Here is a 144,179-nt window from a genome sequence, read left to right as displayed (position 1 = left end):
TTGAACACCTTGAATACTTGTGATTTTCTTTACTTTCTTACTTTCTCTGTAATTTGGAGTTCCAATTCAAATTTCAGGGTCCTGGACGGTGTGGGGTTTCCACTTACAACCGTGTCCCACCAGAGTCGCCACTAAATGTTGCACGTTTTACTATGGGCGTAAAACGCGTTTATTGGGGTGTATTAACTTCCAAGTGCTTAACACCACTAGGCTCTGTCTTATGTATTTATTCAGCTTTAGGAGTCGCCAGTTGCCGTATAGACAACGTCACTAGTATTCCAAGGTCAAGTTCAAAGTAATAAAGACGATACACCGATTAGTAAGGTCCAAACGATAATATTTATTATACAGTTATAATAAATATTCATGCACACACTAAGAGACTAAGCTATGACTAAACTAAAGTAATCAGAATACTTATCTAACAGGAACAGGCAAGGTCAGGGAGCGAGGCCTTCGTCCTGGTCTTGGGCTGCAACCTTCAGCAAGCGTTCTGGTCACTGGGGGTTCTAGCGGGCTTAGTTCGCGTAGCGAGCGTCGTACTGGCACTTACGGTTCGGCGGCTGGTGCTCGACGGCTGGAGTCAGTTTGGATCTTCAAAGTCATGGTCAGAGCCGGAGCACGGAAAAACAGACCGGACAACACGAGGTCCCTATCTTTTATAGGGGTTCCATTGTCCTTCCCTCTTCTTGGGCGGGCTCTACCTATTGGGTCAATTCCTCATCGATACTGTTTTAATTCCCCAATGCGAGGGGGTCTCCGTGATGGGGGGGGCGTTTCTTATGACCTTTTGTTTGGAGGTTTCTGGTGCCTCGATGTCTGGGCCTTGATTAAAATGTGTCCATTCAGAATCAAATGTATCTATTGTGTGGGTGTTCAGGTCTGATTGCCTCATTAGCATGCAAAGCGTTTTGCCATTTGCACCTAGCTAAGGTCTTCTCACCTGAGCCCAAACTGGTTTCTGCTGCTGCAGAATGCAAAATGCTCTTTGCAGACTGCTGTTCTGGCTAAACTGTCTGTTTCCCAGCAGTCTTAGCGCTTGGCCTATTTTTGTAGCTCAGCATCCATTTTAGGTGGCTACACTGCCCCAGCCAGCCACAATGCTGCTCCAGCCAGCCCCTATACTGCTCCAGCCTACCATATCTGCGGCCAGAATCAGCACCCGCGGCATCACTGCCCGGCCCGCAACGCGACCTGCAGCAAATGCGGGCGGAAAGACCACTACACAAGGGTGTGCCTCGCTAAAAGGGCACCAGATTCCAACTCCCCAGCGGCATGAAGTAATCGCTCCCCACACCCGCAGTCCCGCGGGGCCCGAAACGCTGCGGCCTATGCCCCGACTCCGCCCCCTCCCGCCACGTGCGATCCATGGGGGCCGCCATCTTGGCAAACCTCCACCACGCGTCCGGCCACGTGCGATTCATGGGGGCCGCCATCTTGGACGCAATCTTCCTCGCCGCCCGCCATGAGCGATCCACGGGCCCGACCTGCATCTCCGCGCTAGGACAACTCATCGGAAGAATACGACTATGAACTCAGAGGGCAGTCATCACGGGACCACTCCAGCACAGCTGATCGAGCCGCCGACTACCCGCAACTCAGCGCAGTCACTCTGGACCAATCACGCCCGAAGCATCTGCGAAATTCAATGGCAGAGGTCCAAATCAACGGGTACAAAATGCCATGTCTCTTCGGCTCCGGGAGCACTGAGAGCTTCATACATCCAGACCTGGTAAGACGCTGTTCGCTCGCTTCAGGCTCCCATTCGGTCCAGATCCAGGGACGCACCGCCGCGACACTCACAATCTGAGGTGCTAGCTACTCAAAATTCAAACTCTACGTTTTGCCCGACCTCTGCGCGCCAGTCTTATTAGGCCTAGACTTCATGAGCGACGAGCTGCGTCAGTACCTGCTCGACAAGGGCATTGCCTCGAGCAGGACTACCAGCTACAACCCCAGGGGGAACGGGCAGGTGGAGAGGGAGAACGCGACGGTCTGGAAGACCGTCCTACTGACCCTCCGGTCTAGAAAGCTCCAAGTCTCCCAGTGGCAGGAAGTCCTCCCAGACGCGCTTCACGCTATTAGGTCCCTTTTGTGCACAGCGACCAATCAGACCCCTCACGAGAGGCTCTTCATTTTTTCCAGGGGCACTACCACAGGGATCTCACTTCCGGCATGGCTGAAGACACCGGGCCCCGTACTTCTGAGGAAACACGTCAGGGCACACAAAACCAACCCCCTTGTTGAAAAGGTGCGCCTGCTCCACTCCAACCACCAGTACGCATTTGTCGCGTTCCCTGACGGCCGTCAGGACACTGTATCCCTCCGGGATCTGGCACACGCCGGATCCAGCGCCCCCTCTACACCCACTGAAGGACCTCTCACCCTACACCCCATGCTGCCGCCCCCTAGCGCTCCCGAGCCCACGAGCTCGCTCCACCAGTTCCGCGCACCCGCGCCGGCCAGCCCCCAGCAGCCCCCGGTCGAACCAGGAGAGTATGAAGCTCGGAAACAACCCTCCCTGGAGACCACCATTGTACCTCAGCACACAACACCCATCCAGCCACCGCAAGAGGCTGCAACCCCGGTGCTCCGCAGATCACAGTGGACAGTTCGACCACCGGACAGACTGACTTTGTAAACCACCACCCCCGCCGGACTTGATTTTTTGCAGGGTGTGAATGTGGTGAATGTAACATGGTAATTCACACTGTATCTTTGTAAGCGCAGTAGCGTTATCCGACCACTAGGGGGAGTAGCTCTGGGAATGCTCAGGAGCTTGTACAGGGCTCCACCCTTGGCTCCGCCAATGACTCCTCCCCCTTGTGCTGCTGTATAAATACCCTTGTCCAGAGTCAGCCTGCAGTTCACCGAGAGTTCATCAACGGGTAACAGGCTGGCTCTGTAGTAAGTAGATTAAAGCCTATATTCATATCGGAAAACACGTGTCTGGTGAATTGATGGTTCCATCAGGCTGGTTGAGGAAAATTTCCGGTATTTGGGAATCCAGGTAGCGCGAGACTGGGGCAGGCTGCACAAGTAAAATTTGGCCAGGGTGGTGGAGCAAATGAAGGGAGAGTTTCGGAGATGGGATGCACTCCTGCTGTCGCTGGCAGGGAGGGTGCAGACTGTAAAGATGACAATCCTTCCTAGATTTCTGTTTGTTTTTCAGTGCCTCCCGATCTTAGTCCCACAGTCCTTCTTCAAAAGAGTTAATAGGATGATCATGAGCTTTGTCTGGGCGGGAAAATCTCCACGAATGAAGAAGGCGATGTTGGAGAGGAACCGCAGCGAGTGAGGGCTGGCTTTGCCGAGTCTGATTAATTATTACTGGGCGGCCAACATCGCTATGATAAGGAAGTGGATGGTGGGTACGGGGTCTATCTGGGAGCGGGTGGAGGCGGCTTTGTGCAGGGGCTCCAGCCTGGCAGCCCTGGTCACGGCTCCTCTACCGCTGCCGCCGGCCAGGTACTCCACCAGCCTGGTAGTGGTGGCGACCCTGCGGATATGGGGCCAGTGGAGGAGGCATGTAGGGGAGATGGGGGTGTCGGTCTGGGCGCCAATCTGCGACAACCATCGGTTTGCCCCCGGCAGTATGGATGGTGGGTTTCGAGCATGGCGGCAGGCGGGGGTGGGAAAGGTGTGCAATATGTTCCTGGAAGGGAGCTTTGCGAGTTTGAGGAGCTTGGAGGAGAAATTTGGTCTGGTAAGGGGAAATGATTTTAGGTACCTACAGTTGCGGGACTTTGTCCGTAGACAGGTCCCATCTTTCCCAGGCCTCCCGCCAATGGGGATCCAAGACAGAATAGTCTCTAGGGGGGAAGAAGGGGAGGGTAGAGTCTCTGATATTTATAAGGTGCTCATGAGGGAGGAAGGATCCCAGACGGAGGAACTGAAACTTAAATGGGTGGAGGAGCTAGGCGGGGAAATGGAGGACGGACTGTGGGCAGAGGCCCTGAGTAGGGTAAATTCGGCCGCAACATGTACCAGGCTCGGGCTGATTCAATTTAAGGTCGTTCATCGGGCCCACATGACGGTGGCTCGGATGAGCAAATTCTTTGGGATAGAGGACAAATGCGCTAGGTGCACGGGAGGACCAGCGAACCACGTTCACATGTTTTGGGTATGCCCTAAACCTAGGGGGTACTGGGAGGGATTTGCGGGCGTTATGTCCCGGGTGCTAAAAACAAGGGTGGCGATGGGTCCAAGGATGGCAATTTTTGGGGTTTCGGAAGACCCGGGAGTCCAGGGGGAGAAAGAGGCCGATGTTTTGGCCTTTGCTTCCCTGATAGCCCGGCGACGAATACTATTGGCGTGGAGGCACTCAAAGCCCCCGGAGGAACTGAAACTTAAATGGGAGGAGGAGCTAGGCGGGGAAATGGAGGACGGGCTGTGGGCAGAGGCCCTGAGTAGGGTAAATTCGACTGCAACATGTGCCAGGCTCGGGCTGATTCAATTTAAGGTCGTTCACTGGGCCCACATGACGGTGGACATGTCGAGTTTCCTGGGTATGGAAAAAATTAAGTTCGCCTTGAGGGGATCTGTACAGGGTTTCGCCCGGAGGTGGCAACAACTTATTGATTTCTTTGCGGGAGAGTGAGCGTCAGCAGGGGGTGGGGGGGGGGGGGGGGGGGGGGGGGGAGGGGTACAGTAGAGTTGAGTAGGAGGGATAAAATGGCGGGTAGCACTGGTGGGAGAGGAGCGGGCTTGTGCCGTATGTTACGATTGAAGTATTGAATGTACGTGGATGTTTGCACATTTTTTGCCTTTTTTGCTTTCTTTCTGTTTTATTAGATTAGAACAGTACAGCACAGAACAGGCCCTTCGGCCCTCGATGTTGTGCCGAGCAATGATCACCCTACTCAAACTCACGTATCCATCCTATACCCGTAACCCAACAACTCCCCCTTAACCTTACTTATTAGAACACTACGGGCAATTTAGCATGGCCAATCCACCTAACCCGCACATCTTTGGACTGTGGGAGGAAACCGGAGCACCCGGAGGAAACCCGCGCACACACGGGGAGGACGTGCAGACTCCGCACAGACAGTGACCCAGCTGGGAACCGAACCTGGGACCCTGGAGCTGTGAAGCATTGATGCTAACCACTATGCTACCGTACTGCCCCTCATTGATGTCTGTAACTGTTTACAAAGCCAAAAACTACCTCAATAAAATTGTTTATTAAAAAAAAAGAAATGGATGTTTATCAGTGATGTCAGAGTGTGGGTGGAGCTGGGCTGTCTGTCAGCTTTTTACTTTCGTTTTAGGCTGTTTGCTGCAGGGTGTGTTTTAGTTTTGTTTTCAGCACTAGATAGCTGCAGTCACAGCCAGAAGGGGTATTAGTCTCTCTCTCTCTGTAATCTAAAGACTGTAAATCGATCCTTTGGTGATTTAAAAACTAATAACTGCTCTCAGTAGTGACTTTAACCTGATGTGCTTCTGTTTAAAGGTTTTTGTTAAGTCTTATGGATGTTAAAAGGACAGCTTAAGGATTACTGAGTGTTGTATTCTTTGGGGGTTGTATTTGAATTAATGGTTGCTAAGATGTTCACTGTGTTTTAAAAAGGTTAACTTGAGTTCATAGAATAAACACTGTTTAGCTTTAAAAAATACTTTTCTGTTTCTGCTATACCACACCTGTAGAGTGGGCCGTGTGCTCCCTATACCACAATCTATTAAAAGTTGTGGGTCAGGTCAACTCCATGATACACTTCGGGGTTCTCTAAACCCTGGCCCATAACAAAACACTTCCAGTAAAGAGTTTGTCAACATTCCTTGACATAAAACAGGTGTTGTGTAAATATCACATGTCAACTACAAAAAGGAGGTGAATACCGACTGGAACATGGCTGACCTTCACAATAAGAGGGCATATAGATGTATATGCATGATGCTTTCAAATGAAGAGGCCATTCTCATGAACAAAGGTGTATGATGGTGTATGATGTTAACAGACATTGTACACCCGTGACCCAAAAATTATGTCAAAGTTTCTTAATTTTTCAAACCCCACCAAAGCAGGGGTGGAGGCAGGCTGCTGACTGCTGCGCCCTGTTGTCTGTGGTGACTTTGGAGGGTGTCCTATTGAGGACTGAGACCTGTACGCCACTGGCCTGCTTTGGGTGTATTGTTATGGGGTAGATACACCTCCTCAGCTCGAGGTGATGGGGTTACAGACAGAAGGAATTGGAGCTGGCTGAAGTTGCTCGGAGTCACTTGGGTGGATGGCCCTGGGGTCTCCAGTTGCTAGGCCGTTGCCAGCCTTTCTGAGTAGAAGGGGCTCCTGGAGGGGCATCAAAGTGCCCTGCCCCTCTCTCGCCTCACCAATAATGCCTCTAGAGGTGGAGTGCAGGTCTGAGCACAAATCCAGCAGAATCTGCTTGACCAAGGTGTTAAGGTACAGCTGATGTAAATGCCAAGCTGTCCAAACCCCAAAACTGTCACAACGCTTTTTGAAATTTGTATATTATGAGGTTTTCTGAAATCTCCAAACATTTGTGATGATTTTATATTAAAGTAGACATTTATTAAAAAGTAAATCAACAAAAAATGTTAAAATACACTTAAACACAAGAATGGCTTTGTGCAGTTTGCAGTACTTTAAAACAGTTCCAAAAGATCTTAACGTAAACAACGCTCAGACCTAACCTCTTTTCTGCTTGGCAACAACCCTTATAGATTCTTAAATCTATAGAATACCATAATTTTACCACACACAATGCCCTTTTCCCTTGTGGTATCTATTGTGAGGCTGACAGCTACTTATTCTCCAGGTCTGACCTTGTTCACACTGTCTTCTGGGAGGTCTGACCTACCCTGCTGGATTCAAGGCAGATCTAAGCAGCTATCCCCTCAAACGGGCTGTTGAACCCACATCAAAACTATTTATTTTATTTCCTTATGTAAATTCTTACTGAAGTTCCTCTTTGTTCATTAACATATCAAGACCACATTTTACTGTGGTGTTAGACTCTTGCAGTCACTTTGTCTCTTAATCCAACTACAACAAACACATTCCCTCCAGCCTGTTTTCCAGTGCATGAGAAATATGATAGTGATATTACCTTCCCATGGCGGCCTCAAGACATTCGCTTGTCAGAGCCATGATATCACACAGAACCAGGACGGACTCCTCCATCCTTCGCTCTAGTCTGTTGGTTGCCTCTCACAACTCTACCTGGTTTTCAGTCGTGTGTCTTTGCATCTGCAAGATGTGTGATATTGGTCATTTCCAGAGGCTCATCACCAATCTTGGACTCAACAGATGTCTGATCTCCAGCAGTCTTCGGAGTGCCTGAGACCTGGGCTGTCACTGCCTCTGACTGCTGCAGAGACATGCCTGTGAGGTGTTCCCCAGAATGTGGCCCCGAGCCTAATTTAATCCATGACCTATTGGTGTGTATGTCTCTGAGCTGGGGGAAGGTGCAGATGAAGGCAGTGACAGATCTTCCAATGGATCTTCTGCTTCTTCCTCTGAGGTGGCCTACAGTTTCAGGCCCATGTTGGCTCTGTGCCTGCTGATGTCTGTAAGAGAGAGAAGTTAGATTTAGTTCATTAGTGGGTAGAATGCAGCATTGAATGTCACTCGTTGTGATCATTATGATGTGATGAACTCATGGAGGGTTTATTGGTACTGGTTTGCTCGAAGAGGCCGATCTCATCATCCCAAATTGGAGTGATCACTTTCCTTGCCCACCAACCCGGTGGCGTCATTCTCAAAAATGGTCAGCTCCAGGATGTTGGCTCTCCCTCCTCCTGTCTGGGATCTTTTACTTTTGTTGTGGGCAAGCTTGGCCTGGATGAAGGCAAATGAAGTAGATGGAATATGATGAGAAGAGGTGGAGGAGAGGTTGGGAAGCCTTCACAACTACTGTTTGTGTTGAACCCTCCGCAGTAAGGACTGAGAATGGAGTGTGTACAGAATGATAGATGAAATGCTGGTGATTCTAAAGTGTCCGTGAGACCATCAGTTCTGATGTATCCCCCTCTAATATTTTGTGAGATGCCTGAGCAATGTATCCCTTTGAGTGCATGATGCTATTATGAGTGTGTGAGCTTGGAGTGAGCTAAAGGTTGACTTACCCTAGTAGAGCAGATAAGATCACTCATCCTCTCAGGTGGGTACCCAAAATTGCAATCATCTCCCAGGCCAGTGAAGTGAGGCATCCTGGAGCCATCCATCAGGGCACATCCTGATTTGGTGGACCCCATTGATGAGGGCCTCAAAGGCGTCATTAGTGAACTTTGGGGCAACTTTATTCTTGGACACAGCCATCTGGAGACATTTCCCTCCCATAGCTGGGCTGGAGAGAATCATAGAATCCTTACAGTGCAGAAGCGGCCATTTGGCCAATTGAGTCTGAATCAACCCTCCAGAAGAACACTCTACTGAGCCCACCTCCCCACCCTAACCCATAACCCCGTGCATTGATCACGGTCAATCCACCTAACTGCACATCTTGGACATGCGAGGAAACCAAAGCACCTAAATAAAACCCACGCTGATATGGGGAGAAAATGCAAACTCCAAATGGACAGTCACTCAAGGTTGGAATTAAACTCAGGTCACTGGTGCTGTGAGGCAGCAGTGCTAACCTCTGTGCCACTGTGCTGGCCCTTAATGAATTAATATGTATGTTCAGGTGGTGTTTAAATATGGCACAAACTTTCTACCGTAATAGATGGCAGCGGGGTGGATTAAACAGTTCTCCAACTACCACTTGATTTGGAGAGATACTCATCTGTGCATAATTAATTTGCTTCCGAGCATAAATCAGGCACAATATCCCACCACACTGCCAAGAGGGAAAGGTGTCACGGAACCCAGCCGCCGTGGCACTTAGTTTCAAAAAATGGAAAATTCATCCCTTCTCGGCCTTTTGGCTAAGATGAGCGTGAAGTCAGGTGCAATGCCTGGATCTGGTATGTCTCTCTTGCTGGGACCATGAATTTGATTCAATTTGAATTGGTTTTTGGAGCAGGCAAGGAGCTGGATTAGAGGTTTGCCCCTGTCCGCACTGTGAGCTCTGGCTTTGTAACTCTGATAAAGTAATAAAAAAATGTTTTTTAATGGAAAATTCCACTCATTGTTTCAGGTCGATGACCTTTCATCAGAAGTGGGAATAAGCCACAAAATATGAAATGGAGAAAGGAAAATGAAAAAGTACAGTCGGTATGATTATTAATTCAGAGAATGGCACGAGCAAGTATTAATCAAAAGCAAAGGGTTTAAAAAAAAGGCTTTGCAGAACAGTAATATTAACAGCCACTGATTTTTTTTTGGATTTATGCCAAAATTTGGAAACAGACTGCCAGTAGTCGATCACGTGAAATGGAACAGAAAATAACAGGCTGGTTCTGATGAAAGGTCACAGACCTGAAACATTAACACGGTTTCTCTCTCCACAGATGGTGTTAACATACTGAGTTTTTCCAGCAATATCTGCTTTTTATTCCTTCCAGCTTTACTTTATGCCATTATCTGTGGCAGAGCCTTTTATCTGTGAAACTGTCTCCCAAAATTTCCCCACCTTGCTATTCCTTCCCTCATCAACATAGTCCTTTGACACATTTTTTGGTCACCTCACCGAGCTGTTCTATTGGCACTCGCTCCGTGTTTCTTCTCCCTAAAGGACTCATTATGCTGAAGGTAAAACTAACCTTAAAATCTTTGGCCTGTGGGAAGAAACCAGAGCATCCGGAGGAAGCCTATGCAGACATAGGGAGAACATGCAAACTCCACACAGACAGTCACCTAAGGCTGGAATTGAACCCGGGTCCCTGGTGCTATGCGGCAGCAGTGCTAACCACTGTGCCACCCCATGTCCTCCCATGTTCTGATTTTGTTTTTGATTATCTTAATTAAGTACGTATGTTCAGTTCAAGTGCAAAACATAACGACAATGACATAATTTCTTCGAAAACTATGGCCTACATATCTGTGTTGGTAAAGTTCAGAACATTGCTTCAAATGTATTTGTATATGTCTTACACAGATAATATAATTTAAAACACCTTTTCTCAATTTATAATTGTTCTGTGGTGAGTTAACTGTTTGAAGCTCAATCAGGACTTGACATGTTACAACAGTGATGGGCAACCTAAGTTAGTGAGTGGGCCGCATGAGTGCCCCTCCTTCAGGAAGTTGGGCTTGTCCACTATCGTGACCCCATGAATAAGATTAAATACAATAAATATACGCTGAATATTTCATAACCAGCTATAGAAAATGGATTCTTGTACAGAAAGCAGAGGATTGTTGGTGAACTACATCCTAGTACAAATCAGTGCTTCCAGGAAGGTAGAAAATTGGAGAACAGAAATTTGCTGAGTGGTAATATTATGTGCATTAAAGGCCTGGAAACTCACACGGGATAATTTCCCAACAGAGGCCAGGTTAGACTGCTGAAGGGATGAGAGGCCCTGATATCCACCCTTTCCCAATTCAGCCTGGCAAAAAATTTCCTACTGATTGGAAATTCTTACTCACTTTGTGCAAAAGTGAACTGATGTCTGAAATTGCAAGATTGCATATAGAGGGCTGAAAAATTCAGGTGAGGTCCAAGTGTGTAAACACAACTTGTTTGTATTATAAATCTTAACTGAATCCTGATTGTACTGTGACCTTCATAAACTATTTAAATGGAAATATTTCTTTCAGATCTTAGATCAAATAAACAACTCTTAGCTGGTATGATTTAATTTTAACAGTGAAATTCAACAACTTTCACTGACACAGCCCTTTTAACATAATGAAATGTAACAAGATGCTTCAAGAGTTTATTCAAATTTAATTTAATAAATCCACACAAGGAGATGTAGGACAGGTTATATGGAGGGTCTTAAAGGAGAGAGACGTAGAGAGGTTAAGGAAGTTCTGGAGCTTACAGCCTAGGCAGCTGGAGGTAGGGACCCCAGTCACAGAGTGATGAATTTAGGGGACGACCAAGAGACCAGAATTGGAGGAATTTAGAGATCTTGGAGGTTATAGAGTTTGAGGTGGGCCCTCTGCTGCATTTGAAAACATTGGGTGCAATTTTGAGCCTACGTTACCCGTCAGCGAGAACGGCAACCACCTCAGTGCCCAATGCCGCACGCCAGCGGTGGAGAAGTTGAGGGACCTGGTTGGGCCAGTCGACTTGGTGGGTGTCAGCGACATCTCCATCCTGACTCCAAAATGTTCACTTTCGTAAGACCTGGAGTCAGAGCATCCAGAATCAACCCCCTTTACATTTTCAATGCGTACTTGTCCTGCGTTCTATCGGCTTCCGAGCAGTTGGTGCCATGCTCGGACCCACCTAGTGTGGGTGGAGCTCACTCTGTCCTGTGCTCGGGTGGGGTCTGGGTACTAGCACTTTAACAACCTGCTGCTGGAGGATGAGCGGTCCCTGGACTCGTTTTGTCGCTTCTGGGCCAGCTGGAGAAGGAAGTGGTGAGGTTTCCCCTCCTTGAGGCCATGGTGGGACGTGGGCAAGACTCACATTTGTGTCCTCTGTCAAGAGTATGTGAGGGGGTCACCAAACAAGTGGAAATCCAGCATTGAGGAGTTGCTCGACGTGGAGCAGGACCACCCTCCTCTACTTCGGAGTCTTTGCTCACCTGAGGAATCCTGGCTGGCAAATTGGCAGGAGCTGGAGGTCAAGGTCACCGCTCGCCTGAAACGCTGGACAGGACCGCTCAGAGTACAGTCTTACAGGGGTCGAGTTGTTGTCATTAATCAGCTGATTACCTCCATGTTGGATAGGCTGCTCACTTTGATCCCTCCCCATGATTTTGTCCCAAATATTCAGAGAATACCCATACACTTCTGGGACAAAACACTACTGGTTGCTGCTGAGGTTCTGAGTCTCACACTTAGGGAGGGCGGTCAGGTGCTGGTGAGCCTTCACACCCGTGGCGACCTTACACCTTCAGACCTTGCAGCAACACCTCTATGTCCAGCCGCTTCCTCGATGGCGTGCCCTCCTGATGTATTTTTTCTGCAAGGTGCACGGCCTGAACTATAATGTGCAACTCCCGTTCATAGACCAGATAGGTCTTTGTAATCCTTTGCAGGCATTGCCCATCTTTTACCAGGACCTACTCAAAGTCTGGAACATGGTCACCTCGCACCACAGCTCTCCCCCATATGGAGTCATAGTTGTCCTCAGGGAGCTGTTGCTGAGGCATCAGCACCTCCATCATTACCATTTCCGGTGGTTGACGGAGCGATGGCCTACGGCTGCCAGGGTGACCAGGATCAGGACGTGCTGGGTGACAGAGGAATGGGCTGGATAACAGCCCACGAGTTGGCACATTGTGCAGTTCTGGCTCACAGCCAATGCCATCTGTGGCCTCAAAAGCGGTGGTGCCCAGACCTAATGTCACTCATGGTCTTGAGGTGGCGCGGGTTTGCTGTGAACTCGTCTGAATGCACCACTGTTTAGACTGAATTTCACAAACAGTAGATGATGGGACTCCTCCAGTTGGCTTTGCAGTCCAAGGAGGGATGCTGTCATTCCTTCCTGATGCTCATGATTATGTCTTTGTAGCTCCAGAAGCTCTGGGATGACAGTATCTAAGGCCACGTCATTAGCCTGGGGCTCAATAGAGCCTGGGCTCCGGCATTCCTCTGGGTGCTGGATCCCCGGAACTTCCCTGCCTCCACCTGCTGTGGATTTTCAGCTGTAAGGTGCTTATCAATGAATGACCCAGACACCTGTCTACAAGTTAATCCCACCCAGGTGTGAGGATCTATGCCGATGGAGGGTGTGGGTGACAGCTGTGATGCCTGTTCGATGCTTGTCTCAAAGATGTCTCCCTCGGAGCTGATCGGGTCTGTGGTCTCCAGATGGTGTGAGGATGGTCCGCGCTGGTCGACTGATTGAAGTGCAAGGGAAGCGAGGTGCATCACAGGGAGAGACTGATTGGAGAAAGTCAACTCATGTGAGGCTTGCATCATGGCTGCATGTGTTGAGGGTTCACACTTTTCTCTTGCTCCCCACCTTTCTCTCTGTACAAGTCCTCACTGGCCAGCTCAAAGTCTGTTCCTAAAAGGGAGAAAGAGTCTTCAGCTCTTGCATGACTCAGGCAGACTGTCTACTCACGTCAGTTGTGCTCAAGTTTGTCCCGCAATGAGACAGATGGGGAAGAGTGTAGGTGGCCGACCTGCAAAGTCAGATAGTGATGAAGTCTGGTGTCTGGGATGTGAGGAGCAGAATAGCTACTGCAGGGGGTCATGGGGTGAGTGTGTTGGGGGGAGGGTTGGGATGACAAGTGTTGGGACTCTGGGCTCAGAGACAGATCACCGTGGGGGGTGTGTGTTAAAGGGTGCAAAGCGAGATATGAGGAGGCAGACTTACTCTGACTGCGGGGAGATGGTCTTCTTTTGGCACTGTAGCCCCATCCTCTTATGGAGTGAGCGAGCGTTCACTGTCATGGCCAAAGCTTTCCAGACGGGGGTGGTCACACTGCTGGCAGGTCTCCTGCCTCTGCTCGACCCCATCCAGAATGAAAAAGTATTGGAATAATTACGTCTGGAGGTAACAATGACATGGGTGAAGGTTTCTGTAGCAGATGAACCACAATGGGTACAGTGATACCAATGCTATGGTGATCATCAGTACAGTTGTTTACATTCTGGGGACAGTTCCCTGTTTAAGGGTGAACCTAGCAGTGTAGTTCTTGGGATTAATACGGTGACATTCATTGTGCTGTTAACTTCCTGCAGTTTCTACTTTTCCTTTCTTTGGAGGAGGTCTGTGTGTTGCAAGATGGGGCAGTTTCCATTGGGTAGGTCTGCATGATTTATTTGGAGGTAGTGGCGCATTTCATACAGGGCGAGGTGAAAATGGTTGGTTGTTGGAAGGGTATAATCTGGCCAGTGTATAAGAGCTGATTTTGAATTGCAGTATTTAATTGTATTTTTAAATCATTAGCACCAACAGCCAGGGAAATTAAGTGTGAAAAAGTAATTTGTGGGAGGGAGAAGAACCTATTGGGGTAATACTTTTGCAAGTGGTCATCTCCCAATCATAGGTAAATTGGCCAGAATAACCTAACATTCGTATCTTTATTTGTAATTAGTCAGTGGTAGCCGTGACGTATATACTGGTTGCAGCACACAAGATTGCCATTCCGTCTGTTGTATCCATGACGGAGTTCTATAAAAACAACTCATAGTCCCATTTCCAGATCGCTCCCCACAATCCTGAGCATTTTCTCTCTTCTATCCAAAACATGAAGACAAGCATTAGCTACTCGCACTGCTGCAATTGGAATTCAGGAGCTCCTATTTCCAAGGCATGTTCTGAACCTTTGAGTGAGATAAAATGGAAAGATCTCCATTGTGCTGGATCTAGTTATTATACTGTACAACAAAAACAGTTATGTGGAATTGTGACTTAGTACTAAAAATACATTTCTAAACTTTTATATTCTTTTTATTAGAAAGATACTTTGTTTCTGCTGCCACCTTGTGGCAAATGCGTTACCATATTTTAAACATAAAACCAATTCACCTACCTCCCAGCACACACATCAGTAACTTTCAGAATTAATGACAGATCTGAATGTCATATAATGACCCTACTTTTGAGTTTTAAAAAAATATTGGGATGTGCACTGGTTAAAGCTGGTATTTATTGTCCATTCAGGTGCTCTTTCCAAGAGCCGGTGCAGACTCGATGGGCTGAATGGTCTCTTTTTGCACTATCGGGATTCTATGAGCCCCTTCTTAAACGGTTCCATGTGGTGAATGTAGTTCCACAGTGCTATTAGATAGGAAGTTCCTGGATTTTGACTGACAGGCCATGAAGGGACAGCAATATATGTCAGATGTCACAATGGTAGATGACTTGGGCAGGAGGTGGGGTGTGGCAGTGGAAACCTGGAGGTGTTAACTTCCTAAGCATTTACTGCCCTTGCCCTTCTAGTTGGGGGGGGCTTAGTTTTGGAAAATACTGCTAAAGAAACCACGAATTAATTAGTAGGGGATCCAGTCATACTAATGTAATTAAGTGGTTAGGTTCTCTCTCTTGTTGAAAGTATCCATTGCATCCATCTTGTATTACACAAATGTCACTTGTCACTTTAGCTCTTGGAAGTAAAGAGTTCCAGCGGCCAACGAAGATATCCTAAATTAGGAATTAATCTTCTGGTCCTCCTCTGCACCCTTTCAATATTACTCACAGTATAAGGAGACCAAAATGAAAAACATTCTGTGGCTAAATCAATGCATTAGACAGGGACAAAAAGCTATGGTTTGCTTTTATTGTGAATTGTTCTGTAAATTAAGCCCATCATCCTATTAGTTTCAGCTATCTTTCCATGACAGTGTTCATGGACTTTAAATTGCTGCACTTTAGCAAAAAAGACTTTATTTTTTATATAAATGTTTTTGTTAAACCATTTGAATGATTCCATTATATCATTCTTGTTTTGAAAATCCTTCTATGGTCTCACCCCTCCCTTTCCCCGTAACGTCCTCAGCCAATCAAACCTCCAAATATTAGTGCTCCTTCAATCCAGTTTCTTGGGCATTCCCATTTCCACCATTAGCAGTAACACCACATTCTTCAGCTCTGGCATTCCTCCCCTGCACCTCGCCCAAGTGCTCTTTCACCAACCTCCGACACGGTTTTGAGCACCTGCCCTACTATTTTGTTATGGGACTCTGGTTAAATTTTGTTGATACTGCTTCTGTGGAGGGATATGGGATATGTTACATTAAAAGCACAATATAAATGCATTATGCTTTTTAAAAATGTAATTTACCAATCACAGGCCCAATCCCTAGCCATCATGATCTGATGATTTTTTTTTGCCTCTCACCAATAAACATCAAACAGTTTGGAAGGGAGAAAACATCATGAAAGAAGAAAGAAGCATTTTTTCTAAGGGTTCATGTTCCTTTAAGACAGTACCAGCAAATGTTTGGATAATTCAGATATTATTTTAATATAATGACACCATGGGGCAAATATCCAAAGAAGGTTCTGCTTGGTTGTCATAAAGGTTTTTTCAGGGCTTTTGTAGCTCTTAAGTTGCAGAACGCGAGAGAAATTCACCTAACTCTGAATTACAAAAAATAGAAAGTGCCTTAAGCAATAACTCGTTTTCTCCCTTGCTGAGAAGAAAAACATCATAGTTCACTTTTAGGTTTCCAGAAACCTTTCTTTCAAGTGGCTAGCACTCATCTTCAAAAATCTCTGTAGTTGCTTAAAATAGTTCTGGTGAGTAACAACTTGGTGCCTCATTCTTTACATAAATTGAATGAAAAGCAGCTGGGGTGCAGTCATTCACTTTTAAACTTTTCATAATCTGAATTTCACTAGAAACAAGGGACCCGGGTTTTTCTGTTTTGTTCAGAACAGCCTTTGTTGAGTTGAATACTTTTTGCTGTAATGATGGTTTGGTATGCTTTCCTGCAGGTGGCCTTTTTCATATATAGGTTGCCCCTGCACTGGTTGCTACTGTCATTCTCTTTGTTGCCCTCTGATGTAGCCTTGGAATCAGCAGTTTCCATAGCAGCATTGGCATATGACACATGTGTAAATAGTTTAACACCTCGTGATTTGTTTATATTAAATGCACAAGATAAATGAGATGACATTATTCGAGTTTTGGTTGTCGAAGGTGGAATCCATTCATCAGAGTCACTCTCAGACTTACTAATTGTACTGTTGCTTAACAAAGACGAATTTAATGGCATAGAGGTTTGATTTCTCCTAGACGGCAGTTGAAACATATTTTGGATTGGAAGCGATTGCTGTTTAGGTTGATCATTTTGCCTTTGTCTGAAAGCAGCTGGCCTTGTACTTGGCCTAACATAGGGTGCCATTTTAAGAGGTTTAGATTCTCTACCCCTGAAAAGTTTTAAACTTTGAAATCTTGAAACAGGTGTAGACTGAGAAAATGGGACAAAGTCCCGGGAGTCTGAAAAGTCATGTTCAAACAAGTTCAGTGAATCATTCTCTGGAGAATTATTGTTTTTTTCCACAGAACCAGCAGCTCCATTTAAACAACACAGGGAAATATTAGACTGCTGCTCATTGAGCTTATAGTTAGTCTCATTGAGTGCCTTAGGTGTAGACACTGGTTTAGATAAAATACACATATTTGTTTTGAGACATATTGAAGGTTCCTCTTTATTACCTCCACTGTCATTGAAGAGATCTCCAGAGATATCGTACCCTTGCTCAGTGGAATTGAAACTCATATTTTGGAATGAGATGTTTTGATAGAGATTAAAAGTAGGAGACAATCTACTTGCAGCTTTAATGTCACATGCATCTACATAGCATCCTTTAATGCATATTTGATTTTGAAACTCATTGTGAATTTTGTCCTTCACTTTTAGAAGTTGTTTCGCAGATGGGAATAGAGTTTGAAAATCGAAATCACCCAGTAAACAAGACTCATTTGTAGTGTAAGAGGGATCTGTGAGTTTGTTAACTTCAGTAGCTTTACATGCAGACAGAAAGCTTGAATATTCACCCATCTGCTTCTCCACATTGTGTGAATCAAATCTGCACATCGGAGTACATTTCGTGCTGCAATTACCTGCACTTATCGGGCTCACAAAGATACTGCAAATCTGCATAACTGCCTCCTGACTGGGAGTTTGCACATCACTGGGAATAGAGCCATCAACTGAGCGCAATGGTAATGCTGTTGCTAGATGTACCTCCTTTCCTGTGGTATCATCACTCTTGAAACCATCCACTACCTCATTCAAGAGACCCTTTGGATTGTTAGAATCATCACAATAATTTTTTCTAGTTCCAGTTAAATTGCAGTTTGTAGAGTCTGTACATACATCCCTGATTCTGGAATTCTGCCGTCGGGTTCCATTGGGAATGTAATCAGTTTTGAGTTTTTGCAAACTGCAGGAATGTACGGAATCACCAACAGCAGTCACATCAGTAAGCAATGCAGCTTTTTCGTCACATCTTTGTTGATTTGCTTCCACCTTTGCTATAAATTCATCCAGACTTTCTGAAAATACTAAGTCATCCCATAATGTAGCGTCACTGTCATCCATGCTGTCCTCTAGTAGACAATAAGATTTATCAGCAGGCTGGAACTCATCACGGTCTTTGCCATTAGTCAAGGAGTCTTCAGGCTTTTGCATGCAACATCTTTGCATATTGAAATGTGATTTGAAGCAGTCTTCCTGTAATTCATCAAAGCTGGTACTATAACATTGACTTGTACAATCATTAGCAGATAACCTTTGTACTTTCAAACTTGATGGGAGTCTCACCATTATATTTGTACTACAGCTATTTTGAGAAACTGGAGTAGAAAAAGCTGACAAGATACTTTTGTGATCTTTCCCATTCTGGCTTGCCTCCTCTACATGGCAAGGACGGCTGATGCTCCATTTTGAACAAATCCTGCTAGTTTCTGCTGTTGAAAACTCTTCAATAGTAATACAATCAACAGAGGATAAAGCAAGTGCAAAGTCCTGCAGCCAAGGATTTGATAATCTGTTCACATCATTCAACTGTGTGAAGGATTGAGTGTTACCAGACAACAAGCTTGTCAAGCTCTTGATCATGTTACTAGACTGGTTAACAGCAATAAAAGGACTATCAGATAGCAGTGATAAGGGAGACAAAGTTTGGATACCACCTAAACCCAATAGTTCCTTGTAATAATTGAAAACGGTACATCCATAGACTGCAGTGTTTGGCACTGCAATCTGGCAGGCGACCAGGTGCTTTTTAGATTTATTCTTGTTAATGGTAGTTTGTAAGGGATTCGCAGATGACAGGATGCCAGGTAGAAATTCAGATGCCTGTGAATAAAAAAAAAATCTGAAATGGTGCAAGTATAAGATTTGACTACAAATATAAAATCGGATTATATAAATCTGCAATCTAAAATATCATCTAAATGTAAAGATATTAAATTGCAAAGCTGAACGTTTTTAAAATATATTTATTCAAAGTTTTTCAAAAAGTTTTACAGAACACTCCAAAAAGGAAAATAATACAAAGAGAAAAGGGCAACATGCCAACCAAACAAAACAACTTAACCCTCTAAACGATAATCAGTGTTAACAAATTAACACCCAACCCAAAAAAGGAAAAGAAATCAGCCCCCCCCCCGAGGTTGCTGCTGCTGTTGACCTCCACCTAACGTTCCGCAAGAAAGTCAAGGAACGGTTGCCACCGCCTGGAGAACCCCTGCAAGGACCCTCGCCTGGCAAACTTTATCTTCTCCAACCTAAGAAATCCACCATGTCATTGATCCAAGCCTCCACACTTGGGGGCTTTGCGTCCCTCCACAATAAAAAGAGCCTTCTCCGGGCTTACAAGGAGGCAAAGACCAGAACTCCGGCCTCTTTCGACTCCTGCACTCCCGGATCCTCCGATACCCCAAATAATGCTATCCCCTAACTCGGACATGACCGTTGCAAAGCCCTTCCAGAACTCCGCAAGCGCCGGGCACGCCCAGAACATATGGGCGTGGTTTGCTGGGCTCCCCGAACACCTCACACATCTGCCCCCCACCCCAAAACGCTTACTCATCCTCGCCCCTGTCGCCCTCTGTAACACTTTAAACTGGATCAGGCTGAGCCTGGCGCAAGATGAGGAGGAATTAACCCTGCCCAGGGCATCAGCCCACAAGCCCCCATCCAGCCCCTCCTCCCATTTGCCCTTCAACTCCTCCACCGAGGCTTCCTCCGCCTCCTGCAGCTCCTGGGATATCTTAGAGATCTTACCCTCTCCGACCCACACACCCGAAATCACCCTGTTCTGTATCCTTCGGGCAGGCAGCAATAGAAATTCTCCTACCTGCTTCCTGACAACGCCCAAATGCATGTACCTGAAGGCATTTCCCAGGGGTAACCCGAATTTCTCCTCCAGTGCCTTTAAGCTGGCAAAAGTGCCGTCAATGAATAGATCCCCCAGCCGTCTAATTCCCGCCCGGTGCCAACTTCGGAACCAACCATCTATCCTGCCCAGGCAAACCTGTAGTTATTCCGTATCGGGGACCAAACTGAGGCCCCCGTCTCCCCCCTGTGCTGCTCCATTGCCCCCAAATCTTCAGCATCGCCGTCACCACCGGGCTTGTGGCATACGGTGCCGTCACCAGTGCCCCCAGGCTGGTACCTACACAAGACGCCGCCTCTAGCCTTTTCCATGCCGCCCCCTCTCCCTCCATCATCCACTTCCAAATCATCGACACATTTGCTGCCCAGTAGTAGCTACACAGATTCTGCAGTGCCAACCCACCCCCCCGACTGCGCTCCAAGACCAGTCTTTTAACCCTTGGGGTCTTATTGGCCCACACAAATCCCATGATACTTTTGCTCACTCGCTTGAAAAAGGCCTTAGGGATGAGGATGGGCAGGCACCGAAACACAAACAAAAACCTAGGGAGGACCATCATCTTGACAGACTGCACCCTACTCGCTAGGGAGAGCAGAAGCATGTCCTACCTCATAAAGTCCTCCTCCATCTGGTCCACCAGCCGCGCCACATTGAGCGTATGCAAGACCCCCCCAACTCTTGGCCATCTGAATACCCAAATACCGAAAACTCCTCTCCACCATCTTGAGCAGCAGCTCCTCCAACCTCTTTGCCTGGCCCCGCGCACGCACCACAAAGAGCTCGCTCTTCCCAACATTAAGCTTATACCCAGGGAAGTCTCCAAACTCCCTGAGGGTCTGCATAACCTCCTCCATCCCCTCTACCGGGTCCGTAATATACAAAAGCAAATCATCCATATTTAGCTCCTCTCCCCCCCCGGACCAAACCCCTCCAGCTTCTAGAGTCCCTCAGCGCCATGGCCAGTGGCTCAATTGCCGAAGCAAACAGCAAGGGGGACAGGGGGCACCCCTGCCTCGTTCCACAATATAGTCTAAAGTACTCTGACCTCAACCGGTTCGTCGATACACTCGCCACCGGGGCCTGGTGTAACAATTTAACCCACCCTATGAACCCCTCCCCAAACAAAAACCTACCCAGCACCTCCCACTCCACCCGGTCAAAGGCCTTCTCCGCGTCCATAGCCGCCACCACCTCTGCATCACCCCCCTCCGAGGGCATCATAATCACATTCAGAAGCCTCCGCACATTTGCATTCACCTGCCTGCCCTTCACAAATCCCGTCTGATCCTCATGTATCACTCCCGGGACATAATCCTCAATCCTAGTGGCCAGGACCTTCGCCAACAACTTGGCATCCACATTAAGGAGTGAAATTGGCCTATATGAGCCACACTGCAGCGGGTCTTTGTCCCGCTTAAGAATAAGCGAGATCAGAGCTCTAGACATCGTCGAGGGAAGACTTCCTTTTTCTCTCACCTCGTTAAAAGTTCTGAACAGCAACGGAGCCAACAGTTCCGAAAACTTCTACAAAATTCAATCGGGAACCCATCTGGTCCCGGGGCTTTGCCCGCCTGCATATTCCCCAACCCCTTAACCAGCTCCTCCATCCCTATTGGGGCCCCCAAGCCCTCTACCTGCTCCTCTTCCACCCTCGAAAACCTCAATTGGTCCAGAAACCACCGCATCCCCCCCCCCCCGGGGGCTCTGATTTGTACAAGTTCTCATAAAAGTCCCTAAAGACCTAATTTATTGTGACTGGACTCTGCACAGTATTCCCTCCTCTGTCCCTGATTCCCCCAATTTCCCTAGCCGCCTCCTTCTTCCGCAGCTGATGCGCCAGCATCCGACTTGCCTTCTCCCCATATTCATAGGCTGCTCCTTGTACCTTCCTCCACTGGGCCTCAGCTTTCCTCGTCGTCAATAAGTCAAACTCCGTTTGGAGGCTCCGGCGCTCCTTCAACAGCCCCTCCTCGGGGGATTCCGCATATCTCCTATCCACCCTAAGTATCTCTCCTACCAATCTATCCTTCTCCCTCTTCTCTCTGTGAGGCCTGATGGAGATCAGCTCCCCTCTGACCATCGCCTTCAGCACCTCCCAGACCAAACTCACCGAGACCTCCCCATGGTCATTGGCCTCCATATACCTCTGTATACAGCCCCGGATCCGCCCACAAACCTCCTCATCCGTCAATAATCCCACGTCCAAGCACCACAACGGGCGCTGACCCCTCTCTTCTCCCAACTCCAGCTCCACCAGCGATGGCCGAGTACTCAGTCCCCTCTAATCTCTGGGTCAGTGCCCTGCTCACCACAAAAAAGTCTATCCGTGAATAGGCCTTGTGCACGTGGGAAAAGAAGGAGAACTCCCTCGCCGTGGCCTACCAAACCTCCACGGATCTACTCCCCCCATCTAATCCATAAACCCCCTCAGGATCTTGACCGCAGTTGGCTTCTTACCCGACCTAGACCGATCCATTGCCGGGTCCAGTACCGTGTTGAAATCCCCCGCCATAATTAGGTTCCCCACCTCCAAATCCGGGATTCGACTTAGCATCCACTTCATGAACCCTGCATCATCCCAATTTGGGGCATATACATTCACCAGCACCACCCGGGCCCCCTGCAGCCTACCACTCACCATCACATACTGGCCCCCTTTATCCGCCACAATGCACACCGCCTTGAAAGTCACCCGTTTGCTCACCAAAATTGCTAACCCCCTGTTCTTCGCGTCGAACCCCGAGTGAAAGACATGCCCTACCCATCCCTTCCTCAGCCTGGTCTGATCCGCAACTTTCAGGTGCGTCTCCTGTAGCATGGCTACGTCTGCCTTTAGCCCCTTTAATTGCACAAATACCCAGGCCCTCTTGACCGGCCCATTTAGGCCTCTCACATTCCATGTGATCAGCCAGATCGGGGCTGACTAGCCACCTCCTTTTTTGGGCCAGCCACGTGCACACGTCTCCCGCTCCTTCCAGCCCCCCAGGCGGAGGCTCCCCGCCCCGACTCTCCCTATTATCTCCAGCTCCCCCTCGGTCAATACAGCAGCAACCCACTACTCCCTCCCCCCCCCCCTCCCCCGGCCAAGCAATTGCTTGACCCCCCTACTCCCCCCATTGCACTCCCGTAAGTCAGCTGACTCCTGCTGACTCCCACCTCTACCACCGGTCCCCGCAGAATTCCCTCCGAAAACCCCTGCAAACCAATGTGGACTCCAGTCCAATACCACCTCCCTGCGTCCGGCCCCACCCCCTCTCTTTCCGCAGAAAAAGAAAACCCGTGCTCCCAGTCCGGGCTGACCCCGCCCTCTATGGCGCAGCTCCATTCTCCTACAGCCTCACCCACATCCCCAGAGGCCCAGGGTTCCCGGCCGCTTCTCCCCCCACCGAACGCGGGGAACAACCCCTCCCAGATCAGCACCTGCACAGAAAAAAAAAGAAACACAAATATCACCCTCTCCCACTCCACAACATCCCCCAAAATATGCTACAGACCACTAATTTGAGGCCAGCTTCTCATTTTCGAAAAAGGTCCATGCCTCATCCGGCGTATCAAAATAGTGGTGATGGTTCTGATATGTGACCCACAGTCGCACGGGCTGCAACAGTCCAAACTTCACCCCCTTTTCGTGGAGAACCGCCTTGGCCCGATTGAATCCTGCCCTCTTCTTGGCCAGCTCTGCGCTCCAGTCCTGGTAAATGAGAATTTCAGCATTCTCCCACCTTCTGCTCCGCTCCTTCTTCGCCCATCTCAAGATGCACTCCCTGTCGGTGTAAAGGTGAAACCTCACCACCACAGCTCTCGGCGGCTCATTCGCCCTCAGTCTCCTCGCCAGGACTCTGTGCGCCCCATCCAGCTCCAAGGGCCTCGGGAAGGCTTCCATGTTCATCAACGTGCTCAGTATCGTGGCTACATACGCCCCAACATCCGACCCTTCGCACCTTCAGGGAGACCCAGAATCCGCAAATTCTTCCTTCTCGACTGGTTCTCCAGATCCTCGAATTTCTCCTGCCACTTTTCATGGAGCGCCACGTGCGCCGCCACCTTCACTGCCAGGCCCAGGATTTTGTCCTCTGCTGCACCTCTTTAAATCACTGACCCCTGCATCCTCTGGGTCTCTACCAGCCTTTATCTCAACGCCTTCACAGGGGCCAACATCTCTGCCTTCAATTCCGCAAAGCAGCTTCGTAGAAACTCTTGCTGCTCCCGCGATAATTGAGCCCACGCTGTCTGGTCTCCGCCATCTTGCTTTTTCGCACCCGTTCTCCTCTCTTCTCTAATGCCCCTTTTTGGACCGCATCGCTCCTGGTCCACTCCATACAGTGCTGGGGGGACCTAACTGCCGTCTTCCCACACCGGGAATCGTCAACCAAGTGCCGCTGGGGCTCCTTAAAAGGGCCCAAAAGTCAATTTTCAGCGGGAGCTGCCGAACGTGCGACCTACCCAGGCATAGCCGCAACCAGAAGTCCACAAAGCTGAACGTTTAACAGAACATTGCAAAACTGACCACGTTCCCTCCCTAAACCTTGAAATACTTCAATTATCTTATGTAACTGCAAAAATATATTCCAGAACAAAAGTCAGCCATTTCTCATATTCATTTCTTAAAAAAGGTATTTTATTCCAAACATGTTCAACATAGTAACACAACTCAACGTCTAACAGAGTAGAATGTTTGTACATATTTTCCCCATTTTCTTCCCCCCAACCCCGCGACAAACAGCTCCTCAAATAAAGCCATGAAGGGCCACCACTGTACCTCAAAGCCCTCCTCCGACCCACTTAGGCAAATTTGATTTTCTCCAACCTGAGAAACTCAGCCATGGCAACCCCCGGCAGTGCAGTCGACCTCTAATTCAAAAGTATCCGTCACTGGGCAGTCAGAAGCGAAGGCCATGACACCGACCTCCTTCCCCAAGCAGCTCCGGCACTTCAGACACCCCAACGATTTCCACCACAGAGTCCGGCTTCATCTCAAACCCTACGATCCTCGATAAGTTCCGAAACATCACCTCCTAAAAGTTCTCCAACTCCTCACACCCAAATCATATTAGCATGGTTTTCCGGCCTCCTCCCCTCCTCTTCCACCGTTCACACCTTCCAAGAAAAACCCACTCATTTGGGCCAGAGTCATTTTGAAAAAATAAATAAATTTGGAGTACCCAATTATTTTTTTCCCCAAATTAAGTGGCAATTTAGCCAATTCACCTCGCCTGCACATCTTTGGGTTGTGGGGGGTGAGACCCATGCAGACACGGGGAGAATGTGCAAACTCCACAAGGACAGTGACCCAGGGTCGGGATCGAACCTGGGTCCTCAGCTGCGTGAGGTAGCAGTGCTAACAACTCAGCCACCGTGCCACCCCTGTCTGGGCCAGAGTCATGTGGACCCTATGCACCACCTTAAATTATATAAGACTCATCCTTGCAAAGGAGGAGGTTCATCCAGCACATTACTTTGCACCAAAGCCTACATCTCAACTCTCTCCCCAACTCCTCTTCCCACTTCTGCTTGACCCTTTTCACGGAGGTCATGCCCTGCTCTCCCAACCACCTATACATGTCCCCAATCCTATAATCCTCACCTTCATCCGGGAGCAATATTTTCTCCAAAAGCATACATTCCGGTACCGAGGGAATAAAGGCAACTCCTTGCGCACAAAGTTCCGCACCTACCAGTATCTGATAGCTCAAATGTCTCCCACAGTTACTCCAGCTCAGCAAACGTACCCTCCACAAACATGTCCCAGACCCACACTAGGCCTTCCTCCTCATTCTCTCTCCCCCACCTTCCCCCACACAAACATATTATGGATGACTCCACCAACGCACTGCTCGTATACTTCCTCAGGACGATCGGCATTGGGGCCATCACAAGGGCACAAGGGCCCTCCTTCCAGGGCTCCTCCTCTAATTAATTTATCCTCTCTGGATCCCACCACATTCCCCCAACTTCTACTTCACTCGAAGGATTTTCCTTGATGCTGCCTGTTGTCGCACAACTGGTGGGCCAACATGCGGCTCGCCTTCTCCCCATACTCATACTGCAACTCCCGCATCTGATCTAACTCCCTTCCCACGTGAACTGGTCAAACTGTCCCTGCAGCCTCCACCAACTCCTTCGTGTGGGCCACAGATTACCCACTATCCACCTCAACTATCTCGTCCAACAATCACTGCTTCTCCTCTCTTCCTGTCCTATCCTTGTGGGCCTTGAACAAATAAGTTCCCCCCAGACCAGCGCTTTCAAAGTCTTCCAAAACATGGCTGCTGATACCTTCCCATTCTGATTGAACAAAATTCTCAATCGCCACCGCCACCTTTCCACAGCACTCCTCGTCAGCCAAAAGCCTTGAATCCAACCTCCACCCCAGCCTCTGTGCTTGACCCAAACAAAGTCTCATGTCTGGATAGTGTGGGGCGTGGTTAGAAATCACTATTCCCGCATACTCCATTCCTTCCACCACATTGGCACTCCTCGGCTCACCACAAAAATGTCAATCCGGGAATATATCCTACTCATGCGAGAAGGAGCATTCCCTCTCTCCCGGATATCTAAACTTCCACGGATCCGCCACCCCCAACTTCTCCTTAAACCCTCTGAGCTCTCGTGCCATTCTCGAACTGCACATCGGCTTCGGGCTCGATGTATCCACCCTCGGCTCCACTACACAATTAACCCCCTCCCTCCAATAATCAGTTGGTGCGAGTCCAAGTCTGGGATCGCTCCTAACAGCCTCTTCATGAATTCCGTGTCATTCCAATTAGGCGCATATACATTCACCAATACCACTGAAATCCCCACTAACTATCATAAACCTTTTCCCTGGGTCCCACAATTCCCTAGCCCTGTAAACACCATTTTCTTATTCAGCAGTATGGCAGCCCCCCTAGACTTTGAGTCAAACACAAGTGGAACAGTTTCCTCACCCATCCCTTTCTCAGCATTTCTGATCTTTCACCCGAAGATGCGTCTCCTGCAGAAACTCACCTCTGCTGTCAAACCTTTTAAGTGCATGAATACCCGAGATCGACCCCCCCTTTTCCAAACCCCCCCCCCACCCATCTCTCCCAATCGCCAACACCCCGACCCACACTTGCTACCACCGCAGCCAGCACCCCGCCATTCAAAAGCATTTCTTGCTAGCGTGGCGGCTCCCTCCCGAAAACCCTAACCCCCAATGTTCCCCCCGCTGTTGCTTCTCTCCAGTCCTCTTCCTCGGCCCCACCCCCAGTACCCTGCACTTAACCCAATGCAAGAAACATCACCACAAAATGGCTCCTATCAGAACATTCTGGAACCGCCCCACAACAACACCTCATGCACAGTACAGAGCATAACAGAGTGCAATGCACACTTAAACATTATACCCCCTGCACTGAAGGGCCCACCTCTGAAAAAAGCAGCAATTTGACTTTAATACAAAAAAAAAAAAAGAGGGGTGCAACAACCTCTCTCAATCGGCAAACAAAAACATGCAACAAAATTTCACAGAGACAGAATTTCCACCCACGTTCCTCTTTCAGTCCTCCCCCAACTTATGTTTTTTTTAATAAAGTCATTTGTCTCTGCTGGTGTCTCAAAGTAATATTTCCAGCCCTTGAAAGTGACCCAAAGTTTGGCCGGGTACAACACCCCAAACCTAATCTGGCGCCGGTACAACAGTATCTTGGCCTTGTTGAACCCCTCTGCACCAATGTCCTGATAAATTTAGGGCCTCACGGTAGCATGGTGGTTAGCATCAATGCTTCACAGCTCCAGGGTCCCAGGTTCGATTCCCGGCTGGGTCACTGTCTGTGTGGAGTCTGCACGTCCTCCCCGTGTGTGCGTGGGTTTCCTCCGGGTGCTCCGGTTTCCTCCCACAGTCCAAAGATGTGCCGGTTAGGTGGATTGGCCATGCTAAATTGCCCGTAGTGTAAGGTTAATGGGGGGGATTGTTGGGTTACGGGTATGTGGGTTTAAGTAGGGTGATCATTGCTCGGCACAACATCGAGGGCCGAAGGGCCTGTTCTGTGCTGTACTGTTCTATGTTCTATCTATGTTCTAAATCCAAATTCAGTTTCCTTCCCAATCGTAGTCCTGCTGCGCCTTGGCCCATGTCAGGATCTTTTCTTTGTTCTGGAACATCTTGGAACTTGTGCATACGCACAATCACCACCTGCGGCGGCTCCCCCGCTCTTGGCTTCTGCCACAGGGACCTATGGGCCCTTTCAACCTCGGAGGCCTTGTCAAGATATTCCCTGGGTTAAGCACTACAATTATTAATCACTACTGTATGAAATTATTGGCAGAAATAATCAAAGGTATGAAACTGTTTTGGCTCAGAAGCCTGTAGGAAAAACTGCAAAAATTACCTTCAATCCGAAGATAAAGCTTCTTCCAATAAAGCAGTGTTCCACAGCCTGGATGAGAAAATCTTGAACCTTCTCTCCCTCTGATGTTTGCAATTTCTTCTTCAAATCTTCACAGTACCTATTTCAAATTGAAGATGCTGAACGATTAGGAGGAAGGAGCGTAGAGGATGACTATAACCTAATTAGTGACATCAAAACTACACATAGAAAATCATGTTGAGGAGTTAGGGGCTTTAACCAGAGTGCCACAATGATTAAAACCATTACATATGCAAATCTGTACAACATGAATCATAGAATTGATGAATCATAGAATTTAGTGCAGAAGGAGGCCATTCGGCCCATCGAGTCTGCACCGGCTCCTAGAAAGAGCACCCTACCCAAGGTCAACACCTCCACCCTATCCCCATAACCCAGTAACCCCACCCAACACTAAGGGCAATTTTGGACACTAAGGGCAATTTATCATGGCCAATCCACCTAACCTGCACATCTTTGGACTGTGGGAGGAAACCGGAGCACCCGGAGGAAACCCACGCACACATGGGGAGGATGTGCAGACTCCGCACAGACAGTGACCCAAGCCGGAATCGAACCTGGGACCCTGGAACTGTGAAGCAATTGTGCTATCCACAATGCTACCGTGAAGTTAGACATGTTCCAGAAAACACAATATATATCACAGATTACAAACAAACTTCAGAGGGCGTAATAATCTATAAGAATTAGATTTACAAAAGTTGAGACAAACCTGTACATCCCAAACCTGTATATCCCTCTGCAGACTTTCAGTTTCCTCTGCACACTTTACTCTACCACTCATTTTAGTGTAATCGACAAACTTTGACAGATTACACTTGGTTCCCAACTCCAAATCATCTATGTAAATTGTAAAGAATTGTGTTCCCAAAACTGATCCCTGAGGCACACCACTAGCTACTGATCACCAACCATAAAAACACCCATTTATCCCCAATCTTTGCTTTCTGTTAGTTAATCAATCCTCTATCCATGCTCATACATTACCCGTAATGCCGTGCACCCGTATCTTATGCAACAGCCTTTTGTGTGGCACCTTGTCGAGTGCCTTCTGGAAATGCAGATACATCACATCCACCAGTTCTCTGTTGTCCACCGCACTCGTGATGTCCTCAAAGAATTCTAATAAATTAGTTAAACACGACCTGCCTTTCATGAACCCATGCTGCCCAATGGGACAATTTCTATCCAGATGTCTCGCTATTTCTTCCTTGATGATAAATTCAAGCATTTTCCCCACAACAGAAGATAAGCTAAGCGGCCTATAGTCTACCTCCTTTTTTAAACAGTGGGTGTCACATTTGCTGTTTCCAATTGGCCAGGATTACCCCAGAGATCAGCGAATTTTGGTAAATTACCATGAGCTAATTTGCTATATCCCCTGCCATCTCTTTTAGTACCCTGGGATGCATTCCATCAGGGCCAGGAGACTGGTCTACCTTTAGCCCCCATGAGCTTGCCCAATACCACCTCCTTTGTGATAATGATTGTTTTTAGATCGTCACCTGCCATAACCTCCTTGCCATCAATTATTGGCAATTTATTTGTGTCTTCCACTGTGAAGACCGACACAAAATACCTGTTCAATGCTTCGGCCGTTTCCTCATTTCCCCTTCTCATCCTCTAAAGGACCAAAGTTTACCTTAGCCTCTCTTTTTATATATTTGTAGAAACTTGTGCTATCTGTTTTTATATTCTGAACTCTCAAATCTATCTTACGTTTCTTTATAGCTTTTTTCATGGCTCTCTGTTGACATTTAAAGATTTCCCAATCCTCTAGTTTCCCACTAATCTTTGCCACTTTGTATGCATTTTCTTCCATTTTGATACCCTCCTTTATTTCTTTAGATATCCTTGGCTAATTAGCCCTTTTCCTCGTCCTTCCTCTTGACTGGTATGTACTTTTTCTGAGCTATGTGAAAAATCGCTTTAAAAACTCCTCCACTGTTCCTCAATTGACCCACCATAAAGCCTTTGCTCAGCCTACTTTCGCCAACTGTAGGGCAGCACGGTAGCATGGTGGTTAGCATAAATGCTTCACAGCTCCAGGGTCCCAGGTTCGATTCCCAGCTGGCTCACTGTCTGTGCGGAGTCTGCACGTCCTCCCCGTGTGTGCGTGGGTTTCCTCCGGGTGCTCCGGTTTCCTCCCACAGTCCAAAGATGTGCGGGTTAGGTGGATTGGCCATGCTAAATTGCCCGTAGTGTCCTAAAAAGTAAGGTTAAGGGGGGGGTTGTTGGGTTACGGGTATAGGGTGGATACGTGGGTTTGAGTAGGGTGATCGTTGCTCGGCACAACATCGAGGGCCGAAGGGCCTGTTCTGTGCTGTACTGTTCTATGTTCTATAACTCCTCCCTCACCCCATTATAGTCTTCTTTGTTTAAGCACAAGACAGTGGTATTGGATTTTACTTTCTCACCCTCCATCTGTATTTTAAATTCAACCAAACTATGATCGTTCCTTCCAGGATCCCTAACTACGAGATCATTAATTATTCTTGTCTCATTACACAGGACCAGATCTAGGATAGCTTGCTCCCTCGTAGGTTCCATTACATACTGTTCGAGGAAACGTTCACGGATATATTCTGTGAACTTCTCCTCAAGGCTGGTTGACCAATTGACATGTAGATTAATATCCCCCATATCAACTGCCGTACTATTTTTACATGCATCAGTTATTTCTTTGTTTATTGCCTGCCCAACCACGATGTTGCACGGTAGCACAGTGATTAGCACTGCTGTTCCACAGCAGCAGGGACCCTGGTTCGATTCCTGGCTTGGGTCACTGTCTGCACGTTCTCCCCATGTGTGCGTGGGTTTCCTCCTACAAGTTCGAAAGATATGCTGTTGAATTGGACATACTGCATTCTCCCTCAGTGTACCCGAACAGGCACTGGAGTGTGGTGACTAGGGGATTTTCACAGTAACTTCATTGCCTTGTTAATGTAAGCCTACTTGTGACACTAAGAAAGATTATTATTAGATTATTATTATTTGGTGACCTTTTCAAAGAACAAAGAAAAGTATAGCACAGGAACAGGCCCTTCATCCCTCCAAGCCTGCGCCGACCATGCTGCCCGTCCAAACTAAAATCTTCTACACTTCCGGGGTCGGCATCCCTCTGTTTCCATCCTATTCATGTATTTATCAAGATGCCCCTTAAACGTTACTATTGTCCCTGCTTCCACCACCTCCTCCGGCAGCGAGCTCCAGGCACCTACTACCCTCTGTGTAAAAAAAAAACTTACCTCGTACATGAAAATGAATAAATGAAATGAAAATGAAATGAAATTTGCTTATTGTCACAAGTAGGCTTCAAATGAAGTTACTGTGAAAAGCCCCTAGTCGCCACATTCCGCGCCTGTACATCTCTAAACCTTGCCCCTCGCACTTTAAACCTATGCCCCTTAGTAATTAACCCCTCTACCCTGGGAAAAAGTCTCTATCAAATTGACCCCTCTACCCTGGGAATAATTGACTCGTCTACCCTGGGAAACCTTTTCTCCTTACTATTTCTAATTTCTACCCAAATGGATTGAACCTTTTTCTCCATAGAACCTAGATCATCTCTCACTACCACCCTAATGTCATCCTTGCATATCAGAGCTACAACACTTCGCTTACCTTCCTGTCTGTCCTTCTGAATAGTCAGGTCTAATTTCAGGACCTGATGGCCATAGAAGGTTCATAACTTGCCAAACAGGTTGATTATCAGTCAGTAAATTCTTCCAATACATCTGATGGCAGGGTATAATGTGCGGGAGAGTTTCCTGGTCAGCCATACTGCAGAAGGCAATTGCATACCACTGCGGTATCTTGCCAAACATAATTATGGACCAATCCACTGATGTCCATGGTCTCCAATGCCCTCTTAGGGCATGGCACCTGAAAGACGAGGATGGTGAGCATTACTTGCCAGAAGGACAGATGGGTAAGGGATGGCCACTACCAACAGTGGTTTGATAGCTCAACACCTAACAGAACAGAAGGACATAGCTACCAGAGTGTACCTACAGCAGGTGGTGAGAGAAGCAAAATAAGTGAAAATGCTACCTTTAAAAAAAAATTTAGAGTACCCAATTTTTTTTCCAATTAGGGGGAAATTTAGCATGGCCAATCCATCTAACCTGCACATCTTTGGGTTGTGGGGATGAAACCCACACAGACATGAGGAGAATGTGCAAACTCCACGTGGACCATGACCCAGGGCCCGGATTCGAAACTGGGTCCTCTGCGTCGGAGGCAGCAGTGCTAACCATTGTGCCACATGCCGCCCTGGGAAAACTTGACCCTTTTCTCACCAATCTGTGGCAGATACATTATCCTTTGAATTATTGGCCGGAGTAACCATCACACAGTCCTTGTGTAGATGAAGACCTAGCTGTATACTGAGAACAGCCTCCATTATGTTGTATGCTAAAGGAATAGATTTAGAACAGAATTTTCAGCTCAAAACTGGGCATTCATGAGGCAAACAATTTGTAGCCTCTAGTCCAGCATATTGCTCATCTTGCACTTTCTTCTTCAGTTGCTCATTGGAACTGCTCATTCAATTTTAAGTTGTCTAACATCATAATTCTATTTCTCCTCTTGGTCTACATCCCTTTAATCGCCACCTTCAAGCAGTTCTCATGCGTCAGAAGATTGCCAATCGAATGTTGTTTTCTTGATGATATTCACCAGTTACTTTTCCTCCTTCACCATCCCAAGAACTTCCTCATTACTAAAGCTCTCTCCAACTGACCTGTTCTATCCTTCTTCAGAATGCCATTCATAATTTTCTAACCAAGGATGTCTGCTTTTCTCAATGACCATACTTTAGCCCTGTGCAACAAGACACTCGAAATTACAGTCTTGGTGATTCTCTTCTTACCCGACTCACTTTTCTGCTGAGCAATCTTTATGTTTGAAGAAGACCATTGCTATTCTAAATGAGTTTTTTTTTTACAGCAGTAACCATCATCTGATTTGACGCAAAAGCTGTTGAAAGTGCCACAGTGATCAGAATTGACAGGAGAGATAAAATTCCGATTGTAGCTCTATACCTGGGACAGGCAATCAGAACAGTATTTGGTGAAGCTGAATCTAGTGTATTCAGGCAGCGTGGGACAAGGCAGTTTATTATCACTATTAACATTTTTGTGGAAGCCATGATAAAAGAAAAACTAGACGATAATACAATCCCCGCAGAGATGGATAACTTCTAAAAAATAAATTCAAATTCCTAGTGGCCAGCTTAATGGAATTGCACAACAAGCGTTCATGTTTAAGACTTTTACTGTAACTCACAAACAAATTAAAAGCAATATCAACTAAACACTATTTTGTAAGCAACTTTAATGTGACCGAAAAGTTCCCTCCATTGTTATAGTTCACTCGGTCTCTAAACGGACGCAGGGGGCGGGATTCTGTTATCCTGAGGCTAAGTGTTGACGCCGTCGGAAATGCCGTCGCGTTTCTCGACGGCGTCAACACGGCCTCAGGATCAGCAATTCTGGCCCCGACTGGGTGCAAGCACGGCACTGGAGCGATCCATGCCGCTCCAGCTGATGATCCTGGCGCGAACTGGGCGCCGCGGGTCCGCGCATGTGCAGTGGCACCGGCGCCAATGCCCGCATGCGCAGTGACTCTCTTCTCCACGCCGGCCCCGATGCAACATGGCGCAGGGCTACAGGGGCCGGCGCGGAAGAAAGGAGGCCCCAGCCAGAGAGGCCGGCCTGCCGATAGGTGGGCCCAGATCGCGGGCCAGGGCCACATCAGAGCCCCCCCGGGTCGGACCCCTCCCCCCCACAGGCCGCCCCCTTCCACGCCGAGGTCCCGCCGGCTGAGAGCAGGTGTGAACGGCGTCGGCGGGACTTTCGTTTTTTTTTTAAACGTTGGCCGCTCAGGCCCATCCCAGGCCGAGAATCGGCAGGGTGACCGCCTAGAGCGGCCCCCAACTGGCGCCCCGCCAACCATGCCTGCGCACGTCCCGGAGTCGGGGCGCGATTCACACCGGTCGCAGGGGCTCTCGGCCCCGTCCCCGGGCTGAGAAAATTCCACCCTATGTTCCTGGATCCAGTCCAAAGTAATTCTTTGTTCCCGAGGGCTTCCTCTTTTCCAGCCAAATAATGTCTAATCCCTGAACAGGCGTTTACGGTAGGGTTACCCTGGAGATTCCTCCCTTTGGCCAAAGTTGGGTGAATATTCCAGTCTTGTTTAAGTCATAACAAATTTGGTGTCTTCAATTCAAATGGGAGCTCCCATCTGGGTTCTTGCATGGTAAACCACGGGGACTTACTGCATCTATCTCTCAGCTCTCTCGGATTCTGTCAGACTGACCCTGATGTGAGGTTCAGTGATATTTTCAGAAAATACTCTGCTACTTGACCCTTCATGGCTTCCTATGCACTCACCTTCTCTCACAGCCCACCTCCATGGCAATATAAATCATATGGACCCTTTATGCATGTAGAAATGTGAATTAGCTCTCTTTCAGTCTCCAACTTCATTCTATTTTGTAACTAAACAGACAGCTTAAAGTATAATAGTTTACAAAACCCGACATTCCTAACAACTTCTTGGATTTTTGGAAGTCTATTCATTGCCAGCACAGATGTTTTGGTCATTGTTTACAGGCTTTCTTCCCAGCAAAACAAACTGGGCCCCCTTTAATCATTGACACACAAGTCACCCAGGTTTGCTGAATTCAGAATAGGTGACGTGAAACAATTACTTTCTCCATTTTATCCTGAATTTAAAAAACAGTCCTGAAACAAAATCTCATAAAACTTTGCATTTGTAACAATGAAGTACAGAAAAGTGTAAAAGTTAAAATTAGAGAAGGTAGTGAGATTTGCAGATGACCAGGATCTGGTGGCTGGTTCAACAGAAAATCTATAGACACTAATCAATAGTGGTGAAAGCTTACGGAATGAAAATTAATTTAAAAAGAAAAGGCCGAAGTTATATAGATTGGAAGAAATAATGGAGAGATAGAGGTCAAGATAAGTGGTCAACACTGAATTGCCATTGCAATTTAAGAGGATTACATGTATGCTCAGCAGTGGAAGCGGCCAGAGTTAAGCAAACTCTGAGTGGATCAGATCAAAGCTCTGCAGTTTGTTATATCCAGTTGTGAATGGTGGCAGATTATTAAACAATTGGAGGAGGAGGTGCTAAAAAAACCCTAACCTGAATGATGCAGCACGGGCACAGTGGTTAGCACATTTGCTTCACAGCTCCAGGGTTCCAGGTTTGATTCCTGGCTTGGGTCACTGTCTGTGCGGAGTCTGCACGTTCTCCCAGTCTGTGTGGGTTTCTTCCAGATGCACCAGTTTCCTCCCGCAATCCAAAGATGTGCAGGTTAGATGGATTGGCCATGCCAAATTGCCCTTGGTGTCCAAAAAGTTTAGGAGGGGTTACTGGGATAGGGTGGAGGTGTGGCCTTGGGTAGGACGCTCTTTCCAAGGGCTGGTGCAGACTGGGCCGAATGGTCTCCTTCTGCACTGTACAGTCTATGATTCTATGATGCGGGAGGCCAGCACATGAGTACAATACAAAACACAAGGCATTTACACCCATTATCTGCCACAAGTGCCAAGTAAATGTTTGTCTCAGCATCTCCCAGAGATCTCCAACACAGAGCCAGTTTTCAGCCAATTTGTTTTAATTCCACAAAATACCAGGATATGGGCTTATTGTGCTGAATAGGCTATGAACTCTCATAATATGTTTGCTTTGATATGGAAGATTGTATTCCATAATAAATGGTGCCCTGAGCCAAGCTATTCCAGTACATTTGCAAAACAACATCTGCACAACTAAGTGGAAAATTGTCCAGGTATGCCCGGTACACAAACCAATGTAGCCAATTATTGCCCTATCAGCCTACTCTCAATCATCAGAAAAGTGATGATAGCAATGTCGATAACACATTGCAAGTGGTGTTACTCACAATAATCTGCTCACTAATGCTCAGTTTGAGTTCTGCTATGGCCAGTTGGCTTCAGACTTCATTACAGCCTTGGTTTAAACATGGACAAATGGACTGAATTCTAGAGGTGAGGAGAGAATTCTAGAGGTGAGGAGAGAGAGATAGCCCTTGACATCAAAGCAGTATTTGAGTGACTATAGCATCAAAATGATCTGGCAAAATTGAAATCAACATGAATCAGGGAAAAGTCTTACCGAATAAAGGTCACAACTTGAAATGTTAACTCTGTTTCTTTCTCCACAGATGCAACCAGACTTGCTGAGTATTTCCAGCATTTTCAGTTTTTATTTTTTTTATTTCAACTTTCTAAACAAATAGGTATGTTCATGTTTGCATATTGCGCTACATGCTGCTGTTATACATGGTGTGCTGATCATGGTGTTCATTAAATGTGCAAAATAACAAGCCCTAACTACTTGCCAACAAAAAGATCCTTAACAGTACATGTTCACACACACACATTTAAGATAGCGTGTGCTGTACTTGGGCACTCATCTCTTATAATCCTTTTTCTAATGTATCCCTTTTATATCTCATTGTAGAACAAGGTTGCTCATCATGTGATACATCACGTGCATGGCCTTGGCAAAGTGCTGTATTAAAAAAAAACTGTGTTTAATAAACTACCTGATCAAATAGATGTTCTATGTGACTAACTTCATAATCTTCAATAAAAAATTGCAACCTGTCTTTTGCCACTCCTTTCGACTATAGATCCTTAATTAAGACTTTTGTGTTGTTGTTTACTCTCTGTTTCCACAAATTGAATAGAAATATAACTGATAATATACTTCTGTATTAGAGGTCAGCCATTCTCTGAGTTCAGAATGTGACATGTATTTCAAAATTTTGTAACATATCCACCATTCGATCCCAGGGAAAGGTGTGCATTTCTTTCAGCAATCAAAATACTGTAGCTTTACTTCAGCTTTGACAAAGAGTCATCCAGACTCGAGACATTAGCTCCCTTTTCTTTCCACAGACGCTGTCAGACCTGCTGAGATTTGTCCAGCATTTTCTGTTTTTGTTTCTGCAATAATTTGCTTTTATATTAAAATACTTTCGCCGTTATTTTGAAACTCGGATTATTATGCCACAAATAGGCTATTCTTTGTCTATAGGTAATGAAACTTTACATTTTATAATCAAGGCTGATAGTGTTACCAAGATGTTTTAAAATATTTAATTTTTACCTGTGTAGACATCCTGCTGTTGTTCCAAAATAAGGTTCGAGGCAGCTCCCAAAGACAGTAATGTTAAATATCTCATTTTCCCTAGCAGCTTTAACAGAAAGTCTATATCTGTAATTTGTATTCTCTGTTGTGGACTCAGAGGCATCTTTTGGGCAATGGAACCTATAGAAGAATTTGGGGCAAGAAGATCACCGTAATTCAGTTTTCACAAGACACACATTTCTTATGCTTGTATTACATAGAAAATTGCACTGCACATCTTGCGACTGGGAGAATTGAATGCACACATACACAGTGTAGGGCGGCAGTGGTTAGCACTACTGCCTCACAGCTCCAGGGCCCTGGGTTCAATTCCACCTCGGGTGACTGTGTGGAGTTTGCACTTTCTCCCCGTGTCTGTGTGGGTTTTCTCTGGGCGCTCCCACAGTCCAAAGATGAGAAGGTTAGATGGATTGGCCACACTAAATTGCCCCTCAAGTGTCCATAGGTGGGGTTACTGGGATAGGGTGGAAGCGTGGGCTTGGGTGGGGTACTCTTTCCAAGGGCCGGTGCAGACCCGAAGAGCCAAAGGCCTCCTTCTGCACTCTAAATTCTATGATTCGCCCATGATTGCCAAAGACCAGAAAATAAATATCATCAGCAAAAAAATTACATCTGGTTTGTTATAAAATGTGAAAAGAAAGCAATTGTCAAGATGCTTATTTAAAATTTGCTTGGAAGCTCCATAGGCACAGAGATAAAATTACAGCAATTCAGTGACTGTTGACAGGGAAATATGAATTAAAAAGGAAAAATCTACATTCGGTCACTTAATACTAAAGTGTTTAAAATTTGTTATGGGAATGTTGCACTGTTGGAAAAGCCAATATTTGTTGCTGATCCTTAATTGCCTTTGAGAAGGCAGTGGTGAGCTCCTTCTTGAACCGCTGCATGTCCCCGTATCTATTGTCCCCAGCATTCTAGGTGGTAGTGGTTGTGGCTATGAAAATTGCCTTTGAAAGAGCATTTGTGAGTTATTGCAGATGGTACACACTGCTGCCACAGTGTGTCCGTGAATGTTTAATTTGATGGATGGGACCAATCAGGCCTCGTGTGTTGTTGGAGTGTACTCATCCAGGCAAGTGGGGAGTATTCAATTTGTGTCTTTTAAATGGCGGAAAGACTTTGGGGGTCAGGAGGCGAGTAACTCACTGCAGAGCTTCCAGCCTTTGACCTGCCCTAGTAGCCACAGTATTTATACAGCTGGTCCAGTTCAGTTTCTGGCCAATCCTGGCCCAGGAATTTTATGACGGAGGATTCAGTGATGGTAATATGTAAGCCTATTTGTGACAATAAAGATTTATTGTTATTGAATGTCAAGGGGAGATGGTTAGATTCTACCTGGTTGGAGATGGTCATTGTCTGACACTTGCATGGCATATACATCACTTGCCACTTATTATCCCAAACCTGAACTTTGTCTAGGTCTTGCTGCTTGTGGGCATGGACTGATTCAGTTTGAGGAGTTGCGAATGGTACCGAACACCATGTAATCATCAGTGAACATCCCCACTTCTGACCATATGTTGGAAGTAAAGTCAATGACGCAGCTGAAGATGGTTAGGTTTCGGAAACTAACCTAGAAACTCCTGCAGTAATATCCTATAGACGACATGATTGGCGTTTTAAAAAAAATCACAACCTTCTTCCTTCCTTTTTTTCTAGGTATGGCTCAAACCAATGGAGAGTTCCTTCCTCTTCAGACTCAACTCTTCCAGCTTTTCCTCCTCCACCCTCTGGAAACTTGAGCTCAATCAAAACTCTTATTGCCTGCACCCCAGTTCAGACCAAGTCATGTTCACCCATCATTCACTCTGATTAGGTGAATTAAGTCCCTATACGGACTCTAGGTGAGCAAAACTTTGAATTTAAAATTTTCATTCTAATGCTCAAATCCTTCCATGGCCTTGCCCATTCCTACCTCTAATCATCTCCAGCCCCAGAACCCTCTGTAAATTCTGCATGTCTCCAAATTGCGATTTCCTTTGTCCTTGATGGCCTTATCTTTAGCTTTCCACCGGGGTGCCAAGTTATGAATTCCCTCCTTAACCTCTCTGGTCCTACCTCTCTCCTTCTTTAAGGCACTCCTTAAATCCCACTCTTTGGCCAAGGTTCTGGTCACATGTCCTAATATCACCTCTTTGTGGCATGGTGTCCAATTTTCCTGCACTACAACAGTGACAACACTTTTTAAAAAAAGTTGTTGGCCGGGATGTTCGATGGTCATGAAGGGCACTAACAAATGCAAGCCTGTCTTTATTTTGTCTAACAGCACCCCTGTGAAAAAGTGTCAGGGTGTTTTACTATATTAAAACTACAATTTGATATTTAGTGTTGATTGAAAATTTAAGGTTCAGACACCAAAATATTTTTAAAATAAATAATGCCATGGGATCTTTTGCATTCGCCTGAACAGATATTCTTTTTGGTATAATGCCTTATAAAAAAGATATTATTAAAACAAACAGCATTCCTTCAGTACACACTGAAATTCTGGCCTATATTACACGCTGATCATTGATGGGGGCTTGAACCCATAGGATGCACTTAATATTCTCACATTCGTTCTTCTGTATTGAGTTAGTTTATGAAATATAAGTTATATTCCCAAGTTATTATGGATTCTCCAGGATGTTACACAAAATGGAAATGAATAATTATGCATTGTGTTGATGTATCAATTTATTTTTCACAGTGATAAATATGGGTTTAATCCTAAAATTTCTTGTACTGTAAATTCCCAATCTTAATCCAATTGCCAAAAATGAGAAATTTCTCACAGGGAAGAAGAACTCCACAGTCATCAGCGCAATTCTGTTAATATTTTCAAATGCCAATCTAAGCTGGGTATAACGGAAGACTGTAAAATAAGTTGTGTCAATCCTCACAGCTTCAAAATGTTAATAGATATTACTAAAATCTAGAATGAAAGAACAGTATAATTCAAAATGCAATGATGTGGAGATGCCGGCGTTGGACTAGGCGGAGCACAGTAAGAAGTCTTACAACACCAGGTTAAAGTCCAATAGGTTTGTTTCAAACACTAGCTTTCGGAGCACTGCTCCTTCCTCAGGTGAAGGAAGGAGCAATGCTCCGAAAGCTAGTGTTGGAAACAAACCTGTTGGACTTTAACCTGGTGTCGTAAGACTTCTGACTGTGCTCAAAATGCAAAGGCAGAGGCTTAAATAGAAAAAAAGACAAATATGGAATGATGTATGAAATTCTGTGATGTAGTGTAATATTATTTTCATCTGAAAACACTTAAGACACCTTAACTTCATACCTGCCAAGATTTAAAAGTAACCGCGATCCACATTTGTGACAAGCTGGATATAGAAAACAAGTGTCATGAAGACATAATATTGAGGCAATCACAAAGGATCTATTCCCATTCATGAGGTTCCCTAGGAAAAAGAATACAACACAAGACCACATAGTTAATAACCTGTTTGTATTAGAGTAAGATAAAATAGTGAAATTCTTCAGTCAAAACTTTCAAAGGTGGAATGGACAATGTTTGCAGTGGGTCAATTGATAATAGACTGATATGGGGCCACCAATCCCTTGCCCACCCTAGGAAATTCTAGCCCATCCAGGAAGGTATACAGAGATAACAAGTCATATAAATTAAGCAAACTTCCTTCTTAACTATATAACCTTTGACACTTAAGATAACGCCATTTGGAATAGTTGCTATCTGGACATCTATATATTTAAGAATCTTGACACATTAAGAATTGACAAAATTCTATTCTTGACTGCCTTAAAATAGAACTTGAAGACCATTGTGATTTGTAGTAAATTATTTAACAACTCCCTGTGAGACCGCATATCTTAGACATCTGACATTCAAGCAGACACTAAGATCATTAAATCACATATTGTTGATAAACCACAAACCTGGCCATTTGTCTATAGGAAATTGCCCAGTGGGGGACATAAGACACAGGGAAGGCCGTACACTAAATAGGGAGAAATATGTATAAAAGACAAGCAGATTGGCAGAATCATCACTCACTCTCTCGCCTGCTCCGAGTGCGTGAAAATTCTTTTCCTCAACCTGTTTCATCAAAGACCATTGTGGCTTTTGTAAGTATGTTTCTATTAAAATTCTTCCAAATGTATTGGAAATTGAGGAGATATTTTAGGATTTTAAATGTTTAGATATATCCTTCCCTTAGAGAAGTTAGTTTGTTAGCAGATAACAAAGGACTGTTAATCAATTCATATTTTTAACTTTGCAATCCTGTATGCATCAATGGAGTGTATCTTATAATAAAATACTATAGGAAATAAAATTGTGCAGTCTTACTCTCAATACGTTTTAGACCCTAGACACTCATTTATGAAGTCTTAAATGAAAAGGATCCACGACCGACAGGGGTGGGGGGGTTTAGTCATAAGTGCCTTTTTCGAACATAGCCCAGCCCATTAAAAAGTAAATGAAATCCTATTTAATTGTTTGAGACACAGAAAAGTAGCCTCTCCTCGTGAGAGCTATTTGGCGTCCTAACAGAGAAATAGATTTTGTTCTTTTAGTGGCTTAGCCAGAAATAGGTTAGCATGATAGTCCCTTCGGATCCGGAATACCTAAACCGCTCACAAGATGTCCACTTTTTTCCTCAACCGAAGATTCTGCTGCACCTTGAGCGCTCGATTGTGTCTGCCACATTTCCCGCACTTTAAAAAAAAAAAATTTTTATTAAGGTTTTCACAAAATATAAAAAAAACAATATTAACAAAACAACCATGGTAAAAACCCAAGAACAACCACCCAACTACATAAGCAACTACTAAAACAAGAAAAGCAAACAACAAAAAGGAAAGAGATAACACCCGCCACATCCAACAAACCCATGTACACAATTCTCCCTCCCACCGAACCAAACCCCCCCCCCCCCTCCCCCCCAGCACACCTGTCTTCGCCCCCGAAAAACCTACTCATCCTCATCCCAGTCATGTGGGCCCTATGCAGCTCATCCTCGTCCCAGTCATGTGGGCCCTATGCAGCCCATTTCCCGCACTTCTGCTCTCACCCCTTCCCATCCCTCCTCGAACTGTGATGCGATTGCCCTTGTCCTAATTTTCCATTCAGATCATTTCCCTCCACTTTCAGCATTATACCTCCACCAAATACATCTTTCCCTCCCAGGAGTCTAAAGGGACCAATCTCTCTGTGATCCACTCCTCAGTCATCCCAACACCTTTAACTACTTCCTACAGCACCTTTCCGTGCAAACAAAGAAGACTACCATAATACCAGTACCAAAGAAGAACAAGGTATCCTGCCTCAACGAAAACCGACCGGAGGCCTTTACGTCTATTATCATGAAATGCTTCGAGTGGCTAGTCATGAGAAGGATTAACGCCAGCCTCCCAGACAGTCTCGGTCCATTGCCTACCACCGCAACCGGTCCACAGCAGATGCTATCTCTCTGACTCTACAATCAACACTCAAACACCTGGACAACGAGGACACCTACACAAGACTGTTGTGCATAGACTACAGCTTCGCCTTCAACACCATTATCCTGATGAGACTACAGCTGGATCCTCGACTTCCTCACCAACAGACTGCAATCTGTTAGGACAGGCAATAGCACCTCCTCCACAATAGTCCTCAACATCGGGGCCCCGCAAGGATGTGTGCTCAGTCCTCGACTGCATTCCCTATACCCACACGACTGTGTGGCAAGATTTAACTCTAACTCAATCTATAAGTTTGCGGTGATATGACTGTGGTGGGTGATATCTCAAACGACGACGAATCAGACTACAGAACGGAGATAGATCACTTGGTTGCATGGTGTGTCAAAAACAACGTCTCAATGTCGGAAAGAGCAAGGAACTGATCATCGACTTCAGGAAGCGTAGCATGACCCCCCCCCCCCCCCCCACGCATCAATGGCTCCGAGGTGGAGATGGTAAGTTCTTTGGAGGGGGGCAAGTCTGTCCTGGTCCACTCACTTTGATGCAAGTCAAGAAAGCCCAACAACGTCTCTACTTCTGACAGAAGCTAAAAAAATTAAGCATCTCTACATCGACACTCACAAACTACTACAGATGTGCCGTGGAGAGCATCCTATCCACCTGCATCACAGCTTGGTATGGCAACTGCTCAGCCCAAGATCACAAGAAACTGCAGAGTGTGAATTCAGCCCAACACATCACACAAGTTTGCCACCCTCACATTGATTCTGTATACACGTCCCTCTGCCTCAGGAATGCAAACAGCATTTTCAGAGACCCCTCCCACCCAGGTTTTGCCTTCTTCCAGACCCTTCCATCAGGCAGAAAGTACAGTCTGAAGACCCGCACATCCAGACATAGGAACAGCTTCTTCCCACAGCTGCTAGATGCCTTAACGACTCTCCCCTCGGACTGATCTGTTCCCTGTAAGAACACTATTCACGACACCCTATGCTGCTCTTGCTCTGTTTGGTCCTTGTTCCACACTGTAACCAATCACTGTTCGTCGATGTACCATTTGTCAATGGACTCTGTTGATTATTCTTTTTTGTCTACTATGTACGTAATGTGTACGTTCCCTTGGCCGCAGAAAAATACTTTTCACTGTACTTCGGTACGTGATAATAAATTACAATCAAATCAGGTAACACCTGCATTTTTATCTCCTCTCTCCTCACCATCCAGGGTCTCAAACATTCCTTCCAGATGAAGTAGTGATTTACACATCCTTCTTTCCGTTTAGACCACAGTTGGCCTCCTCTACATAGGAGGTCCCCAAACACAGATCGGGTGACTGCTTTGCACACACTGTTTTGTTCTCACACTGATATTTTGGTCTTTGGTCTACTGTACTGGCCCAGTTAAGACTTTCAATTAGATACTTTACAGCCTATGGACTCAACATTGAGTTCAAAATCTCAGCCCCCATTTTATTTCCTTTTCTTTGTTCTTCTGGATTTTTCCTCTTTCTGTCAACAGCACACCTGCTCTAGGCACATCTTTAAGTTTCCTTCCTTGCCCCCAATTCCATTCCCTTTGGCCCTAGAAGACCAGCCATTCCGGAATTCAGTGTCTCCTGTCTTCCATCCTATCACGGGCCACCTTTCCTTTTATCCTTGCCCCACTCCCCCCTCACTGAAAACCTGTCACATCTCGAACTTTTTTCAGTGCAGACCAAAGGTGGCGGAGCTGGAATTTTAACTCAGCTTCTCCAACACTGATGTTGACAATAACCTGCTGAGTATTCCCAGCATTTTCTGTTTTAGGTGGCATTTCTAGCAACCACAGTATTCTTCTTTTGGCAAAATTATGTTTATTGCTGTACATTCGCCATAGAGAGAGAGAGAGCTAGGCTATGTACACCTGCCGGTTGACACTCACCGGCACTTTCACCGCATCGGCCGTTTTTTAAAGGAGACTCTCTCTTTCTGAAAATGCCGCCGGAAGTGATCATCCAATGGGGATTGTTCTCCTGTCCGTCACCCTTTAGGTTCCCGGAAGCTGGACCTCGGCGCCAATCGTCCGGGTGGATTCCCTTCCGGGTCTCCCCCTTTTTAAAATAAAACTTTATAGCAGAGTGGACAAGAATGGCGAATTGAGCTTGAAGCCACATTTCTGGCAGATCGGTCAGTCTTCACATCCTCAAGAGCTAGCGGGGTCCCGGAGGATGTTTGCGGAATGTTGGGGAGCGGCCTTGGGGCCGGTCGAGGCCTCGGTGGAGCGGAGCCTGTGAACTCGAGTGTCCGGCCCTCACTGTTAGTCACTTATTAAAGTGCAGGTTGCAGCTGGAGGGTGGGAAGCAGAGCCACTCACTCGGCTCGGGGGGAACCATTTGGGCATTTACATTGGAGATTATTACACTTCGATTTAAGAGTGGGGCGCCGTGGAAAATAGTCAATGAGGTAATCAGGGGTGTGAAATGTCCAGATGGTTGCAACTCTGGGAGAAGAAACGTACTTTGAAAAAATGGCACAAAAGGGGAAAATACCGACACGGTGAATGATACCGAGAAGTTGAGATCTTGTCACACACATTCCTTCACTCACTGCTTAGCATTTAATTATGGAGGAGCACCAACCAACAAAGGAAGTTGAATATATGTAACCAAATAGTAGAAGTTGCAGATAGTTGTGCTAAACCCGTTGAGAATGCACACAAAATTGATCCCTATTAAAGGTAGATTATCGAAGAAAGAGCAGAAACTATGGGGCCTTTCAATCAACTAAAGAGTTTTTTTTATTTGATCATGGGATGTTGCATTGTTAGCAAGGCTGTCATTTGCCCTGGGTGCTAATCAAATGGGATGCTCTGCCCTGGATGGCATTCAACTTCTTAAGTGTTGTTGATAGTGGAAAAGCATTGAGGATTTAAGAATGCCCAGGCTCTGACTTGCTCTTAAGCCAAAGTGTTTTAAATCGCTCACCTGGTTCATTTTCTGGTCAGTGGTGACCCCCAGGATGTTGATGGTGGGTATTTAAGTTGTGGCAATTCCATTGAAAGCCAAGGGAAGGTGGTTAGATCTCATTGATTAAAAGTGACCATTACCTGGTGTTTGTGTGGCATGAATGTTAGTTGTTGCCTGGGTCTTGCTGCATGTGGGCACAGACTACATGGTTATCTGAAGAATAGACAGTGGAACTAAACACTGTGCAATCACCAGCAAACATCCCCACTTCTGACTTTAAGATGGAAGGGAGGTCATTGATGAAGCAGCTGAAGATGCTCACACCGAGAACACTGCCAAATAATTGTATGCTAATTTAGCTTAATTGTAGGCAGGTTGTGGGCATTAAGATGGGTCAGTGGCAGGTGGTGAGGGAACAAACAAGAAGGAAAAACCTATTTGACCTTGTTCTCACCAGTCTACCTGTTGCAGGTGCATCTCTACATGGCAGTGTTGGTAGGAGTGACCACCGCACAGTCCTTGTGGAGACAAAGTCCCATCTTCACATTGTGGATACCGTCCATCATGTTGAGTGACTCTCACTGTTCTAAATGGGATAGATTTTGAACAGAAGTAGCAATTTAAAACTGGGCATTAAGGCTCTGTGGGCCATCAGAAACAGCAGAATTATATACAACCATAATCTGTAATCTCATGGCCTGGCATAGCCTCCACTCCACCTTAACCATGAAGCTGGGGATTTAACCCTGGTTCAATGAAGAGTGCAGCATGAGGCATATCTGAAATTGTGGCGTCATCATGATGAAAGATAGAAAATAGAAGCAGGAGTAGGCCAATCGGCTCTTCAAGCCTGTTCCGCCTTTCATTATGGTCGTGGCTGATTGTCAAGTTCAATACCCTGATCCTGCCTTTTTCCCCCATATCCCTTGATCCCTTTAGCCCAAGAGCTGTATCTAATTCCTTCTTGAAATTGCACAACGTTTTGGCCTCAACTACTTTCTGTGGTAGTGAATTTCGCAGATTCACCACTCTCTGGGTGAAGAAATTTCTCCTCACCTCAGTCCTAAAAGGTTTACTACTTATCCTCAAACTATGATTCCTAGTTCTGGACTCCCTCATCATTGGGAACATTCTTTCTGAATCTACCCTGTCTAATCTTGTTAAAATGTTTTGTGTTTCTATGAGATCCCCTCTCACTCCTGAACTCCAATGAATATAATCCTAACTGACTTAGTCTCTCCTCATATGATAGTCCTGCTATCCTAGGAACCAGCCTGGTAAACCTTTGCTGCACTGCTTTCTTAGCAAGAACATCCTTCCTCATATAAGGACACCGAAACCACACAATACTCCAGGTATGGCCTCACCAATGCCCTATATGAATACAGTAAAACATCTCTATTCCTATACTTAAATCCTCTTGCTATGAAGGCCAACATAGCATTTGCCTTCTTTACTACCTGCTGTACCTGAACGCTTACTTTAAGTGACTGATGCACGAGGACACCAAGGTCTCGCTGAATATCCACCTCTCCATTTACACCCATTCAAATAATAATCTGCCTTCCTATTTTTGCAACTGAAGCAGATAACCTCGTATTTATCCATGTTATACTGCATCTGCCAAGCATGTGCCCACTCACTCAGCCTGTCCAAATCCCACTGAAGCATCTCTGCATCCTCCTCACACCTCACCCTCCCACCCAACTTTGTATCATCTGCAAATTTGGAGGTAATGCATTTAGTTCCCTCGTCCAAATCATTAATATATAATGCGAACAGGTGGGGTCTGTCTTGGATTAATCCATTCGGACACAATGTAATTAAGAGAACAACGACAGACGTTTGTCTATTCTACTTTATTGATAAGAATAATATGATATAAGATAAGAATACAACACATCTCTTGCCCATCAGCTCGTTGGGTACTCCGGTGTCGAAGGCAGCTTTGAGATTCGGCTCCTGGCACCTGTTGCGACTCAGGTCCGAGGTGAAGTCCAATGAACGAGCAGAAGGGCCTGATATTTATAAGTCTAGGAGAGATAAGTGGCTGGGAAAGTCAGCAAGATGTTGCAAATAGTTGGATAAACAAAGTATTAAATAAGCATAGCTTGGCATGCAAACGTCTGAATTTGAACACCTGGCACTTTATGTCCCAGTCAACATCCTGGCCCTGGAAGGCTGCCAAGTATCCTCACAGTGAGCAGAATGAACCCATCCCTTACAGGGCCCCAGCACAGATCCCTGTGGTACCCCACTAGTCACTGTCTGCCAATCAGAAAATGACTCATAATCCCGTGTGCTTTAACTTCCCATATTAATATGCTACGTGAGACCTTGTCGAAAGCCTTCTGAAAGTCTAAATAAACCATATCCACCAGTTCTCCCTGGTTAACTCTACTAGTTATATCTTCAAAGAAATTCTACTAAATTTGTCCAGCATGATTTTCCGTCCGTAAATCCATGCTAATTTTGTCTGATTACACTGCTTTCCAAATGCTGTGCTATGAATTCCTTGATAATGGACTTGAGCAACTTCCTTACTACTGACGTTAGGCTCACTGGTCTATAGTTCCCTGTTTTCTCTGTCTCTCCCTTTTTGAATAGCGGGGTTACATTTGCTACCCTCCAATCAGTAGGAACCATTCCAGAGTTCAAAGAATTTTGGAAAATTATCTACTATTTCTAGGGCCACTTCCTTAAGTACTCTGGGATGGAGATTATCAGACCCTGGACATTTATCTGCCTTCAATCCCATTAATTTCTCCAAAACCATTTCTTTACCAGTACTAATTTCCTTCAGCTCCTCACTATAGCTTGTGCTTCTCAGAACTTCCGTTACATTATCCATATCTTTCTTTGTGAAGACAGAAGCAAAGTACGAAGCAAAGTTCCTCAGCCATTTCTTTGTTCCCTGTTATGAATTCCCCTGTCTCTGAAAAAGTTTTTATTAATCTTTTTCTCTTTTCTCATACCTATAGAAACTTTCACAGTCAGTTTTTATGTACCCTGCGTTTACTTCCAAGTTGTTTTTTCCCCTTCGAAAACTGCAACACAGAAAACGTGCATGCCAAGCAGCGGAAAGAGCAAGTCAGAGATAAAGTTAAGTGATTCCTCAGCCAATGGAGCAGATCTAAGCTCTGCATCCTTTTTTAAAAAATAATTTTTATTCAAATTTTCAACAAATTTTAACCAACACAACAGAAGAAAAAGAGGAATAACAGTAACACCTCCCCCCCCCCCCCCCCTCCCCCCCAAATACAGAAGCAATAAATTAACAAAAATAATTAACATGGGAACAAATACACATACCCAATAAAGGAAAAAGAACAAGCCCGCCCATTCCCCCCCCCCCCCCCCCCCCCCCCCGGGTTGCTGCTGAAATTGACCATTCTCTATTGCTCCGCCAGAAAGTCTAGAAACGGTTGCCACCACCGGAAGAACCCTTGCACCGATCCCCTTAGGGCAAACTTGACTCTCTCCAGTTTGATAAACCCAGCCATATCATTGATCCAGGATTCCACGCCCGGGGACCTCGCATCCTTCCACTGCAAAAGAATCCTGCGCCAGGCTACCAGGGACGCAAAGGCCAGAATACCGGCCTCTTTCGCCTCCTGCACTTCCGGCTCCACTGCTACCCTAAAAATTACGAGCCCCCCGCCCGGCTCAACCCTGGAACCAACCACCCTTGACAGCATCTCCGCGACGCCTCTCCAAAAGCCCTCCAGCGCAGGGCACGCCCAAAACATGTGGGTGTGGTTTGCTGGGCTCCCAGAACACCTTACACATCTGTCCCTCTCTCCCAAAGAACCGGTTCAGCCTAGCCCCAGTCATGTGCGCCTTATGTAGCACCTTTAATTGAATTAAACTAAGCCTCGCGCAGGAGGTGGAGGAATTCACCCTCTACAGGGCATCCGCCCACATCCCCTCATCGATCTTCTCTCCCAGCTCCTCCTCCCACTTATCTTTCAGCTCTTCCACCGAGGCCTCCCCCGTCTGCATCACTTGGTAGATTGCCGAAATCCTCCCCTCACCGACCCATGTCCCCGAGAGCACCCTGTCCTGAACACCCCTTGGCGGCAACGGTGGAAACTCTGCCACCTGCCGCCTGGCAAACGCCCTTACCTGCATGTATCTGAAGGTGTTCCCTGGGGGAAGGCCCAACCTTCCCTCCCAACTCCTCTGCCACATCTGGTTTTGACTGAGGGTGGACAATTAAGTAAGGAGGAGCGTCAATAGATGACCCCCATCCTCAATAATGGGGGAGTCCAGCACATCAGGCTGAAGCATTTTAAACCATCTTCAGCCAGAAGTGAAGTCCCCAGCATCATAGATGTAAGTCTACATTCAATTGTCACTGGCTATCAAGAAATGGCTGAAGGCACTGGATACTGCAAAACTTATGGGCCCTGATAACATTCGGGCGAAAATACTGAAGACTTGTGTTTCAGAACTCGCTGTACCCCTAACCAAGCTGTTCCAGTATAGGTAGAACACTGGCATCTACCCGACAATACGGAAAATTGCCCAGGTATCCCCTGCCCTGAAAATGGAGAGTAACTATAAACCAGACAATTACTGACGTATCAGTCTACTCTGTCATCAGCAGAAAATATGGATGGGGTGGTCAGCAGTGCTTTTAAGTGGCATTTACTTCGTAATAACCTGCTCACTGGTGCTCAATTAGGGTTACGCCAGGGTCACTCATCTGACCTCATTACATTACAGCCCCTGACAAAAGAGCTGAACTCCAGAGGCGAGGCTAGACTGACTGCCTTTGCCATCAAGGCAGCATTTGACCAAGTGAGGTACCATTGTGTCCCAGTAAAACAGGAGTCAATGGGAATTGGGAAATTCTCCACTGGGTTGGAGTCATACCTAGCACACCGGAAAATGGTCCTAGTTTTGAGGACAATCATCTTAGTTCCAGGATATCACTTCAGGTGTTCGATTGGCCATGCTAAATTGACCCTTGTGTTCAAAGATGGGCAGGTTAGGTGGATTGGCCATGATCGATGTGCGGGATTGCAGGAATAGGGCGGCGAAGTGGACCTAGGTAGAGTGCTCTTTCAGAGGGTTGGTACAGACCCAATAGACCAAATGGCCTCCTGCATTGTAGGGATTCTATGGGATGTTCGCTGATGGTTACACAATGTTCAGCATCATTATTGACTCCTCGGATACTGACGCATTCCTTACCCATTTGCAGGAAGATCTGGACAATGTTCAGGCTATAATGATAAGTGGCACACCACAAGTGACAGGCAACGATCATCTCCAACAAGATAAATTTTAACCATCTCTCCATGATATTCAATGGCATTGCAATCCTCCATGATCAACATCCTGGGGTTACCATTGATCAGAACCTGAACTGGAGCAGCCTTGTAAGTTTTGTGGCTACCAGAGCAGGTCAGAGACTGGTAACTCTACAGTAAGGAACTCATCTGACTCCCCAAACTTTGCTCACCATCTACACGGCCCTTCAGGGGTGTGATGGAATACTCAAGAAGCTTGGCACCGTCCAGAACAAAGCAATCTGCTTGATTGGCACTCCTTCCACAAACATTCACTCTCTCCACCACTGATGCACAATGGCATCCATGTGCACCATTTATAAGATGCACTGCAGCAACTCATCCAGACACCTTCGACAGCACCTTCAAAACCCATGGCCTCTATCACCTAGAAGGACAAGAGCAGCAGATGCATGGGAACAGATCACATGCAAGTCCCCCTCCACACCATATATCATCCTGACTTGGAAATGTATCACTTCCTTCACTGTCACTGGTCAAAATCTTGGAACACCCTCCCTCACAGCATTGTTGGTGTACCTACAGCACAAAGTCTGCAGTGGTTCAAGGAGGCAGTTCACAACCTCTTCTGAAAGGCAATTAACGATCGGCAATTAATGTTAGCCTAGCCAGTGGTGCGCACATCCTGTGCAAGATTGAAACAAAATGGGATTCATCTGACTCGTTGAACAGACGCTAACTTAAAATGTTGGGTTAGAGGTGAATGCTTATAATGTATAAAAGTGTGTAAAGATTGGCATTAGTTGTATCCTTCCCCAACTGGCTATCTGGATGTGAACAGTCATTGCCAGATGTTGAGAGGTATATCTGCTGATCCTGCTCCCTGGAATCTAGAAGAAAGAGTGTGTACGTGCATGAGTGTCCAGGTGCAGCCTGCAGCACCTACCCAACCACTGTGCAGGACTCTTAGAGTGGCGATCCTATCCTATAGCTGTGCTCCTTCTGCTCTCTCTTCCCTTAGGAGGCAATTGGCTTAACCTTTCAATCTCTTTAATCATGAAGGCTGTAAGCAGGCCTGAGACTTGGGAGGCTGTAGCTCACAAAGCATCAGTGGCAACTTCATTTTTGCTGATGGTGAGGTCTGTGAGGAGCAATGCGGGAGTTGCTTCTCTGTTGTACCCGCTGTTCCTTCGGCCCATTAGCATTCACTTCAATCACCAAAATGCACAGGTTGAAGACCTACACAAACCTCAATATGACAATCGAGGCAGGAGGCCATGATTGTTGACCCTTTGGCCATTGCAGTGGACTTGAAAACGTATAGAAATGCCATGTTCTTTCTCAAGATCTGGCCCTCAAAGGGGTCTCATGGTGGATGGGACCTTCTTGCTGGTGGAACCCAATGCGAAGAATAGTCATTTCAACATTCTACCCCTTTATTCAGAGTGAGTTCCTCCTCCCTCACCATGGCAAGCTGAGGGAGGGGAGGTCAGGAATAATGCCGATCCTGCTTGACTTCAGGGAAATCGACCTCCGGCACATCTTCGGCATGCAGTTATAGTGGAGTTGGCGCAGGAGGAGGACCCAGGGAGAGTGTGTTCACTTCGGCACCAGGGGCCATCCTTGGATGTTGGACAGTGGGCAGCCTCACCTGTAAGGAGGTGGGAACATGTGCTCCCCCCTTTTTATTAATTCATGGCATGTGGCTGTCGCTGGTTAGGCCAGCATTTATTGTCTTTGCCTAGTTGCCCTTCAGAAGGTGATGGTGTGTTGTCTTCTTGAATGGCTGCACTCCTTGAGGTGTAGGTACATCCATTGTGCTGTTAGGGAGGGTGTTCCACGAATTTGCCCCAGTGACTGTGAAGGAACGGTGATATATTTCCAGGTCAGGGTGGTGAGTGACTTGGAGGAGAATCTCTAAATGGTGGGGTTCTCAGGTATCTGTTGCTTTTGTCTTTCTAGATTGTAGCGGTCGTGGGTTTGGAAGGTGTTGCCTAAGGAACCTTGGTGAGTTACTGCAATGCACCTTGTAGATGATACACACGGCTGCCACAATTTATCGGTGGTGGAAGGTTTGAATGTTTGTGGAAGGTTGAGAAATCAAGCTTTGTCCTGGATATTGTCGAGCTTCTTGAGTTGTTGGAGCTGCACTCATCCAGGCAAGTAGAGAGTATTCCATTATACTCTAGACTTGTGCCTTATAGATGATGGACAGGCTTGGGGGGGATCAAGATGTGAGTTACTCGCCGTATGAGCCCTAGCCTTTGATCTGCCCTGGCAGTCACCATATTAATATGGCTAGTCCATTTTAGCTTCTGATCAATGTTAACCATTGGGATGTTGATTGTGGGGGATTCAGCGATGGCAATGCCATTGAATGTCAAGGGACAATGGTTAGAACCTCTCTTGTAGGAGATGGTCATTGCTTGGTACTTGTGTGGTCCCTCTTGGATCACCAAAACATCACAGGCAGCTGAAATTGCTGCCCCTTCCATATTCCTACATCTGAACTCTTCGGCATGCAGTCAACATGGGTAGCAAATGTCACTGTGGCTGCCAGTATGGATGGAGGATAATGTCCTTGCTGGAAGAAAGGCATGGTTAGTGCCTGGAGTGCATGAAGTGCCTCAAAGCGAGCTTGGTTAGCGTGAGCCAGTCTGCAAGTAACCCTGTGTACATCCCTGGGCTTGCAGGTGATCCGTTTGCAACTGTACGACTGTAACTGAACCTGAAACCATGCCTGCTTGGGTGGAACTTATATATTCCATGCTGGGCTTGGCTGAGGGGGTAAGGAAGAAAGCGTACGGGACCTGACGCCTTGCCAAACATAGATTATGTCCCTCTACATCTCTCCAAGAAAGGGAGGAGAAGCCAGCACTCCGCAGAAGCAAAGGAGGCCCCCAAGAAGGATTGCCATCCATGGAAGAGATTCCACCCCCCCCCCCCCCCTCCCCCTCATCGCCATAGGCTGTCAGTGTGAATTGTCCATCTCTCTGGTCGATGCAACAGATGCATCTGTCCAATCCGTACCTCCCAGGGATTGGGGATCCTCTGACTCATGGAAGGGCGGAGGATTCACCCAGTTTGATCCAATCACTTGTCGCCAGGTCATGTGATCTGGAGGCTGAGGCAGGTGAGGCTGACTAGGCTGAGCCTTCCCTAGCACTTGCTGATGTTACCCAGTATCTGCTCGAGCTGGAGAATTCAAATAGAAAGGCTCAAATAGAAAGGCTCCACACCTTGTCTGCCCAGCCTGGCAGAGCTGACCAGTGCCCTCGACTGGCTTTGGATGGGTAAGTCCCCGTGCTGGATAGGCTGACCATGGAGTTTTCACAGCATTTTCTGGAATGTCCTAGGGAGCAATTATGCACGGTTTCTAGGGACAGTCAGATTTGGGACACATTTCAGCGTTCGGATCTGACCTCTGTACTCCATCACAGAGTATCTCATTAAAGTTAATAGGTCCTTGATGGTGACTTTTTGAGTCAGTGGTGTCTCATGTCTGGCCAGTTAACATCATTTATGTGGAGCTTTTCCTGTGCTTCCTGTGGAGGAGATTGACAGTACTGGCTTAATGGGGATTGGGCATGAAGGTTTTTCACACAGCTTATACTAATTACGTGCTCTCATGGTCATGGATCTCACTAACCTACAGAGGATGAGTGAATGTCAGCCGCCCTACCTCATGGCATCCTTTGCCTGGATCAGTTGGAGAAATGTAATGGACTCCTAGTAGGTCATTGGTGGCTGGATCTCCTGCTGGAGGAGCTCTGGCTTTTTAACCAAACACACCATCCACCTCCTCTACCAGGAAATCCAACTCAGCCCTGCTGAGGAAGCTCTGCTAATTACTGGCTGGTCACTTTAATCCCTCCCCTGGAGTTTGTTGCCAAGATACTGAAGAAGCTTGTGAAAACGACATATTGGGTCTCTGCAGCAATGCTGAATCTGCTGTTTAGGGAAAGTGGTCAGGTGCTGGTGTGCTTTTGTACCAGGTGGTGGCCATGCACCTGCAGACCCTGCTGTGATACCTATATGTCAGGCCTCCTAAATGGTTTGCCCTGGTGATACTTCTTCCACTAGACACATGGCCTGAATGCCGGCAAGCGGTTCCAGTTTATAAAAGTGGGATGTTTCTGTGCCTTCATTTGGGAACTGCCTGTCCTTTACTGGGAAATAATCAGCGTCTGGAACATGGTTGTTTCCAGCCAATCTCTTTCCTGTCAGGAGTGACAGCTATCGTCCAAGAGCCGCTGCTCAGGAATCCACACCTTCATCGGTATGGATTCATGTGGCTGAAGTAGAAGAGGGTGTCGACTGCTAAGGTGACTAGAGTCAGGGATGTACTGGATGGAAGAGGACCAGGGCTGGATGTTGCCAGAACAGCTGACACGATGCACTTCTTGTTGGCATGAACTCATGTCTGAAGCCATTGAGAATCTTAAAAAAAAGATTGTGCTCGGCCCCGACTGTGTTGGAGGTGTTGCAGTGGCTCAGGCATGTGAATTGTCTCCTGTAGGGTTTCTACGGTGTTCCATCTGGAGGACACTGGGATTCCTATTGGAGTTCTCCCATTGCTCATCATGGATTTAGTGTGAAGGATGTTCCAATTGGCAGTCCATATTTAGGGGCTGGTTTAGCACACGGCTAAATCGCTGGCTTTGAAAGCAGACCAAGGCAGGCTAGCAGCACAGTTCAATTCCCGTACCAGCCTCCCCGAACAGGCACCGGAATGCGGCGACTAGGGGCTTTTCACAGTAACTTCATTTGAAGCCTACTCGTGACAATAAGCGATTTTCATTCATTTTCATTCATTCATATCAATACTCTATTATAAAGTTGATTTCTGAACTCTCTGTAATTGTGTCCAACAGAAATTCAGTAGTTTACATCTATGTGAGATGTGTGAGTTTGCAGATCGGAGAGCCTCGTTGTGGCTCTGCCTTTGGGCCTGGCCAAGGTGGCTAATGTCAGATCCAGGCAGTGGGCATTAGAGGAGGTTGTTCTGCCTGATGGCCTGCTCCTACTCTGGGGCTACAAGTATCCCTCACTGAGTAGGAGCAGCAGATTTCATTCCTGAAAGGATGTTAATGACCCAAACGGTAGCTTCATTGTCACCATTACTGATACTAGCTTTTTATTCCAGATTTATTTAATTAGTAGAATTTAAATTCCCCAGCTGCCATGATGGAATTTGAATTCTACTGAATCAGTAGTTGATTATCAGCTCAGTGACACAACCACTATACTATTGGACCCTGTATTGGTTTGCAGGACATTTGACTCATGAAATGTGTGTCCGATTTCAGAAAGCATAATCCAAAATCTAATCCCACTGTAGCTTCACTCCCTCATTGCTCTTTCTCTTCCCTTGAAATGTTCCTTTAAAAACATTATTGCCTCTTGCTTCGTCGCTCTCATTGAACATGCAATGGTGTTACAAGGCAAAAGGAGATGCTAATGGGACAAGTAAAGAAACAAAAGATGGATCGAGAGGAGGTGCAAATCGAAAGGAGAATCACAATCAACAGCTGTCATCCAAACACAAAATAAAAAGAAACAAGTTACAATCTAAAATTATTGGATCCAAAGTCGAGTCCATAAATCCATAAGACATAGGAGCAGAATTAGGCTATTTGGCCCATCGAGTGTGTTTCTCATCCCCATTCTCCTGCCTTCTCCCCATAACCCCGATTCCCTTGTTAATCAAGAACCTATCTATTTCTATCTTAAAGACACTCAGTGACTTTGCCTCCACAGCCTTCTACATCAAAGAGTTCCACAGACTCACCACCATCTGGCTGAAGAAATTCCACCTCTTCTGTTTCATCCCTTTAGTCTGAGGTTGTGCCCTCGGGTTCTAGTTTCTCCTACAAGTGGAAACACCCTCTCCACATCCACTCTATCCAGGCCTCTCAGTATTCTGTTAGATTCAATGAGATCCCCCCTCATCCTTCTAAACTCCATTGAGTACAGACCCAGAGTCCTCAACTGCTCCTCATATAATAAGTCCTTCATTCCGGGGATCATTCTTGTGAACCTCCTTGAGTCCAGAGGCTGGAAAGAACAGCAGACAGAGATCAGTGGGAGTGGGGCAGAGCATTAAAATGAGGGTTTTTAAAGCTGCTGATCTTTGACACCTGAAAGGAGGAAGAAAAGTTAATTGAGTACCCCTCTCCCACCCTGTTCTTGGTCTCTTATACTATTCCAATGAAGCTCATCATTGGCTTGAGGGATAGGCCTCATCTTTCATATAGGTATTTTACAGTCTTACATACTTAACATTGTGATCAGCAATTTCAGATCTGAACTCTTTCCATTTTTTTTGGATTTGTGTTTTGCTTGTGTCATGATTCTGTTTTTCCAATTTTCACCTCTAGACAGCACGGTGGCACAGTGGTTCACACATCTGCCTCACAGTGCCAGGGACCCGGGTTCAATTTCGGCCTTGGATGACTGTCTGTGTGGAGTTTTCACGTTCTCCCCATGTCTGCGTGGATTTTCTCCGGGTGCTCCAGTTTCCTCCCACAGTCCAAACGTGCAGTTAGGTGGATTGGCCATTTAGTCCAAAGATGTGCAGGTTACAGAGATAAGGTGGAGGAGTAGGCTTACATTAACACCGCAATTAAGTTACTGTGAAATGCCCAATTCACCTGACAGCATCGGTAATGGACAATGTTCTTTAAAAAAAATCTTATTTGGGATGTGGGTGTCACTTGCTCAGTCAGCATTTATTGCCCATCCCTAATTGCCATTTAGTGGCTTGCTAGGCACCACTACACCACAGACTCCCCATATGCCACAGTGATTGTTTATTTGTCTCATCAATTTTGCAAATAGTATAAACTAACTTATTGCTTTTAGAGTTAATTTGTGAAGATAGTCCTTATAACTCAAAGACATGTACATATAATGCTGAAAAACAGTAGACTATAGCAGATTATTAAGAACTGTCTTTATCCCTGAGACAGATATTTGGACATTATTCCAGATGATTTAAGGATGTGGTTACTTGATAGGGGCAGCGAGACAACATGGTGATCATTGCACAGTCTGAAGAGCCTAGATTGCCGTATTAGTGGAGGCCAGTCACTGACTGATGGAAGAATCACATAGTGAGCCAGCTCCTGAGCTTGTCGTGGATAAGGTAGTTACGTATGCATCAGAGATTTCAAGATAATGAGCTCATTCTTTTTAAACATGGTGAGTTAGGCCACTGGGCAGCATGGTGAGGCAGTGGTTAGCACTGTTGCTTCACAGTGCCAGGGTTCCACGTTTGATGCCTGGCTTAGATCACTGTTTGTGGGGAGTCTGCACGTTCTCCCTGTGCCTGCGAGGGTTTCCTCTGGGTGCTCCGGTTTCCTGCCACAAGTCCTGCATGACGTGCTGTTAGGTGAATTGGACATTCTGAATTCTCCCGCTGTGTACCCGAACAGGCGCCGGAATGTGGCGACTTGGGGTTTGTCACAGTAACTTCATTGTAACTTCAATAATAAAGATTATTATTATTAGGAAAACCTCTGCTGGTCTCTTAGAAGCCTAGTGATGCAAACAGGGCCTCTATGATAACCTGCATGGGACAAGTTGGCCAATTATGCAGTGACTCGGACAAGTGTAAGAGAGTTTTGAGACACTGAATGGTCCTTTGCAATAATAATAATAATCTTTATTAGTGTCACAAGTAGGCTTACATTAACACTGCCCCCTAGTCGCCACTCTCTGGCGCCTGTTCGGGTACACTGAGCGAAAATTCAGAATGTTCAATTCACCTAACAGCACGTCTTTTGGGACTTGTGGGAGGAAACCAGAGCATCCGGAGGAAACCCATGCAGACACAGGGAGAACGTGCAGACTTCGCACAGACAGTGACCCAAGCTGGAAATCAAACCCAGGTCCCTGGCGTTGTGAAGCAACAGTGTGAACCACCATGCTACCGTGTCGCCTGCCTGGTAAATGACTGCATTACATAAAATGCAATGTTGCCCACGTTTGGGGGTGATGGATGATCATAGAAGGACATGTGGCCAGATATTGGCCAAATTATTTTGGTTACATGGGTCACAGAAGTGGAGATTTACTTGTCCATAGCATCCATTTATTTAGTAGGAAATGTAGATACTAGAGATCCTGTGGCTCAGTAGGTAGTATCCTACCTTTGAGCCAGAAGTTTGCAGGTTTAGGTCCCACTTTAGGACTTGATGGCCAAGGAAGATAATGTGACCAAACAGGTTGGGTATTAACGTGTAAATGCTTCCAACATATGCCAGTGGCAGACAGTAAGAGTGGGAGAAATTCATGTGATGGAAATAAATTGGCGCCTCAACCATTATTATTCACAGCTTCAGAACTATAACATGAAAAGTGTATATTGCCAGGGACCATGGACCTGCCATCAGGCAGAGAACTCAAGAAGAAGATGTAGATACCAAGGAGATTATGATGAGGCAAATATCAAGGCAGTTCAATGCAGTCTCAGGCTTTGATAGTTTAGTGCAGTCAGTTGCAGAACTTGTTGAACAGGTTGCACAATGTTTGGTACCCAAGTGAATTCCAGATTGCTGAGTTGATTCGAAATGAGGGGTGGAGGCTGACCAAAATATTTTACGAATTTGCCAGGTCGTGACACAAGGAAATGGAGGAGGTTCAGCTCATCATGAGCACAGGAAAACACTTTTTTCTCATTTCACAAACTGAATTCAAAAGGCAATCACACATTCATATGCATTTAGTCATTTATGAGAATTTGTGGGTATTCTGGCAGCAGGTCTGTACCATATCACATGCAGAAGAAAGAGCTTTTAAGTCTTTGATCTGCTTATGGTGGTGGAGTGGGACACAAGAGGACATGGCAAAGATTTAATTGACCATGGGTACCTTGTGTAGGTGGTGCAGGAAGGCAGAGGAGCACATTTCGGAAGTAAAGAGCAACATTCAGCCATTCTCCAAGGATGAAGCTGCAGTTACACAGTGAGTTGGCAGAGGAACAGCAACAGCAATTCAAGGCCCACCCAACTATAAGTGCAACATGCAAAGAGTCGCCCACCACTAGACATAGTGGTATTGCATCTCTGACAGCTTGCAGGTTCCCTAGGTTGAGAAAAATTAACAGTCAAGTTGGCATTCAGTAGAGTACATGTGCTTTATCAGCAGGCTGTAAGGTGGAGATAGATCACATCTTAGAGCAGACAAAATCACTCTGACCTCCTGTTCAACTTCAGTTTGCAGATGATGCTTGAATATGCACTCACTCAGAAACTGAGCTCCGGGTCATTGTTGACTCCTTCCCCAGAGCATATGAAAAAAATGGGCCTTCTACCAAACACCTGGAAAACTAAGGTACTCACCAATCCACTCCCACAGCACAACATCTCTCCTTGTCGATTAAGATCCATGGCAAGGAGACTTCCGGTTGCGGCAAAGCGGAGCTAAGCCGCACGTTCGGCCGCTCCCGCCAGGAACGGACTTTTGGGCTCTTTTAAGGGCCCCCAGCGGTACTTGCTCGACGGTTCCCGACGTGGGAAAGTGTCTGCAGCGGATCCCCAGTGGTCTATGGTCTTGACCAGGAGTGGGGCCAGCAAAATAGCGGTGGCAGCGCCTAAGAAAAAGCGGGGCAAGAGAATCAAGATGGCGGCCAGCGGAGGCCTCAAGGAATGGAGTCAGTGGGCGCAGGTGCAGCAGGAGACTCTCCAGCGATGTTTTCAGGAGCTAAAAGTGGAGCTTCTAGACTCGCTGAAGGCGAATGCGGACAAGCTGCTGGCGACGTAGGCAGCCCAGGGGGTGGAGATCTGGGAGCTCTGACAACAAGCCTCCGAAAGAGAGGATGAGGCTGCGGCCCTCGCGGTAAAGGTGGAGATGCATGAGGAGCTCCATAAGAAGTGGCAGGAGCGGTTTGAGGTGATGGAGAACCGGTCGAGGTGGAAACATTTACGGATCCTGGGCCTCACGGAGGAGCTGGAGGGGTCAGACCTGGGGGCCTATGTGGTTGTTTTGTTGAACTCGCTGAGGGTCGGGGATTTGTAAATAACTGTGTTAACTTTTGGTGGGAATGGTCTCTGTTTTATGCTGTTTTATGCTGTGTTAAGCGACTAAGGGTCGGGGGTTTGTAAATAACTGTGTTAACTTTTGGTGGGAAGGGTCTCTGTTTTATGCTGTTTTATGCTGTGTTAAGCTGGTTGTGTGTTGGTTCTTGGGCGGGTGAGGTGCTGTCTTTTTTGCGTGGGCGGGGTCGGGCAGAGGGAAAGCGCGGGCTTTTCTTCTGTTTCCCGCGCTGAGGGTGAATGGGGGCGGGGTCGGAGCTGAGAAGCGCGGGCTTTTTTCCCCGCGCGAGAGCGGGAGGGGGAGGAGGAGTAGCCCCACGTTGGGGGGGGGGTCGGAGGTGTGGCGGGAGTCGCCGGGGTCAGCAGAAGTTAGCTGGCTCACGGGAGTGTTACGGAGGGAGTAATGCGGCTGGGAGGGGTCCTAGCCTGGGTGGGGGGGGGTGGGGGGGGGGGGGGGGTACCGGGTTGCTGCTGAAATGGCCAGGAAGGAGCTGGAGTATGCAGGGGGGCCGGGGTGGGGGTTTGCCGCCGTGGGGAATGGGCAGAGTGGGGGGGCGCTGGCCTGGGGCGGGCAGGGGACGGGTTATGGCTAGTCAGCAGGGGAGGGGGGCAGGGAGCCCTCTGATCCGGCTGATAACTTGTATGTGAGGGGGCTGAATGGGCCGGGCAAACGGGCCCAGGTGTTTACGCACCTGAAGGGGCTGAAGGTGGACGTGGCTATGCTCCAGGAGACGCACCTGAAGGTGGCGGACCAGGTTAGACTGAGGAAGGGCTGGGTAGGCCAGGTGTTTCATTCGGGGCTGGATGCAAAAAATCGGGGGGTGGCGATTCTGGTGGGAAAAAGGGTGTCGTTTGAGGCGTCAGACATGGTGGCTGACAGTGGAGGGAGGTATGTGATGGTGAGCGGCAAGTTGCAAGGGGAGCGGGTGGTGCTGGTGAATGTCTATGCCCCAAATTGGGACGATGCGGGTTTTATGCGGCGCATGCTGGGCCGCATTCCGGATCTAGAGGCGGGGGCCTGATACTGGGGGGGGGGGGGGGGGGGACTTTAACACAGTGCTGGATCCCCCATTGAATCGATCCATGTCCAGGACGGGCAGGAGGCCCGCGGCGGCTAAGGTGTTGAGGGGGTTTAAGGACCAGATTTTGGGGGGGGTTGGATCCTTGGAGGTTCGCGAGGCCGAGGGCCAGGGAGTATTCATTTTTTTCCCACATGCATAAAGCCTATTCCCGGATCGATTTTTTTGTCCTGAGCAGGGGGCTGATTTCGAGAGTGAAGGATTCCGAGTATTTAGCCATAGTCATTTTGGACCATGCCCCGCACTGGGTAGACCTTGAGCTGGGGGAGAAGAGGGACCAGCACCCGCTCTGGCGCCTGGAGGTGGGACTGCTGGTGGATGAGAAGGTGGGCGGGTGGGTTCGGGGGTGTATCAATAGGTACTTAGAGGCCAATGATAATGGGGAGGTCCGGGTGGGGACGGTTTGGGAGATATTGAAGGCGGTGATTAGAGGGGAGTTGATTTCCATCCCAGCCCATAGGGAGAGGGGGCGCAAAGAGAGAGGGAGAGGTTGGTGGGGGAGATGGTGAGGGTGGACAGGAGATATGCGGAGGCTCCAGAGGAGGGATTGTTGGGGGAGCGACGTAACCTGCAGGCCAAGTTCGACTTGCTGACCACCGGAAAGGCGGAAGCTCAGTGGAGGAATGCACAGGGAGCGGTGTACGAATATGGGGGGAAGGCAAGTCGGATGCTGGCGCATCAGCTATGTAAGCGAGACGCGGCCAGGGAGATTGGTGGAGTGATGGATAGGGGAGGCAATGTGGTGCGAAGGGGGCTGGACATTAATGGGGTCTTCAGGGACGTTTATGGGGAATTGTACCGGTCCGAGCCCCCGGTGGAGGAGGGGGGGAATGGGGCGCTTTTTGGATAGGCTGAGATTTCCGAAGGTGGAGGAGGGACAGGTGGAGGGGCAGGGGGCACCGATTGAGCTGGATGAGCTGGTCAAAGGGATAGGAAGCATGCAGTCGGGGAAGGCGCCTGGGCCGGATGGGTTTCCGGTCGGATTTTACAAAATGTATGCAGACCTGTTGAGCCCCCTGTTGGTTAGGACCTTTAACGAGGCAAGGGAGGGGGGGCTTTGCCCCCGACTATGTCACGGGCGCTGATTTCCTTGATCCTTAAAACGGGACAAGGACCCTCTACAGTGTGGATCATATAGGCCGATCTCGCTGTTAAATGTGAATGCCAAGCTGTTGGCGAAGATCTTGGCCACAAGGATAGAGGACTGTGTGCTGGGGGTCATTCATGAAGTAGAAGGGGAGGTGGAGATAGTGGTAGCATTAGACGCGGAGAAGGCCTTTGATAGGGTTGAGTGGGGGTACTTGTGGGAGGTGCTAGAAAGGTTTGGGTTCGGGGAGGGGCTTGTCAGTGAGTGAGGCTGTTATATGAGGCCCCCATGGCGAGCGTAGCTACGAATAGGAGGAGATCGGAGTACCTTTGGTTGTACCGGGGGACGAGGCAGGGATGTCCCCTGTCCCCTTTGCTCTTTGAGTTGGTAATTGAGCCCCTGGCCATGGCGTTGAGGGAGTCGAGGAATTGGAGGGGTCTTGTGCGGGGTGGGGAGGAGCACCGAGTGTCATTATACGCAGATGACTTGTTGCTTCATGTGGCGGACCCAGTGGGGGGAATGCCGGAGGTGATGCAGATCCTTAGGGAATTTGGGGGCTTTTCTGGGTACAATCTCAACCTGGGTAAGAGTGAGCTGTTCGTCGTGCACCCGGATGATCAAGAGGAGGGGATTGGTAGGCTCCCGCTGAAAAGGGCAGGGAGGAGCTTTCGGTACCTGGGAGTCCAGGTGGCTAGGAGCTGGGGGGCCCTTCACAAGCTTAACCTCACTAGGCTGGTGGAGCAAATGGAGGAGGAGTTCAAAAGATGGGACATGTTTCCGCTGTCGCTGGTGGGCAGGGTGCAGTCCGTCAAGATGACAGTGCTCCCAAGGTTTTTGTTCCTGTTCCAGTGCCTCGCCATCCTTATCCCGAAGGCCTTTTTTAGGAGGGTCGACAGGAGTATTACGGGATTTGTATGGGCGCATGGGACTCCGAGGGTGAGAAGGGTGTTTTTGGAGTGGGGCAGGGATGGGGGGGGCTGGCGTTGCCCAACCTCTGTGGGTACTATTGGGCTGCCAACGCAGCGATGGTGCGTCAGTGGGTAATGGACGGGGCAGGGGCAGCATGGAAGAGGATGGAGATGGCGTCCTGCGTGGACACGAGCCTGGAGGCGCTGGTAACGGCGTCGTTGCCGCTCCCTCCAACGAGGTATACCACGAGTCCGGTGGTGGCGGCTACCCTCAAAATCTGGGGGCAATGGAGACGGCATGGGGGGAGGGGGGTGGCTTGATGGAGTCCCCGATACGGGGGAACCACCGTTTTTTTCCAGGAAGCATCGATGGCAGGTTTCTGGGCTGGCACAGGGTAGGTATTAGGAGGTTGAGGGACCTGTTTGTGGATGGGAGGTTTGCGAGCCTGGGTGAGTTAGAGGGGAAGTTTGGGCTCCCCCCGGGGAACATGTTTAGGTACATGCAGGTTAGGGCGTTTGCCAGGCGGCAGGTGGAGGGGTTCCCTATGCTGCCCCCACGTGGGGTACGGGACAAGGTGCTCTCGGCGGTGTGGGTTGGAAGGGGGAGGATTTCGGACGTGTACCACGTCATGCAGGAGGTGGATGAGGCCTTGGTGGAGGAGTTGAAGGGTAAATGGGAGGAGGAGCTGGATGAGGAGATTGAGGAGGGGACGTGGGCAGATGCCCTGGAAAGAGTTAATTCCTCCTCTTCCTGTGCAAGGCTTAGCCTCATACAGTTCAAGGTGCTGCACAGGGCCCACATGACTGGGACGAGGATGAGTAGGTTTTTCGGGGGCGAAGACAGGCGTGCTAGGTGCTAGGGGAGCACAGCGAACCACACTGGGCATGTCCAGCGCTGGGGGAGTTTTGGAAGGGGGTAGCAAGGACGGTGTCGAGGGTGGTAGGATCCAGGGTCAAGCCAGGCTGGGGAGTCGCAATTTTTGGGGTTGCAGTGTGTGGTGAATGTAACTTAGTAATTCACACTGTATTTACCAATACCATTGTAAGCACAGTAGCATTATCTGACCACTAGGGGGAGTAGCTCTGGGAATGCTCAGGAGTTTGTACAGGGCTCCACCCTTGGCTCCGCCTACGACTCCTCCCCCTAGACTGCTGTATAAATAACCGTGTCCAGAGCCAGCCTGCAGTTCATCGAAAGTTCAACGGGTAACAGGCTGGCTCTGTAGTAAGTAGATTAAAACCACTGTTCATATCTTAAAGCACATGTCTCGTGAATTGATGGTTCCATCAATTTAATCTACTTAAGAACAGTCAGGATCGATCATGGAATCAGCCCTCAAGCCTGGACGCCTGGAACTCGACCCACAGGATGCACAGGCAAAAGAAATCTTCTCCCACTGGCTGCGGTGCTTTAATGCCTACCTGGCAGAAGCGAGCACAGCCGAAACAACAGAGGAACAGAAGTTAAGTCTACTGCACGCGAGGGTGAGCCACAGAATCTCTACACAACTAAACTCGGCTGGTTCATATACTGCAGCGCTAGCGATACTCGATAAGGTGTATGTAAGGCCCATTAATGGAGTTTAAGCATGCCATGTGTTCACGACTCGCCGCCAGCGGCCTACAGAATCACTCGCCGAATTTTTAAGAAAGCTCAATAACCTTTCGAATGACTGTAACTATCAACCGGTTACCGCGGCTGAACATAGAGAACTTGCTGTACGCGATGTTTTTGTAGCGGGCCTCAGGTCTAATTATGTGCGCCAACGACTGCTGGAAAAGGGGGCCCAAGACTTAGAAACAACTGCGGAAATTGCTACCACGATGAAGGTCTCCTTCCTCAGCCTCACCTCGTTCCCAGCGGACCCTGTGACCCAATCATGGGCCCCCGACCAGCGACATCCCCAGGCCTGTGCCACACGGCCGCCCAGCCACCATGCTGCCCCAGCCAGCCACTATGCTGCTCCAGCCAGACACTATGCTGCTCCAGCCTGCCATTTCTGCGGCCAGAATCAGCATCCGCGGCAGCACTGCCCAGCCCGCAACGCGACCTGCAGAAGCTGTGGACGGAAAGGCTACTACGCGAGAGTGTGCCTCGCAAAAAGGGCCACAGCTTCCAACTCCCCAGCGGCACGAAGTAATCGCTCCCCACATCCGCAGGCCCGCGGGGCCCGAAACTCTGTGGCCTATGCCCCGACCCCGCCCCCTTCCGCCACATGCGATCCATGGGGGCCGCCATCTTGGCAAACCTCCACCACGCGGCCGGCCACGTGCGACTCATGGGGGCCGCCATCTTGGACGCCATCTTCCTCGCCGCCCGCCACGTGCGATCCACAGGCCCGACCTGCATCTCCACGCTCGGACAACTCATCGGAAGAGTACGACCTCCCCGGGTGCTCGTCACACGGCCCGCAACTCGGCGCAGTCACCCTGGATCAATCACGCCCGAAGCATCTGCGAAATTCGATGGCAGAGGTCCAAATCAATGGGTACAACACGCCATGCTTTTCCGACTCCGGGAGCACTGAGAGCTTCATACACCCAGACCTGGTAAGACGCTGTTCGCTCCCCGTTTTCCCCGTGCGGCAAACTATCTCGCTCGCTTCAGGCTCCCATTCTGTCCAGATCCAGGGGCGCACCGCCGCGGCACTCACAATCCGAGGCGCTAGCTACTCAAAATTTGAACTCTACGTTTTGCCCGACCTCTGCGCGCCAGTCTTATTAGGCCTAGATTTTCAGTGTAACCTTAAGAGCCTCACCCTCAGCTTCGGCGGGCCCCTGCCCCCCCTCTCTATCTGCAGCCTCGCTACGCTGCGAATCTCCCCCCCTCCTCTCTTCGCCAATCTCACAAAGGACTGTAAACCCATAGCCACTCGCAGCAGGCGATACAGCCTGCAGGATAGGGTATTTATCAAATAAGAGGTCCGAAGGCTTCTCAGTGAGGGGATTATAGAGGCCAGCAGTAGTCCCTGGAGAGCTCAGATGGTGGTCGTTAAGACAGGGGAAAAATTCCGCATGGTTGTCGACTATAGTCAGACCATAAATAGATTTACGCTCCTCGACGTGTATCCCCTCCACAGGATTGCAGACATGGTAAATCAGATCACCCAGTATCGGCTCTTTTCCACGGTGGATCTGAAGTCTGCATACCACCAGCTCCCAATCCGCCCGGAGGACCGCCACTACACGGCATTCGAGGCCAATGGCCGCCTCTTCCATTTCCTCCGGGTCCCCTTCGGTATCACTAATGGGGTCGCGGTGTTCCAACGAGCAATGGACTGAATGGTGGACCAGTACGGGCTGCGGGCCACATTTCCGTACTTGCACAATGTCACCATCTGCAGCTATGACCAGCAGGACCATGACGCCAACCTCTACCGTTTTTTTCCAGACGGCACAGAAATTAAACATCACGTACAACAAAGAGAAATGCATTTTCCGCACAAACAGACTGGCCATCCTCGGCAACGTCGTGGAAAATGTTGTCCTGAGCCCAGATCCGGACCGTATGCTCTTAGAACTCCCCCTCCCCCATTGCCCCAAGGCCCTCAAATGGTGCTTGGGCTTCTTCTCCTACTACGCCCAGTGGGTCCCTCAATATGCGGACAAAGCCCGCCCACTCTTTAAGGCCACACGATTTCCCCTGTCAGCTGAGGCACGCCAGGCCTTCAACTATATCAAGGAGGACATCGCCAAAGCGGCCATGGGGGCGGTGGATGAATCCACTCCATTCCAGGTTGAGAGCGACGCCTCAGAGGTAGCTCTAGCAGCCACACTAAATCAGGCAGAGAGACCAGTCGCATTTTTCTCCCGTACCCTCTCCGCTTCAGAACTCCGACACTCCTCAGTCGAGAAAGAAGCACAAGCCATTGTGGAGGCTATCCGTCACTGGAGGCACTACCTCGCAGGTAGGAGGTTCACCCTCATCACCGACCAAAGATCGGTTGCCTTCATGCTTGATAACTCGCAAAGGGGCAAAATAAAAAATGATAAAATTCTTTGGTGGAGGATCGAACTCTCCACCTATAATTACGATATTAAGTATCGACCCGGGAAGCTCAACGAGCCTCCGGATGCCCTACCCCGCGGGACATGCGCCAGCGCGCAGATTGACCAACTGTAAGTCATCCACAATGACCTCTGCCACCCGGGGGTCACCCGGCTCGCCCACTACATCAGAGCCGAAACCTGCCTTTCTCCAACGTGGAGTTAAAAGCAGTCACCAGGGACTGCCCGATCTGTGCGGAGTGCAAAACGCACTTCTATAGACCAAACAGGGCCCACCTGGTCAAGGCTTCTAGGCCCTTTGAACGCCTCGCGATTGATTTCAAAGGGCCACTCCCCTCAACTAAAAAGAACATTTACTTTCTAAACATCGTAGATGAGTTCTCCCGTTTCCCATTCGCTATCCCGTGCCCCGACATGACCTCGCACACAGTCATTAGGGACCTGCATAGCATCTTCACCCAGTTTGGTTTCCCCAGCTACGTACACAGCGACCGGGGTTCGTCCTTCATGAGCGACGAGCTGCGTCAGTACCTGCTCGGCAAGGGCATTGCCTCGAGCAGGACTACCAGCTACAACCCCAGGGGGAACGGGCAGGTGGAGAGGGAGAACGCGACGGTCTGGAAGACCGTCCTACTGACCCTCCGGTCTAGAAAGCTCCAAGTCTCCCAGTGGCAGGAAGTCCTCCCAGACGCGCTCCACGTTATAAGGTCCCTCTTATGCACAGCAACCAATCAGACCCCTCACGAGAGGCTCTTCATTTTTTCCAGGGGCACTACCACGGGGGTCTCACTTCCGGCATGGCTGAGGATACAGGGCCCGGTACTCCTGAGGAAACACGTCAGGGCGCACAAAACCGACCCCCTTGTTGAGAATGTGCGCCTGCTCCACTCCAACCCCCAGTACGCCTTCGTCGAGTTCCCTGACAGCCACCAGGACACAGTATCCCTCTGGGATCTGGCACCCGCCGGATCCAGCGGCCCCTCTACCCCCACAGAAGGACCCCTCACCCTACACCCCATGCTGCCGCCCCCTCGCACTCCCGAGCCCACGAGCCTGCTCCACCAGTTCCGTGCACCCCCGTCGGCCAGCACCCAGCGCCCCCAGTCGCCGGTCAAACCAGAAGAGTATGAAGCTCGGACACAACCATCCCTGGAGTCTGCCATTGTACCCCAGCACACAACACCCATCCAGCCACCGCAAGAGGCTGCAACCCCGGTGCTCCGCAGATCACAGCAGACAGTTCGACCACCGGACAGACTTACTTTGTAGACCACCACTCCCGCCGGACTTGATTTTTTTGCAGGGGGTGAATGTGGTGAATGTAACTTAGTAATTCACACTGTATTTACCAATACCATTGTAAGCACAGTAGCGTTATCCGACCACTAGGGGGAATAGCTCTGGGAATGCTCAGGAGTTTGTACAGGGCTCCACCCTTGGCTCCTCCCACGACTCCTCCCCCTAGACTGCTGTATAAATACCCTTGTCCAGAGCCAGCCTGCAGTTCATCGAGAGTTCAGCGGGTAACAGGCTGGCTCTGTAGTAAGTAGATTAAAACCACTGTTCATATCTTAAAGCACGTGTCTCGTGAATTGATGGTTCCATCACAGTGGAGCCGGGAGTGCAGGAGGCGAAAGAGGCCGGTGTTCTGGCCTTTGCGTCCCTAGTAGCCCGGCGAAGGAACTTGCTTCAATGGAAGGATGCGAGGCCCCCAAGCGTGGAGGCGTGGATCAATGATACGGCGGGGTTCATCAAATTGGAGAAGGTGAAATTTGCCCTGAGGGAATCAGTACAGGGGTTCTTTAGGCGGTAGCAGCCTTTCCTGGACTTCCTGGCAGAACGGTAGGAAAATAGGCCGGCAGCAGCAGCAACCCGGGGGGTGGGGGTTTGTTTCAGGGGAAGGGAGAAATGTGTATATGTGTTTATTGAATATTCTGGGTGTTTATATATTTCTTCATTTTGTAGTTACTGGGGGGGGGGGGGGGGTTTGGTTTGGGGGGTTAGTCTGTTTTTCTTTTGTTGTTGTTAATACTGTTTTCTTCTTGTTATTTTCTGTTTTTGAAATGTTTTTGAAAATCTCAATAAAAATTACTTTAAAAAAAATGAATGGCGGTATCCTGGAAAATGTAGACCATTTTCCATACCTTGGGAGACAAAGGCAAATATAGACAATGGAAACCTTCATTGCTCCAATGTGCCAGCTCAGCATTCGGTTGACTGAGGAAAAGAAATGAGTATTTGAGGACCAAGATATCAAACCATGGTTTACCAGGCAACAGTGATCCTCAGTCCTACATGCTTTAGATACTTTGACAACTTGCATCAGGCACCTTAAAGAACTGGAGAAGTACCACCAGTGGTGTCTTTGCAAGATTCCCCAAATCTTGTAGCAAGAAAGGAGGATTATATAGCCTGATTAGGCTGCACAGCAGATCTTTGTTGCACCGATTCCACATTAGTCCACACTTCCTGCGACCATCTTAGTTGGGAAAGCTCTTGTCGAGGAAGTGGAGGAAAGTACTGTCCTTCCGGCACACAGGTGCTGGTGACACCACACTGGAAACAATGCAACAATTTAAGATTTTAGAAGTTTTAAAAAACAACATTCATTGGTACTGAATGCACCTCAACCTAGAAGGTAATTATGATAGATCCACATTTATAAATATGCTTTATACATATTTATAGTTACTTTCGCATACAATGCTTCTCCCTCCAATTTTGTTTTGAATGCTTTTTGCTTTAACATAAATATGACTCATTGCTGAATCTGTGATTTATTATTTAATTTTTGTATTGCAAAGAAACAGCTAAGAGATTATGTATCTGTGAAGATGCAGAAATGAATGGCCAGGAAAACATCATTCAGTAGAACCCGTGATAGTTAGTCTTTAGGCATCTCAATATGTACTCTTACCTGCCGCCTTCAAGCATGCGATGTCCTGGTAAAGCAGAAAATCTGGGACACGGGCGGCACGATGGTGCAGTGGTTAGCACTGCTGCCTCACGACATCGAGGTCCTAGGTTCGATCCCGGCCCTGGGTCACTGTCCGTGTGGAGTTTGTACATCCGCGTTTGCGTGAGTTTTACCCCCACAAACCAAAGATATGCACAGTAGGTGGATTGGCCAGGCTAAATTGCCACTTAATTGGAAAATGAATGGATACTCTAAATTTATATAAAAAAACAAGAAAATCTGGGACAATGGGGGAGAAAATCTGTAAAATACATAAAGAAAGAAAATGTGTATTTATATGATATTTTTCATACTTTCAGGATGTCCCAAAACACTTCATAGTTGAAGAAATGTTTTTAATTGTAGTCAATGTTTTGATATAGGCAAATACAGAAACAATGTATGCACAACACAGTTTCGTAAACAGGTCCATGACCATTCTGTTTCTTTTTAAGTGATTTTGGTTGAAGGATTTATATTAGCCAGAAGAGCAGGAAGTCTTCCCAGTTCCTGTTCAAATAGATAAAAGCAAATTACTGCGGATGCTGGAATCTGAAACAAAAACAGAAAATGTTGGACAATCTCAGCAGGTCTGACACATCCATGGAGAGAAAAAGGAGTTAACGTTTCGAGTCTGGATGACTGTTAACGCCCTTGAAAAAGAACCTTGGAATCTGTTATGTCAGTGTGGCGTAAGACATACCATCTGCAATCTTTCTGTCAATTACTATCCTCTTACTGGGCCTTCTCCTTCCTTTTGCATTCTTTTTTCCTGCCAATTAGACATACAAAACCACCACATTTTGTGAGTAAAACACCATCTGCTGCCTGTCAGTTACAGACCTCTCCCCCCACCTCCCCACATCCGTTAAGTTGTAGCTTTACTCCTGTGTCAGCTGTACTCATTCTAATGTTAATTACATTTCTCATCCTTCTTGTCAGTTACATATTTCTGATGTTTACACAATGCTTCCTTCTTCTTTGATGACTCCCCAGCTCCTGTCACTTCCACTATGTCACTTCATTCGGACAGTTACAGGCCTCTTTCAAACTACAGACTCTGTCCCCCGCCAGACTCCCCTTCCACTCGTCCGTTAAAATTCACCCCACCAAAAGACAGTCAGATTCCCTTTCCCTCCCATCAGACTCCATTCAGTGTCGTGTTATTCACCCTGGGGTAACACGGACTGCAACTTATTGAACTTCTGTAACAGTGCACACAGTTCGCTGTGGGTTTGACACACTACTACTCTTAAGTGAGCTAACTAGACCAGACTAGCTCTGAGCCATGTGTAGAAGGTGCTGATATATACACCCTGACTGTCACTACAGTTGTCACCAGTGGAAAGAGGTGGAGTGCTGATGTCTCATGTGTTTTATAGTGGGAAACCCCCCTCTAGTGTTGTCTGGTGATAGGTTGAGTACTGTCCTGTGTGTTGATTGGCTGTACTGGGTGTCTGTCACTGCCTGTCCGTATCTCATTATGTGCATGAGTGCATATCATGACATTCAGATACTATCTCGCCAGCACACAGACTCTCCGCCCCCATCACTCATACTCCCCTCCCCGTTACTCAGACCCCCCCATCACTCAGACTCCACCCATCACTCAGACTGCCCCCCCATCACTCAGACTCCCCTCCCCATCACTCAGACTCCCGTCCCCATCACTCAGACTCCCTTCCCAATCACTCAGACTCCTGCCTCATCGCTCAGACTCCCCTCCCCATCATTCAGACTCCCCTCCCCCATCACTCAGACTCCCCTTGTTGTGCATTTTCTCTACTACTTGGTCTTTTCTGTGGCTCTGTTCCAATTAGGGAAATCAGTGAATTTGCCTTCTTTCTATATTGTCTATGTCCGAATGCTTAGAGTCGTCAGGTATCGAATGATACCACCACAAGTTTCAACCGGTTATTGATCAAAGAGCCAAACACCAGTTGGCTAGTTCAAGGTCAAGGGTACTTTATTTACATACAATCAGTCATGCAACATAAACACTACTAGTCAACTACACCTATTACTAAGACAATTTGTACTTAACTTTGGGCACCCAGCAGTCAGGCTCCGTCATCTGCCATTCAGGCTCCTCTCAAGTCTGTCAGGCTCCTCCGCTGTCTGTCAGGCTCCTCCCCCTGTCAGTCAGGATCCTCCCCCTGTCAGTCAGGCCCCTCCACTGTCAGTCCGGCTCCTCCCCCTGTCAGTCCGGCTCCTCCCCCTGTCAGTCCGGCTCCTCCCCCTGTCAGTCAGGCCCCTCCACTGTCAGTCCGGCTCCTCCCCCTGTCAGTCAGGATCCTCCCCCTGTCAGTCAGGCCCCTCCACTGTCAGTCCGGCTCCTCCCCCTGTCAGTCAGGATCCTCCCCCTGTCTGCCAGCCCCCCCCCCCCTCAGTCAGGCCCCTCCACTGTCAGTCAGGCTCCTCCTCGTGTCAGTCAGACTCCTCCCCCTTGTCTGTCAGGCCCCACCCCTGTCAGTCAGACCCCGCCCCCTTGCAGTCAGGCCTCTCCCCTTTCAGGCTGGCTCCTCTCCCTGTCTGTCTGGCTCCTCCCTCTGTCATTTAGGCTCCTCCCCTGTCAGTCAGGCCCCTTCCCTGTCAGTCTGGCTCCTCTCCCTCAGTCAGAGTCCTCCCTCTGTCAGTCAGGCCCCTCCCCTGTCAGTCAGAGTCCTCCCCCTGTTAGTCAGGCCCCTCCCCTTGTCAGTCAGGCTCCTCCCCCTGTCAGTCAGCCCCCGCCCCTGCTAATCTCTGAATCTCTCCGACTATACCGGTTGCCGATGGCGGTCGAGCTGAAGCTGCCGCTTCTGGCGGTCACCATAGCGACTGCGGCCCTGGCCCTGACCATCGGAACCCCGGCGTTTGTCTCTCGCTCTCAGCCCGGTGCTCTGGCCACCCAGTCGGTCTCCGGCCAATCTGATCAATTTGATTATGAGACTCGGTATTTCCAGCAGAAGGTGAGTGGGGGGGATTTAAACCGGGAGGCTCCGAATGGCCCTAACTGAGACAATGAAAGAAAAGAGGCTGCTGCAAAGACTCAGCAGCGGTCGCAGCGTTAACTCGGGTTCTCCCTCCTTACAGATGCTGCCAGAGCCGCTGAGCTGTTGCAGCATTCTTTGATTTCTTTCAGATTGCAGCTGTATTTTGCTGACTCTCGCCAATGTGCAGACGGCCGGTTAAGTTTAACTGGAAATCTGCGCGTCAGGCTGGATAGCAAAGCCGGACCGCGAATATCCTCATTTCTGAAAGTTGTGCAAACTACTGGTTTCACAGGATAAGTTTAATCGCGGAACAGAGATGAACCATGTCTGTGCCTCGCACTCCGGAAGCTGCCTTCCATCTTCATTGATTTTCGATTGATAATTGTTGCTTTTAGTCTGTGACCGAGTCTAATTCTCTTTTATTTGTATAATATCCTCCTTCAATTTATATTTAAACTAAAATGAGTGTCATAGAAGAGTGAATTTGCTTCAATCAAGTTGTTTGTAAAGGCTGCATGCAACAACAATACATTGCAAATTCAGCCATTGTGAAAACTGAACTTCAGGGTTAAAGCGTTTATCACATCGTGCACTTACTGGAGTCACAAAGAAACAACACGATGGTAGTGATGATTTATTCTTCCTCTCATCTAAACCAGTTCCGCTTTTTGTTTCTTTACAGTAGTGAAACTTAGATTTATGACCTCGGGAAAGATCAACCGGATTCTCTTTGCTCCGTGGCATTTAATGTTAAATAACCCAGTGTGCTCTGATGCAATGAGAACTATGTGGGCAGAACGTTTAGGGAGGTGTTCACACGGCAGGTTAGGAAAGTCCAGGTAGAGAGGGAATAGGCGACTGACTGGCAGACAGTCAGTCTGAGACATTTTGAGGGGCAAATTGGCGGAGGTAACTGGAAAATACATGAAAAGGTATGGATGTACACAGACAATGGATAGTCTTTAAAGCATTATTACATAATTTACAGCAATTATACATTCATTTAAATCACAAAACCTAAGTGTGACAAACAAATGAAGGTGAATTGGCCACGTTAAATTACCCCTTGATTGGAAAAAAGAATTGGGTTCTATAGATTTCTAAAAAAAAAAGTTTGGGGTTCCAGCTGTTCACAAAATATATCAATGATTTGGATGTGGGAACAAACATAGGGCTGAATTCTCCGCCACCGGGATTGTCCGTTTTCCGGAAGCTTGCTGCACAATGGGAAACCCCATTGACCAGCCGGCGAAACGGAGAATCCCTATGGTGTGTCGTACCAGAAATCTGGAGTGGCGGGAAGGAAAAACCCTCCCAAAATTTCCAACTTTGCGGATCACACAACGTTAGTGAGAATGATTTTTTGAGGAAGATGCAAAGCAGCTTATGGAGGATTTGGACAGACGTAGTGGTCAAGAACTTGGCAGATAGAATGTTGGAAAATATGAGGTTATCCATTTTGGTAGGGGGAAAACTCTCTGCCGGTTGGAGTCATACCTGGCACAAAGAAAGATGGTTATGGTGGTTGGAGATTAATAATCTCAACTCCAGAACATCACTGCAGGTTCCTCAGGGAAGTGTCGTAGACCCAACCATCTTCAGTTGCTTCATCAATGACCTCCCTTCCATCATAAGGTCAGAAGTGGGGACATTTGCAGATGACTGCACAATGTTCACCACCATTCGTGACTCCTCAGATAATGAAGCAGCCCATATCCAAATGGAGCAAGACCTGAACAATATCCAGGCTTAGGCTGGCAAGTGGCAAGTTACATCCACACCACACAAGTACCAGGCAATGACCATCACCTACAAGAGAGGATCCAACCATTGCCCCTTGACATTCAATGGCAGTACCGTTGCTGAATCCCCCACAATCAACATCCTGGGGATTACCATTGATCAGAAACTGAACTGGACTAGCCACATTATTACTGTGGCTAACAGGGAATGTCAAAGGCCCGGAATCCTACGGCGAGTAACTCACCTTCTGACCCCTCAAAGCCTGCCCACCATCTACAAGGCACAAGTCCGGAGTGTAATGGAACACTCTCCACTTGCCTGGATGAGTGCAGCTCCAACAAAACTCAAGAAGCTCAACACCATCCAGGCCAAAGCAGCTGGCTTGATTGTTCCTCCTTCCACAAACATTCAAACCTTCCACCACCGATGAACAGTGGCAGCCATGTGTACCATATACAAGATGCACTGCAGTAATTCACCAAAGTTACTAAGACAACACCTTCCAAACCCATGACCACTATCATCTAGAAGGACAAGAGCAGCAGATACCAGGGAACCCCACCACCTGGAGGTTCCCCTTCAAGTCACTCACCACTCTGACTTGGAAATATATCACTGCTTCTTCACTGTCATTGGGTCAAAATCCTGGAACTCACTCCCGAACAGCACAGTGGGTGTACCTACACCTCAAGGACTGCAGCGGTTCAAGAAGGCAACTTGCCGCCATCTTCTGAAGGGCAACTAGGTATGGGCAATAAATGCTGGTCTAACCTGCGACACCCACATCCCCTAAATGAAAAAAAACAGGTGGAAAGGGTATTTCTTAACTGTCAACAGGTTAGAATGTGTGGCTGAACAATGTGACCTTGGTGTCCTCATCAATAAGGCACTGAAAGCAAACATGCAGCTGCAGTAAGCAATTAGGAAAGCTAATGGTACTTTAGCTATTATCACAAGAGGATTTGAGTACAAGATAGCAAAGTCTTGCTCCAAACCTTGGTTAGACGGCACCTGGAGTACTGTGAATGATGAGGAGAAATATTTTTAGCAATAGGGTTGTGAATACCTTTGGAATACCTTATCCCAGAAGGCTGTAGCAGTTCAGTCATTGAGTACGTTTAAAGTAAAGATTGACAGATTTCTAAACACCACTGACATAAAGGGATGTGGGGGGAAAAAAGCATTGAAGTGGACGATCAGCCATGATTGTGTTGAATGGCAGAGCAAGTCTGATGGACTAAATAGCCTACTCCTGTTCCTATGTTCCTAAGTCTGTTAATGAACCTAAAAGATTTTGGAAGCCCAATACACTTTGAATGACATTGTAATAATAGATGTGGGTTTCATCCTCTAAGTGTGTCATCTAACGAGTGCCAGATGTAGAAATATGACTTCATTTTCCATTTCTGGGTTTTAGAATTTTAAAAAATCCTTATGCTGCAGAAGTATTTGCTAATCAATATCTCAGCTATCACACTTTAGTCTTTTGCTTAAGCTTTGGCTCCTTATTTGAGATTTTATTCTGTAATTCCCTGAAAGGGTCTATGGGGCAGACGGGGTTTATTACAAACTAACAACATCATTGGCATTTTTCCATCGATGGAAGAAGATATTGCCATGGTTGCTTTCGGTGTTGCCAAGCCGCTTTAGCCACTGATTGTTATGGTGGTACATTCCAGTCAAGGGGTGATGTCACAATTTTCTTCTGTTTTTGGCCAGTAACTCCCAGATGTGAAAATCAATGTTTAGGGCCTTCATGAAACGTTTGCAAGCATCCTTGGAACGGAGCTTTGGGCGTCTTACTGATCTCACAGCTCCGGCTACATCATCAGCAATACAGAAAATGAATGCTTGGGTGTCTGTCCATTTTCCATCCAGAGAAGGTGCCTGAACCAGTTAAGTTGCTTCTGCCTGAGTGTCAACATACATGACAGATTTGCTTTTGTGAGAACTGCTATATTTGTGATTTTGTCCTTCCATGAGATGCCCACAATGCGCTGCAAACAGTGAAGATGGAGATTTGTTGAGCTTCATTTCTTGACAGCTGTAAAGCATCCATGTTGCACAGCGATATATAAGGTGCTGAAAACACAGGCCTCTTAATCTTGCATCTTGGTCCCAAGAGTCAACTTGATGTTATTCCATGCACATTTCATGAGTTGACCAAAGATGATAATTTCTTCCCCTTTGCGCGTATCATGTTCTGCAACTAGAGAAAGATTGTTTGTTATTGTGGGCCTCAGGTAGCAGAATTTGCTAATCACTTCCAACTGGGTGTTATTTAGTGATCAAGTGCAGAGACATACCTTGTCACATAATCATAGCTGTTTTGAGATTAGCAGGATGGGAAAACATGTTACAGCATTGGAGAGACAATTTTTGAGTCTTTGAGCTGAGTTTCAGTGTGTGACTAGTGTGGCATTATCATCATCCATACTAACAAATCAAGCTAATATTTTTCATTTAACAGGCTGACTCAAGAAACAACAAAGTATTTTTTTCACATTTATACAAGTCTTAATTCTTACTGCCCGTAGCAAGAGCCAGTCCACCTTGAAAACTTACACTGGTTTATTGAGAAGGCTACAGTATTACACCCTTCATTTGCTGGATGTGGGCAGATGGCAATGGGTTGTCATTGTGTCCTTCAAAATGTCCTTTTAATTCAAAAGTCTTGCACTGACCAGCCTCAAAAATGGTGCATGACGATAGTGTTTGGGTTTTAATTTTACTTCCAAATTGTGAGTCTCCCGATAAGATTGTCAGATTTGGCATGTCTGATTTAAATGCGAACTGAAGAACCAAAGTCTGTTGCCGACTTTATTGATGAGTGTTTTTTGTACTCGTAGCAGTTAATACTAAGTTGAAATTATATATAGTAGGACAATGAGGGCCATACCTTCATACTGGCTCAATGGACACAGTTGGGTTATGCAGACTGTTAGCGTTTGGTTACAATAGCTTAAGTAATGAAGCAAGAATAATCAACACCTCTGTCATAATAGATTGAAAGAGTTGAATCCTACAGGTATGTCATAAGTTTTGCTTTCCAGTTGATGCAAAGTGACTTGAGATTGATATCATCATGAAACAGTGGACCAGGTATGACTCCGGAATTTAGAACTAATTTTGAGAAGATTGTTTAATTGAAAGTTGGAGGGTATAAAATTGGAAAATGTGGGGAGTCTTGTTGAGGCTTTTCTAGCCAGTCCATCCTTTGAGAGATTTTGTCGGCAGGATGTTCCCAAACCTTTGGCCTTGTACACCAACACTCTACATGCTCAGGGCACCCTTTCTTATTATCTGACAATACAGCAAAGCCTATGAAGAGCTATTTAACACAATAATTTTCTTGTTATGATTTTTGCTGCCCAAATGGAAAAGATGTGATCTACCAATCTGCCTTTCCATGGCAGTGTCTCTGAATCTGACGTCATTTGTTTTTCTTACTCTTCGACCTTCATTAATACATTGATATTTCATAGATAGTGCGTGCCCTCTGCCCTAAGCAAGTAAAACACAATGGTATTGATACCCAGCTATCTTGTCTAAGATTTATGGACACTAGTTTTTTCCCTATCTCTATTTAGGTCGCTGAAATTCTACCAATATGTTATCTTTTGGTTGTCATGCACCTCACTTTGCTTGAATTTCTGTTGCAGTTTGTCTTTGTTACCGTTTTAGGTCAATAAAACAGACCACAGTCTCTCACCATGTCACTGTTCAACCACTTCAACCAGGATATCATAAGCGGGGTTAAAATAAACTTCAGTGTAAGCATTATTGTATCAATATTAGTAAAAAATCTAATTTACAATCAATTAGTCATAGTATTCAAATTAGATCTTGTTAAATAGATAGAAAATCTTAAGTATGGATTTCTTTGATTCCACAAAAAAATGTTACGAATCAGATACCAAGCAATTAAATTCCTGAATTCTTTTCTAAGCTGCCATTCATAAATCAAAAAGTGCTACAACACCAAAAAAAACCCAATCAAATCAGTGAAAGTTTAACTTTCTTATTGGCCGTTTTCCTTTGCTCTAATGATGTTGTAAATGCTACTTCTAATTCAATACGTGAAACATACACCTATACAGACTACACAATTTCAGAAAAACTCACTTCAATATCAATAGAAAATTCATAATTTAGTGTTTGGAAGGTTTTCAAGAAGTTTCCCCAACAAGACTCGTGTTTCTTTCTGGATCCTTGGCTTGACATAATTATTTCACCTGGGAATGTCCAGTCGCTGTGCACTAATTCTGTATCTGATAATAATTATGATTTTGGCTTACTGTATAGTCTTGATATTAAAGCAAAGGAGAATTGGGTGAGATGTATAATGGGAGATCAATCTGGCTTAGAATGAATAACTCAGTTAAAATTACTTCTGAGGTAGAGGGCAAATGCAAGATTGTTTGGAGTGGATGACCACAATAGCTTGAGTCATGTAATTATGTAGTTATACCAGAAATTCAGGCAGAGTGTAGATGCGTGAGAGTCAAAAGCAAACATCTTATACAAGCCTGGGGGCCCTGGTAACGGCGCCGTGGCCGCTCCCTCCTACGAGGTATACCACGAGTCTGGTGGTGGCGGCTACCCTCAAGATTTGGGGGCAGTGGAGGCGACATAGGGGAGAAGTGGGGGGCTCGATGGAGGCTCCGTTAAGGGGGAACCATCGGTTCGTCCCGGGGAACATTGATGGGGGATTCCAGGGTTGGCACAGAGCGGGCATCAGACAGCTGAGGGACCTGTTCATTGATGGGAGGTTTGCGAGCCTGGGGGTGTTGGAGGAGAAATTTGGGCTCCCCCTGGGGAACATGTTCAGGTATCTGCAGGTAAAGGCGTTTGCTAGGCGGCAGGTGGAGGGCTTCCCTTCGCTCCCCGCGAGGGGGGTGAGCGACAGGGTGCTTTCGGGGGTCTGGGTCGGAGAGGGGAAGATATCTGATATCTACAAGGTAATGCAGGAGGTGGAGGACGTGTCAGTAGAGGAGCTGAAAGCTAAGTGGGTGGGGGAACTGGGGGAACAGATCGAAGACGGGACATGACTGATGCCCTGGAGAGGGTTAATTCTTCCACCTCATGTGCGCGGCTTAGCCTCATCCAATTCAAGGTGCTGCACCGGGCCCACATGTCCGGGTCTAGGATGAGTAGGTTCTTTGGGGGCGAAGACAGGTGTGTCAGGTGTTCGGGGAGTCCAGCGAACCATGCCCATATGTTCTGGGCATGCTCGGCACTGGAGGAGTTCTGGAAGGGGGTGGTGAGGACGGTGTCGAGGGTGGTAGGATCCAGGGTCAAGCCAGGCTGGGGACTCACGATATTTGGGGTTGGGGTGGAGCCGGGAGTGCAGGAGGCGAAAGAGGCCGGCGTGCTGGCCTTTGCGTCCCTAGTAGCCCGGCGGAGGATCTTGCTACAATGGAAGGATGCGAGGCCCCCAAGCGTGGAGACCTGGATCAATGACATGGCGGGTTTTATTAAGCTAGAGAAGGTCAAATTCGCCCTGAGAGGATTGGTACAAGGGTTCTTTAGGCGGTGGCAACCTTTCCTCGACTTTCTGGCTGAACGATAGGGTACTGGGACAGCAGCAGCAGCAACCCGGGGGGGAGAGGGGAAAAAAAGGGGGGGGGGAAGGGAAAGGGAAGGGGGGGGGGAAGGGAAGGGAAGGGGGGGGGGAAGGGAAGGGAAGGGGGGGAAGGGAAGGGAAGGGGGGGGAAGGGAAGGGGGGGGGGAAGGAAGGGGGGGAAGGGAAGGGGGAAGGGAAGGGGGGGGGGAAGGGAAGGGGGGGGAAGGGAAGGGGGGGGAAGGAAGGGGGGGGAAGGGACGGAGGGAGAGGGGGGGGAGGGGGGGGGGAAGGAGGGGAAAGGGGGGAGAGAAAGGGGGGGAAGTGGGGGGGGGTGACGATGACTGTTTGCTTATTTAATTTAATTTATTTTTAAGTTCGCTTGTTGTTCACTGGGTTTGGGGGGGGGGGGTGGGGGGGATGTGAACATGCGTTGATACGGTCTTGGGGGTGTTACAGTTATATGGGGTTATTTTGTTGCATTTCATTGTTTGTTGTCATATTTTCTGTAAAAAATTCCAATAAAAATTATTTTAAAAAAAAGCAAACATCTTGGTAGAGTTCCAGTGAACTAAATAGAGATAGGAGGAAATAATAATGTCCATGGATCTTAGCCAAGATAGCTGGGCATCATTACCATTGTGTTTACTTACATAGGTAGGCACTAGCATTGAGATGTCAATGTACTAATAAGAGTCAAAGAGTAAGAAAAATATCTCCAGCTTGGCAGGACCAAAACATATGAACATGGTTCGTGGGCCTCTCTACATTGCTCACAGACATCCGGCACCTTTCGAACAGCTGGCTTATCCTTGATTTTGTGAGGTGTGCCCTGAATACTGCCTTCAGCTGTATCAGCCCCAACCATCATACACAAAGCCAAGGCATTCACCCTCCACAGCACCTCACACCACAGTCCTCTTCTAGCGCCACCCCCAGCTCTTCCTCCCACTTTGCCTAATCCCCCAAGGACTCCAGAATCCTCCCGCGAATCGCCAAGACAACCCCTTTTCAGCCCACCCCTCTGACAGCACTGCCTCCAAAAACGAGGAGGCCGGTGCTATCTGGAAGGTAGGGAAAACCTTCCACGCAAAGTCCGAACCTACATATACCTAAACCTTCCCCCCGTGCCAACCATACATCTCTTCAGCTCCTCTAAACTCGCAAATTGCTCCCCTAGGAACAAGTCCTTAATTTCCTTGATCTCCTTTCTTCTCTACCATACCCGAAACTCGCATCCATCTTTCCCGGCTCGAACCCATGATTCAGCCTAATTGACATCCCCCTGATCCAGCCCCCAGCTTAAGTGTTGTTGAAGTGCCTCCAAATCTTCAACATAGCCACCAACCGGACTCACCGAGTACTTTCCAGGGACCATCAGGAGTGGCGCCGTGCCAGCGCCCGCAACCCGACCCCCTACAAGAGCCCGCTTCCGTTCTTACCCACAGAGTCACCCCTTGCTCAGCCCCGCACCTCTCTGCATCATTCACCGCCCAATAGTGCAACAGAAAGTTTGGGAGGCTAACCCCCCTGCCTGCCATCCCCTTTGCAGGACGACCTCCTAATCCTAGCCACTCCCCCCCCCCCCCCCCCCCCCCCCAACCCCCAAATGAACGAGGAGATCAGCCATTCAACCCCCATGAAGAAGAGACTTGGGCAAAAAGACTGGCAGACATTGAAATAAAACAGGAATCACATGCAAAAACCTGCATTTAACTGCCGGCGCGCGGCCCCACCAACGACCATAGGGAGATTGTTCCACCTTAGCAAATCGGCAAATCTCCACCAAACTAGTGAAATTGAACTTCCGAAGCCCTACCCAGTCCGGGCCACCTGCATCCCCTAAAGTGAGTCACTGCCAAGCGGAATGACAGTCCCCCTATCCCCGTTCCTACGACCAGCAGGGATACTAAAAAATACTCACTTTTCCCGAAATTAAATTTATACCCTGAAAATGTCCTGAATCTCTGGAGCAGTTCCATTATACTCCCCACTGACGTGCTCAGTTCTGAAATATACAACAGCAGATCATTGCCATACAGGGATCCCCTATGTTCCACGCCCCTTACCTATCCCCTTTACAACCACGGCTCCTCAGCACAATGGCTTCAATGCCATGTTCCAATCCCCCCCCCCCCCCCCCCCCCCCCCCCCCCCCCCCCCAACTATCAACTCATGATCCAGAATGGCACACAACACCCTCTTCACAAACCTCGCATCGTCCCAGTTGGGGCCATACATGCTCGCCAGTACCACAAAACTCCCCTCTAGCACACCCACCACTATCACATACCTGCCCCCCTGATCTGCTACCGCCTTCTCCATCTCAGACTTACCCTCTTGCCGACTAATACCGCTGCCCCCCGATGTCCCCCTTCATGAATGCCTCTGCCGCCTCCACCATCACGAAATAGAAATCCCTCAAGTTGTGCGTCACTCTCATCTTCGCAGGGTGGACCACTCCAAAGCTCATAACGTTGCTGTTCAGTACCGCCTTCACCCGTTTGAAGGCCGCCTGCCTCTCGCCAACTCCGCCTTCAAGCCTTGGCATATTTGTTAACCAACAGCTTCCCACTTCACCTTCGTCTTTGCTTCGCCCAATTCAGGACCTTCGCCTTCACATGAAACTTATGGAAGCAAATTATGATCGGTGGCTCATTTTCATTCGACTTTGGCCTGAATGACTGATGTGCCCTGTCCAACTCATATCGGGAGGGTTCTTCCTCCTCCCTCAACACCTCTGCCAGCATCTTTGCAAAATACTGGGTTGGCTTCGACCTTCCACACTCTGGGGCAGGCTGCCTTGATGTGTTCTCCTGGTCTTCCACCTTAGCTGTGAGCTCTTTGTTGGCCTCCACCACCCTCTGCAGCTCCTCACCCATCGAGGTGAACTAGTCACTGTGCTGCGACAGAGCCTCCTCCACCCACTTCAGTTCTTTTGTTGCTCCCGCAACATCTTCATCACTGCAGTCTTTACTGAGACACTCACCTCCTCCATCCACTCTTTCATCGCAGCCATCATCTCCCTCCACAGCACCTCAATGTGCTTGGTGAATAGCATTCACCTTGGTCAGAGTTTCCACTGTGAGGTGAACCCAGCGATTCAACCTCCACCAACTCACTCGATAGCGGACCTTCTTTACAGTGCCCTTCTCTGGGTCTTCGACATTTCACACCTTCCTTTTGACTTCCCACACCAGCTCATTCAAAAACTGCCCCTGAAACCAGGCATTAAGGTCCAAAAAGCAGAGCGTCGAGCAAGAGCCACCTAATGTGTGACCTCCATCTACATGCTGCCACCGGAAGTCCCAACTGAAACAATTTAATCTTTATCGCTGCACCTTTTTATATTTATTCTTTTATAGTTTTCCTATTGATCTTTGCCTTGCTTACCTCAATGGCCACTTCCAGTAAAGCATTCCATGTTCCAATAATTATGTGAGAAAAATTCTGATAACCTTTCCCCTTCATTCTTGTGATAATGCTGATTTTGTGTTATAATATGCTATGTGTGTATTTTTTAAATTTTGGGACAGTTATGTGATATATTTATTTCATACATTTGCTGTATTACAATGATGGATGAATTACTGTTGCATTTATGCTACAAAAGGACCAATGAAACCATCAGGAACTGCACTCCGGATTTCAAACACTATGGAGAATCTATTAGCCCAAACATTGTTTGATGTCATTAGTGTACTTTTTAAATTTACATTTATATGCAGACAAAAATATATATACATATCAGTAGTATAGTTAGCTAAATTATACTTTGACTAAATATGAAAATTATAATTTTCACAGGTTGATCACTTTGGATTTGCTGAAGATGCCACATTCAACCAAAGATATCTGATGGCAGACAAATATTGGAATCACAATGGAGGCCCCATTCTTTTCTATACAGGAAATGAAGGAGACATCACATGGTTCTGTAACAATACAGTAAGACCAATTTACGTTCCAAATTTTCTTTCTCTTTTGTTTCTGTCCTTAAATCATTGACTTTTGTTGCCATAGTTGTGTTGTGCGTCTCTACCCCTCCCCCCACCCCCCCTCTCCTCCAATATGACCATTCTTCATTTATGAGCTAACCTGGGGAAGGGGTGGTGGGTGGGGAGAGGAAGGTAGAATTTCAGTTGAGTCCAATTCTTTCCTCGCCAGAAGTTAATTTGCATACTTTCCAGGAGAGATTACTGTTTAGCAATCAGGAAACATGGCTACTTTTTGTCACTAGTAGTTTTATCTTACTATAGATTTGATACTATTATATAATGAAATTGGAGCTATTAAAATGTTAAAGTGTTGGTAGTGCTGAGTTTATAATTAATTTTTTCCAACCTAGAATATCTAAACAATTTTATGCTCATTTTGTGAGCTGGAAGGGGTGATATGAAGGCACCCAGGTGTACCAAGGATGCAGAGAATATTATAAAATTGGGCGGGTTCTTTGATAGGCACACACACCGATTTTCTGGTATTGACTGAGTTGGTGCAATCTTCATAGGTTCAGGTCCAGGGATGTCATCCCTGGAAGTGCTTTCTTGTATGCAACAACGATGCTGTGAATTGATTTTATTTATTTATTTTTTTAAATTTAGAGTACCCAATTAATTTTTTCCAATTAAGGGGCAATTTAGCATGGTCAATCCACACCCACGCAAACATGGGAAGAATGTACAAACTCCACACGGACAGTGACCCAGAGCCGGGATCAAACTTGGGACCTCGGTGCCTTGAGACAGCAATGCTAACCACTGCGCTACCGTGCTGCCCTGAGAATTGCTTTTATCACTCTATAAGTCTGCTAAAGAACTTGCAGGTCATAATAATAATAATAATCTTTATTGTCACAAGTAGGCTTGCATTAACACCGCAATGAAGTTACTGTGAAAATCCCCTAGTCACCACATTCCGGCACCTGTTTGGGTACACAGAGGGAGAATTCAGAATGTCCAAATTATCTAACCGCATGTTAGGAACCTGTGGGAGGAAACCGGAGCACCCGGTAGAAACCCACACAGACACAGGGAGAATGTGCAGACTCTGCACAGACAGTGACCCTGGCGCTGCAAAGCAACAATGCTAACCACTGTGTTACCATGCCGCCCAATAGAATGTTAATCATTTGATTGTAATACCATACTTGGAAGATTACAGCAGCTTGCAAAATATTATAATATACTGACAAGAGTTATTTATTTACTATGGAGCTATGTTAACAAAAACACTCCATTTGGAACATTCAAAACTTTATTTTCAAAATGTTTAAAACGTTTTAAACCACAGTTTACAATAAGTGAATTGCTTGTTTGCAGGAATCTTCTTAGAATATTAGATCATCCACACTTATTTTTAACGCTAATGGACTAAGCTGTGATTTCTCTTTTTTCATGCTTTCAGTTTTTAGTTTCCTGCAATTGTTCTCCTCTGCTTCCTCTTGGGCTTTTACTTCCTCATCAGGATTATGATTTTTCTTGATATGTTAGCCATTTGGTTTTCTACTTACTCTATTTGTGCTTTCACTTTTGCATTTGTTATATTTGATCAGATTTTCATTTTTCTTGCTAGTATTCGGTTGTCATTAAGATTGCAGGTGCATAATCGCTTCTCGGCCTTTTGGCTAAGATTGAGCGTAGATTGAGCCTTTTGGCTCAGATCTGGTATGTCTCCTTTATGGGGACCATAAATTGGATTCAATTTGAATTGTTTTTTGGAGCAGGCAAAGAGCTGGATTAGGGGTTCGCCTCTGTCCACACTCTGAGCCCTGGCTGTGTAACTAAGATAAAGTAATAAAAAAAAAGATTGCAGGTGCATAATGGCACACACACAAGACGATGCAGAGTTAAGGCTGAGCAGAAAAAGATTAGGCTTTACTCAAAAGCTTTCAATATTGCACCTGGTCCCAGTAGGCAACCTGTTCCAGCTGCAGCAGTAAGATGCTGTGCTGCATTTCTAAACTGCAATTGTTCAACCCTAATTAGAAATCCAAAGCAACCTTCTTTTGTTATTTGTCTCACAGCATGTTCCTCTCACCTTTCTGTCTTCTAAATCTAACCAATGAGATTTAATACAATGCAATATTATTTTTTTAGTTGAATGTAACCCCTCTCTGACAAGTATTGCTACTTGCCCTGCTTACTCCTTCTTCATATATCACAGCCAAGCTTTGTAGGTTTATTCTCCACTCCTCTCACTTCATTAGTCAGGCTTCTGGTTATTCCTGTGAAGTTTATTTTCTACCTACTCCTCAGCACTTCCAATTCACTCATTCTGTCCCCTGTATTCATGTGAACAGAAGTTAGGTTAAACTTCTCAAATCAATATTTAATGTTCACTAGCTTTTCTTTAGCTGGCGATAGTTCTGCATCCTGCTTTCCCACCTTGCAATTTAGTGTCAGCCTGATTTCTGCCTAGTTCATTAATTTTCTTTGCACAATTGGGGTTTACAATGAAATCCTAGAGATACCGGGCTGGATTCTCTGGTCTCCCAGCCGCGTGTTTCTCGGCAGCGCACTAGATTGGATTGGATTTGATTTATTATCACGTGTACCGAGGTACAGTGAAAAGTATTGTTCAGCGTGCAATCCAGACAGATCTTTCCATACATGAAAGAAACATCGGACATCTATGAATACACAATGTAAATACATAGGCACAGACATCGGGTGAAGCATACATAGTGTAGTACTGCTCAGTAAAGAAGATGTGTGAAGAAATCAGTTTAGACCATAAGAGGGTCATTCAGGAGTCTAGTATCAGCGGTTTTTGAACCTGTTAGTGCATGTTCTCAGACTTTTGTATCTCGTGCACAACGGAAGAAGTTGGAAGAGAGAATAACCCGGGTGGGAGGGGTCTTTGATTATGCTGCCCGCTTTCCCAAGGCAGCAGGAGGTGTAGATAGAGTCAATGGATGGGAGGTGGGTTCGCGTGATGGACTGGGCTGTGTTCATGGTTCTCTGTAGTTTCTTACGATCTTGAGCAGAGTAGTTTACCAGGTTGTGATGCAGCCAGATAGGACACTTTCTATGGTGCATCTGTAAAAATCGGTAAGAGTCAATGTGGACATGCTGAATTTCCTTTATTTCCTGAGGAAGTATAGGTGCTGTTGGTTTTTTTTTAAAAACTTGAAATACGCAATTAATTTTTTCCAATTAAAGGGCAATTTAGAGTGGCCAATGCACCCAACCTTCACATCTTTTGAGTTGTGGGGGTGAAACCCACGCAAACACGGGGATAATATGCAAACTCCACATGGACAGTGACCCAGAGCCGGGATCGCACCTGGGACCGCGGTGCTGTGAAGCAGCAATGCTAACCACTGCGCCACCATGCTGCCCACTGTTGTGCTTTTTTTGTCATAGTGTCAACATGGGTGGACAAGTGCAGGTTTTTGGTGATGCGCACATTCAGGAATTTGAAGCTGTCAACCATCTACACTTCGGCACCAATGATGCAGACAGAGGTGTGCACAATACTTTGCTTCCTGAAGTCAATGAACAGCTCTTTAGTTTTGCTGACGTTGAGGGAGAGATTGCTGTCATTATACGACACCACTAGGTTCTCTATCTTTCTCCTGCACTCTGACTCATTGTTGTTTGAGATCTGACTCACTACAGTCATGTCATCAGCAAACTTGTAGATGGAGTTGGAGCAAAATATTCCAACAGTTGTGTGTATATAGGGAGTATAGTAGAGAGCTAAGTACGCAGCCTTGCGGGGCCCCGGTATTGAGGACTATCGTGGAGGAGGTGTTGTTATTTATCCTTACTGATTGTGACCTATGGGTCAGGAAGCTGAGTATCCAGTTGCAGAGGGAGGAGCCAAGTCCTAGGTTTTGAAGTTTTTGTATGAGCTTGGCTGGGATTATGGTGTTGAAGGCGGAGCTGTAATCAATGAATTTCAGTCTGACGTCGGAGTCCTTGCTGCCGAGATGCTCCAGGGATTAGTGTAGGGCCAGAGAGAAGATGTCTGCTGTGGACCAGTTGTGGCTGTATGTGAATTGCAGTGGATCAGGGTATTCTAGGAGTATGGAGTTGCTGTGCCTCAAGACCAACTCCTCAAAGCACTTCATAATGATCGATGTCAAGGCCACCAGATGGTAGTCGTTGAGGCATGTTGCCTGGTTCTTCTTTGGCACCAGTATGATGGTGGCCTTCTTGAAGCAGATGGGCACCTTGGAATGGCGTAAGGAGAGGTTGAGGATGTCTGTGAACACACCCATCTGTTGGTCTATGCAAGATCTGAGTGCACAACCAGGGGCTCCATCAGGACCCGTTGTTCCGAGGGTTCACTTTCAAGAAGGCCGATCTGACTATGGAGGCTGTGATGGTAGGTATGGTGTGTCCGAGGCTGCTGGGATAGTTGGCAATGGTTTGATGGTTTCCTGCTCAAACTGAGCACAGAATGGATCGAGTTCATTGTGGATTTCTTGCCTGTCTTGAATACCTCAGACCTGACCTTCAATAGGGAGTGAATCTCCCAATTCACCCATGGTTTCCAATCGGAGAATGTACATCCTACCTTCTTTCTACACACTTGCTGATGAGGTCTGTGTCAGTGGTGGCATATCACTTTGGTTGGCCGATGAGTTCTTGAATATGGATCAGTCCACTGACTCCAAGCAGTCGCGTAGGAGCACTTCTGTTGCCTCGGACCAGTATTGCATGACTTTCTTAACCGGATTCTCCCACTTAAGATTCTGCTTGTATGTCCAATTTTCCGAAGTGCGGATGGGGGATGTATTGATATGCGCCCTCAATGTTTGTGTAGCAGTGGTCGAGGATGTTGACGCACCGGTGGAACAGGAGATGTGTTGGTGGAATTTTGGCAGTGTATTCTTGAGGTTAGCCTGGATGAAGTCCCTGGCCATGATGAACAAGGCCTCTGGGTATTCTGTTTCACTATTATTTATACAATTCATCAAGCGCTTTCTTCATTTTCGCCTGGGATGGGATGTAGACCGCCATGATAATGGCAGAAATGAGCTCCTGTGGAAGGTAGTATGGGCGGTTATTTCAAGTCCGTGGAGCGGTAGTTTGCCAGGGTCGCCACGTCCAAGCACCAGGAGGAGTTGATGAGGAGGCAAATCCCTGCACCCTTCACTTTGCCTGATGACGCGGTGCAGTCCGCCCGATGAATCGAGAAGCCTTCAGTTTGTATGGCACAGTCCGGTGAGGCAGGGGTGAGCCATGTCTCCGCGAAACAGAGCACACATCAGTCTCTTACCTCCCTCTGAGAGATAAGTCTAACGTTAAACTCATCCAGATTGTTTTTGATCTCTTGGATGTTTGCCAGGAGTATGGGGGGGGAGAGGAGTTGTGAAACTATGTTGTTTTAGTCTCACTTGCAGACCACCGCATTTCCCTTGCTTCATCAGTCAGCGACTGCTTCTGCTTGGTCCTGGTCACTGGCGGCAGGATTCTCTGCTTCTGCCACTGTCATTGGGACCCCACACTGCTGGGAAACCCACGAGCGGGTGCGCTGCCGGCAGGAACAGAGAATCCCAATGGCCGGAGAATTCTGGCCACCATCTCTTTAAGACTTCTGTGACCTTATAGTGGTGCTATTTTAGTTGGATAAGATGTCCCACTTCATTTTATGTTGTGTCTTTCTTGAACAGTTTTTTTCCTTCTGCTATTGTTACATGTCTCAAAAGCATTAAAAAAAAATAACATTCATCAGTTGAGTGTATATTTTACACTGCAAATGACTGGTGATAAACAGCTTTCTTCGATACTCTGCAACACCACATTTTGGACAATAAACATACCTTCAGGTTTCTTTATTGATTCAATAAGTCTGTTCTTTTTCAGGGGGGAGTAGTGGGGTTGTTAATCATGTGTTTCTATCCCTCCATGTCCTTGCTCCCCTCTCTTTCTAGTCTGATCCAGCTCTGTGACCATCTCTCTTGCTTTCTCTGTTTTTCTGACTCCAGCCGTGTACATTTCCACTCGTTCCCCTCACCATCTCCCACCCCTCCCAATTGATGACCATGCCTTCAGTCACCTAGGTCCCACACTCTGGAATTCTTGCCCATCCTTCAACCTCTTTCTCTTCCTTTAAGTCTCCATTAACCCACTTACTTGGCTAAGCTTCTGGTCACGCCTCCTAACCTCTCGTTCTTTGGCTGGTGTCTGTTTTCCTCATGCCTCAGTGAACTATTGTGGAATGTTTTTCTATGTTAACTGTGCCTTATAATGCACGTTGTTGTTCTTCTGTTGAATAGGAGTATCACCTCATAGATGTGTGCGGAGCTGTACCCTATTTGTACAGAACTAATGGTATTTATCAAATCAGACAGCTATGGGAACAAAGCCTTGGCAAACCCATTGCTGAGTAGAGGTCATAGAATTTGGGTATTGGAATGCGTTGCTTTGGGTTTTCCTTGTCATGAGTAGAAATATCAGAGAAAGCTAGAAAGAAAGTTGGATGACACTGGAAATACACAACTTGTTATTTATTCTTTAAGGAGTTAATGTTTCAGTTATATTCCCTCATCAGAACTTAAGAAAGGAAAACATAAAAAAAAATATTAGTAAGGTTAAGACCGGGGGGGGGGGGGGGGAGCAGGAAGGAGAAATAATTGATACCCCTATCGTAGGTTGAATAACCTGCTAATTGCTTAATAGCAAACTGTTAAATGATATAAAAGTTCTGTAAGACAGGTCATTAAAAACCAAAAATGTGTTAGATTACTTTAAAGGATAAAATAAACATGTTAGCTGATCCCTGATCACCTGGTGTTTGTGGGATCGTGCTGTGGTAAATTAGCTTCTGCATTTATTTTGTAAAACAGTGTTAAATTTGCTTAGGGAATACTTTCCTTCCTTCTTTTGGTTCTCATTTGCATTTTATTTTTGTTCTTGTCCCACTTTCCTTATTTCTTTCACTCCTTTATTCACTCTTGCTGGTTGGCTTCATTTTTTAATGCATTTTCTTTGTCTCTTTTCATTTTCTTGCTTTTCCTTTCTTGTTTCTAATTTACTTCTCTCTTATTCAATTGACCAGCTGGTTCAGTTAAATATGTTTTTGTTGTCCTTGTTGCCTTCCATGGCTAAAGTATTAATGGTAGTTTACAGCAACTGACAGAACATTATCCAGACAAGTTCCAGTGCAAGCATATGGCGTCCTTAAAAGGATCAGTGCCTCAGGTGGCGATCTTTCCTCATTTCCATTCCTCCCCAACCCAACCTTCTGACAAACAAAAGTGATTGGTGGCACATCCTAGCTCTATTTTTTTATAATCAGTGTTGATATCATGGCTTTTTAATGTATAATTATTTTTCAGGGTTTTATGTGGGAGATATCTAAGGAACTGGAAGCCATGTTGGTATTTGCTGAGCACCGCTATTATGGAGAGTCCATGCCTTTTGGGGACAAATCATTCAGCGTAAGTTTTGAAAGCACATCTTCCAAACTTAACTTTTTGTCTGGTCTATCTCAGAGACAAATGTTTTGCTCTCTCCAACACTGTCTTCTGATCTTGCTACAAACCTGACCACAGAAAAATCATGCTATGTCAAGGCAATAAAGGTTTAGTAGCACTACTGTTGTAACACTCAAAGTTATGCCATTGGATCGATACAGTGTAATGAAATCTTCTGCTGAGGATATTCAAACCTAGATTTTTCAATATTTTGATATGGACTGGGGCAATGCATTTAAAATAAATACTATAAATAATTTACCCCTTGTGTTGAAAATAATATTTACCAAGTAATCTGGGATTTAGATATCAGAGGATGGGGATCTTAAATAGTTAATATTTCTTTTTGGGAAAAAATATTTTTTGGATTAACTATTTAGTTTTTAAAAATAAATTTAGAGTGCCCAATTCATTTTTTCCAATTAAGGGGCAATTTAGCGTGGTCAATCCACCTAACATGCACATCTTTGTGTTGTGGGGGTGAAACCCACGAAAACACGGGGAGAATGTGCAAACTCCACACGAACAGTGACCCAGAGTCGGGATCGAACCTGGGACCTTGGCGCCGTGAGACAGCAGTGCTAACCACTGCACACCGTGCTGCCCGATTAACTATTCAGTTCACCAACTATTTCATAGAGCCTCATCCATGCATTTAGCTTGGCGAAGTTCCTGAGCACAATAGACTGAGGGAGCAGAATAGTCAGTGGCCATTGCCTATTTGTGAAGTGCTTTGAGATGATTCTTTTACAGTAATAATAATCTTTATTATTGTCACAAGTAGGCTAACATTGACATTGCAATGAAGCCACTATGAAAATCCCCTAGCCGCTACACTCTGGCGCCTGTTCAGGCACACTAAGGGAGAATTCAGTATGTCCAATTCACCTAACAAGCGTGTCTTTCATATGAGTCCATGTTGTGGTTTTTTAGGCTCAATTCTGAAGTCTGGAATCACATCTTGTTACGATCCCTGTCGAAACCATTAATGTTTAAAGAGAAATTTGAAATCCTTGTTATTTACTGATAGAATGAAGATTCCATTTTAAACAAATGAATTTTAATGTACAAGAATCAAACAAAGTAAACACAACTACATAAATATTGTCTCAGGTGACTACATATAGTTTACCTTGAAAAGCATATTGAACACAATCACATATACTTTTGACTAGAATTCTCAAATTGGTCTCTTTTGTTTTTCTTATGACTTCCTCCAGAAAGTCTTTGGCTACTTATCAGGTTCTTGAAGGTTATCCACTTTCTTGGGACTAATTTCAGACTTTTCCACAGCTCCCTTGTAAAGTCTGGGAGTTTTCAGCTCAAGCTTGAACTTTATTCGATTTTTGTGCATTGAACTTTAACAGAAAATTAGGAATACTACTGGTTTCCAATTGCTCTATTCTCCTGGTCCACAAATGATGTGGACAAATTATTACCAAATTATTTTCCTCTGCCTTCAAACTCAGGGCTTACACACAAACCTGTTTTTTTCCAGTTCCAACTCCAAAATCTTTGGCTTTTCCAAGCTGAACTGCTTGGTTTTGTGAGCAAGACACACAGGTAAACCCCATACAAAAGGTCAATTCCCTCTAACTTATCTCCATGACAACAGGGCATATCTAGGATATTCTAAACAGATATTTACATTAATTATCTTTTAGGTTTGAAACCAAACCTTTGATTTTGAGGTGCATATAAATAATTTGTACCTCTATAGAGTTAAGGATCCTCTCTTTCAGATTTGCTGGTTCCAGCAAGAAACTTCCTTATTTACAAACTGCCTTGAGCTTCTTTTCATCTGGGAACTGTATACGTAATTTAAATATTTTATTGAGGTAGGTGTCGATCACCTGGCTCTACAAATCTCAGAAATGGACCATCCATTATTTTAACTTTTCTCCCTTCTTATCTGGCCTCATTAACTCAACATAGGTCACCGTTTGAATTGCCACAACTTGTGGTGTTCTGGGAACTTAGAAAGTCCAGCACTTTAATTACCTTACTTGCACAAATGTAATCTTCCCAAAGCTAAAAATGACTTCTGAATTATAAGTATGAACCATGAAACTAGGTGGTTATGATAATTCAGTAGTTATAATTCAGTTGGGGCTCTGCCAGGTGTATTAAGTCCAAGTTAGTTCTTTGATCACCACCTGCTTTTTGTTATAAAATGGAAGAAAAACTCAACAAAAATAAAGGACTATGGAATAAAACGATATTTAAAATTATGCAGACAAGGAAAGGGAGAGATGTTGGAATTGATGACTGGTAATATGAAAAAAGGTGTGTAAAATATGGAAAAATGCTTCTTCAGTTTCTAAATATGGTTTACAATGTAGATTTTAGTCGTGCTCTGTCTTTTACATTTGGCTCAGTAATCAGTCTTTGTGTGCTTGTGAGGAAGGATGCAGCAACTCAAAATAGTTTGTCAGGAAGCATTGAAAGCTAAATTAGGCGAATGAAAAGGAACAAGGAAGGTAATTCTGTGTGTGATGGCCTGTTTATGGTGACAAATGTGCGTTGAATGTGCAGAAAATGCAACTGCTCCTACAGCTATAAACCTGAATTAATTATGTTTGAATTGATTCAATGAAACCCACCAGAAGAGGTATGTGGAGCAGGGCAGGTTTCACTGCCAAATTCCCACAGCCTCAAAAAGAGTTTCTTACTTCTTCTGCTCCTGCTCACAAGGCAATAAATTTTAAAATAACACAGAAGTGAATGAAATGAGAGGGAATGTGAAAGAGAGCAGGCATGTATGGGACAAGGGAATCCAGACGTGCAGTCAAACAAATGTTTGTGATTTTAGTTTTGATTTTGAAACTTCATATGCAGTGGAGAGGTAGTGGACTATGTGAGGGAAAACATGATGCGAGAGCACCGTGGTTATGAGCAGCCATGGGTGTTTCTTATCCTTTTTAACTCATTTTAGGATATTGGACAATTTAATGAAATGGGCGGTGGTAAATGATGAGCCTGGATTAGAGCTCTTAGTCCCTGTATAACTGACGTATATGACAAAGCAAGTGAATTCATAGGTCACAGACCATGAAAACAACTTGTAAAGTAACCCGGAAGAAACAGAAAATGATCATCAGGATTTGTATGCAAAAGTACCTTTTCCGCCCCAGTTTATTTAATCTGGCAAATGCTGCTTTTACCACCCTTATGAACTTTGTGACCTTAAGTAATAAGTACTTGGTTATATTTCTTGCGTTTTCAAAGAACCGCCCTGTGTTCAAAGTCATTTTCAGAGGATGATAGTAAAATAGTTCCACTGGAAACAGTTCAAATGCCCAATACAAGGGATGTGAAATCATGATCAGATGGAACCAGTGTTTTAATTCCTTCACCAATAAAGGCTTTAGCATATTTAATATTGATTGTTATGTGTGTATTTTGAAGTGGATATCTAACACATTAGAACTACATAGCGATCCTATCCTATTTACAATATTTATAGTCTGTTTTTATCTATACATTTGTTGCTTGTGCTGTCTTAGCTCTGGGATCAATACCATTAATACAGCATAAACAGGACAAAATCACAATGGTCTTCCAAGCCAATGGCAAGAAAATCCCACATTTCAGCTGTCTTCTGAAATTGTTTGATGCTGTGTGTGTGATAGATGTGGTAATTGTGAGCTCAATTTGTGTTGATACTGTTGAACTATTTATAAAAATGACTTTGTTTACAAAGACATATTTTGAAATATGTGCAGGTTATTAAGTAATGTCATGTCCACTTTCACGTGTCATTTGGAATTACATTTTAGGAATGTTTCTCTCCTAGAATCTTAAGAACTTGAACTACTTCACGTCTGAGCAGGCTTTGGCTGACTTTGCAGTTCTTATTCAGCATCTCAAACAGACCATCCATGGAGCTCAGACTAGTCCTGTTATTGCTATTGGTGGCTCCTATGGAGGAATGTTAGCAGCCTGGTTTAGGATGAAGTATCCAAACATTGTTGTTGGGTGAGTATTAGTTTGGGAGGGAAGGGAGACTATCAACAGGAGAAAAATCTTTCTTTTTTTTTTAACAATTAGGTACAATTTAAAATACCACTGAATGTTCAACTGTGTTTAAATGCACTATTTTAGAAGCAAAAGGAATTACTTCTGTTTTATACTCAATTTGGTCTTTGAAGATTTTTCTTTTAGTTCAGATGTTCCACTTTTAAAGCAATGAATCTGTTTAATAAGGTATGATTCTATGGTAGATCACTGAAGTTAAAGCATTATAAATTGTGTCTATATGTAGAGACAAAGGAAATCACAGATCAGTTAAAATAAAGAGTACACTTGAAATATATTCCATTTTGGATTCTAATCAATATTGTATAATTTATTTGTATAAGAAAACTGCAATTATGGGAAAAAACTGATATTTTGATGTATTAATTGACTATAATAAAATTCTTGGCTTAATATGTGGCATCAATTAGTCAAGTCCAACAGTGTTTGGATATAAAGTACCTAAAATAAAGACCAAAAATTTGCCACGAAATTTGCTAAACTTTGGTACAATCCCATGTATAGTATTATGGCTTGCTCTGATAACTGCTTGTGAAAATACATGGAAGTGTTGGTGTTAATTTAAAGGAAGAGACTGACGATAATGCCAGAGATAAAATCAAATGACTAGAAGTTAATGAAAGTAGCTGAAGAAAGATATCCTCCAAGCATTAATCATGAATATTATGTCGGTGGTAGATCTATATGGAATATACTCTAATGCCATTTTCTCTTTACCATAAAAAATGTTATTTTTCAAATATTTTTCTCATTCCCGTTAAATATCATAGTTAACCTTAATCTCTGCCTTTCATTGTTTTCTAAGTCACTTGTTAATTTGATCTATAAATAAAACTTTCTATCATAATGGTTATTTATGTAAATGTTGTGCAGTATGTAATCTAGCTGAAATGTTAAATGAAAGTGATGTGAAGTATCCAGATGGGTACTTTTCATAGAATTTACAGTGCAGATATATTTGCATATATAACCTGAATTAAAAATATGGGACAGGATTCTCCGTTCCGCCACGCCCGTTTTCTGGAGCACACCGCCCCCACCGGCAGCGGGATCCTCCATCTCACCAGTGTGAGGTTTCCCATTGTGGGCAGCCCTATGCCGTTGGGAAATCCCAGGGCATGGGTGTGCTGCCAGCGCAATGGAGAATCCTGCCAGCGGAGAATCCCACCTATGCAATATTTTATTGGCCCTGCAGTATTCTTTGCCATCCAAATGTTTTACACAGCAAATTCTAAGTCTGGGTGCAAATACAATGATCACGATTTTGCACCAGAGTTCTCCGGAAGCCTAAATGGCGGCATGACAGCTCAGTGGTTAGCACTGCTGCCTCAAAGCTCCAGGTACCTGGGTTCAATTTCGGTCTTTCTTGACTGTGTGTGTGGAGTTTGCACATTCTCTCTGTGTCTGCGTGGGTTTCCTCCCACAGTCCAAAGCTGTTCAGGTGAGGTGGATTGGCCATGATCGATTGCCGCTTAGTGTCCAAAGATGCATAGGTTACGTAGGGTTACAAGGATAGGGTTGGAGTATGGACCTGGGTGGGGTGCTTGGTGCCGATTTGATTGGCCGAATGGTCTCCTTCCACATTGTAGAAAATAAATATTGTGCGACTTGTAAAACGAGTATCCCGCCGGCGAGATCCTGGGCAGGATTCTCCGACCCCCGCCGAGCCGGAGAGTAGCCTGGGGGACAGTGTGAATCCCGCCCTGACACTCCAACGCTGGCTGCCGGATTCTCCAGCGTCGGTATTTCGGCGGGGGTGGAAATCGCACGCATTGTTCGGGGGCCATTGGCAGTGGCCCACTCCCCGGCATTTCTCCGTCCCACAATGGGCCGAGTGGCGGCACGTTTGCGGCGGGTCCCACCGGCATACATTACACCATGTCCATTCCGGCGGGTCCTGGCTCTGCGGGCTGCCTGTGGCGTCCTCGAGGCTGAGCGGGGGGATCTGGCCCCAGGAGGGCCCCCACGGTGGCCTGGCCCGCGATCGGGGACAACGATCCGCAGGCGGGCCTGTGCCGTGGGGGCACTCTTTCCCTCCGCGCCGGCCGGTGTAGTGGTCCGTCATGGCCGGCGCAGAGAAGAACCCCCGTGGGCATGCGCTGGGATGATGCCAGCGTACGCTGGTGCTCCCGCGCATGCGCCAACTTGCGGCAGCAGGTGGAGGGCCTTCGGCATCACACCAAGCCCTTCGGCGCTGCCTGGCGCAGCGCCAACCCCGCCTGTGCCAGCCTAGTCCCTGAAGGTGCGGAGGATTCCTCACCTTCTGGGCGGCCCAACACCGGAGTGGTTCACGCCACTCCTCGGCACCGGTACGGCCCGCCCCGCTGGTTAGGGGAGAATCCCGCCCCTCGTTTTGTGATTTCCCCCCCCCCCCCACCTTGCTGGTGACATAACAAAGTTCCTGCCCAGTGAGGTCGGGAACATCGTTTCAAGAAATTTAAACATTATTAGCAGGCTTTCCCACTGTCTTGTCCTCCCACATCTGGAATTCCCTCACGTCAGCAAGGTTTACAACTGCTTTTCAAAAGGGGGAACCAAGTGAAGGGAACCCGCTAGGGATGCACAGGGGTGGGGGCGGCGGGGAAGAGGACAGTACCCTAGGGAGCTCCATTGGAGGAGTCTTCTTTTGTGGGGGAGGGTTCATGATTTTTCTGTTGGAAGGGCGCCCTGATCTCAGGATTCCCATCTGCTGACTTTTCCTGGCCTCGCCCTGCCAGTATGACAGCATGGGCTATACCTTCAAATTCTTTCTGCCAAGAGGAATGGATTATCTCAGGTTTCCTCCCTCAGTCAGCACTCTGTGTACAGAATGGAAAATTTCGCCCAGTCTATTTGTGGACCTTGCGTTTGTTATTATTTTCAACTTTTTTTTATAATATTAGTTTGGCATGAAAATTGTGCTGTATGATTATTACTGTACTGTTGGTAAACATGATCATATAAAATTATTCCTACTGTTTTAACACCAGTATTAAAATAAACTCCTGACAAAATAAACTCCCGACAATCATTGTTAAAATAGTGGACAATTAGTATCCAATCATATTAAGTATTATTGTCCACTAATATTTGCATGTGTATTTGTATTGTAGAGCTCTTGCTGCTTCTGCTCCAATATGGCTGTTTGAAAATTTGACCGCATGTGGAGACTTCAACACTATTGTAACCAATGACTTCTTGAAGAGTGGGAAAGGTTGTTCTGAAAGCATCAGAAATTCTTGGGATGCAATAAATAAACTGTCATCCACAGGTACAAAAGCCTGGTCTGAGATTTAACGATAGTTGCGGTTTCTATTCATTATTAGTTTGAAGGTTTCTTATTAGATTAAAGTCTTACATGTCTTAAGAAAGTAACTTGGGGAGCTGATGAATTGCTACATTATATATGTCGGCCCATATAATGGCTCTGTCCATCCATGTAACTCACTGCAAAAATGTGGAAAAGAAGAATTCTCTTGGTGCTGCACAATACATGCCCCTGGAATGAGAGAAAAATAGGATTATCCTCTATTCATATACTTGTTCCTCTGCAAACATGCACCAATTAGCAGCTGTAATTTGATGTGAACAGATTGTTTCTTGTCATGTCATTGAGTACTCCTTTTAAGAATCTGAATCAGCCCAATTCCTGACTAATATAGCCTTATAAATGTAGACAATGCAATTTACCAGCTTCATCATGGTGGCACAGTGGTTAGCACTGTTGCCTCACAATGCCAGGGACCTGGGTTCAATTCCAGCCTTGGGTGATTGTCTGTGTGGAGTTTGCACATTTTCTCTGTGTCTGCATGGGTTTCCTCTGTGTGCTCATGTTTCCTTCCACAGTCCAAAGATGTGTAGGTTAGGTGCTTGGTCATGATAAATTGTCCCTAATGTCCAAAAATATTAGGTGGGGTGACTGAGTTATGGGGATAGGCTGGGGGAGTGAGCCTAGGTAGGGATGCGCTTTTGGATGATCGGTGCAGACTCAATGGGCCGAATGGCCTCCTTCAGCACTGTAGGGATTCTATGACTCTATGATCCCTGCCTAAGTTCTCAGGTAGTTGACAGCTTGCTCCCTACCCGGACCAATGCTACACTCTGGTAAGTGAGGAGGCAATACCAAATTTGCATGCTACCAGCTTCATGGCAATTGGCATGGCAGTTCAAGATTCACATACCCAATAAATGGTGGGGACCAATTTATGTCCCTATATTTCACTGTAATTTCAGAAACCCTAAGACAGGTATATCCAAACTTTATTCAAATTTTTAAAAATTATATATATTTTTTTGATTGTACTTTAAAAAAATTTAGAGTACCCAATTTATTTTTTTCCAATTAAGGGGCAACTTAGTGTGGTCACTCCACCTACCCTGCACATCTTTGGTTGTGGAGCGAAACCCACGCAAACACAGGGAGAATGTGCAATCTCCACACGGACAGTAACCCGGAGCTGGGATCGAATCTGGGATCTTGGTGCCATGAGGCTGCAGTGCTAACCACTGCGCCACCGTGCTGCCCCCAAATGTTTGTCTTTTTGGCTATTAGTTTTCAGTTGCCCCTGGACCTTATCGAAAAATATTACGACAGAAAACATTGACATCACAAAATACACTTTCATGTTCTACCCTTCCACGTTTTAAGTCACAGATTCAAAAATATATTACAGGGCCAGTGCCCCAAAATCTGGATGCAACCATCAACTGGCTACACTCTAAACTGGCACCCTGGGTAGCAATTTGAATAAATTCCTTTTATTTATTTTTCGTCCTATATTTTATGAGCAATAAATACATATTAGGCCTAGCATCCAAAATCCGTTAAATCCCAAGTCTGGCATACGTCCAATGCTGAGCTTCCCGGATACGGGGTCCAGTACTGTAGATGTAATTAGGTTCACACACATGTTTCCTTTCCATCTAAAGCTAATTTACAAATTGTTTAGAATTGATGTCATAATTTTCAGAATGGACTGCAGAATGTAAGTCACTCTGCTTCATGGGTCAGATATCCAGGGTGCTCAGCTGCATATGCAGCAGTTTGGGCAGCTCTGCCTAAAATCCTGTTAATTGATCATGAATACCACTTGTTTTTAATTTTGCCAAATCAAGTAATAAAATGTATTTTTCCTTAAATGAGGGAACACTGCATTACCCTCTTCGTTTAAAGTAATAATCTTTATTGCCACAAGTTGGCTTACATTAACATTGCAATGAAGTTACTGTGAAAAGCCCCTAGTCGCCACATTCCGGCTGCTGTTCGAGTACACAGACAGAGAAATCAGAATGTCCAAATTACCTAACAACACGTCTTTCGGGACTAGTGGGAGGAACCATAATACCCTGGTGTCCTTGTTGTGCTACATATGTCAACAGTTTAATAAATTAAGAGCTTCAGCATTATTTATTGGTCATGGGCTCTGCTTTTTGACCATTTTATCCACTAACTTTTTACGCGAACATGGTACAGTTTCCTTACAATGTGAAGGTATTGTAGTCGGCAAAATGACATTGTAAATGAAGTTGCAGGTGCTCTAGAGAATTATATTTTGATTTGGAAACTGTGTTTTGCCTTTAATCTGACCTTATCCCTCACCATAATTGACAGCAGAAAGTAATACATGCTGCTAATCTCTGCCAAAACCCAAGTTAACATATTTACCCAATTGTTGAGTTATTTTTCTGTCCAATCCTGCTCTAACGTTACAGTCCATTTTCACTCACATCATTAATTACTAAACTATCGTCAGGTTTGCTAAAAATAAGTCTGTTTAGCTTAGTTTATGATTTCTCAGTGTAGCTATTGATGTCTCTATATTAAAGTAATATTTAAATATTTTTTGAAATTTGATCTCTCTTTTGGTTCCCATTTTTAGTGGAAGGCTTAAACTTTATTTCCCATGCATTACATCTCTGCTCCCCTTTACAAGCATCTGATGTGGCATCCTTCAAATCATGGCTGAGTGACACTTGGGTTAATTTGGCTATGGTGGATTACCCGTATGCGGCTGACTTTTTACAACCTCTTCCTGCCTGGCCTATTAAGGTAATTAATGTAAACATCTATTTTAAACCGATTTATTTTGCAAATGAGCAGGAGAGGGAATGGAAAATGAAGAAAGATTCCAGTAGAGTATTTGCTGAGGGAAATCTTTAGCTCTGAAATCTGAGCATTCTATTTATACCCTGCTCTAATTGGTGAAGAGAACAGTCTTGGATTGCAGAAATCATTCTGGCCAAATACGAACCAGGCCTGATCTGATAACTTCTGAGAACAGGAATATCAAGGTGTTCTAACCCTAGCTGACTAGGATGGTTTCCAAACTATTTACCATGCTCGATACTTGTCAGTGTGTAAAGATTATTTTTTGCATAAACGGTTGTTTGAATATGTATTGCATTTTGACAAGTTATTCTGACACTTGATACCCTGCAGTAAAGGGTAGGGCGTCTAAATTCCATGCACTTTAGTTACCTGTTTAACCTCATTCACAGCTAATAAGTGACACTGGCACTGTATGTTTTTAAAGATGATTAAATTGCCACTCCCAAGGACAAGGCTTGGGGATAGGTAATAGACAGACAAATCAAATCACAAAGGTAGAAGGAATATTTAATGTACAATATTACTAGAATATGTTAGGTATTTTTGGCAAGTGGTTATTAAATCAGAGACAATCAAAACATTTAAGAAAGAATTTGCTAAATATTTGACGGTGAGCAAAAATGTTAAGAGTGTTGTTAAAGAGCAGGGAAATGGAAGAATGAATAAAAAACACTTACGGCACAATGAACTGAATGATCAAATTCTGAGTTGAAATGTTTTTGATTCTTTAATCATTGACTATCATTCCTTGTTTTTGACTATATTTCTGAAGTTTGTGTAAACATAGTATCATCTTAAAGATTAATAGTCTGTTACTTGGGCTTGTTGAGGGTCTGCTGTCAACTATTTTTACACTGCTTAACCTGTATAAAAATAGAGGCAGTGGAATGCCTTTGATTAAATTATATTTGCTAAATATAATTTTTAGTTTTAATACTAATATGATTGTCTAAATAAAAAAATATATAATTTGTAAAGATTTATTTACCATCCTAAAATTATTTGTATACACGTAAGGCTAGCATATAACAGTGAACAAAAAATGTATTTTTTGTGCTGAATAGGGAACACGGTTGTGATCCCAAAATAGTCCAAATACATTCTTTGTGCAGTTCAGATTGCTAAGGTTTCTCAAAGTTTATGTGAAAATTACAGAAGAATGCATAAAATCCCACATATTAGAGAACTATAATAATCCAGCATTTTACAGCTCAGTGGAGATGCATGCCAGGGAGAGGAGGAGTTGAAGCAAACATATTTTAAAGTTTACCTGTGAATATACCAGTGTTTCATGAATCTTATCAATCTAACCAACTTACAAGTTCTACTAAAATCTGACTAATCTATTTTCAAAGACAAGTTAATCCATTTTAAAAATGATTTCTTTTCAGGTTGTTTGCAGCTTTCTTAAGGATCCTTCACTACCAGCAAAGTCCCTAATGCAAAACATCTTTCAGGCTTTGAATGTATATTTTAACTACACGGGCAATGCACAGTGTCTGAATATATCACAGACTGCAACTTCCAATCTTGATGATCAAGGCTGGTATTACCAGGTGAATGCGATTACACGTGGAGCACTATTGTGTGGTGGTGATGTGACATGGACATGTTAATTAAGTGTATTCAAATAAGGGCAATTTTCAGTGCAGTGACAAAAGATCATATGCATGATGCTATAAACTTAGTGTAAAATTAGTTTTGGTACTTCCTTTCTGCTGACTATTTAGTTCTGGCAGCTGTACCTTCCTGAGCCTCCCCTATATAAGGTATCCAGGCAAGATTGAATTAAACATACTAAATTATTCTTCCAGTTTGATTCTAATGGGGGAAAAATGAGTAGTTGAAGAAAATTAATGAACCCAAGAGGATATTTCATACGTTTGTTTATCTTGCTTTGTATCCTCCTCCTCCTCATTCTGCCATACCTGACACAAGTAATTTGTAGCAGTCAGATATGTGCTCAGTACAACATTCATCACTGTGCATCTTCTGATGTCCTTTGATGTAGATTGGCTCGGCAAAGGTGAAGATGCAATACGCTGTGAGAGGGTGAGAAAGAATTTAGAAAGTTAAATACCCTTTGAATGCATTTGAATAAGGATTCCAGCAGTCTCAGGAGGCCAACGACTAACGAGGCTGGTCAGTAAAGGCGCCCTTAGCAATATCACCCCATCCTGAAAACAAATTTCAAATACACCTTTGATGTTTAAGATTATCAAGTTCATCCCAATTTTTAAGTGTTCACTAGAATTGTCTCTGTGAAATTAATCAGTTTTAGAAAACAGTTCATAAATTCATTCCATGGGCGAGATATAACATAGGAGCTGGGGTCGGCCATATGGCCCATTAACGTAGACATAGAAACACTGAAAATTGGAGCAGAGCAAGACCATATGGCCCATTAAACCCGCCCTGCCATTCAAAAAGGCTATGACTGACCTTCAACATCGATTCTATTTTCCCACCCAATCCCCATACTCATTGACTCCCTTAGCACCCAAAATGTATTGAACTCAGCCTTCAATATGAGTGAGCATTCACTACTCTCTTCATAAGGAATTCCAAAGTTTACAAGCCACTGGGTGAAAGCATTTCTCCTCATCTCAGCCCAAATGGCTGTCCCCACATGCTGAGGCTCTGATCTCTAGTTTTGGGCTCTGTAGCAGGGAAAATATCATCTAAATTGGTCACATCTGTTCCAATGAGAATGGTGCTAGTGTTCAAGAGGACATAGATAAGATGGTGGAATGGGTTGATATATGGTAGATGAAATTTAACGCAGAGAAGTGTGAAGTAATGCATATTTTGTAGGGAGAGCCAGGAGAGGCAATATAAAACAAAGGATACAATTCTAAAAGGAGCACAGCAACAGAGAGACCATGGAAACCGTAGAAATATTACATCACAGGAAGCCATTCGGCCCATCTTGTTCTTGCCGGCCCGAGGACACCCAGATGCCCTTTCTAATTCCACCTTCCTGCACCCGGTCCATAGCCCTGTAGCTTACAGCACTTAAAGAGGTACAGACCTGGGGGTAAATGTGCATAAATGTTTGGAGGTGATGGAGTAGGTTGAGAAAGTAGTTAAACAGGCATGTGGGCTCCTGGGCTTCATAAATAGAGGCACACACTATAAAAGCTACAAAATTATGATGAATCTTTACATAGCAGTAGTTCAACTTCAGCCAGAGTATTGTGTTCAATTCTAGGCACCTCACTTTCATAAGGATGTGAAGACTTTAAATGGGGTGAAGAAAAGATTTCCGAGAATTGTTTTGGGGTTTAAGGAACTTCAGTTTTGCGGCTAGATTGAAGAATCTGGGGCTGTTCTCCTTGGGAAGAGAAGATTGAGAGGCGGTTTGATAGAGATGTTCAAAATCATGAGTCGTTAGAGAGAAACTGTTTTCATCGACGAAAGAGTTGAGAACCAGAGTACACTGATTTAAGGTGAATGGCAAAAGAACCAACAGTCACATGAGGAATTTCTTTTTAAACAGCGAATGCATGGGATCTGGAATACACTGCCTGAAATAGTAATGGAGGCAGATTCAATTGTGGCTTTTAAAAGGAAATTGGATCAGCACCCAAAGAGAGGGCTGACTCCAGGGAAAGGGCAGGAGCAGCTGGGTTGCTCTTGCTGGCATGGACATGGTGGGGTGATTGGCCGTCTCTCTGCTATAGCCAGCCTGAGCCCAGCCATTTGTCTCGTTACTGTTTGTGGAACCTCATAATCCACAAATTGTTTGTCATGTTTCCTTACATTAGGACAGTGATATATGACACCAGCTAAACAAAATAACAAATGATCTTCAGTTTGTATAGGTGACTAAATCTGATTTATTTGTTTAAATATTTGAAAACTTAAGTTAATTATAGAAGAAAATTAATTTTGGCTTCCATAAAAAAAATTATTTACCTTGCATGGGCAGCACGGTAGCACAGTGGTTAGCACAGTTGCTTTACAGCTTCAGGGTCCCAGATTCGATTCCAGGCTTGGGTCACTGTCAGTGCGGAGTCTGCACGTTCTCATCGTGTCTGCGTGGGTTTCCTCTGGGTGCTCCTGTTTCCTCCCACAGTCCAAAGATGTGCAGGTTAGGTGGATTGGCCATGATAAATTGGTGTCCAAAAAAAAAGTGAGATGGGGTTACTGCGTTAAGGGGATAGGGAGGCGGTGTGAGCTTAGGTAGGGTGCTCTTTCCAAGGGCCGGTGCAGACTCGATGGGCCGAATGGCCTCCTTCTGCACTGTAAATTCTATAATTCTATGATTCAAAGTAGCATTATTAAATGCGGCAGTGGCGAGCCTGATTACCAGTTATAATAAAACGTTGAACTTAATACAATCCTCACTAACTGTCAGGGTTTAGGTTGTCTCATTATACACCATGTAAGCATGATTATGATTAACTGAAATATCTCTGGCCTGACCATAGTCTCAAGTTCATCGCACCTACAGGGTTTTGTTTTTCATCTTAGCAGGTGCTCCCAATAGGGGGAGAAACATTAGGAAAAAAATGCTTTTTCCTCCAAAAGGATTTCACCATTTTCACTTCTTTAATGTCTGAGTTTCTAAGGGTTGTGCAATATAAGCTTGGCTGTTTTAGAGAAATTGGTCACAAATTTATATTTTCGTCACTTTTTTGTTGTTGTCAGACTTGTACAGAAATGGTGATGCCATCATGTTCAGATGGTGTCAAAGACATGTTTGAACCGGTGCCATGGAACTTGCAGCAATATTCTGATAATTGCAAGAAAGACTGGGGATTACGTCCTAGACCTGACTGGATCACTACAGTATATGGTGGGAAAAGAATCAGTTCACACAGCAATATCGTCTTCAGGTATGTTTTAAATTTCAAGTATTACCTCAAAGCCAAATTCTAGCGTTTAAATAAGAATAAAGTTGCTGGTTTAGAAGAAAGAAACACATCGTATTACAGTCATATTGGTGTTGCAGGTGCGTGGAGAAGACCTCTAGATGTAAAGAATGTGCCCATAAGTTTGGCTGGGACATCAGGCACTAACCTTTTTCAATGGCATCCAGAAATGTTTAGATGGATAGGTAGTGAACAAAGAGCAAAGAAAATTACAGCACAGGAACAGGCTCTTCAGCCCTCCCAGCCTGCGCCGATCCAGTTCCTTTATCTAAACCTGTCGCCTATTTTCCAAGGATCTAATTCCCGTTGTTCCCCGCCTGTTCATATATCTGTCTAGATGCATCTTAAATGATGCTATCATGCCCATCTCTACCACCTCCGCTGGCAAAGCATTCCAGGCACCCACCACCCTCTGCGTAAAAAACTTTCCACGCACATCTCCCTTAAACTTTCCCCCTCTCACCTTGAAATCGTGACCCCCACTCTTCGAAAAAGCGTGTTGCTATCCACCCTGTCCGTACCCCTCATAATTTTGTAGACCTCAATCAGGTCCCCCCTCAACCTCCGTCTTTCCAACGAAAACAATCCTAATCTACTCAACCTTTCTTCATAACTAGCACCCTCCATACCAGGCAGCATTCTGGTGAACCTCCTCTGCACCCTCTCCAAAGCATCCACATCCTTCTGGTAATGTGGCGACCAGAACTGCACGCAGTATTCCAAATGTGGCCTAACCAAAGTTCTATACAACTGTAACATGACCTACCGACTCTTGTACTCAATGCCCCATCCGATGAAGGCAAGCATGCTGTATGCCTTCTTGACCACTCTATCGTCCTGCGTTGCCACCTTCAGGGTACAATGGACCTGAACTCCCAGATCTCTCTGTACATCAATTTTCCCCAGGACTCTTCCATTGACCGCATAGTCCGCTCTTGAATTAGATCTTCCAAAATGCATCACCTCGCATTTGCCTGGATTGAACTCCATCTGCCATTTCTCTGCCCAACTCTCCAATTTATCTATATTTTGCAGTATTCTCTGACAGTTTTCTTCGCTATCTGCAACTCCACCAATCTTAGTATCATCTGCAAACTTGCTAATCAGACCACCTATACCTTTGTCCAGATCATTTATGTATATCACAAACAACAGTGATCCGAGCACGGATCCCTGTGGAACACCACTAGTCACCTTTCTCCATTTTGAGACACTCCCTTCCACCACTACTCTCTGTCTCCTGTTGCCCAGCCAGTTCTTTATCCATCTAGCTAGTACACCCTGAATCCCATACAACTTCACTTTTACCATCAACCTGCCATGGGAAACTTTATCAAACGCCTTACTGAAGTCCATGTATGTTGTCACTTCCTCAAAGAATTCTATTAGGTTTGTAAGACATGACCTTCCCTGCACAAAACCATGCTGCCTATCACTGATAAGTCTATTTTCTTCCAAATGTGAATAGATCCTATCCCTCAGTATCTTCACCAACAGTTTGCCTGCCACTGACGTCAAGCTCACAGGTCTATAATTCCCTGGATTATCCCTGCTACCCTTCTTAAACAAAGGGACAACATTAGCAATTCTCCAGTCCTCCGGGATCTCACCCGTGCTCAAGGATGCTGCAAAGATATCTGTTAAGGCCCCAGCTATTTCGTCCCTCGCTTCCCTCAGTAACCTGGGATAGATCCCATCCGGAACCTGGGGACTTGTCTACTTTAATGCCTTTTAGAATACCCAAAACTTTCCCCTTCCTTATCCCCAATACCAGGTCCAGTATGGTCCCTTCCCGAGTTGGACTATTTACATACTGCTCTAAAAAACTCTCCTGGATGCTCCATCTACGCCTCCAACACTACATGAGTCCCATTCAATGTTGGGGAAGTTAAAATCTCCCATCACGACCACCCTATTGCTCCTACATTTTGTATAATCTGTCTACATATTTGTACCTCTACCTCACGCTCACTTTTGGGAGGCCTGTAGTAAAGTCCCAACAATGTTACTGCACCCTTCCTATTTCCTAGCTCTACCCATATTGCCTCAGTGCTTGAATCCGCCATCGTGCCCTTCTTAATCACAGCTGTGATATCATCCATGACCAGTAATGCAACTCCTCCACCCCTTTTACCTCCCGCTCTATCCCTCCTGAAGCATCTATACCCTGGGATATTTAGTTGCCAGTCTTGCCCTTCCCTCAACCAAGTCTCAGTAATACCAATAACATCATATTCCCAGGTACTAATCCAACCCTAAGTTCATCTGCCTTACCTGCTACACTTCTCGCATTAAAACAAATGCACCTCAGACCACCTGTCCCTTTGCATTCATCATCTCTTCCCTTAGTCACAGTGAAAAGATCTTGATGCTGAACTTGATCTTCTTTTCTGATTACCAAGCAGCTATAGTGTATGATTAATTAGGATCTTTTAATTTGATGTTCACAATTGATTTAAAAGTAGATGCCCTATCAAGTAAATTATTAGGTAGTATTCATGTGGAAGCTTTACATGAGTGTTTGTCTTTCTTTCCCTGTCTCAATAGTAAACACTATAGATGAACAATGGATTTCCAAAGAGTTTGGTCAACCAGTTTATGGGTTTGATGAGCTTAAAGATTAGTTTTCCTGTAGACTTCTTGAGCTTTGTGAAACAGTTAAGTAGTTGAGAACTTTCTCTCTGCCTCCCAGTAATAGCAAAATATTATATTATGATGCCTCACACCAGAAACTAGATACTACTTTTATTCGTGGGAAAATTGAATAAGCCAAGATGAAATGACAACAAATTGCATTTTAATAGTAAGAGCATACGATAGGCCATTCAGCCTCTCTGGCCTGCTCTGCCATTTGTTAAGATGCTTGTTGGTCCAATTGTGGCTTGAACTCCACTTTCCTGCTGACACCCCATAACTGTTGACTCCCTTGTCAATCAAAAATCCGTCTAACTCAACCTTGAATATATTGAATATCTATATAAATAATATCTATAACTCATTCAACACTTTTGGATCAATGATTCTATCCATCACCTGCCATTAGTATTTGGATGTGTATTTCCATGTTTCCCTGTTGATAAATCACTTAATCCATAGAATATTGGTTCCTTCCTTCAATTTATGAAGTACTTTTATTGGGAAATTTCTTCCAGTGTACAGCAAATATGCATCCACAGGGCAATTGTTAAGCGGAAAATGTGTTAATAGTAGTAAATCTCAGTCTGAGTTTTGGTGTATAAGCTTTAACATAGTAGGAGCTAACACAGTCTGTGTAACACATCCTTTGGTTTCTGCCTTAATTGCAGTAAATTAATGGTGGCCAGCAGCAGGGTCAGGGAGAGAATCAGTGGAGCAGGAAGATTTGCGAGCAGAAGGTTGGGAGGGAGGCAGCAAGTGACGGTTTCCTTTTGAAAAAAGGCTCAGTAACCATGCTAAAGCTGAAATGGCAAGATTGATATTGTAGAATGTCCCTAATTTAAACTAGTTCAAACGGCACCCACAACTAGAATATGCCAAGTGGGAGACACCAGTGCTTTATTCTCTGCAATGGTATTTGAGCTTTATGTTAACTGTATGCACAAAGAACAAACAACAACACAGCACAGGAACAGGCCCTTCGGCCCCCAAGCCTATACAGATCATAATGCCACCATTGGCCAAAACTTCAGCACTTCCTTGTGTCGTATCCCTCTATACCCATCCTATTCATGTATTTGTCAAGATGCCTTTTGAATGCCATTAATGTATCTGCTTCCACAACCTCACCTGGCAACGCGTTCCAGGCACTCACCATCCTCTGTGTAAAAAAACCTGCCTCGTGCTTTGCCCCACGGATCTTAAACCTATGCCCCCTGGTGACTGATCCCTCCTACCCTGGGAAGGAGTGCCTGCCCATCCACTCTATCCATGCCCCTCATAATCTTGTAGACCTCTATCAGGTCACCCCTCAACCTCCGTCATTCAAATGAAAACAGTCTGAGTCGATTCAGCCACTCTGCATAGCTAACAGCCTCCAGCCCAGATAACATCCTGGTAAACCTCCTCTGCACCCTCTCCACCTCCTTCTGGTAGTGTGGCGACCAGAATTGTGCACAATATTCCAAATGCGCTATACCAAGGTTCTATACAACTGTAGCATGACTTGCCAAATTTTATACTCGATGTCCCGTCCAATGAAGGCAAGCATTCTGTATACTTCCTTGACTACCTTGTCCATTGTGTTGCCACTTTCAAAGATCTGTGAACCTGCATGCCCAGTTCTCTCTGACTTTCTATATTCTTAAGAGTTTTGCCATTTATGGTATATTTCCCCTCTATGTTAGACCTGCCTTAATGCATTACCTCACGTTCTGTACTGTCTGCTTTTCACAGCAATGGTGGTCTGGATCCCTGGGCAAGTGGAGGGGTGACTAAATCAATCTCTGATACATTGATTGCCATAATTATTCCTGAAGGAGCTCATCATTTAGATCTTCGCTCTAGAAATGATAAGGACCCTATCTCTGTCCAGAAAGCACGAGCTCTGGAAGTTGAATACATCAAAAAGTGGATTCAAGAGGCGAGAAATTATTCAATGCCAGAATAAGATGAAACATACACTTCTCTGAATCATTAAGCTATATTCTATATATTCTATATGGGATATAGTCCTTGAATATTACTGATTTTCAACTTGATTTGTTGGACAAGTTGCTGTTCAACTTGCTTTGCCTAACTTACAACCTCTGATATCTTCATGTTACTCAGAAGAGAAATTTTACATTTAAGGATGCCTCTACTTGGTGATGCGGGTTGGACTGTTTAATTATCAACAGCAAGATTTTCTATTACCCAATGATTCTTATTTTGTAATCCAAATCACGCCCTGTTAATTTGATACCTACATGTTCTAATGTGTTCCATAACTTTGATTCGGTTATTAACTTGCGGTATCTTGTGTTAAATTACATCTCTGAATTGTGGTTTGCTGGTCAGATCGTTAGATTCAAATATCAGTTGTGTTTTACTAGATTTGTGAATAATCCATACCTTTATAACAGAAAGAGAAATGATGCAAGTTGACTGACTCCATGTTTGCCCATTTAGAATGTCCTGGACTTGTAGCTGAAAACCCAATTGTTTCTCATTATTTCCTTCCTCTTTCAGTTTACATTTTGATGTTACATTTATTCATTGTTTTAAAGGTCTTAAAATTATATTTCTGGCATTCCTGTTTTTGTATTTTCTTCAAATAAATCACATGCATAAGGTGGGAAAGTAAGTTTGTCCTTTATTTATAGCAAATTTTAGAACGTTTATTTTGTTCATTCTTTAATGGGGTGCGGTTGTTGCTGACAAGGCCAGCATTTGTGGCTCATCCATAATTGCCCATAATGGCCAAGAAGCTTGCTTTCAGGGGGCAGTGACGATTCAACGACCTTCTTTCCCAAGTGCCATTCTTCATGTTTTTTAAAAATATTTTTATTCAAGGCTTTTTACACATATACACAAAATATCAGAAGACCAAATGTCAACCCAAACAAGCTTCCCAATTTTTACCTCCTTAACCCCCCCCCCCCCCCCCCCCCCCCCCCGCCCCACTGACCCCTCAATCTTCCTTGAAGCTATTAACGAACGGTTTCCACCTCCGGGAAAGCGAACTTGACCATCTCCAACTGCAAGAATTCTGCCAGGTCACTCACAACACCCCTGCCTTCGGCGGCTCTGGGTCCCGGCAACACAACAGAATCTGTCTCCGGGCTATCATGGAGGCAAAGGCCAACACATCAGCCTCTCTCCCCACCTGGACTCCCGAATCTTCCGACAGGCCAAATATCACCACCTCCGGGCTCTGGGCCACCCCCACACTCAGAACCTCAGACATAACATCAGAGAACCGCTGCCAGAACCCTCTCAGTCTTGGGCATGCCCAAAACATATGGACGTGACTCGTGCCCCCCACCCGCACACCCCCCACACCTGTCTTCCACCCCCGCGCAAAGAACCTGCTGATCCTCTCCACCATCATGTGGGCCCTATGCACCACATTAAACTGGATGAGGACGTGTTCGCTCAACACAAGGCCTCTACCCATGACCCGGCCACACCTCCCCTCCCAGCTCTTCCTCCCACTTGTCCTTAATCCCCTCCCCTGAGCGCCCTCCCTTTGAATTAATTCCTTGTAAATATCCAACGCCTTCCCCTCCCCAATATTGTCCTCTTTTTAAAAAATATTTTTTATTCTCCTTTTTCACATTTCCTCCCATATGTACATCCACCAATAAACAATAATCAGCAACGAATATAATGCCAATCCCCATATCAATAACAATGATCCCATCCTCCCACCAAACCCCCAAACATTGGCCTGCATGTTAACATAAGCAAATGAGAAAAAGGAATCATGAATCATCCATAGTCACCATTAACACAGACAGTCCCTCTCTCCCCAACACTCCCAGCTCCCCCCCCCCCCCCCCCCCAATGTTCGATGTGATCCAATTCTTCAAAGTGCATAATGAATAATACCCATGAATTGTAGAACCCTTCCATCCTTCCCCTCAGTTCAGATTTGACTTTTTCAAGCATCAAGAATTCCAGCAGGTCCCTCCGCCATGCCAGGGCACAGTGTAAAGAGGTGATCTCCACCCTAACAGGATCCGCCTTTGGGCGATCAACGAGGCGAAGGCTACAACATCTGCCTCCGCACCCGTTTCCAACCCCGGCGGGTCCGCCACCCCGAATATGGCCTCCTGAGGGCCCTGGTCCAGTTCCACATACACCATTTTAGAGATTACCCTAAAAACCTTCTTCCAGTAATTCTCCGGCTTTGGACAGGACCAAAACATATAAACGTGGTTTGTGGCGCACCTTCCACAAAGTTCACACACATCTTCTACCCCCTCAAAGAGCCAGCTCATCCTCCTTGTAAGGTGCGCTCTTGTAAAGTGCGCTCTATACACCACCTTCAGCTGTATCAACCCCAACCTCGCATATGAGGTGGAGGCATTCACCCTCCGGAGCACCTCACACCAGAACCCCTCCTCCATATCCTTTCCCAACTCTTCCTCCGCCCAATATTGTCCTCTGACAACTTGTTCTGCAACACCGGAGGTTGCAGCCCCGAAAAGGATGGCATCTCTCCTCACAAAATCCTTCACCTGCAGGTACCTAAAGCCCTTCCCCTTGGGCAACTCCTACATTCTTCCAACTCCTCCAGCCCCACAGACCTGCCCCCTTTAAACTAATCCATAAAGTACTCTATCCCCACCTGCCATCCCCGAAACCTTGTATCCAGCCCTGCCGGCACAAACCTATGATTGTCACATATCGGCGCTCACAATGACATGCCCTCCAGCCCTAAATGTTGCCTGCACTGGCTCCACACCAGTAATGCTAAAACCACCACGGGGCTCACGGAGTACCTGACTGGTGATAACGAAAGAGGTGCCAACAACAGTGCCTTCAAACCCATCCCTCTACACTTGGCTGGGAACTGACAAAGCCTCTGTGGAATATAAGGAAAGTAGGAAGGAACTTAAGCAAGGAGTCAGGAGGGCTAAACAGGGTCACGAAAAGCCATTGGCAAATAGGGTTAAGGAAAATCCCAAGGCTTTTTACACTAATATAAAAAGCACGAGGGTAGCCAGGGAAAGGGTTGGCCCACTGAAGGACAGGGAAAGGAATCTATGTGTGGAGCCAGAGGAAATGGGTGAGGTACTAAATGAGTACTTTGCATCAGTATTCACCAAAGAGAAGGAATTGGTGGATGTTAAGTCTCAAGAAGGGTGTGTAGATAGCCTGGGTCACGTTGAGATCCAAAAAGACGAGGTGTTGGGCGTCTTGAAAAATATTAAGGTGGATAATTCCCCAGAGCCTGATGGGATCTATCCCAGAACACTGAAGGAGGTGAGAGAGGAAATTGCTGAAGCCTTGACAGAAATCTTTGGATCCTCACTGTCTTCAGGTGATGTTCCGGAGGACTGGAGAATAGTCAATGTTGTTCCTTTGTTCAAGAAGGGTAGCAAGGATAATCCAGGGAACTACAGGCCGGTGAGCCTTGCGTCAGTGGTAGGGAAACTACTGGAGAGACTTCTTCGAGACAGGATCTACTCCCATTTGGAAGCAAGTGGACATATTAGCGAGAGGCAGCATGGTTTTGTGAAGGGGAGGTCGTGTCTCATTGACTTGATAAAGTTTTTCGAGGAGGTCACAAAGATGATTGATGCAGGTAGGACAGCGGATGTTGTCTATATGGACTTCAGTAAGGCCTTTGACAAGGTCCCTCTTGGCAGACTGGTACACGGGATCAGAGGTGAGCTGGCAAGATGGATACAGAACTGGCTAGGTCATAGAAGGCAAAGAGTAGCAATGGATGTGTTCTTTTCTGATTGGAGGGCTGTGACTAGTGGTGTTCCGCAGGGATCAGTGCTGGGACCTTTGCTGTTCATAGTACATTCAAATGATTTGTAGGAAAATGTAACTGTTCTGATTAGTAAGTTTGCGGACGACACAAAGGTTGGTGGAATTGCAGAAAGCGATGAGGACTGTCAGAGGATACAGCAGGATTTAGACCATTTGGAGACTTGGGCGGAGAGATGGCAGATGGAGTTTAATCCGGACAAATGTGAGGTAATGCATTTTGGAAGGTCTAATTCAGGTAGGGAATATACAGTGAATGGTAGAACCCTGAAGAATATTGACAGTCAGAGAGATCTAGGTGTACAGGTCCACAGGTACTGAAAGGGGCAACACAGGTGGAGAAGGTAGTCAAGAAGGCATACGGCATGCTTGCCTTCATTGGCCGGGGCATTGAGTATAAAAATTGGCAAGTCATGTTGCAGCTTTATAGAACCTTAGTTAGGCCACACTTGGAGTACAGTGTTCAATTCTGGTCGCCACTCTACCAGAACGATGTGGAGGCTTTAGAGAGGGTGCAGAAGAGATTTACCAGCATGTTGCCTGGTATGGAGGGCATGAGCTTTGAGCAGAGGTTGAACAAACTCTGTTTGTTCTCACTGGAATGACGGAGGTTGAGGGGCGACCTGATAGAGGTCTACAAAATTATGAGGGGCATAGACAGGGTGGATAGTCAGAGACTTTTTCCCAGGCTAGAGGGGTCAATTACTCGGGGGCATAGGTTTAAGGCGCGAGGGGCAAGGTTTAGAGTTGTACAAGGAAACCTAGTGGGTGCCTGGTTCCCGCTGCCGGAGGAGGTGGTGGAAGCAGGGACAATAGTGAAGTTTAAGGGGCATCTGGACAAATACATGAATAGGATGGGAATAGAGGGATACGGATCCTGGAAGTGTAGAAGATTTTTGTTTAGACGGGCAGCATGGTCGGCGCAGGCTTGGAGGGCCGAAGGGCCTGTTCCTGTTCTGTACTTTTCTTTGTTCTTTGTACACAATGCCACCTCCATCCGCCCCCAAACCGATCTGTCCTCCACAGCCCATTTCTTCACCATTGCAATGTTTGCCGCACAATCATTTATCAGATTCGGCAATGCCAGATCCCTCCACCCCTCCCATGCTCCCTCTGCAGGAACACCCGTCTCAGACCCAGGGTGTTATCCTCTTCCCCCCCCACTCTGCAAACATCATAATTATCCCATTGACAGTTGACCTTCCTGAAAAAGGACTTGGGATCAAAGATAGGGAGGTTTTGGAAGATGAACGAGAACCTTGGCAGCAATGTGATTTTCACTGTCTGCACGCGGCTAGCCCCTGACAATGGAAACACATCCCACTTCTTAAACATCTGTCTTCATTCCCTCTACCACCTCGACCAATCATGCCAAGTTCAATTTGTGTAACTGGGCAATTTGGGACCACCTGGATTCCTAAATACCTAAAGCTCGCCCCCACCACTCTGAACGACAACTCCCCTAACCTCCTCACTTGCTCTCTTGCATTGATTGGGAACACCTTGCTCTTTCCCATGTTCAGTTTATACCCCGTAAAATGGCATTTTCCCTCAAAATCTCCGTAATCTCTCCAATGCTGCCCACCTTGTCCGAGATATATAATAACAGATCATCTCATATAGCGAAACTCTATGCTCGGCACCCCGCCACTCAAACTCTTTCCAATCCCTCAATGCCCTCAGCACCATTGCCAACAGCTCTATCGCCAAAGTGAAAAGTAACGGGTGAGTGGACACCTGTCTCATCCCACAATGTAACCCAAAGCACCCCAAACTCATCCAGTTTGTTTGAACACTCTCCACCGTGCTCTGTACAACAGCTGAACCCAGTTCACAAACCCCTGCCCTAACACAAACCACACCAGCGCCTCCAGTAAATACGCCCACTCCACCCAATCAAAGGCTTTCTCCGCGTCCATTGCCACCACCACCTCAATCTCCTGCTCCTCTGAGTGCATTATAATTACATTAAATAGCCTCTGCATATTCGCTGACAACTGCCTTCCCTTCACAAATCCCATCTGGTCCACCCCTATCATCCCCGGCACACAGTCCTCAATTTGTGATGCCAGCACCTTCGCCAACAACTTTTCATCAATATTCAGCATCGATATCGGGCGGTACGGCCCACACTGCTCCAGGTCCTTGTCTTTCTTTATGATCGGGGAGATGGACACCTGCAACATTGTTGTGGGGGAGCTCCCCCTATCCCTCCCCTCGTTGTACGTCCTCACCAACAATGGCCCTAGCTCCACATCAAACTTTTTATAAAACTCCAAGGGGAACCCGTCCGGCCCCGGGGCCTTCCCCGCCTGCATCAAGCCCGTGCCGTCTATTACTTCCCTTAATCAAATTGGGGACTGCAGCCCCTGCACCCTCTTCCTCTTAGGGAATTCCATCCTACCCAGGAACTGCTGCACCCACTCCTATCCGGTTGAGGGGGGGGTCCGACTCTTACAGCCTCCTACAGAAGGTCTCAAATGCCCCTTTCACCAGATCGTCACGTCCCTCACCTTACCAATCTCCCTCACCTCCTCAACTGATGGGCTAGCAGCCTGCTCACCTTTTCCCCGTATTCGTACACTGCTCCTCTGACCCTCCGCAATTGCCCCACCGCCTTCCCCGTGGACACTAACCCAAACTCCATCTGGATCCTCTGCCTCTACTTTAACAGCCCCTCCTCTGCACCACCAAGTACCTTGGTCTACCCTCAGAATCTCCCAGCCTTTTCCTCTCCTCACACCCCACCCTTTTCTATGCACCTGAATTGAAATAAATTCCCCCTTAACTACCGCCTTAGCTCCCACAGTGTGGCGGCTGTGAGGCTGTGATCTCTCCCATATCGTTCAACTTCACATACCCCTGAATAGCAGCCCTCACCCGTTCAGACACTCCCTCATCCGCCAGCAGCGCCTTGTCCATAACAAAAAGTCGATCTGGGAAGATACCCGGTGCACATGGGAGAAGCATGAAAACTCGTTCGCCCTCATCCTCCCAAACCTCCAGGGGTACCCCGACCCCCACCCCAACAATACGCCCCATGAGCCCCCTCCATCCTCTCGCCACTGCCGCCAACCTGGGGGACTCGGCTTCCAAACTCACATCTAGGATTGTATTGAAATCGCCCCCCATAATCAGCCGATGCGTGCCCAGGTCCAGGATTCTCCCTAACACTGCATCATAAAGTCCACGTCATCCCAATTCGGGACATAAACATTCACCAGGACTACTGGCATTCTCTCCAACTAGCAGTGACCATCACATACTTTCCCCCCACTCCCCCTGGACCGGCCACAATACTCCACACCTCAAAAGCCACTCTCTTATTTTCCAACACCGGCACCTGCCCCCCTCTTCATGTCTAACTTCGAGTAGCACACCAGCCCCAACCATTCTTTCCTCAGCCTCGTCTGATCCCCAGCTTCAAGTGTGTCTCCTACAAGAACACAATGGGCTGCCTTTTCCGTAACCCAATGCCAAAATTACGGCTGCGCCAGAGCGGAGAATCCATTTTCCCGCACGGAATCGCGACCGGCGCTGGTTCCGTAATTCTGCGGCGCTGCCTAGGACCTAGCTGGGGCCATTGCTGGAGGCCCGCTCCACCATTCTCCGCCCCTGACTGGCTGAAGTTCCGATAGCGTGGGTCTAATGTGGTCCTGCCGGTCGGGTAACTAGCGTGGTGGCTGCGGACTCAACTCCGCGGCAGCCCTGGTCAGGGGCGGGCTGATCGGAGGGCAGGGGGTGCCCTTATACGCGGCCGGGCAATGTTTGTGCGGGCGGTCAGGGTCGGGCGTGCAGCCGCATGGGGGGCTCTATTTTCAGTGTCCAGCTCCAATAGTCCGAGTCTGCCATGGAGTACGGCGCGGCCGCTGGAGGCCACTAGCATGTGCATGCACGGCCTCCGACCCGGAAATGCAGGGGCCCGTATCTGCAGCAAAAGCTGCTACATTTTCACCGGGTCCCTGCTAGCCTCCTGCAGGGCTTGAAATATGTGGCCCTTTCACATTAGTTTTTCTGGCGTGAAGTCCACAGTTTTGACGCCAGCGTGGGTACATAGTCTCAGAGAATTCAGCCCAACATCTGCCTTCAGGCTCCTCAGATACGTGAAAACACGTGACTGTTTGACCGGCCCATTCAGCTCTCTCATGTTCTACATGACGAGCTTGGTCAAGGGGCTCCTGCCCCCCCCCTCGCCCCTCCTTAACAGACATATCCCTTATTGAGCCAGCCTCCGGCCCACGTCATGCGACCCTCCAGGCCAGCGCTCAGATGTCCATCGTCATCTCTCCTTTACCAATGCGCCACACCAGCCACACCCATGTCAGCAAAGTTCCCCCCACTTCCCACAACCAGACAAAAAAGCAATCCAATTCCCCCCTCCCCCACACTTTCTCCTGGCAAACCCCACATCACTCCCATTAACTAGCCTGCCCAGCCTGCAAGGTGGCCCCGCTTCTGACTTTCCCGCACCCTTCCTGTCCCCCCGCATCCTCCCAACCACCAACAAAGAGAAACAAGTTCAATGTCTTCACGCTCCTCCCTGTCCATGGTCATGAAGTCCATCGCCCCCTCCGGCAAGTCAAAATAAAATTCCTATTTTTGATGCAACACCCACAAGCGGGCAGGGTACAAAACCCTGAACTTCACTCCCTTCTTAGAAGAGAACCGCCTTAATCCGGTTGTACCCAGCTCTCCGCTTATCCAGCTCCACACCCAGGTCCTGGCAAATCCGCAGCTCACTCCCATCCTTGGTGCATCTCTTGGTTCCCTTCACCCACTTCAGGATCTTTTCTTTATCCAGGAACCAGTGTAGCCTCACCACCATTGCCCTCGGCGGCTCTCCCACCTGAGGCCTCATCCTCAATGCCTTGTGCACCCGATCCACCTTGAGGGGCCACTCAAAGGCCCCCTCCCCATCATCCTCTCCAGCATGCTCGCCCCAAACTTGGCGGCCTCCGCTCCCTTGGTGCCTTCAGGCATCCCAACAATCGTCATGTTCTGCCTCCAGGAGCGGTTCTCGAGTTCCACCAATTTCTCTTTCAGCCTATTTTGGCTGCTCATCACCAACCTCAACTCTGCCTCCAGTGAGATCAGTCGATCCTCGTGCTCGCCACCGACTCCTCCACCTTCTGGATTACGAGGCCCTGAGTCTTTGTTCCACCCGCTAGATCGCCAGCCTAAGCGGCTCCACCACCTTGACCAAATCCTCTGCTGCTGGAATTTGTTATTTGCATCTGCTGTTCCATACACTGACCTCACCAGAGGAGTATTACCTTCCCTGGGCACTCATACAGCTTTTGGCCACAAACACCACACTATTTGGGTGGGAGAGGACCAAAAACATCCACCTTGAGCGGTAGTCACAAAATGTGCGACCACTCACTCCATGGCCGACACCAGAAGTCCCATTCTTAATGTTTTTGCTTAGATGGTGAATGCTGGCAGACTGGGGCAGCACGGTGGCACAGTCATTAGCACTGTTGCCTTCCAGCGCCAGGGACCCAGGTTCAAACCCGGGCTTAGGTGACTGTGTGGAGTTTGCACTTTCTCCATGTGACTGCTTGGATTTCCTCTGGGTCCTCTGGTTTTCTACCACAGTCCAAAGAAGTGCTATTTAGGTGCATTGGCTATGCTAAATTGTCCATTAGTATCCAGTGGGGTTATGCGGATAGGGCGGGGAAGTGGACCTAAGTAGGGTGCTCTTTCAAACGGTTGGTGCAGACACGATGGGCCGAATGATCTAATTCTGCACTGTAGGAATTCTATGGACTGTTAATCACAACTATCTCTTCTCATTCTTTGTTTTAAATTTCACCTAAACAACCATTGTGCACCACTAGAATACAATTTCCTTTACAATGGCTGAAATTGTCCTGTTTACCAAGTGTTTTAATGTAGCTTTTCATCTTCTTTATCTCTCAAAATATTCCGGCTGATCATGATTTAATCCTCATAGGGGCGGCATGTGGCACAGTGGCAAGCATTGCCGTCTACGGCGCTGAGGACCCGGGTTCGAATCCTGGCCCTGGGTCACTGTCCCTGTGGAGTTTGCACATTCTCCCCATGTCTGCGTGGGTTTCACCCCCACAACCCAAAGATGTGCAGGGTAGGTGGATTGGCCACGCTAAATTGCCCCTTAATTGGGAAAAAAAAATAATTGGGTACTCTAAATTTTAGAAAAAGAAAAAAAATGATTTAATCCTCATCTTTCATTGGCTGAAGCCAATTTTCTGTCATGCTTACAATATTATGTTATATTCCAGTTAGTACTATTAGTTCCCTGAATTGTAATCACAGTAACCCTATCCATTTATTTTTCAGCACCCATTTCATATTTTTTTTCTTGCTCTCTCCTAGCTTCCTGTCTCTCCATAATGCCATCTTCCCCACTTGAACTCACAATCTAGACAGCTTCAGCAATAAATAAGTGTATTCTTAGCTCCGCCCATATACTGCAAGATATGTTTGTCTTACTGTCTTACTATTCCGAATGTTCCCCCACAACTCTATTTACCGTTCCTGCAGAAGCATTGACACCCGCACGTTTCTGGTAAATCTCAAATCGCATTGTTTATAACAAGAGACAGGAAATCTCGGTCAATGTCTTAAAAAGCTGAAATCTTGTCTCCTGCCCAAAGGAACTACCAGGAAGGACTCCGGGAACAGGTATATTCCATGTTCCTGACTAGGCCCGGTTCAGACATTTGGGCCAGAAATGTGGAGCTCTGACATTGAGTAAGGAATCCTGTGGTGATTGCCATTCCTCAGATTTGACCCCTAATTTCAAGGCCGAAACACATTTTTGGTGCAGCCACCTCTTTGGTGCTTTGCAGATTTGTACAAGTAAATTTCGGCAAAATAAGCCTACATTGACATCTTTTACTTAAAATATAATTCTGATTTTGTATTTTTCCAATTCTGGGTACATGATCCCTGTTCTAGTGAAGCGTAAACGACAGTGTCAGTGACCGCTTGGGACATGCCCAGCCATCCAGGCACCCGCCCATTTATTGGTTAGAAATCGAACACAGTGATCACCGAATTAATGGGGTCTAAACTGAAGAACCGCCCAAAAGAGCGCAAAAACCCACAAGTATAAGAGAGTCCGCCATATGTTCGTCCTCTATTGGACCTAGCGCCCCGGCTACGACCACTTCCAAGTGCAGCACCACCAGAAGCAAGTCCAAGTTCAACGCCCGCACCTTCAAGGGCTAGGCCGGCGCCGGAGTGGTTCGCGCCGCGCCGGCCGGCGCTGAAGGGTTTAGCGCCACGCCAACCGTCGCCAAAGGGCCTCCACCAAAAGTTCAAGCAAATGCAATGAATGCACTCAACGTGCATGTTAAGTCTAGTACTGAAATTTTGACAGTGATTTTACTGTTTGTATTTGTGCTTCAATTGGGAAGATTCATATTTGGGATATATAATTATTACAGGATGGTAGTATAAACCCAAATCTTAAGTAGGAGAATGCCATGTGAGAATCAGCCTATTTAATGTTTCGCCACCTTTTATCTCAGATTATATGCTGTTCTCATTTGGGAAGCAAAATAATTTTCTCTAGGTACTTACTTGTGTTATTCAATAAATGGTCAGTACGTGTAATAACATATGTTATGTCACGATGATGGGAAATTGTAATTGAATGTTTAGCTAGCAAAAGTACAGGTTGATCTCAAAGATGTATTGAATCATTTAAAGATGATCTGTTTTCTTAAAAAATACAAGAAAAGACACTGACCACAAATGGCTGCCATGAGTCATCTGATGTCTGGTACTGTAAATTGACCTTTTCTGCAAAGCCACTATATGGATTACACTCCTGACATGTTGCTCATGGAATTCCACACACCGGGAGGGGAGGGGTGGAAAGGGGGCCACTTCAAGGACTCTTGAAAGGAAGGCTCTGAAATGTAAAGTGCTGGACTTCAATCAACTGTAATTCTGTCAAGGCAATGGGAACTGCTAATCAACCAGGTACAGCCAACAGACTCTCAAACCCCCATGTGGAGGATAATCTGTTAATTTCTACTATCATGAAATGTGTCAAAGGTCTCTGAAAGAGCAAAATGAAATTGCATGTTCTGCAGCAATGTTAATCAAATTCCGTTCCTGGAATGTACAGAAAGCCAGAAATATGGAGAAGATCTGGAAAAAGAAAACTACTGAAGCGAGCAGTAAGGAACTGCGTCCCCCCCTCTCCCCTCCTCCTCCCCTCTCTCTCTTAAGAAGAAAATCTCTATCCCTTGACAGTCTAAAAATCCTTCCCAGCGATAGCGGCTGTCCATCAGAAAGAACCTTATGGGCAAACCCATCGATGTCTGGGAGATGGATCATTAAATTAAAAGGAAATAAATTGTCTCCAGCAAAGTGCAGCTACCTGAACTCCAATTCAATTTCGGGATTTTTTTGGGGAAAATATTTTTATTTGAGTTTTTCCATTTTCTTAAAAATTAAACAACACACCCTAAAAACTGATGTAGTACAACGCAATCAATTCACCATATATTAAAAAAACAGTTTGTTCATCTAACCTGGCGCTTCTTTGTAAAAGACAGGCATAGAAAATGAGTAACAGGATGGGGAGAAAAAGGACACATGCTATAAAGAAAATGGAATTAAGGCACACACACCCTTGCATACAGGTTGGCCTGTAACTTCCGGCGAGTGGGGGAAAGCCATTGCCTACCGATTCTGAGAAGGAAAATGCGCACTTTCCTGCACTCAGATATCACAGCGAACTTTCCTCTCCATATGGCTGCCTCAGGCCTCCAACATGACAGTCTGCGCAGGGTCCAGCCTGGCGCAGGAGGAGTGCAGCCCTGCCCTTTTATGACGGCGCCAGCTGATCCATTTAAACTGAAGGTTTATATTGAAGACGACAGGCAACATGTTTAGCAAGTGTTTTAAAGGCATGTAGAAGTTTTTTTAAACAGATTTTCTTTGCTCTTTTATACAGGCATTGCAGCTAACATTTTTTATGATTAAAGGTGATTTTTTATAAGTGAATATGGGTTTGGTTATTTGCTTCAAATCAGTGAAACTATTTAAATCTGCACTCTATTCTTAAATAATTTTACAACATGTGGAAGACAAAAAAGTGTTCATATGTTTCCAGTTAGATGATGGTCATAAGATTTTAAAAGCACCTCAGGACTTTTTGCTGTCACTATCCGTGTAACATCAGGGGCAGAATTCTCTGTTAATGGGGCTATGTCCCCATGCCCGCGGGAAACGGGCGCGAATCACTCTGGATTTTCCTGGAGAAAGTCCAGAGTGATTCCCCATTTTGAAGCATGCTTGCAGGGCCCCGGAGTAGTCCACGCAGCTCTGGCTGCCGATACGGGACCCTGCACTTCTGGCCGTGGGTCTACGCGGCGGCCGCCTGCGGTGGCAGCCCCGCGCAACATGGCAGACCCACACAGCGGGCTGGCCCCAACAATATAGGCCCTCCCCAAGATGGCGCGCGCCCGCCGATCAGTGGTCCCCGATCGCGAGCCTGGCTGTCCTGGAGGCCCCCCCCCGTGATGGATCCCCCCCGCCAGAGCTGCCGCAGACTATGTCTGCAGCTGCCACTCCGAGTGTCCGCCGGGAGGAACCATAAATAAACAACACCGGTGGAAGCTCGGCCAATTGCCGGTGGAGGATCACCACGGGCTCCTCTTACAATAGCCCCCGACTGGCGCTTCATCGACTGCGCACGTGCGATTGGCGGCAATTCTCCGGTCCCCTGACCCGATCCCTGGTCTGACGCCCCATTCTCCGCCCCTGCGCCGAGTGCAATTGCAGTGCGGAGGCTCGGAGAATCCCGGCCCTTATATATTTTGATTTGTGTTCATAGAATCACTGCAGTGCAGAAGAAAGCCATTCGGTCTGTACCAACGCTCCGGAAGACGACCTTACCCAGACCCTCCCCATAACCCCACCTAACCTTTGGACACTAAGGGGCTAGTTAGCATGGCCAATCCACCTAATCTCCATATCTTGGATTTATGGAAGGAAACTGAAGCATCAGGAGGAAACATCGCCGGCACGGTGGCACAATGGATAGCACTGCTGCCTCACAGTGCCAGGGACCAAGGTTCAATTCCGGCCATGGGTAACTGTGTGGACTTTGTACCTTCTCCCCGTGAATACGTGGGTTTCCTCTGGGTGCTCCAGTTTCCTCCCACAGTCCAAAAATGTGCAGGTTAGGGGGATCGACCATGCTAAATTGCCCTTTCGTATCCAGGGATGTACAGGTTAGGTTTCGGGGATAGGGCAGGAGAGTGGACCTATGTAATGTGCTCTTTCAGATGGTTTGTGCAGACCTGATGGGCCGAATGGCCTCCTTCTGCACTGTAGAAATTCTATGGTTCTATCCCATGATTTTAGGAAAACCATGCAGACACGGGGAGAATGTACAAACACCACACAGTCACCCAAGTTCGGATCTGCCCACTATGAACATAAGACCATGAGTTACATGTGTGGCCCCCTGCACATCCAGTGCCATCTTGTTGGCTGATGTGTATGGGGAGTGAAGTGTGTATATGGGGCTGTCAGCTTGTCAGCCTCCTGAGTATCAATCGCCAAAACTGGTGAATCTGGCAGTGTTTCTCATTGGAATTGATTGTGTTCCATGTCGTGCCGGTGCTAGTGGGTGCTCTGGTTTCCCCCCACAAGTCCCGAAAGATGTGCTCGTTAGGTGAATTGGACATTCTGAATTCTCCCTCTGTGTACCCAAACAGGCGGCAGAATGTGGAGACTAGGGGATTTTCACAGTAACTTCATTGCAGTGTTAATGTAAGCCTACTTGTAACACTAATAAAGATTATTATTATTATTAGCTCCAGTTACTCCATCTAGTAACAGTTGCTGAATCGGTTCATGCGTAGTGCAAGTTTTGCTGTCGTGGAACTTCACAAATCCTGCTCTGGTGTCAACACTTGAGGCTATGTCCCGAGGAAGTGTCGGTGTTTTATAAGGGCTAGCAGCCGCGCCACGTAAATTGGCGGGTCCGTGGCCCCACATACGCACGGCGACGACCTGCAGCGGTCGCGCCGTACATGGCGCCGGCCGCGCGTGGACCCGGCCTGCCAGATGGTGCCCCTCTGTACCCCCCCCTCGCCACCACTGGACCAACCCCACCAGGCCCCCAAGCCGCCGCCGAAGTCCCCCCGGCCAGCGGAATGGCTCCTCACCCCCAGACTGTGGCGGCGCTGGACACAGTCCGCAGCCGCCACGCAAGGTTGATAAAAACTCAGAGCACGTGTCCCACGCCGTCGGGAACATGGCCCATCGGGGCAGAGCATTGGGGGAGGGCCTTTAAGTGACGTGCTGAGGCCGTCCCATTGGCATGTGGCGTACTCACCGATGATGCCGTTTTGGAGGTTGCGGAGCAGCTGAAAACAGGCACCGCCCCCCGACTTCGGCGTCAAAAGGGACTCTCCACCCAATCGCGTTTTGCAATTTTAGAGTCAGGAAGCGGAGAATCATGATCTTAGTCTCAGGAACAGAGAATCCCGCCGATGGTCTGAGACCTGAGAAAATCTGAGCCACCCTGTGTTGGAGAAAGAGCAGATGTCAGCCTAGATTTTTGCTCCAAATCACAGACTCTCTTCCACGCTCTCAGAGTATTAGTGATTATTGGATTCTCATATTTGCCTGGTCCTGTCATTTTTTTAAATTTCAGACTGACCAGCTTCAATATCAAGCAATAATGATAATAATAATAATCTTTATTGTCACAAGTAAGCTTACATTAACACTGCAATGAAGTTACTGTGAAAATCCCTTAGTCGCCACATTCCGGTGCCTGTTCGGGTACACGGAGGGAGAATTCAGAATGCGCAATTCACCTAACAGCACGTCTTTCGGGACTTAAGGGAGGAAATCGGAGCACCCGGAGGAAACCCACGCAGACACAGGGCAAACGTTCAATCTCCACCCAGATGCACGCTCCTCTGGACTCTTGCCTGTCTTTCAAATCAAATAGATATTTGCTTCTCTAAGTGGCAGAGACAGCTGTCCTACTTCCAATGAATGATTATACAAACTAATAAGAGGTTCTATAAGCATGTCTTTGAATCCCTCATAAAATTCACATCCAAAACCGTCAGGTCTCAGAGCCTTATCAGACTGAATCTTTTAACCAGAAGAATTACCTCATGAACTCTGGTGCTATTCTGTCCTGTGCTATGGTTTGGTGAGAACACCAACAATGCCAACTTCACCTGAATTTAACCAAATCTATTCCCATCTGTGATTCCCAGAATGATTGAAGGTGGGAGCTGGGAATCTACACGTGGTGTGCTGGTTCTTAGTCAGTCCACTAGGTGGCATGTTACACCTCAGAGTGAAGAAGGCACAAATGAACGAATGAAGTGTAAATGATGTGACATACTTTTGCTAACTTTGCAGAACTGAATGACCACATTGAAAACATTCTTATAAACCCGATCACTTGAAATTCAAATTATAGCTTTTAGCTGTGAGTTGGAAACAAGCAAATAAGCACTTTTATTCTTTACAATTGAACCATTCATATTTCTCGAAATTCTCTCCTTTTGCCTTTGCTTCTTTATTCTAAACATCGTGTCTTCTTCTTTTTACTGCCATTGTTTATATTTTATTTTTTCCCTTTTTTTATGTGAGAAGCATTTGAGGATAGAAGTTGGATGTGCAGTTGAATGCCAGCTCAGTACAGTGCAAATCTGCCATGCTAGACAGGGAGTTAGAACAACAGCTGAAATGACCTTGTGCCAAGAAGGTATATATAACCTTTTCAAAGAACCTTTAGAACATTAGAACATAGAACAGTACAGCACAGAACAGGCCCTTCGGCCCCCAACGCCGTGCCGAGCCATGACCACCCCACTCAAACCCACGCACCCACCCCACACCCGCAACCCAACAACCCCCCCTAACCCCACTTTTATTAGGACACTACGGGCAATTTAGCATGGCCAATCCACCTAACCCGCACATCTTTGGACTTTTAAAATTGTTCTTTTAAAATTGGAATCTTACAACTTCTGTATTTTTAGGCCTGGAATAATCTCAAACACGCCCTGTGACAGTGTTATCGACCTCATATTATATCCCATTAGCTGGGATTTTACACTGTGAAGAAAAAAAGAACAAAACTCATTTCAGCAAATAGCATTTATTACGAGTTGAAAAAGGGTTCAAAATAATTATCAAATAAATTACATATCTAGATATTACATTGCAAATCATTCTACAGATGTTCTCAGGGACTGTTCAATTAGTTAACACTATTGACCAGCTGAATTATAACCAGCCAAGTCAATGGGTAGAGTAAAAGAAAAGCTTCAAACTTTTCAGTCAGATCTATGAACTTTCATGAATAATAACATTTATTGATGGGACACGATAACAACATGAACACTATCATGGACAGGTAAAATGTAATACTGCTTTATTTTAAATATATGAAATTAAAGGATATATTTTGTGATTTGTGAACATGAGATATGAGTGATTAAAATGCACAGACAATATTTCTATGCATTTTTTTTACAAGTGTCAACTCATTAAATGAAGTTAAAAAAATTATGATGTGAAATATGTGTTTTTTTGCCATTTGGAACATGTATCCCAGAAATCAAAGGGACACCCCCCCTACATAATAGTTACTGTAATCAAATTTTTTTTCCATTAAGTGCTTTGTATTTTTTCAGTGGTTTAATAGGTAATTTGTCAGTACAGTTTTTCATGTTTTTTTATAGGTAATTTATAAGTATAGTTTTATTAGTGGTTTGATTGATAATCTTTAAGTACAGTTTTTCAGTCATTTTATAGGTAATCTGTCGGCACAGTTTCTTTCAGTGGTTAGATAGGTAAGCTGTAAGATGACTGCTGGACAGACCATCGACTTATCTGCTCCTCTGTGTCCATCAAACTCCACCAGAAGCAACTGAAGATGAAGAAACAGTTCAGAAAAAAGATAAACATTGAGCAGCTTCAAGGACCAAGTATGCTCGTGAACTTCCAACAATGGGCTGGATTCGTCGGTCCACCAGCCTGGGTTTCTCAGCGGCGTGCTGTTCACTGGTGGTGGCATTCTATACTCCTGGTGGCATTCTATACTCCTGCCACTTGTCATTGGGATGGATTTCCCATTGGAGCCACCCCACGCCGCTCGGAAACCCTCTGGCAGGGGTGCAATGCCGGCAGGAAAAGTAAATTGCAACAACAGGAGAATTTCGGCCAATGACTTCTCCAAAATGTCCATTTTAATTGAGTGGAAGAAAACTGGAAAGAGCTGAAGACAACCATCATCTCAAGCTGTGAAGAAATCATCGCTACAAGACCAAGAAAAACCAAGACTGGTTTGACGAGAAGGACCACACCATCCAAGATCTCATCGACAAATAGAGGAAAGCTCTCCACACCTGCCAAAACGACAGCAAGGCAAAGAGCAGCACAGTAGCACAGTGGTTAGCTCAGTTGCTTCACAGCTCCAGGGTCCCAGGTTTGATTCCTGGCTTGGGTCACTGTCAGTGCAGCGTCTGCACGTTCTCCTCGTGTGTGCGTGGGTTTCCTCCAGGTGCTCCGGTTTCCTCCCACAGTCCAAAGATGTGCAGGTGAGGTGGATTGGCCATGATAAATTACCCTTAGTGTCCAACAAGGTTAGGTGGGACTACTGGGTTATGCAGATAGGGTGGAGGCATGGGCTTAAATGGGGTGCTCTTTCCAAGAGCCGTGCAGACCCGATGGGCAGAATGGCCTCGTCCTGCACTGTAAATTCAGTGCTCATTAATTAGCCAAGGCTAATTAGCCAAATTTGGAGGCGAAGAGATCAACGTCATCTCCATCAACTTTTGCTAAAAATCCGGGACAGAGAAGACATTTCTGCCAATCTCAGGGATGCCGACATCACCACCATCTTTAAGAAAAGAGACAAAGCAGATAATGGAAACTACCGAGGAATCCCCCTACTATCCATCGCGAGGAAGATCATTACCCGAATCCTCACGAGCCTTCTCCCAGTCTCTGAAGAAATCCTTCCAACAGCGGACATGATTTTCACTGCTTGGCAACTTCAAGAGAAATGCTACGAGCAACATCTACCACTCTACATGGCCTTCATCACTCTGACTAAGGATTATGATTCAGTAAATCTGAAAGTGCTATGAAAGACCCTGTCAAAGGCTGGCTGGCAAGAGAAATTCATCAACATCCTCCGACTCCTCCACGACAAGATGTCGACGATAGTCCGCACAGACGGAAATGAGACAGAAACATTTGAGGTCAACACTCGAGTCAAACAGGGAAAAGTCATCGCCCTCACCCTTTTCTCATCATCAGCATCCTTTACCTTGTCAAGAACAAGCTTCCCAGCGGAGTGGACATCGTCTACATGATGGCCGGAAAACCTTTTAAAAAATTCATTCATGGGAAGTGGGCATCACTGGTGGTTCAGCATTTATTGCCCGGTGAATATCCCTCCGGGATGGAGGGTATTTAAGAGTCAACCACAATGTGGATCTGGAGTCACATGTAGGCCAGATCTGGTAAGGATGACAGATTTCCTTCCCTAAAGGACACTTGTGAACCAGATGTGTTTTTACAACATTCGACAATGGTCATTAGACTTTTAATTCCAGATTTACTTTTATTGAATTCAAATTTCACCATCTGCCATGGTGGGATTTGAAGCTGGGTCTCCAGAGCATAACTCTGGGTCTCTGGATTACTAGTACAGCAACAATACCACTGCGCCACTACCTCCCAACCAGTTGAAATCCAGGAAGAAAACAACAGTGATATTGCTTGTCGAACTTCAGTATGTGGAGAACATCGCCTCTCCACTCTCTCAGAACAGAATTGCCAAGCCAAGCTTGAGACCTTCACAGAAGCATACCGAAGAATTGGTCTCAGCCTCATCCTCAAGAATACTCAAATCCTTTATCAACCCGCCCAAGAGAAAGATCCGGGGCAGGATTCTCCGCCGGTCAACACCGAAATCGGGCAAGGCGATTGGGCGGGGAATTGGTTTTGACGCCAAAATCGTGGCAGACTCTGGGTTCACGCCAAATTGCAACCTCTGGTGCCTCGACAGCGGTATCAATGCGTTCCGGCAGCACGTACCGTAAATGGCGTTTGCATATTATTAGCGGGCCTGACCTGGTATTCTCTGGGGCTTCCACAATTCTCCGCCTCCACTGGTGGGAATTCCCAAAGGTGAGATTCACTTGTGCTTTTAAAAATTGAGAAACAGGCACCGTGGCTGATGAGGGAGAGAGAGGAGATAGGACATGGAGAGGCGCAACTGTGAGCTGCCGGTCCTCACCCAGGCCAGGCTGGCTGGGGTGGGGGGGGGGGGGGGGGGGGGGGGGGGGGGGGGGTTGACAGACAGTGGGGGTGTGTGTCCGGGCATGGACTGCCATTGCTGCGCACCCTACTGACAACCCATCTTGGCCCCTGGTTCTGCAGAGGGCCACTATCTTTATGGGTGCCCTCAGCCCACCACCCCCACACCTCAGCCTCTTTCATACCACCCCCCAACCTTCCAGTTCCCCCCCTCACCCCCCCATGGGCTATCATGCAGCCCACCCAAGGGCAACAACCACACCAGCCCTGACAGGTGAGCGTACCTCTGGCAAGGGTAGCACCAGCCAATGGTACCCCTGGCAGCAGGGATGGTAGCCAGGTGCAGAGGTCTCCATGGTGCCAGGCACCAACGCGGTCAGGGGTGCGGGGATGGGTGAGGGGAGGGGACATGTGGGGGCAGGGTCTGCCGTGCCAACCGGGGCCACCGTGTGTGTTAGAACAGAGAACAAAGAAAAGTACAGCACAGGAACAGGCGCTTCGGCCCGACAAGCCTGTGCCGACCATGCTGCCCGTCTAAACTAAAATCTTCTGCACTTCCGGGGTCCGTATCCCTCTATTCCCATCCTATTCATGTATTTGTAGATGCCCCTTAAATGTCACTATCATCTTTGCTTCCACCACCTCCTCAGGCAGCAAGTTCCAGGCACCCACTACCCTCTGTGTAAAAAAACTTGCCTCGTACATCTCCTCTAAACCTGGCCCCTCGCACCTCAAACCCATGCCCACTAGTAATTGACCCCTCTTATCCTGGGAAAAAGTCTCTGACTATCAACCCTGTCTATGTCCCTCATAATTTTGTAGACCTCTATCAGGTCACCCATCAACCTCCGTCGTTCCAGTGAGAGCAAACCAAGTTTATTCAACCTCTCCTCATAGCTAATGCCCTCCATACCAGGCAACATCCTGGTAAGTCTCTCCTGCACCCTCTCGAAAGCCTCCACATCCTTTTGGTGGTGTGGCAACCAGAATGGAACACTATACTCCAAGTGTTGCCAAACTGGAGGGGCTGGTTTAGCTCACTCGGCGAAATCACTGGCTTTTAAAGCAGACCAAGCAGGCCAGCAGCACGGTTCGATTCCCGTACCAGCCTCCCCGGACAGGCGCCGGAATGTGGCGACTAGGGACTTTTCACAGTAACTTAATTGAAGCCTACTCGTGACAATAAGCGATTTTCATTTCATTCACTAAAGTTCTATACAGCTGTAACATGACTTGCCAATTTTTATACTCAATGCCCCAGTCAATGAAGGCAAGCATGCCGTCTGCCTTCTTGATTACCTTCTTCACCTGTGTTGCCCCTTTCAGTGACCTGTGGACCTGTACACCTAGATCTCTCTGACTGTCAATAGTCTCGAGATTTCTACCATTCATTGTATATTCCCTAGCTGCATTAGACCTTCCAAAAATGCATTATCTCACATTTGTCAGGATTAAACTCCATCTGCCATCTCCCCGCCCAAGTCTCCAAACAATCTAAATCCTGCTGTATCCTCTGACAGTCCTCATCGCTATCCGCAATTCCACCAATCTTTGTGTCGTCCGCAAACTTACTAATCAGACCAGCTACATTTTCCTCCAAATTATTTATATATACTATGAACAGCAAAGGTCCCAGCATTGATCCCTGCGGAACACCACTAGGGGTGGTGGTGGGGGTGTGGGGGGTGGGGTGGGAGTGGTGTGAGTGTGAGTCTGGTGTGGGAGTGGTGTGGGTGTGAGGATGGTGTGCTTGTGAGGATGGTATGGGGGTGGTGGTGGGAGATGGTGACAGATGTGCCATTGGGAGCCGCAACTCCGTGGGATCACACTTCCTCACCCGTGCCGAACTCCACCCTGGCGACTGTCCTTTCTTCAGGTTCGCTGATCGCACCCAGGAACTTCTGCTCTGCTGTGGTCAGGGGTCGCTGGTCCGACGGTCCCCCTCTAGTCTTCTTCCACTCCCGGCGGTGATGGGTGGCCTTCACCTGGGGAAGAGGCAGTGGAGTACAGTTAGACAGTCCGGCGCATGTGTGCCAGCATATGGTGCAGGGTGTGGGTGGGGTTACGGGTGTGGGGGATGAGTGTTGGTGCCAGGGGCGCAGTGCTGCCCACTCACCCTGGCTGCCCTGAGGAGGTTATGCAGTTTTTTCCGGCACTGCAGGCCGGTCCGGACTATGTATCCCATGGCACTGACCACCTTTGCCACCTGCACCCATGCCCAGTAAACGGTGGCAGCTGGCAGCCTCCTTCCCACCCTGGGGTACAGGGTTTCCTGCCTCTCTCCACGGCGTCCAGCAGGGTCTCCAGTTCCGCGTTGGTGCACTTCTTGCTCCCATCTTGTTGGCTGGGATGGTATGTATGGGGAGTGGTGTGTATTTGTGGCTGCAGCTTGTCAGCCTCCTGGGTGTTAGTCATATACCTAGTGAACCCGGCACAATTACTTATTGGAATCGATTGTGTTCCACGTGGTGCCGATGCTGGCCCCTCAACGATTGCTGAATTGGTCCAGGTGCCACGCGAGCTTTGCTAGAGTTGGGCAGCTGGAATTTATCCGCTAACTCCCTAAAACTTGCAAAACTCCCCTCCGTGCATAGGTTCCCAAAACGCTTCCTTCGCTCCACTTTCCAAGGTTTAAATGTTGGATCCAAACCAGAAGATAGAAAAAGGTGATTTTTGCAAGGAGGGACAAGTGAAGTCAGGGGAAAGGAGCTTAAAATGCTGTCAAAACTGTTTCCAAATTCTAAGAGGGAACACCGCCACTGGCTTTAAGGAAAATCTAGCGGGGGAAAGAGCAATGATGCAGTGAGTATGGTAAGAAGAGTAGTGCAGGAACAAGCCTCCATTTGTCCCCAAATAGAATCGGGTCACTAATCCACAACAACATTAATAAAGCAATAAATTGGGGTGGGCCAAGCTCCCCAACAGTCTATCCCTTGGGAGCAGAATGCCCAGGATTCGGGGATTATTATCCATTCAAATTAAAGAGGATAACAATTTGTTAAGTTCATAAAAAAGGATTTGAGGAGAAAAATGGGAAGACATTGAAAGTAAAATAAAACCTTGGGACCACATTCATTTTAATAACAATAATAATAATAATCGGTTATTGTCACTTTCCGCTAGTCCATTTGAAGCCGGGTGGGACAGGGCAGTTTGAATGTGTTGCACCCCATTAGCCTTCAGAAACCAAGAGAACTCTTTGCTTGTAAAATAATAATAATAATAATAATCGCTTATTGTCACAAGTAGGCTTCAATTAAGTTACTGTGAAAAGCCCCTAGTCACCACATTCCGGCGCCTGTTTGGGGAGGCCGGTACGGGAATTGAACCTGCGCTGCTGGCATTGTTCTGCATTACAAGCTGCTAAACCAGCCCTTAATAGTTTGAATACTATTCGCCGAGAATAGAGGAATGGGTGTTCCAACTCTGCAAATCTATTTTGACACTATTAATCAGACTTGTGTAATTTGACTTGTAATTGAAAATACAGAAAAATGTGTCATTTGAAACATGGAAGTCTGGCAATATCTGGTCTGAGAGGATACAGGGAAAGATCCCACAAAAGGTTAATAGCAGCTGCAAAGAGCAGGATTATAAAATGCAGATTCATTCTCACAAGCAGGTTTAGCAAACACACAGGATCCTTGTGGCAAGCTAAAACAATGGCTCACACCTTTATTGAAAGTAACTATCTCAGATAGCATCTGGAAAAGCATGGATGAGAGTTTCAATTGAATTATGTGACGAATGTTTAAAGCAGGCAGGTCTTTCAAGCCATAACCAAGTTAAATTTTAGCATACAGCTAAAAGCAAAGTCTCACACCTTAATTGAAATAAACTCTCTTAGTAAACAGCTGGAAAGGATGGATGATGCTCAGTCGAATTTGGTGTCAATTCTAAGTGTAAAATTCTACGAACATCAAGTCAATTAAAAGAAAATTGGAGACGACCTGTCTACGAGAGACATAATTTAAAGTCAAAATCAAAGGCAAAGTTATGAGCTGGGGACAATTGGAAAATTAAACGATTCGAAATCACAGAAATAAAAGTAACACCTATTGAAACCAAAGCAGTTTTAATCAGATCTGAGAGGTGACGTTATGCCCAAAATGAATAATTAGTTGTATTCAAATGTTTACATCAAAGATACTTTTTAACAATCAAAGTGAAACAAGCTCATTTACAATAAAGTCGTTAAAACTTAATAACTCTTCAAGAGAATATAAACCCAGGGAGCAAAAACAGCAACAGGAGAGAAGGGGAGGAGAACTCAGAGAGAGAGAGAGAGAGAGAGAGCTCGGTCATGGGAAAGACAAGGCAAGCAACCGAGTTTAAACAGTTATACATCTAAGGAAGACTAGAATTTAAACAGGAATCAGAGTCAGCTTAGAGATAGCTAGCAGAGCCAGCTCTCACAGCTCGGTGCATGGGAAGGATGGGACACAGCAACCGAGTTCAACGGTGAATACAACTCAAGAAGACAAGATTTTAAAGAAGATCGATTGTCAAGGTGGGCCTGAAGGTCCCTTCAACCAACCAGCAGGATCCAGAAGCAAGATCTTTTTACCTTTCTGTAATGAAAGTGTTTCCAGCTTTTAAAAGAAAAAATATAATAACAAAATAACTTAACTTAACCTGAAAAAGTGGTTTATTCCTGAAAGTCTACGTTACTTACTTAGCAATGCAGGACCCAGAACATCGATGCTACTAAGTGGTAAGTAGATAAAATCTTCGGTGAAGGTATGGGTTATACTGGGGGATAACTTGAAAATATAGTTTGACCTGAATAGCACCCACCGAAGACTGATTCGGAGTCAGGGAGTGAGAATCCCTGTTCACCATTTAGAATATTGGCCCTTTTTGGTATAGGGGGAATTCTAAGAAGAGTGGTGAGTTTTCAAATACAGACTGATGTTGTGATGCCCAGTTGTGGGCCACCGGGACTCCCAGATGGTGGCAGCTTATATTAGAAATGTGAAAAGGTAGGGCGGCACGATGGCGCAGTGGTTAGCACTGCTGCCTACGGCGTTGACAACTCGGGTTCGATCCCGGCCCTGGGTCACTGTCTGTAGAGTTTGCTCATTCTCCCCGTGTCCGCGTGAGTTTCACCCCCACAACTCAAAGATGTTTTTGGCGGATTGGCCACACTAAATTGTCCCTTAATTGGAAAAATATTATTGGGTACTCTAAATTAAAAAGAAACCAAAATGAAAATGTGAAAAGGGTTCAAAACACAGTTCAGATCCCCACCTAAAATAAACTGATGTGAGTCATAAAAATCATAGACCTTACAGTGCAGAAGCAGGCTATTCGGCCTATCGGGTCTGCACCGGCCCTTGGAAAGAGCACCACACTTAAGCCCACCATATCCCTGTAACCCAGTAACCCCACTCAACCTTTTTTGGACACTAAGGGCAATTTCCCATGCCAATCCACCTAACCTGCACATCTTTGGACTGTGGGAGGAAACCGGAGCACCCAAAGGAAAGCCACACAGACACGGGGAGAACATGCAGACTTCGCACAGACAGTGACCCAGAGGGGAATCGAACCTGGGACCCTGGAGCAGTGAAGCAACTGAGCTAACCACAGTGCTAACGTGCTGCCCCAAGTAGAGATTGGAAAAAGAGACCAGCAGGAAGCTAATAACATTCGTATCATCCTATAAACGTTAGCCATGAATACCGGGATGTTCAACAGGGCTCACAAACAATAACATATCGACCATTGGGTGCGGCTCTAGTCTGAGAGGAGGAAAACTGAACACTTTTATTCATTAGCATTGCCGCTCCTCTGGCCTTGCCACCAAAACGGAATGAAAAACCTGCTCAACCCACCCCTTGCTCAGCCTGCTCTGATCCCTGACGTGCAACCAACCCCTTGCTCAGCCTGCTCTGATCTCTGACATGCAACCCACCTCTTGCTCAGCCTGCTCTGATCCCTGACGTGCAACCCACCCCTTGCTCAGCCTGCTCTGATCTCTGACATGCAACCCACCTCTTGCTCAGCCTGCTCTGATCTCTGACATGCAACCCACCCCTTGCTCAGCCTGCTCTGATCCCTGACGTGCAACCCACCCCTTGCTCAGCCTGCTCTGATCCCTGATTGGCAACCCACCCCTTGCTCAGCCTGATCTGATCCCTGACGTGCAACCCACCCCTTGCTCAGCCTGCTCTGATCCCTGATTGGCAACGCACCCCTTGCTCAGCCTGCTCTGATCCCTGACGTGCAACCCACCCCTTGCTCAGCCTGCTCTGATCCCTGACATGCAACCCACCCCTTGCTCAGCCTGCTCTGATCCCTGACGTGCAACCCACCCCTTGCTCAGCCTGCTCTGATCCCTGACTGACAACCCACCCCTTGTTCAGCCTGCTCTGATCCCTGACGTGCAACCCACCCCTTGCTCAGCCTGCTCTGATCCCTGACATGCAACCCACCCCTTGCTCAGCCTGCTCTGATCCCTGACATGCAACCCACCCCTTGCTCAGCCTGCTCTGATCCCTGACGTGCAACCCACCCCTTGCTCAGCCTGCTCTGATCCCTGACATGCAACCCACCCCTTGCTCAGCCTGCTCTGATGCCTGACGTGCAACCCACCCCTTGCTCAGCCTGCTCTGATCCCTGGCATGCAAGTAGGTCTCCTGCAAAAAAAAAATCAGAGTTTATACTCTTGAGATGAGCAAATACCCTCAACGTTTTTACTGGGCCATTCGATGGTGGGAGCTGACCTTCTTGCTATTCGATGCAAATTCAGCTGTGGAGTGTTGAGTTCTAAAATGACAGCATTAGCATCAAAAAATCACATTGACGGACATACTGATCTGCCTGTTCTTGGAGCGTTATGAAACTATCATCCATATGCACACCACAAGTGCCATTTTGGAGCTCTAAGGGCACCCATATTGTCCAAAGGAAAGGGGCAAACAATTGCTATTGTACACCAATAGTTTCTTTCCATTTGTTCCTACAAGATGTTGCAATTAATGTGTTATTAGTTGAAAAAGATGAAGAAGATTCATAGCATTATTTATCTTTTATACATACATCCATATTTTAAATTAAATTGGAGCCTATTATTCAGAGACATACTGAAAATGAAATATCTTCGGCAGGGCACAGTTTAATCATTGGGGCTAGAGCACAAATCTGTAAATGTTTGTTCACATTAAACATCTGTTGCCACCGTTATAACCTGCCTTGGTGCTCTGTCTGGTGGTGTGAGGGGTGGGCTGGTGAGGGCTGTCTGGGGGGGAGTGGGGGGGGGGGGGGATAGGCGGATGTTAGAGGGGGGAATGGGTGGTCCCTGTGGGTGGCCTGGGATCCCCACCTTCCCCCACACCCCCGACCATCCCCATCACCATTCTTCCAGGGATCCAATAGGACCGTGTGATTGAATGGCCAGCTCGCATGCAGGGATCACCCAGGTGGACGGTGGAAAGTGCTACCATGGGTAGGAGTCAGACGTTATCAAATGATGTGCAGAGCAGATTGTCATCATCCTCCATCCCATGGACCAGACTCTTTGTTACTGCCAACCCAGGCCCCACACCTCGTAGTGCGGCAGGTATGTATCACGGAGGAATTTGCAGGCGTGGGGTGGCTGGGGTGGCTGGGGGGTGAGGGTTGGGATTTGGTGTCTGTGCCCCTGGCCATTCGCCCCCCCTCCACCTCGCCCTCTAGTTGGTGAACCTGGAGCCGATCAGTGCGTCCCGTGCGCGTTGCCTCTGGCGCACACGTCATCCGGCATCCAGTGCCTGCCTGGGCCCCATGTCCTGCCCCTCCTCCCCCCCCCCTCCTCCACATCCTCCTCATTGGATGAGGCCTGCCGTTCATCCTCCTCCTACGGTACATCGCCCGTCTGCTATGCGATGTTGTGGAGGATGCTGCAGGCCTCCACAATGAGGGAGACCCTCTCAGCATCAAACCAGAGGTCCTTTCCAGAATGGTCCAGGCACCTGAACCTCATCTTCAGGAGGCCGAAGTACCACTCAATCGCACTCCTGGTTGTAGCATGGGCTTCTTGTAGCGGGTGTCCGCATTGTTCTGTGACCTCCGGATAGGCGTCATCAGTCACGACTGCAGTGGATAACCCCTGTCACCAAGGATACATCGCCCCAGCTGAGGGGGTGCATCTTGAACATGTCAGGAACTTTGAGTGTGCCATGATCAAGGCATCGTGCACGCTGCCTGGGTATCGGGCATAGACGTGTATGATGCACAGGTAATGGTCACATATCAACTGCACGTTCATGTGGAACCCTTTTCGGTATGTGTAGAGCTGCCTGACATCTGCAGGTGCCCGTAGGTGGACATGCATCCTGGGGCACAAGTGAACCACGCGCGCCATCTGGAAATTGTGATTTCGGGGTCGGCAAATGGAGAATCCTGCCCTATATCTTTAGGTGTAAAGAAAGAGGACTCCTTGGCAACCAAGAAATCAAACCTGCTTCCTCAGTGAATGTCCAATGAGTTTTATGTTATATTTTTTTTTAAGTGATTTTGATATCTGAGATATCATAGAATTTGCAGTGCAGAAGGAGGCCATTCGGCCCATCGAGTCTGCACCGGCTCTTGGAAAGAACACCCTACCCAAGGTCAACACCTCCACCTTATCCCCATAACCCAGTAACCCCACCCAACACTAAGGGCAATTTTGGACACTAAGGGCAATTTTGATTGTATAGAATGCATGTATAATAAATACAATCTTCTTAAAAAATTGAATTGCAGTCACTTTCATCAAAGCTTACTGCTCAGTCAGTGAGGTCTCTCCCTCATGAAATATTTGCTTGACTGACTGTACAACACCAGAATTAACTCTTACAATTACAACTGGAATAAACACGGATTTTAAGGATTTATATATTTTGATCATGTCACGTGACAAATGTTCGTTAAAATCAGCAATTAAAATATTTTACCTGAGTTGTTTCACTTTGCAAAGTTTCAAATTATGAGAGCAACAGTGAAAGTCAGCCTATAAAATACAGATATTTGTCTTTTTAATATATGCCACCTCTATGGGTGGTTTTAGCAGTTTAAACAGTGGCTAAAAGAGAAGCTTCTTTCGTGACAAAACTAATGTGATTATCTTAGTGACTGTGAGAGGGCTATTGAGGGCTTAGAGAAGAGAAATCTGTTGGCAGAACTGAATGTATCTGCTTAATCCCTTCTCTAATGTGGGTGGAAGATGCTCCAAGGAGCAATTGCTGTTTTATGGTGTAAATCACTAGTCTCTGGAGGCAGAGACGATTTGCAGCTTTAGTCACCCATTGGCCTTTTTCTTCAAAACAGTACAAAAGCACTGGAGAGAGTCTTTGAGGCCTAGAATTTTCCCAATAAAATGCTCCTTGGTATATTGCCAAGACTTGGCAGTTCTTTTGATTGTTTGGTGCACAAACAGAATATTTAATTTTATTACGCAAAACTGTGTCTTTGCTATTTGAAACTAGCCAGTACATTCAGTGGAGTCCACTGTAAATTTGGTGCTTAGTAAATGAGTGAATATATTTATTTAAAACAAATGTGAAAAACACGAATATTTTAAAAATTGTTCAACCATGGTTAATGTTCACTAATTTACTTAGAAAGAACCCTAATCAAAAAATTTCAAACAAATCCCAGGCCTTGCAAATTCAGAAGCCAATCTGAAATGCTGAAATTTCTGTATCAATGCCATGTGCATAGGTGAAGATAATGCTGATAAAAGTTCTTTATTACTTTGGGTTTGCATGCTTTGTAGGTTAGGGCATTTTACCACAGGTCACAACAAGATTGAACCAAATCACACTCACCAAAGTTGCCAGTGTTGTCACTGGGATTACTTTGCCCGTTGATAGTAATAAACCACCGGAGAATTTTTACCCTGCATGCTTTACGTTATATAAAATACGTTTTATGTAATAATCTTAATTCATCCTCACATTTTTTCCCCCTACAATAACCATCCAACGGGAGTAATAACCCTCAACTCTTCACCCTAATTTTAGATAATTCAGAACAATCCTTCCAGACACATGTCAAGTTTGGAAAAACAAAACCACACTAATTTTCCACCTGGACGGTTTCACAGTTCAAGTGGACATGGTGCAAAAGCTTAGTCAGTGTTAATGGAATGATTATTCAGCTAAGTTTAGTTGTGTGCTCATCCTAACACTTAGCTGTTTTCCTCAGCGATTGCACTTCTTAATGCAATTGAATTATTAAAACAAAAGATATCTGGGAGTGAATTATAACATTCTAGGTTAACTAAAAAACTCAAGTGGCTTCAGAGAGCTGACTATAATGATAAACTGAGGTGGTGCCATGTAATTACTACATAATTGCTATTGATTGTATCCAAAAATGTGCCACTTCACATTTTTATTCATTCAAGGGATATGAGTGTTGTGATCACAGATTGAAACCACTCAAGTTTGTAAGTTGCAGAAGCTGAGATTTTATTCAGAAACACATTTCAGAGACATCGCCCTACTCCTACAAAATGTTTGACTGGTACCAAGGCTGTGTAACCATCTTATGAGTTATAGAAAAACAAGAGGTCTCATGCATACATCAATAAATCAGTTACAGAGCTTACACAGACAGCCTCTTATCTCTATAGTGTGGCCTTCCTGACTCACAACTGGGATAACTCCCTGTCTGCTTTACTATTTCCTTAATGCCCTGTTTTGGCTAGCTTTCCCATCATGCATGAAAGACTCCCATAGCTGACTTTAAAACTATCAATATTCGAACTACATTCACCTATTGCTATAGCTGTAAATGTACATCTTAATATGAAATTCAAATCAAATTATTTCAATTTATGAGCACCCTGGCTAGCCCAGCATTTGTTGCTCTCCCAAATTGCCCTTGGTGCTGAACCTCCTTTCTGAGCTGCTGCAGCCCAAATAGGGTGTAGGTACAGCCACAGTGCTGTTGGGCAAGGATTTTGACCCAGCCACAGTGAAGGAATGGTGATATATTTTCAAGTCAGGATGTGGTTTGGATGGAAGCTTGCAGGTGGTGACAGGGCCAGTAAAGGAGGGTGCAGATGGTGTCCAACACTGGGGCCTTGGGGAGATTCTCACTGAATCATGTCACAGTTAGAAATTTTTTTGGAGTGGGGAATGAAAGATGCTGTCAAGTTAAGTTGAACGTTCCCCACACTCCCCACCCACGGACATTGTGACCCCCTGCAGACATGGGCAACACCTCAACCTTCGACTGCCCATTGGTTGTGTCCTATTCTGAGTGTTCATTGGTTGCATGTTTGCATATCATGACATTCAGCAGACTTTAACTCAGGACCACTGAATCACGCCCCAGTGCTGATTCTCGTCAGCCTCACGCTGCACCGGTGGGGCCGTTGAATCAAACAAGCTGCACATATTTAAAGGATTTTAACAACTAATTTAAATATGCTGATTTGGATCATGCTCAGTGAGGTGTGATCCAGATTGTGATGGGTGCAGCGGGTCAGGAACATCACTACCGGCTCGGCGCTTGGCACAAAACCCAGTTTTGAACTCTCCCGCTATTCACCAGGAATAGCATGTTTGGCGCCGGGTGCAACGCAGCCGGAAAATTGTGCCCCGTAACTTTTTTTTTGTTTGTTTAAAGACATGGATGA

General features: G+C 46.3%; 2 protein-coding genes across 6 annotated transcripts; one reads left to right on the top strand and one right to left on the bottom strand.

Moving 5' to 3' along the window:
• Window positions 1-15,917: 15,917 nt before the first annotated feature.
• Window positions 15,918-45,026, bottom strand: ddias (DNA damage-induced apoptosis suppressor). Of its 5 annotated transcripts, none has more exons than XM_038818320.1 (7): window positions 44,780-45,026; window positions 42,020-42,109; window positions 40,713-40,833; window positions 37,391-37,552; window positions 31,847-32,107; window positions 28,184-28,301; window positions 15,918-18,787 (listed from the first exon to the last, which is right to left on the bottom strand). In XM_038818320.1, exons 1-7 carry the CDS (start codon window positions 45,009-45,011, stop codon window positions 16,316-16,318), a joined length of 3,456 nt encoding a protein of 1,151 aa, XP_038674248.1. In that variant the 5' UTR covers window positions 45,012-45,026; the 3' UTR covers window positions 15,918-16,315. The 5 variants fall into 5 exon arrangements, with proteins under 5 accessions (XP_038674248.1, XP_038674252.1, XP_038674250.1 ...); XM_038818324.1 differs by having other exon boundaries at window positions 42,033-42,109; window positions 44,780-44,839; XM_038818322.1 differs by lacking the exon at window positions 44,780-45,026 and adding an exon at window positions 44,633-44,751.
• A 28,831-nt stretch (window positions 45,027-73,857) lies between these two features.
• LOC119977505 (prolylcarboxypeptidase (angiotensinase C)) lies at window positions 73,858-113,104 on the top strand. The gene is made up of 9 exons (XM_038818541.1): window positions 73,858-74,084; window positions 85,222-85,362; window positions 92,708-92,809; window positions 96,642-96,823; window positions 99,976-100,133; window positions 102,742-102,911; window positions 104,363-104,527; window positions 107,625-107,812; window positions 112,220-113,104. Exons 1-9 carry the CDS (start codon window positions 73,908-73,910, stop codon window positions 112,431-112,433), a joined length of 1,497 nt encoding a protein of 498 aa, XP_038674469.1. The 5' UTR covers window positions 73,858-73,907; the 3' UTR covers window positions 112,434-113,104.
• The last annotated feature ends 31,075 nt before the right edge of the window (window positions 113,105-144,179 follow it).

Source organism: Scyliorhinus canicula, chromosome 14 (assembly GCF_902713615.1).
Source record: "Scyliorhinus canicula chromosome 14, sScyCan1.1, whole genome shotgun sequence".
Lineage (NCBI taxonomy): Eukaryota > Metazoa > Chordata > Chondrichthyes > Carcharhiniformes > Scyliorhinidae > Scyliorhinus > Scyliorhinus canicula.
The sequence above is the reverse complement of the archived record's forward strand: the minus strand, read 5'-3'. Positions and strand labels throughout refer to the sequence as shown.

Excerpts from the sequence above, each read along its gene's own strand:
- ddias (XM_038818320.1), bottom strand. The coding sequence starts at position 45,011 with ATGTGGCTTCAAGCTCAATTCGCCATTCTTGTCCACTCTGCTATAAAG. Across the intron at positions 37,553-40,712 it reads TTACTTTTAAATCTTGGCAG|GTTCCATTGCCCAAAAGATG; the intron begins GTATGAAGTTAA and ends ATTCTTCTATAG. Across the intron at positions 18,788-28,183 it reads GCTTTATCTTCGGATTGAAG|GCATCTGAATTTCTACCTGG; the intron begins GTAATTTTTGCA and ends TTTTATTCACAG.
- LOC119977505 (XM_038818541.1), top strand. The coding sequence starts at position 73,908 with ATGGCGGTCGAGCTGAAGCTGCCGCTTCTGGCGGTCACCATAGCGACT. Across the intron at positions 92,810-96,641 it reads TTGGGGACAAATCATTCAGC|AATCTTAAGAACTTGAACTA; the intron begins GTAAGTTTTGAA and ends TTTCTCTCCTAG. Across the intron at positions 100,134-102,741 it reads AAATAAACTGTCATCCACAG|TGGAAGGCTTAAACTTTATT; the intron begins GTACAAAAGCCT and ends TCCCATTTTTAG.